The 123,243-nt window shown below is 39.6% G+C and overlaps 2 protein-coding genes, 1 non-coding gene and 3 pseudogenes across 5 annotated transcripts; 4 read left to right on the top strand and 2 right to left on the bottom strand.

Moving 5' to 3' along the window:
* The first annotated feature begins 9,232 nt into the window (after window positions 1-9,232).
* LOC115278069 lies at window positions 9,233-10,234 on the top strand (annotated as a pseudogene).
* A 28,873-nt stretch (window positions 10,235-39,107) lies between these two features.
* LOC115278553 lies at window positions 39,108-39,215 on the bottom strand. Its single transcript, XR_003902960.1, has one exon. It is a non-coding gene; the product is annotated as a U6 spliceosomal RNA (small nuclear RNA).
* A 2,927-nt stretch (window positions 39,216-42,142) lies between these two features.
* On the top strand, window positions 42,143-47,871 carry C14H18orf21 (chromosome 14 C18orf21 homolog). Its single transcript, XM_029922710.1, has 5 exons — window positions 42,143-42,320; window positions 42,406-42,428; window positions 44,260-44,459; window positions 45,374-45,564; window positions 47,467-47,871. Exons 1-5 carry the CDS (start codon window positions 42,244-42,246, stop codon window positions 47,618-47,620), a joined length of 645 nt encoding a protein of 214 aa, XP_029778570.1. The 5' UTR covers window positions 42,143-42,243; the 3' UTR covers window positions 47,621-47,871.
* Window positions 47,872-50,091: 2,220 nt separating this feature from the next.
* On the top strand, window positions 50,092-51,079 carry LOC115278252 (annotated as a pseudogene).
* A 5,311-nt stretch (window positions 51,080-56,390) lies between these two features.
* On the bottom strand, window positions 56,391-122,256 carry RPRD1A (regulation of nuclear pre-mRNA domain containing 1A). 3 transcript variants are annotated; one of them, XR_003902460.1, is made up of 9 exons: window positions 121,952-122,256; window positions 95,417-95,546; window positions 92,184-92,290; window positions 92,007-92,104; window positions 88,998-89,124; window positions 88,714-88,889; window positions 59,674-59,871; window positions 57,105-57,175; window positions 56,391-56,553 (listed from the first exon to the last, which is right to left on the bottom strand). XR_003902460.1 is itself a non-coding variant. In XM_029921967.1 (8 exons), the coding sequence occupies exons 1-7, from the start codon at window positions 122,100-122,102 to the stop codon at window positions 59,722-59,724; spliced, it is 939 nt and encodes a 312-aa protein (XP_029777827.1). In that variant the 5' UTR covers window positions 122,103-122,256; the 3' UTR covers window positions 56,391-57,175; window positions 59,674-59,721. The 3 variants fall into 3 exon arrangements, 2 of the variants coding, with proteins under 2 accessions (XP_029777827.1, XP_029777828.1); XM_029921967.1 differs by having other exon boundaries at window positions 56,391-57,175; XM_029921968.1 differs by lacking the exons at window positions 56,391-56,553; window positions 57,105-57,175; window positions 59,674-59,871 and adding an exon at window positions 86,512-87,439.
* On the top strand, window positions 98,197-98,327 carry LOC115278535 (annotated as a pseudogene).
* Window positions 122,257-123,243: the final 987 nt, after the last annotated feature.

The raw sequence follows: 123,243 nt of genomic DNA, 5'->3' as shown, positions 1-123,243 counted from the left end.
ACACACCAGACACATACCACACACACCACATACACACCAGACACATACCACACCACATACAAATACACACACACAGAGTCTCCTCTCCCCCTCACCCCCAAACACATCCCCTCACATATACCCCACACATATATCACATACATACCTACACACACAGCCCACGTAAATACCACACACACTTACACCATACATATAGACACAATACACACACACACCACACATATACCACACACATACCCAAACACACACCACAAAGACTACACACACCACACACATACCTCCACACATACCCACAGAAACACTACACACACATGCACACACATAAACCACACATACACACATACCACACACCACACACACCAAACACATACCTACACACACACCATACACACCACACATACATGCACACACACAACACATATACACAACACACATGTGCACACATACCACACGCACAGGTGCATCCCCCACACACACCTGCACACACATGTGCGCACACAGCCACCTCCTCCCTGCTGGGAGAGAGAGCCACAGATGCACAGGTCTGAAGGTAACTGAAGCGTGCTCATCTGAGGACCAGAGCTGAAAAACAGGTAAGGGTCCAGATAGGACTGCCCAGTCTTCCTAAACATGAGACTCTTAACCTAATTCAACCTTTTATTTATTGCTCAGTCATTACCATGAACATTATTGTGTAATATAGTCATATGGTGATTTTCTCAGCTCTGTGCCTTTTCCCTCTCAAGTGCTAAAATACTTCATTTCTGTACCTGCTTTTCATAATTCTTCATTCCCATCATGATTGTTGGATTCTCTGTAGTCATTTCATAAGACTGCCTACAGAAGCAACCCCCTTGCCCTATTGGCAAAGGCCAGGGAACCAGCTAACCAAGCTGGTTGTGGCTGTGTCTCAGCAAGATGCGTTTTATTCAGGTAGAGAACAGTGGTCCTTGTCCTTGCTGCATTTATTCTAGAAGGTCTAAGGCCTTTTCCTGCTTGCTCCCTAGCCCCCTAGAAAGTTCAAGGTGTGAGTAAAGAAATCCCATGTTCTGATGAAGATGGTAGATGAGTTTGCAGCAGTGTGAATATAATCTCCACTTCATGATCAGCAAATTGGCTTCAACACATCAGCATCACTCATTGCATTAAATTAATACCACTAGTTTCAATTTTATTGCTTTTGCCGTTTCTCTTACATTCAGTTAGAGGGTTTTTTTGTTTGTTTGTTTGTTTTACATTTATTTATTTTTGAGAGACAGAGAGACAGAGCTCGAGCAGGGGAAGAGACACAGAATCCGAAGCAGGCTCCAGGCCCCGAGCAGTCAGCACAAAGCCTGATGCAGGGCTTGAACTCACTGACCATGAGATCATGACCTGAGCTGAAGCAGGACGCTCAACCGACTGAGCCACTCAGGCGCCTCTAGAGTTTGTTTTGGCTTTAAAGCTATAGATGAGCTTATATATATTTAAGTAGCATTACAATAATAAAACCAACACTGGGAATCAGTACGAATTTTTGCCATCCTGCCTTACAAAATCTTCCTTGGTTTGTACCATAAGGCGGACACTTGGCCTGCTCACTGGGGAGGCTTGTCTTTGACTCTGTTCTTGCCTAATGGTTGTTACTGGTGCAAAGTGATTGGTAATAAACAGTTATGCCAAAGAGAGCACTGATGGCCCCCAGGGGAACTGGGTTACAAGTCTAGAAAAAGGTCGCTCAGATCCTGCAGAATACACTGATAATCATCTTTTTATTACCATGAAAATATCCATGTAGCTTTTTTAAAAGTTAAACTGCTTTTGAGATAATTGTAGATTCACATGCAATTCTAAGAAATGATACGGAGAGATTCCATGTATCTGTCACCCAGTTTCTATAGTGGGAATTTCTTGTAAAACTAAGTCATATCATATCCAGGATATTGACACTGAGGTCAATGACAATGCACCAAACTTCATCAGAATTCACTAGCTTAACATACACTGACCCGTTTGTGTTTATTTTTGTGTGTATTTAGGTTTATTTATTTTTGAGAGAGAGAGAGAGAAAAACAGTAATCGCATGTGAGTGGGGGAGGGGCAGAGAGAGAGGGAGACAGAGGATCTGAAGTGGGCTAGGCTCTGATAGCATAGAGCCTGATGTGGGACTCGAACCCACAAGCTATGAGATCATGACCTGAGCCAAAGTCAGAGGCTTAACTGACTGAGCCACCCAGGCATCCCTGCAATGTTACCACCTGAGGAGTTTCCACCATCACGGTCTAGATCAGGACCAGTTCTGTTACCACAAGGATCCCTAGAGCTACCCTTTTATAACCACATACATCTCTCTCCTGTGCTGCACACACCCCCAGGCCCCTGGCAACCACTAATCTGTTTTCTGTGTGGTCATCTCAAGATTGTTACATAAATGGAATCACAGAGGATGCAACCTCTCAGGAGCAGCTTTGGTATTCAGTAGAATTCCCTTAAGATCCATCCAAAGTGTTTTGTATCCCAACGGTATGTTCCTTTTTATTGCTGAGCTGTGTTCCACAGTACAGGTGCAGCAACCTGTTTAACCACTCACCCGTTGAAGGACATCTGGGGGGTGTCAAGTTCATGGCTATTACAAATAAAGTTGCTATGAACATTCATGTACAGGTTGCTCTGTGAACATAAATATTCCTTTCTCTGGGAAGCCTAGGAAGGAGAGTGCTGAGTTGTCCAGTAATTGTACATTTAGTTTTATTTTTAAAAATCTGCCAAACTTTTCCAGAGCACCTGTACCATTTTACTCAATATAACATTTTAAAATTCTCATCAGGGGCACCCGGGTGGCTCAGTTGGCTGAGCATCCAACGCTTGAGTTTGGCTCCCGTCATGATCCCAGGATCATGAGATTGAGCCCTGCATTGGGCTCTACGCTCAGCATGGGGCCTGCTTGAGGTTCTGTTTCTCCCCTTCTCCCCCCTCTCCCCCACTCATGTGGACACTCTCTAAAATTAAAAAAAAAAATTCTCATCAAGAATTTGTGGACTCCAGTTGCAAAACAGTAATATAGTGACAGACACCAGATGGCTAAAATATCAGCATGGTGTCCTTGAAGATATAAAAAAGGAAGTGGCTAGTTCTGGATGAAAGAAAAACTGACCTGTTAATAAACAGATGCTGGAAAACTGTAAATTAAAATTTCAAGTAGAGGGCACCTAAGTGGCTTAGTTGGTTAAGTGATGGACTCTTGATTTCGGCTAGGGTCATGATCCCACTGTTCATGAGATCAAACCCCACGTGGGGCTCTGTGCTGAAAGCACAGAACCTGCTTGGGATGCTTGCCTCCCTCTCTCTCTGCCACTCTCCCTCTTGCACATGCATGTGCTTGGGTTCTTGCCCTCTCTCTCCCTCTCTCTCAGAACAAATAAATAAACATTTTAAAATAATAAATAAAATAAAATAAAATTCTAAGCAGTTTTTTGCCTCCCAAATGGTGGAGGCTTGAGGGTTAAGGCAGGATCTCTTGTAAGAAAAACATTCTAAGTGGCTTTTTTGGCTATTCAAATGTAAAGCAAGTCCCACTTCCTCAACTCTGGAGGTCCATCTCACTCAGCAGTCCCTGGAAACATCATATATTTCTGTAAAATGCCTAAAAGTAAGATATTTTAACCACCAGTGAGTGTGCTGCTGCCTATGTCTACTCCAACTGCCTCTGTCACACTCTTCTTTAGGCTGGGCAACTGTGGAATGGCCATGGCATTCGGGGGACCCCACAAGGGAAATCAGGTTGGGCATATATTTAGTTTGGGGGTTTTTTTGTTTTTTATTTTAATTTTTTTGTTTTTATTTATTTTTGAAAGAGAGAGAGAGAGAGAGAGAGAAAGAGAGAGAGAGAGAGAAAGACAGCATGAGCAGGGGAGGTTTAGAGAGACAGGGAGACACAGAATCTGAAGCAGGCTCCAGGCTCTGAGCTAGCTGTCAGCACAGAGCCTGACGCAGGGCTTTAACCCACAACTGTGAGATCATGACCTGAGCCAAAGTCGGATGCTTAACTGACTGAGCAACCCAGGCGCCCCATATTTAATTTGATTTAGCAAATCCACTTACGTGGTCCGCACATGTAGGTCAGTTATTGCTGACTGCCCTGGGACAAGAATGTCCTCTAGGCACAGGGCTACCAGCCCCTGGGTAGGGGTCCCTCAGCCTGGCCATTAAAGTTGAGGGCTCATGGCCCTCCTGTAACCTGAGCATCTCTTGGGGACATCCGGCAACAGTAACATGTGAGGAGGAGAAACAAAGTTTGAAATGCACAGAGCCAGTAGCTGGTCTACGGGAAATCCCTTGAATCACCAGGCATGTAAAAGTTTAAACAGAGGATTCAGTCCTCATCAAGCCTAGTCAGAATGGACATTCTCTGCGGTCAGGAACAGTCTAGATAAGGAAGCTTATATGATTATAAATCTACCAGACTTTTTTCTCCGTAAACTTTCTCAGAATCTCTGTTTGTAGGACATAAACCTGAAAAATACTAGCAACACCGACTACATCACTGTGGAATTGCATGTTTTATGTATCCCAACATGTCAGATTCCATTTTAATAAATCTGACACATCTTGTCCTGATGAAATCTGGGGGTCCAAGCTGAAGTAAATTTTCACCAGTCACGCTAAAGGAAATCATGCTAATCTGAAATTATGCCAAAAAGAAAGTATTCTCTTTCTCTTCTTTCTGTAGAAGGTGGTAAGTGATCAAGGAGTTTGCAGTCGAAAGAATAGGAACAAACAAAGGCATTAATTAAAATTAATTAAAATGTCAGGTTATTTTCCTAGATTTTGTGCTACTTAAGGCATTTTTAGCATTTTAAAATTTGAACTTGGTTGTGGGTTTTTTTCCCCTCATTTTATATATTCATTTTTGTAACTAACTTGCATTTATAACTCTGTAATCTGACCACCCTCTCTCACTGTTTCTTTGGGAGACACATGGTCACTGTCTGGATGGACCATGGCCAGGAACTCCCACCTATCATTGTCTGAGTTACTCGGGTGGTTGTTTTCTGGGGTCCACAGTGAGGGTTCAGATTCTGCCCTCCAGCCGCTACTGGAGGAGGCTGTTCTACAGGACCCAGGCTGCTCAGACAGTTCCCCCTGAATGTGTAAATATTGTACATTTGTTTTCTAATGTTTTTGGAGGCCAGAAGGGGGAGGGCAGGTTTCCCCTTTCGATAATGGACCTTCTCACTGTCATTCATCCTGGGGCTCAAAGTGAGGTTCAGACCAGGCCTTACTCCTGGGTGAGAGAAGAAGGTATCCACCTGGGCCAGTGAGGTCTGCTCTGAGAGGTGGTGATGTCCAGGGCATGCCTGGCGTCGAGGGTCCCGTGAAGGTCTGAGAACAGGCCTAGCTCTGTGGGCCCCATGAGCCACCTTATCTTAAGAGCTTGTGAGCTGCTCTCTGGCGTGCTTCCCCTTCACTACTCGGAGCCTCAGGAAAACCTGGGGTGCACTGCCCCCCCCACTGCCCTGTGGGGACTCAAAAGAGGACCTGTGTTATACTTCGAGCCTATAACTTTAGGGAGGGCAGCCTCTCTCGAGGCCAAAGGTTTCCAGAAGGGGAGGCAGTGGCACAGCACCGTGGCCAGGAGGCTGTGCCAGAGACCATGGGGGCCCTGCCCCAAGCCCCAGTGGGCATATATCTGGGGAATCCTCGGGCACAGCTGTGGGATGCTGAGGGAGATCGAATTTACATACAGTAAACTGGGAAGCTTGCACTCACAGTGGCCCTCAAGGGCTTCCTCAAATCCTAGTGTCCAGGCTGCCTCCCCACATGTCAAGCCAGGGATAGGACCCCTGTTGGGGGTGTACCAGGCCTGGGAGTTTTTCAAACTCCCCGGTTCATTCCAGTATCCAACCAAGATTAAGAGACACTGAGCTATTAGAATTTGGGCATTTCAAAGGAAATGTAACCTACTATCACAGCTGTAGTCCAGTGCTAGTAGGACTTTGCATGACCTCTAAATTGTTGTGACTCTATTAAATATTCTATGAGAATGGTGGGAAATCAGCCTCCATATCATCTCAACTGCTCCCATCCTCTTCAGCTTCCAGAAGCTGCCTTCCTTGACGTCCTCTCCCTCCAAACCTACCAACCCCACCTCAGTTCTTAAAGGAGTTGTATTTGTAGGGGGGAGTGACTTGGGTCTCCCCACCTCAGGCCCAAGTGAGTGGCCTAGGCTCAGCACTTCATTCCCCAAGTCTCATTTGCTCGATGCCTTTAATACCAGTGACCGCCATGGGGCTCTCATGCATGCTGGAAGGTCCAGCTCTCCCCATCCATGTGAACCACCTGTCTCTACTCGGGTTCCAAGCTGAGGTCCCACTGCCCCACACCAGCAGGCTTCTTGATCCCAGTCCAAGGTCCCATTGGCACTTCAGCAGAGAGCAATAAGTGGCCTCCCTTACCCTTAGCGCTGACCACCCTGGATTCTAGGTCTCAAAACTCTGGCAACTGTCCTTGTCTGAATCACACCTGAGCTGGCTCTACCTTTTGGAAAGAGGCTTCCCATCTTCCATCACCTACCATGCCTGTGACAGCACAGGGCTCCTGCCAGGGCCTGGGGCTTTTCAACCTGCTCAAGGAATCGCTGTGCTTCAGCAGCAGCTCAGTGCTATGGACGGAGGGCCATCAGCACAGGGGTCAGGAGATGGGCACTTTCATGCCAGCTTTACCCCTGGATTAACTTCCTGTTGCTGATGTTAACAAATATCACAAACTCAATGACTTAAAACAATGCAGATTTACTATCTTTCGGTTCTGGAAATCAGAATTTTGATATAACTCTTATGGGGCTACCATCAAGGTGTTGGCAGAACTGTGTTCCCTCTAGAGGTTATAGGGGTGAATTCGTTTCCTTATCCTTTCAGTTTCTAGAAGTTACCTTTATCCCTTGGCTCATGGCTGTGTTACTCTGACCTCTGCTTCTGTTGCCACATCTCCCTTTTTAACTCTGACCCTCATCTCCAGCATCCCCATTAACAATTCTTTTGAACTCCCATAGTTGTAGGATGGAGTGGGTTGGAGATACAAATCTGGAAGTCAGCAGAGATGTATTTAATGTACTCAGTAGCCTGTATGAAATCACATGGAGGGTGTTTTAGGCAGAGGAGAGATGAGGTGGAGAAGTGAGATGGGGGGCTCCCGACATTTAGATATTAGTAGCCGGCATGACAGACTGAATAATAAGAACAGTGAGACAGAAGCGAAAGAGACAGTGTTCCTCTAAGGGCACCTGGGTGGCTCAATCAGTTGAGGATCTGACTCTTGATGTTGGCTCATGTCATGATCCCAGGGTTGTGGGATCGAGCCCTGTGATGGGCTCCATGCTCGGCATGAAGCCGGCTTAAGATTCTCTCCCTCCTTCTCTCTCCTCCTCCTCCTCTATCTCTCTCTCCTGCTCTAACTATCTCTATCTCTCTCTCTCAAAAAAAAAAAAAAAAAGACACTGTTGCTCTAGAGGCTGGAAGAAGAAAAGTCTCAGGAAGGTAAGAATAGTTAATGTGTAAATGCAACTGATAAGCTATGAGAGGCTGAGGGTCAACTATTGGGTTGGTCCCATGGAGGTCACTGGCAGCAACACTGTGGGTGGTTTGAAGGAGCAGCAGGTACAAAGCCCTGCCCAGAGTAAATTCTAGGAAGAACCAAAGACAAGGTAGGGACAGCTTCCATCATAGAAGTTTCTGAAAAGGGAATCAGGGATGATGGGCAGTATCCGAAGGGGAAACCAAATAAAAGAGAGGGGATTTGTAAATGCAAGAAATTGCAACAAGAGTGACTACAGAGAGTCCAGTGGAGGAAAATCCACAGGAGCAAAGGGTCTACCAGAGAAAGGAGAGGGAGCCACCCACGCTCAGCCATCTAATACCACAGGCAAGACTCAAATGCATGTGTGACATTCTGAGTCTAGCACAGGACCAGCTTCCTCATGACAGCTCTTTGTAAGAGCAGCTCGTATTCTGAGGAAGGCCCAAGGGTACATGTTACATCAGTGACTGGAATTTCAGAGGAAAAGAAAATGGAAAACAAACCAAAAAATCTAGACACTTGCCCTACTTTCTCAAGGGCAGTTCTACCATCAGCTGGCAATCTAAAAGCTCAGACCTTCAAGTCAGCCAATCATTCTGAACTGGTCTTTCACAAAATATATTCTAAGGTGGTAAGCAGAAGGTAATTTGCATTTTTAACACATTAACTTGGTCAAGTTACCAAATTTTTTAGTTTGTGGGACTGAACATTGGCTCACACAAAAGTAGTCAGCTTGTCTGTTTTGCCTCACCCCAGGTGCGGGGCAGATGCTGTGTTTGCACAATGTGCACACAGATGTATGTTTGCACAACATACCATACCATCAGCATATAAAACCATTCAGACAGAAAGTAGATGAGTGGTTGACTCAGCCTGGGGGTGAGAAGGGCGTGGGAATACAAATGGGCAAGAGATTTCTTTCTGGGAGATGGAAATGTCCTAAAATTGGATTGTGTCATGAATGTAAAACTCTTCAAACATACTGAAAACCATTGAATTGGACACTTTAAACAGGTGAATTTCATGGTATACACATTGTATCCCCTAAAACTTTTTTTAAAAAGAGAGAGGGGCATCTGGCCAGCTCAGTTGGTGGTGCATGCGACTCTTGAACTCAGGTTTATAAATTTGAGCCCCATGCTGGGTGTAGAGATTACTTAAAAATAAAATCTTAGGGTGCTTGGGTGGCTCGGGCAGTTAAGCGATCAAGCCTTGATTTTGGCTAAGGTTATGATTTCACAGTTTGTGGGATTGAGACCCGCATTGGGTTCTGTGTGGATATCATGGATCCTGCTTGGGATTCTCTCCCTCTCTCTTTGCCCCTTCCCTGGTTGCATGCTCTCTTTCTCTCTCTTAAATAAATAAACTTAAAAAAAATTTTTAATAAATAAAACGGGACACCTAGGTGGCTCAGTCATTAAAGTGTCAGACTTTAGCTCTGGTCATGATCTCACTGTTTATGGGTTTGAGCCCTGCGTCAGGCTCTGTACTGACAGCTCACAGCCTGGAGCCTGCTTTGGTTTCTGTATCTCCCTGTATCTCTCTCTGCCTCTCCCTTGCTCATGTTCTGTCTCTCTTTCTCTCAAAAATAAATATAAAAAAATAATAAATAAATAAAAATAAATTCTTGATATTACCCACCATTCTCCTTTCTCTCTCTCTCTTCTAACCATCCAAGATGCTGAAAGGAAAGAAGGCCACGGGGAAGAAGGTAGCCCCCATGCCTGCTGTTATCAAGAAGCAAGAGAGCAAGAAGGGGGTCACTCCCCTGTTTGAGAGAAGGCCCCAGAATTCTGGCATCCAGCGGGACATCCAGCCCAAAAGGGCCTCACCTGCCCTGTCAAATGGCCCTGCTGCATCTGGCTGCAGTAGCAAAGGACTATTCTCTATAAAAGTTTAAAAGTGCCTCCTGCAATTATCCGGTTCACCCAGGTTTTGGACCACCAAACAGTTACTCACCTGCTTAAGCTGGCCCACAAATACAGACCAGAGACAAAGCAAGAGAAGAAGCAGAAACTGTTGGCCCAGGCTGAGAAGAAAGATGCCAGCAAAGGGGATGTCCCCACTAAGAGGCCACCTGTCCTTCAAGCTGGGGTTAACACTGTCACCACCATGGTGGAAAATAAGAAGGCTCAGCTGGTAGTGATTGTACATGGTGTGGATCCCATTGAACTGGTTATCTTCCTGTCTGTCCTGTGTCATAAGATGGGGATTTCCTTGGGGTACCTTGGTGGCTCAGTTAGTTGAGCATCTGACTTTGGCTTAGGTCATGATCTTATAAACCATGAGTTGGAGCCCCGTGTCGGGCTCACCACTGTCAGCGCAGAGCCCACTTTGGATCCTTTGTCCCCCTCTCTCTCTGCCCCTCCCCCGCTGGTGCTCTCTCTTTCCAAAATAAATAAACATTAAAAAAAATGGTGGCAGTTCCCTTTGGCATCGTCAAGGGGAAGGCCAGATGGGGGCATCTGGTCCACAGGAAGATCTGAGCCACTGTCAATACAGGTTAAGTTGGAAGATAAAGGGGCTCTGGTTAAGCCCATAGAAGCCATCAGGACCAATTACAATGACAGATACGATAAGATCTACCACCACTAGAGAGACAATGTCCTGCGTCCAGAGTCAGTGGCTCGCATTGCCAAGTTGGAAAAGGCAAAAAGAACTGGCCACCAAACTGGGCTAAGTGGATGCTATTGAACTTTCTGTACATAAAATAAATAAATAAATAAAAAGTTCTCTTTTAAAAAACTATTTAAAAATAAGTAAGTTACAAAAATAAAATAGAGAGAGAGAAACCTGTTCTGTGAAGACATGGCTCCTGCAGGAGGAGGTGGCTCAGAGGGGAGGTCACTGACCTCCAGCTCACTTCCTAGAGAGCCAGAGCTGGAAACACCAAAGTCACTTGGCAGAAGTCAGGTCTTTGTCAAAAACGAGCTGCAAGAGCTCCTCTAACCAAACAAGGTCTAGCCCCTCATGTTTTAACCTATAATTACTTGACCAGTAATCCACAAAGATTGCTATCAGCTAGTAATGACGCAGAGAAACTGAAGGACTCTATAAAAATCTGCTTTTTTTTTTTTTTTTTGGCTCCTTTTCCTGCTGCTATTCTTGCCAGGACCTGCACCTCTTCCCGCTTTACACACGCCTTGTAATGTAAATAATGTGTCTCCTTGTAAGTGGGAGAGGAGTTCATGATTTCTCTAGAATAGATAGCATCTAAGGAAGGACCAAAGTTATCATAGGCATATTCCAGACCACCGGAGCTAGACTTCCCCACGCCAAGGCACCCTGGCTCCAAGGAATAACACCGGGGCCCCTGTCTTTGTTCTAACCAGTTCCTAGATGCCTGACAGGACACGTACACCAGGCACCATCCTCAGTAAAAACCCCAGACCCTGAAAAAGACAAGACTCATGTTCCTTTCCTTTCTGAATCTCCCCGAAGTCCTGTCTGTATCTGCTCTATATCTTCAATAAAGTCTGCTCTCACTTCCTGCTGGCTCATGTTTTATTTCCATCCTTTGTGAGGCTAAGACCCTCCTGTCTGGTCCTGTGATGCCCCCACTGGGTCCTTGGACCTGGCCTGCCAGCATCCATAAGGGCATGGTGTCTGGTGCTCTTTGATAAATGGTAGTGGTCTTCAGGGATAAATAGATGGAGTTCACGAGGAAGAAGCAAGGCTGTGCTCATCCAACCAATTTGTGGTGCTCACTCTGTTCCAATTACACAGAGATTCCCATTTTCTCCCTTCAGGTTTAGCTCAGCTTTGGGTTTGCTCCAGACAATCTCAGGAGCATTGAATCTCTGTCCCAATGCCTTGCTCAGTAGGGTCCTCTGTGTGACTTCGTGGATTATAGGTCACCACTCCTGACATGCGGCTTAGCATGGTCCCCTCTAGAAACTGCCTGGGCTCCCTCTCTCAACACGGAACTACTAAAGAGAAGAGAGCAAGCCTTGGCTTGCATACATAAAGATCCATCCTTTCACTAACTGCCCCAAAGCCTATGGCAACCTATGGCTGCCTTTAACAGTGCGAAGGTTCAGAAACGGCCTCAGGATATGGTGCGATTTGGCCAGGGGATAGCAGGTTGTCTAGAGTTGGGAGGTAGGTTTTGTCTTCTTCTGGTTCAGGCTGTAGACCTCCTGAACTGTGCTGTTTCAGCCCTACCCCTCAATCTGCCCTGGGCCTCTCTCTTTTACTGTTCCCAGGCTCCTCACTTCCTCACTCTTCACCATGTCTGCATCTCAGACCATCACTATCCACATCCTTTGTTTGATCTGGGCAGCTGAGAGCACAGACTCAAATCCCAGCACCTCTCTTATTTACTGAGCATATCAGGCAGGGACTTCACCCATCTATGCATCTGTTTCTTTGTCCATTGGGGGCACTGAAGGGGTTAATAAGAGGAAAGTGTTTTTTAGTGCTGTCCTGCTCCTAGCAGTAAATGTGCAGTCATTGTTAGTTCTTCCACGGTCAATGAGCCTGCTCATTGCAATGCCTTTGGGGGATCTTCAGGTTTGGGGCACTTTCCAGACGCCTTTGGTGTGGTTGTTTGTGGCCTCGGAGTTACAATTTTATCGCCAGAGATTTTTTTTCTCTTCTCTTTCGTGCTGTTTCCGAAGTTTGCAATTGCTGAGCTGCCAACTCTGGATAACAAACATGCTTTCTGTAGCTATTTGTGCTTATTCCAAGAGAAGCCCCTGCCAGGAGTGACTGTAGCTCTCCTTGTCCCTGTGCTGTCCCCATTCCTCCCCGGCTCTCTGTCACAGGACAGAGAGGAAAGAGTTGTGTGGCAGGCATCCACATTTGTCACCACAAAACTCTCCTCTTCTGTAGGGAGTCATTTCCCCCTCCCTGTCCTAATTCTCTGCCCTTTTAAACCAGAGCTATTATTACTTCTAATTTGCATTGAATGGTCCCTTAGCAACCATCACACATTGAATGGGACATCAACTTGCTTCTAATAGTGCTAGATTTACCAAAATCTTAGCTCTACCAGGGTATAACTTAAAATGTGATAAACAGAAATGTAAACAGCTTTTGCCACATCCACATACAGAAAGATCCTCCTTTTCAGAACAGCTGCATGATAGCGAAGTTGACTAGGAGGCACATTTTGGATGAATCCCATTTTTCCCTTCCCATCAATAAAAAGCAATCTCATAAATTTATTTATCCTTGAAATATTTTTGGACCGAAACAGGGCCACTGTTCTTAAGGTTTAAAAGGGGGCAGGCACCTGGATGGCCCAATTAGTTAAGCGGCCCACTGTTGATTTCGGCTCAGGTCATGATCCTGAATTGGTGAGTTTGAGCCCCATGTTGGGCTTAGCACTGTCATCAGGCTCTGCGCTGACAGCATGACAGCGTGGAGACCTCTTGAAATTCTCTCTCTCTACTCTCTCTGCCCCTTTGCATGTGCACATGCATGTGTGTGTCCATGCATTCTTTTTCTATCTCTTCAGAATAAATAAAATAAAAACTTCAAGAAATAAAAACATATAGTTTGTGCCTGGCTGGCTCAGACCATAGAGCATACGACTCTTGATCTTGGGGTTGTGAGTTCCAGCCCACATTAGGGGTAGAGTTTACTTAAAACAGACACACACTCACACATACACATGCACACAATATTTAAATAAAATAGATATTTCATAATACTTTTAGAACTAGTACTTTTAAAAACATATTTATTAAGACTATCTTTTTTAGATAAGATAGAGACAGCGATATGCTGGTAAACCAGTTTTCTGTAAGAAAAAAAAAAACAAACGATTTTGTAGTGTCTGCCTATGTCCATAGTGTAAATATTCCCACCATGGCTGATTTCAAGCCCTCAACCGTTTAACAAGGGGCTCATAAAATTCCTGAATAAAGTGTTTAACAACCACAAAGGTTCTAGCACACCCCGGGAAGGGGAATAAAAGGATGTATAAAATGCAAGAGGGCAATGTAAGCAAAACGCAGGTGAAAAGGAAAGAATGAAGCACGGATAAAGGTATAGAATGGATCCAGGAATTAGTAAATATGAAAACACATACTTTAAAGCCCTATAAACAGGTTTAATACCCCCACCTGGCTTTAAGAAGCTTCCAGCACCGAGAGAAGCTTCCTGGGTTCACAGTGTCCTTAAGATAAAAATAAGTCTCCTGCTGAGAAGTGCTAGTTTCCTGTTCCTCAAGTAGGTCACATTTCTCCTGAGGGTGCCCGTAAAGCAAAGACTGTGTCACATAATGAACGTCCTCATCAACATCAGGGTGATGGCCCGACCTTGAGACTGCAATTAAGTGAAAGCAATTCTGGAGGATGCTGGGCCCAGCCAGGGTCCAGGGACCAGTATTCCCACATTCCCAGTTTAGTCCCTGACAGGTGGAGCTGGGGATATGTTCCATAGCCTTTGAGTTATCTTCCAGACTTTTTACTAAAGACCAGATTGTGGTAAGTTTGAACTTGTTCTCCCAGATTTTATCTGAGGGTCTGTCTAGAAATACCAGTCTTTATAACATTCACATGAGAGGGCTTCTGCCTCCACGCCCTCATCAGCAGGCTGAGCTCCAAGAACCAGAACCTTCCACATAGACTCAGTTTGTGTTTCTGCCAGGTACATCCAGAGCTACCCACAATGCTTGGGGTACCTCGGAACCTTGTAGTTTGTACATTTAACCACTCCTTTGAGGGTGAGCTCTCTAGAGGGTCTGGTTCCCCAGCCCTGCCCTATCTTCCCTCTGTCCTCCTTGGGATGCCTACGGCCACCTGCACACACCTCCACCCCTGGCTCCATGCAGGTGGGGATTCACATTCATTGGCATGGGCATACAGCAATGTTTCCCAGAGCAGGAATCAGTCCTGGTTCAATAGACTGTCTTGTACCATCACCAAAGACAGTGGATTCAACAAATGGCCCTTTTGATTTCTTCCTTCGTGCTTTTTTAGGTAGAAGTGAAGGAAGTAGGAAAAGGTGTTAAGCAGTTGATAGTAATTACCAAAATGAAGGCAACGACACCTGGAATACTCAGCATCTTTCCTGTTATAAAGAGAACCTCAGTGAACGTTGGCCTGGTCTTCCTCACTGAGGACAAAGCCACCAAGGTTTTTACTTCACTCCAGGCCCTGGTGAGATGCAGGCACCCTGGCCTCACTCAGCAGAGGACAGGCTGTTGAGACATCTGAGTTGGGGTTCAGAAATGGCAAAGATTACTCAGGGCGCCTGGGGCCGCCTCAGTCGGTTAAGTGTCTAACTTCGGCTCAGGTCATGATCTCGCGGTTTGTGATTTCAAGCCCCACGTTGGGCTCTGTGCTGACAGCTTGGAGCCTGCTTTGGCTTCTGTGTCTCACTCTCTCTCTCTCTCTGCTTCCCCACGCCCCCACTCATGCACTGTTCCTTTCTCTCTCTCAAAAATAAACACACATTTAAAAAGAAGAAATGGCAAAGATTGTCTCCGTGAGGCATGTTCCATCCTCATCCAGCCAATATACCCATTCTTCCACCCTGGGTCATTTTACTCACAAGTCCAACGCTGCCTATGTTGTGGCATATGGCCAGGCCACAGCTCTGCAAAGGAACCTGAAAGCCACAGTGTTCCTCCAAGTAAAGGCATCTGATGGAGCCCATTGTCCTAGGATTAATCCATCAATGAAAAATGTGCCAGAGGCAAAGAAAGCAGTTGCCATGTGGTTGGGTGTAAGTGTGTGCACCCATCTGTGCAGATGCACTTACAGGGTTTCTTCTTTTTCATCAATTCTGAGAGCCCTCTACTAAAAGCTTCCTGCAGGATGCCTGAGTGGCTCAGTCGGTTGAGCATCTGACTCTTGACTTAGGCTCAGGTCACGATCTCACAATTTGTGGGATCGAGCCCCATGTTGGGCTATGTGCTGATGGCGCATTGCCTACTTGGGATTCTCTCTCTTTCTCTCTCACTGCCCCTCCAAGGTCATGCTCTCTCTCTCAAAATAAATAAATAAACTTAAAAAAAAATAAAGGCTTCCTGCAGGCATAAATTATAACTAGATATAGGAAAATACAGGAACTGGGAAAGAAAAGGGTTCTTTTCTTTTTTTTTTTTTTTTTGCCATAAGTTTATTTATTTAATTTAAGGCAGAGACAGCGTGAGTCGGGGGAGGGCAGAGAGAGGGGGAGAGAGAGAATCTCTTTGACGCAGGGCTTGAACTCATGAAACCGTGAGATCATGACCTGAGCTGAAACCAAGAGTTGGAGACTTAACTGACTACCCACCCAGGCACTCCTCCACACTTTGTTTTTAACTTTATTTAAGAAAAAGGGTTCTTTTTAAATTTACATCCAAGTTAGCTGGCATCTAGTGCAATAATGATTTCAGTAGATTCCAGTGATTCATCCCCTACATGTGACACCCAGTGCTCATCCAATCAAGTGTCTTCTTTAATGCCCCTTATGCGTTTAGCCCACCCCCCACCCAATACCCCTCCAGCAGCCCTCAGTTTGCTCTCTATATTTAAGAATCTCTTATGTTTTGTCCCCCTCTGTTTTTATATTATTTTTGCTTCCCTTATGTTCATCTATTTTGTATCTTAAATTCCACATATGAGTGAAGTCTTGTGATATTTGTCTTTCTCTAATTTCACTTAGCATAATACACTCTAGTTCCATCCACGTTGTTGCAAATGGCAAGATTTCATTCTTTTTGATTGCCGAGTAACACTTCATTGTATATATACACCACATCTTCTTTATCCATTCATCCATCGATGGACATTGGGCTCTTTCCATACTTTGGCTATTGTTGATAGTGCTGCTATAAACATTGGGGTGCATGTGTTCCCTCAAAACAGCACACCTGTATCCCTTAGACAGCAGTGCAATTGCTGGGTCGTAGAGTAATTCTATTTTTTTTTATGCTTTATTTATTTTTTGAGAGAGAGAGAGAAAGAGCAAGCGAGCACCTGAGCAGGGGAGGGTCAGAGAGACAGGGAGACACAGAATCTGAAGCAGGCTACAGGCTCTGAGCTAGCTGTCAGCACACAGCCTGATGCGGGGCTCGAAGCCACAAACCGTGAGATCATGACCTAAGCCAAAGTCAGACACTAAACCGACTGAGCCACCAAAGCGCCCTGAGAAGTTCTATTTTTAACTCTTTGAGGAAGTTCGATACTATTTTCCAGAGTGGCTGCAAGGGGTTATTTTCTTAAAAGAATTGGAATATTCCTTGGTTAAGTAATAGGAAAAAAAAAAAAGTCTAGAGCACTCTTTCTTTGGGCGCTCTTTGCAGAAGTATATTCATTTCCTTTAAGGATTTTTCTGATGTAAAGCATTTAGTGGAAACACTGAGCCAAGCACAAGTGTGCTTCCTGGTCATGGGGAGCCCACTTCTCCTTCTCTGATGCACTAAACTCAAATCTCAGATCAGCTGTTTCTAAGAGGATTTGAATAAGCTTATAATTTTTAAAAAATCGCTATATGTTAGGACAATTAAAAGAAGAATTAAAATGGATATATCAGAAAATAGCAATGAAGCATAATCATTGTATAGAAACACACAAATTTAACTCAGAGCATCCTGGCAGCCAAGGTAAAACAAACAAACATCACCACAGCAGAACAGCTTAGTTTTTACATAATTCTTATTCTCTGAGAAAGAAAAGCATCTCTTTTTGCCAGATGATAAGACATTTTGTCCAGCAGTAAGTAAGTTCTACAGTGGTTGTAGGCAATTTAGAAAGTTGAGGCCCCTGAACACTGACATTAGCCAAACCACTTCAGCTTATCTGTATTAGAGGGTCAACGTGTCAACATTAATCTAAGTACTGGCAGTATTAAAATGTTTATATCTTACAAGAAAATACAGCAAGCTCCAGTGAATCTTTTTTTTTTTTAAGGAGACACAATACGACACCAGCCCCACAGGTTTCCAGCCAGAAACAGGAGGGCACAGTGAGGGCTTACGCCCTACAGCCCCTCTGTACCCAGAGGACAGACAGGTCAGAAAGGCAGAGAAGCAGAGGGGTGTCTAAGGAAAAGGGAGTCTACGTGGGAGTTCTTGGAGGGGCACTAATCTGCAAGACCCTGATGTATGTGGCTGGAGATAGAATTTATGCTTTGTATACTGACACAGGGCTCCACGTTTTCCTGGAGAAATATGGAAGCACAGAGAAGTTGTGCTTGAGTTCTGGACACAATTAGGACTAGGAGACTGTGGCTGGATAGCCTAATGAACTTTTACTGAGCACAATACTCCATGAGGTAAAGTACTAGTATCCCTATTAGAATGATAATATCTCATGAGGAAATTGATGTTTGGGTTTTTTTGTTTATTTGTTTTGGGGTGGGTTTGTTTGTTTGTTTGTTTGTTTGTTTTTTGGTGTTTGCTTCTGCTTGTACTACCCACTCTTAAAATACTTAAACTAGGGGCACCTGGGTGGCTCAGTCCGTTAAGCGTCCGGCTTCGGCTCAGGCCAGATCTCATGGTTCGTGGGTTCGAGCCCCGCGTCGGGCTCTGTGCTGACAGCTAGCTCAGAGCCTGGAGCCTGTTTCAGATTCTGTGTCTCCCTCTCTCTCTGACCCTCCCCTGCTCCAGCTGTCTCTCTCTGTCTCTCAAAAATAAATAAAAAGCATTAAAAAAATTAAAAAAATACTTAAACTGTGTGTGTGACTTCATAATTTGTTGTCTGTTGAGATGACCCACATTTTAGGTAACTCTCTTAGTGACAAGTTAGCTTTTTTTTCTCTGCTATGATGCTTAAACGTTTCTGATCTATTAGTCATTCCTTATGATTTGTACTCTCAGAAATAAACTCCTTGTTTCAAAAGTGCAGAAACTCAGATACAAATAATTAACTGGCCAGAAATAGGTAGTCCATAAGGAAGCGGAGCCAGCATTCATTGGGAAAACCACAGGGACCACAGGGAACTTGACAAAGGTATAAACAAGGAAACAAATTAGCCGGCCTCTCGGAGTCCCGGCCAGGGGAGGGGTCCTTAACCAGTCTGTGCCCCTAACTTGCACCACCTCCCCAGGGGTTCCCATGCGGCAAGCCGGGAACCCACTCGGGGCTTGAAGCACAAATACCCTACGGATTCCTGGGGAATACCCTAATTCCAAGCGGACCCACCCCACGCTCCTGTAGGAAGAAGCCTTCAGACGCGGCGCGTGGCACCAGTCCCCAGCGCCGGAGCCAGACGCTCCTCTCCTGAAGGTTCCCACCGCCAGAAAGAGAGCAAAGTGGCTACAGTTACACACGCAGGCCCCACCTGCAATCGCTCGGGGCGCAGACACGCCTAGAAATGAACACACGGGGTCCGGCTACCGCGACACCAAAACCGGAGTCCAGATGTTTGGTTTTTTAAGCAAGATTTCATGGCTAATCACCTTTAGTGATGGAGCTAAAGGTCTGACTGGAGGTGGTCTGGCTGCAAAGCCGGCTGCTCACCTCTGGGGACCATGTCCATCCCATCCATCCACTCAAATTGGAGCCGAGCAATGGGGACGGTTCTGTGTATACAGCTTGTGCTACACCTTTCTGTGTTCCCACACTATCCCACTCTCCTCATGGCCCAGAGTACAAAGCAGTGGAGAGCCCTGGGTAGCCTACAATCCATGGGCCACGGGAGCCAAAGGAGGAATGCTCCACGAGCAATGCAACAGGAGGCTAGATGGCCATAAGAGGCTTCCAGATGCTTCCTGCAGGTCCTGACAGAGAGACAGTCTCCACTCACACTCGCCTTTTCTCCTCCCCACCTCCCTCTCCCCTCTCCTGCAATCACCTTCGAAGAAGCTGCCTGAAGCAAAGCTCTTGTCTCAGGCTCTGCTCAAAAGCAGACTTAGCCAAGAAAGGGCATCAGCATATAGGACATCAGAGCCCAGAAAGGACAGCTCATCAAAGTCTTAGCAGGTTCGGACGTTTATTGTTAGAGCCATCCACCACTGCCCCGCTCTGAAGCAAGAGGCTGCAGAGGAGGAAGACGGTTCAGGGGAAGCCTGTCTCGGTGGCCAGCCAAAGGCACAAGATTTCAATGACCAAATACGTCTGACCGAATGATATATTTTCTGAAGGTTGACTTGCCCATTTCAAAGTGAATCATGACAGGAATCATCAGACCACGGAGTTGTTGGACAACATGTGGAATTCTCAGATAAATGGACTTCAAAGTACTCTATCTCTTGGGCAGTTGTACAAGGCTGATGAAATAGGTCTTGTCGCTTGCCAGTTTCCTCGTCAGTGGAGCATGTGCCTCTGATTTGAAGCACTAAGAAAAACAAAGGACAATGTTGACTCCTTTTGCATATCCTAATGCTACAGGCATGCATTAAAAAAAGAAGAAGACAGTTTAGTTCTGGGAAGAAATCTAATCTTCTCCAAGCTCTCAATTTTTACCAGCTGTTTGCAAAGTGTGAGCCAATGTGCTGAGAAAGAGACCTTTCATGATTGCATTGTATCTATGCAACTGTATCCAATGGTCAGTACAGAACCAGGGGTGTGCTGGAGGACAGCGAACGAATCTACCTCTAGACAAGATGTCCAGCTCCCCCTGAGCAAGGAAAGGGTCCTGTGTTAATATTTTTTTTCTACCATCATTCTTACCGCAATGGTTCAGCTTATGGTCCAGGACATTACTCAGAAAAGGAAATGCTATTAAACAATTTTATTTCATGGGGCACTTGGGTGACTCAGTCAGTTGGGTGTCTGACCCTTGGTTTCAGCTCAGGCCATAGTCTCACAGTTTGTGAGATGGAGCTTCACGTCAGGCTCATCGCTGGTGGGGCAGAACATGCCTGGGATTCTCTATCTTCCTCTCTCTCTCTCTCTCTGCCGCTCCCCTGCTTGGGTGCACGCTCTCGCACTCTCTCCCTCTCTCAAAACAAACAAACAAGCTAAGAAGAAAAAAAAAAGAACATGATTTCAATGATTTCACAAGACATTTCACAAGAAAATTCTCCAGCAATGGAAGGCTGGTTTTCTCAGACACAGGAGGGCAAGCTGCTTCCACAGATGCTGCTGTTTCTGAGCTGATGAGAAAGATGAGATTTGGACCTGGGACCGAGAGCCCCAAGGATGGGAGGAGGGGGTGCCTGACTGGTGGGCGCTGAGGTGTCTGAGCTTGGACTGAGGCCTGGCGTGCCTGGAACTCAGCTCTGTAGGGGGAGGCGATGGGTAGCTGGTACTCTCTCAAAGGAGTATGGTGAATCTGGCTTTATTAAGTGTTGGAAAAACTACAAATGGGATCAAATAGGATCCAGCTGCCTCCTGGGAGGAACTGTCACCACCAGGGTGGGAACCATTATTGGAGTGATCTTCACAGGAACCCTGTAAGCTGGGAGAAGGGGGGCAGAGAAAGTCCCTTCCTCCTGCAGCCTCATAGTTTCTATTGAGCGCCCCCTCGTGACAGAACCTAACTGGGTGTCAGGTTAACTGGAAGGAGGGGGGAGGTTTGCAAAGTCCCAGGCCAGCCACCAAGAGAGAGCGCTCAAGATGGATTTGTGGCCAAGAGACAACAGCTTAATGACTGGCAAGCACTTACCAAGACTTTCAGCCTCAGAATACCAAAGCTCTAATTTTCAAATATTTTCTCTGCTTGGAATGCAGTGAAACAGTAAAATATCAAGGAAGCCACAGAGGAACTGTAGGGTCCTATCATGTTGGCAAAAGTGCAGTCAGCTCAGAAGGTGGGCTTTGGCTGACACCCGAAGACAGTGAGGGAGGTATCTCCTGCATCTTTTAGCAGCGTCAGTATCACTGGGGTAGAAGGGTTGGCTGAAGGCCTGCGCTGCGCTAGAGATGCATGAACAATAGACAGCATCTGGGATACCACCGGAAAGTCAAAGGACAAGGATGACGGGAGAGAAAGAAAAAGGTAGAGTTCTTCTAGCATTTAAGAAAGCATTGTGCATTGTGGGGAAAGACTGCTTATAACTCACTAATTTTGAAGAAAGTGGCCTCATTCAACTGCCTCCAGGTCTGCAGCCCCACATTCTCCTTTGCACTTTGGTGAGGAGGCAACCTGGCCAATACTGGGAACTCTTGTGAGCCCAAGTATGCTCCCTCCCAGGGCGTTAGCCACTGGTGGTCCTGGGCTCTCTCCCCATGCCCCCAGAACAAAATGGTCCATTCAGTTGAGTAAAGTGTTATGTTTTTGAGATGATTTCTTTTCAAAGACATGGGACATGTGGGCATAAAGGGCTGGCATTTATTAATTCAGAATAACTCTCATTCGAAGTCCCAGGATAGTGAATGTGTTGCTGACAATTGAGAAAAGAAAATCAGCATATCCCAGCATGATCTCTGTGAGGTTTGCACTCACAAGCAATGCCTGAAGGATGAGGACTTTTTGAAACCCTCAGGATGGAAATCTTGGCCCTCCATGGAGAAAGAGACCCTTTCTTCACTTCCTGGCCTCCTTCCAGGCCTCCTGGCTGCACAGGTCCTGCCTTGCCCAGAGTCCCATGAGGGCATTGTGGCCCCTGGCATGGGTACCCTGCAAGGCCTTTTCCTATTAAATGATGTTAAAGAGAACATTTAGGTTTAGAACAGGAAAACACGACAAATTATGCAATAAATGTATAAAAATGTCCTGAGGGTAAATGCATTATGCACCTTCTAAAAAGTCCCCACAGTTCTAAATGCCTACGATTTTGGCTCTGAACTCTGTTGTTTTGTCGCATTTAACTTTGGCTACTTCTGTGCAGAGTGGATGTTTTTCAAGTTCAAAGTGAAAACTAGGCCTTTTATCTTTCTTATGAGGTGTTTCTAATCTTCACCTGGCATTCATGTGCTTTGGCAACAGACATTTCTATCCCTTCTCCTTACTGTTCCGTTTTGACTTGGTCCTACTAAGTAAATTTTAATGCTTTATGGGTGCTTTAATTAGCTTTTGGGGAGGGAAGTAATTATAATGTGGTAATAGTCCTTTAAGAAGTCAGCTACCTCCAGGATATCTGTCCTCCTCTGAGGCTATTGGCAAAGAACCAAGGTACTTAGAGGTCTCTGGAGGTTGGTGAAGTCTCCCCAAATTATATGCAAGACGTTTGTGCATATAACCTGTGCTTTTGTGAGAGATGTTAGTAATTTTCTCTAGATACTCAGAGAACTTGTTGACCTTGTTGAAATAGGTTGTGAGTCTAGACTTGAAAGAGCAATGTGTTATTGAGACCCTCTGGACAGTATAGCTGAACCTTGTGAAGGCCGCTATGTCAACTTTTAAGATTCTTACAGGCAGTTGTAGAGATCTACTCATCTTGTAGCCATCCAAGACAAGCCTTATGTTTAAGTTCCTTTCTTATTAAAACTGCCACTTACCTATTTACTCAAAAATTACAGGTGTGCTGTTTCCAAGGGGCACAGGCACCCCAATGTTTATAGCAGCACTATTGACAATAGCCAAGTATGGAAAGAGCCCAAATGTCCAACAGCTGATGAATGAATCAAGAAGGTGTGGTATCTACACACAATGGAATATTACTCAGCAATCAAAAAGAATGAAATCTTGCCATTTGCAACAACATGGATGGAACTGGAGACTATTATGCTAAGCACAATTAGTCAGAGAAAGAAAAATATCATAAAACTTCATTCATATGTGGAATTTAAGATACAAAACAGATGGATATAGGAAAGGGAAGCAAAAATAATATAAAAACAGGGAGGAGGACAAAACATAAAAGACTTTCAACAAACTGAGGGTTGCTGGAGGGGTTTTGGGTGGCAGGAAGGGCTAAATGGGCAAGGGGCATTGGAGGACACTTGTTGGGATGAGCACTGGGTGTTATATGTAGGGGATGAATCACTGGATTCTACTCCTGAAATCATTATTGCACTATTTGCCAACTAACTTGGATGTAAATTTTAAAAAATAAAGTAATAAAATAAAACTGCCACCTACCAAAAATCCTAAACTTGTGAATCCTAAACCTGCCTAAATTCGTTATATGAATGAATAGAAGAAAACGAATAAACAGAATGGTTTTTGTTGTCCATTCAATTTCTTTCTTTTCCCCATCCCCACCCTCTTCACCTTGCATCTCCCCACCCTCCCACCTCCTACACTTAGTTCCTTTAATCATTAATAGCTGGTCATGATTTTTCTGAGCTCTCTCTTTGGGTTCATCCAGTTCCTTTCAAACTACACACAAGTCAATGGTTAGTGTGTAGAATCACATTCCCTGGGAAGAATATTCTGGGAAATAATTGGTTTCATCCAACATAATCTCCTTGTCCTGGTGTGGAAAGATCCTTTCAGCTGTGGGTTGGAGGAAGCTCCCGGGAAAGGATAAAGACTCCTATATTAAGTTGCAGGGAGAAGCACCAGCAGAGAAGCCTCCAGGGGAAGTGGGTAGAGAAAAGTAGAAAACGAGGGGCTCCTGCCTGCTGGGCACCTACCTCTCCTCCATGCCCAGGCTGAGCTTCTTGACAGCAGCCCCTACCCAAGGGCCAACCTTAATGCCTGACATTCACACACACATACCGCACCACCTGAGGCCTGAGTGAATGAATAAAAGTGTCCTCCCTAATGCTCTTTGCCCATTTAGCCCCGCTCTTGCAGACACTTTTATTCATTCAATCAACCAATGCTTTGGAGGCCTAATTATGCACCAACCACTATACTAGGTATTGAGGATCAAAGCTAAGTAAGTTCAGAGTCCGCAAAGATGGCACACAGACATACATAGAGCTTACAGTGCGACACTGGTCTTGCTTCAGCAATCCCACTTGCAGAGTGGACACACAGATGGGTGGGGGAGGGGCATCACTGGTGGGCATCACTGGTGGGCACCACCATCCTATTGTGATGATGGTAGCTGCCCCGAGGACGGAACCCTACCCCTTGTCTGCCATAAATATGGTGCCTGTCTGACTGCTCTGTTCTGCTGGGTCCTACTCTAGTTTTTAAAATGCTACCACACACACAAAAAAATGTTACCACATTTGGCACGCCTGGGTGGCTCAGTTAAGCATCTAATTCTTGATTTCGGCTCAGGTCATGATCCCAGGGTTATTGGATCAAGGCCCATGGCGGGCTCCAGTGTGGAGCCTGCTAGGGATTCTCTCTCTCTCTCTCTCTCTCTCTCTCTCTCTCTCTCTCTCTCTCTCCTCCCCTGCTTGTGCCCCCTTTCCCTCTAAAATAAAAATAAAAATTGGGGCACCTGGGTGGCTCAGTAGGTTAACTGTCCGACTTCGGCTCAGGTCATGATCTCATGGTTTATGAGTTTGAGTCCTGCATCAGGCTCTGTGCTGACAGCTAAGAGCCTGGAGCCTGCTTTGGATTCTGTGTCTCCCTCTCTCTCTGCCTCTCCCCCACTTGTGCTCTGTCTCTCAAAAATAAATAAATGTAAAAAAGGCTACCACATTTAAACCTAGTAGACAGATGGGCAAAGATAAACAACCAACCCACATGCCTACAAAAAGACGCCCAGCACCACTAGACCACTAGTTGTGAAAATGATACAAATTAAAACAATACTAATAGATGGGAAAATGGTTTAAAGACCACTAACAGCCAGCACTGATGAGAATATGGAAAAATGCACACTTCATACATTGCTGGTGGGAGTATGAATCCTTACAACTTTTTGGAAAATAATTTGACAATACTCAATAAAACAAGAAATATATATCACCTTTGACCCAAGAGTCCTACTTTGGGAGATTTCTCCTATAGGAATAAAGTCAACATCATTGTTTATAACAGAAAAGGAAAATAAAATTGGAAATATCCTGAATATCCACAACTAAGGGGCAACTAAATTATGATATCTGTACCATGGAATATTGCACAACCATGAAAAAGAATAAGTTACATGTATACATATTTGCCTAGAAACATACCAGTGATGTATTATTTAGAGAGAGTGTATACAAGAAAACTATGGGAGCGCCTGGCTGGCTCATTTGATAGAATATGTAACTCTTGATCTCTGGGCATGAGTCAGAGCCCCGTGTTGGGTGCAGAGATTTCTTAAAAAAAAAAAAAAACCTATGGAAAACAGACAAAGAAGATTATTTTTAGACATAAATATAAAGAAAAATGCACATACATTTACACACATACAGGAACATTTGAGCACAGAGAAAGTTATAGAAGGTTACAAACCAAACTATTCAAGCTGGTTACCTCAAAGGATGGAACTGGAGGAAAAGAGAAGATTATTATATTTTTCTTAATATGTCTTTGCTTTGTTACATTTGCAACAAGGGGCATGATTTTTTTTTTCAGTAATCAGAAAACATCTAGTCAAGAGAATGAGAAGACAAGACACAAACTGGGAGAAAATATTTGCCAAAGATATATCTGACACAAGCGTTTCAAAAGGAACTCTTAAAACTCAACAATAAGACAACTGGAACTGATTTTATTTTTTTAATTTTTTTTACATTTTTTTTAAATTTTTATTTATTTTTTAAAGAGAGAGACACAGAGTGTGAGCGGGGGGAGGGTCAGAGAGAGAGGGAGACACAGAAAGCAAAGCAGGCTCCAGGCTCTGAGCTATCAGCACAGAACCTGATGCAGGGCTCGAACCCACAAACTGTGAGATCATGACCTGAGCTGAAGTCAGCCACTTAACCGACTGAGCCACCCAGGTGCCCCACATTATTTATTTTTGAGAGACAGAGAGAGACAGAACACAAGTGGGGGAGGGACAGAGAGAGAGGGAGACTCAGGATCTGAAGCGGGCTCCAGGCTCCAAGTTATCAGCACAGAGCCCGACGCAGGGCTCGAACCTACAAACCGTGAGATCATGACCTAAGCTAAAGGCCCATGCTTAACTGACTCGGCCACCCAGGAGCCCCATGAACCTGATTTTAAAAATAAGCAAAATATCTGAACAGACACCTCAAAAGAGAAGATATAAAAATGACAAATAAGCATATGAAAAGATTCTCAACAGCATATGTCATTAGGGAACTGAAAATTAAAACAACAAGATACCGCTACATACTTATTAGAATAGCCAAAATCTGAAGTACTGACAACACCAAATGCTGGTGAGGATATGGAGCAACAGGAACTCTCATTCATTCCTGGTGGGAAGGCAAACTGGTACAGCCAGGTTGGCAGTTTCTTACAAAACTAAATATACTCTTACCATATGATCTACCAATCACACTCCCTGGTATTTTCCCAAATGAATTGAAAACTTATGCCCACTCAAAAACCTGCACAGGGATGTTTATAGCAGCTTTATTCATAATTGCCTAAACTTGGAGACAACCAAGATGTCCTTCAGTAGGTGAGTGGATACATAAACTCTGGTAGATCTCCACATTGGAATATTACTCAGCACAAAAGAGAAATGAGCTATTAAGCCATGAAAAAACCTCGAGGAAACTTAAATACACATTACTGAGTGAAATAAACCAAACTGAAAAAGTTACATACTGCATCTGGAAAAGGCGAAACTAAGAAGACAGTAAAATGATCAGCAATGGGCAGGGGTGGGGTGGGGGTGGGGGCAGCAGGAACGAATAGGCAAAGCACAGAGGATTTTTAGAGCAGTGAAACTACTGTTTGTACTATAATGGTGGATACATGGCGTTATACTTGTCAAAACCCATGAATACACAACACCAAGAATGAATTCTAATGTAAACTATAAACTTTTGATGATGATGATGTGTCAATGGAGGTTCATCGATTATAACAAATGTCCCACTCTCTGGTGGGGATATTGACAATGGGGGAGGGTAGGCATGGGAAATCTCTGTAATTTCTGCTCAGTTTTGCTGTAAATCTCAAACTGCTCTACAAAAAAAAGTCTACTAAAAATTGGTTTAGGGGTGGCTGGGTAGTTCAGTTGGTTAAGTGTCCAACTTCAGCTCAGGTCATAATCTCACAGTTCATGGGTTCGAGCCCCGCATTGGACTCTGTGCTGACAGCTCAGAGCCTGGAGCCAGTCTTCTGAGTCTGTGTCTCCCTCTCTCTCTGACCCTCCCCTGTTTGTTCTCTCTCTCTCTCTCTCTCTCTCTCTCTCTCAAAAATATATAAAAAAAATTTAAAAAATTTTTAAAAATTGGTTTAGTGAAGTGTTAGTTTTAGATACAACCTATTTGGAAATGACAATCACATGAGATTAGTCAACCCTGGACCTGCCATTCAAGGGGATGCTTTGGAGCAGCTAAAAGAATAAAATGGAGCCACAGATGCTACAATGGAAACACATCCCAGCCCTAGAGATGCGCAAAGATGCCCTAACAACACACACAGTGACCATTTGTGTTGAAAGAGAAGCAAACCACGCAAGTACATGTTTGTTAATGCACAGAAAATTGCTAGAAGGGGGATGGGAGACTCTTGGCAGTGATTACCTACCTCTGGGGGATGGGAGGGAGGTCTCATACCCTCTTGTCCTGTCTGAACTTGATAAGAGTAGGTTAGCTCATAAATAAGTAAAAACTAATTGTTTTAGGAAAAGCGTTTTCTCCCCTTGCCTCCCATCAACAGACTGCACTGAGATGTGAGTGGATAGTCTGACCAGTGGTTATAAAGCCTGTGTCAGGCTTGCGCTCACAAAATCAATCATAATTTTCCATATTGGGTACTCCCCTGGCCTTCCAGTGTTACAAAAAGAAATGTCACAACCAAGTAAGGGTATGTCCAACTTAAAGAATTATAGGGATGCCTACATTTATATAGTGCTTTACAGTCTAGGAAGGGCAAAAAGTCCCCTTTGAGGAATTTGTCTTTATGGAAGTAATATATAATACAAGCAGTAATTTTAAAGGTACGTCATAAACAGAATGGCAAACCTGTCCTCACTATAAACACTTACAAAATATATCAAATAAATGCATCAACAAACTGTATCTTCGCTGCCCATAGCTATTAAATAAGCAATTATGAGAGAATCCACTTTACACAAAATGTAAACCTTCCCTGAATGGAAGATCATAGGTACACTGGGTTAAGGCACAGCCTAGCACAGATTGGAAGTGTGTCTCTAAGGGGAGCCTGGGTGGCTCAGTAGGTTAAGCATCCAACTCTTGATTTCGGTTCACAATCTCACGATTGTGAGATCAAGTCCTGTGTACAGCTCCACGCGGGTCTTGAAACTTGCTTAAGATTCTCTCTTTCTTTCTCTTCCTCTGCCCTCCCCCGCCACCCCCCACCCACACCCCGCTTGCTTGCATGCACCCATGTGTGCCCACTCTCTATTTTAAGAAAAAGTGTGTCTTCAAAAGCACCCAGATGTCCCTGGTTTTTCTCTTCAGGTGCCTCTGTCCCAGGGGAGCAGGGTAAGGCCCACCCAGAAGCTGCACTGGGGGACCATGTGACCCGGAACCCAGAGGAACACCCATGCTTTCAACCTCCCCACTCACAGAGCAAAAACAGGTATCTGTGATATACCAAGACTTTCGGTTATCTTTAGAATATTATCAGATAACGTACCTCTCAATTCATGGTTTTCAAAAAAGTTTTGCCATATTAAAAGAAGCTTTTATTATTTATTTACTTATTTATTTAATGTCTTATTTATTTTTGATACGGAGAGAGACAGCATGAGAGGGGGAGGGGCAGAGAGAGAAAGAGACATAGAACCGGAAGCAGGCTCCAGGCTCTGAGCTGTCAGCACAGAGCCTGATGCGGGGCTTGAACCCACGAACGTAAGATCTGACCTGAGCCAAAGTCAGAGGCTTAACCAACTGAGCCACCCAGGTGCCCCTAAAAGAAGCTTTTAAATGTAATGTGGTTGAAAATAAATTTTCAGTGAGAAAAAGAATCTCATTTTATGACAGACATCTTTGGGAAAGTATCACTTGACTGATAGATAGCTAACTTTCCAAGATCATCAGTTCTGCAAAGGAAGCACACAGTTGCTTGTGTAAGTTATAATAAAACAGTAATTGTCATGGCCATCCTTTATTGACCACACACCATGTGTTTACATGCACTCTATCTTTAATCTTCATAACTCTATGCAGTGGGTACCATTAGTCCCACTTTACAGATGAGAAAACTGAGGCAAAAAGCGATAAAGCCTGCTCAAAGTCCCATAGCCAGCAAGGGGGTCGCTAGGACTTGATCCAGAGCTTTCAGAGCTCAAGGACCATGTCACTCTCCTGACTAGGAAAGGGATAAGAGGTGAGGGATGTGCAGCAAATCCAGAGCAAGGCAATGACCTTGGCAGGGCCTGGTTGCAAAGTGATCTGATCCAAGGCTTCCACAAGAACAAGAGTTCGGTGACCTGACAGCAAAAGGGAGTTGTGAGCTCACAGCATGCACAGAGAGGGTTCAGGATCTAGCTGAGGGGTATAGGCACAGAAGCTTCAGAGCAGAGAAAAAAGCAGAAGCTGAACACAGGAGCTCAGCCTGTGTGGGTGACCCATCCCATCAATGCCAAAGCATGTGAGTAACCATCCCAGGGGACTTGCTGGGATGTTGTACAAATTTCTACCATGTCCAGTGCAACTGAGGACATCTCTAATGAACCTCACTTCTTAGACATCCTGGCATTTGGAGGCAGGAGACCAATTGACTGTGTTTCAGTCCAATTCAGCAATGATTTATTATCGCTGACAATTCTATAAGTTGGCAGGGCTTACCTGGGTGGCTCTTATGTTCCATGTGATGCCTACTGGTGCCCAGTTGGGGCTGGTGCATCCCAGATGGCTTCATGCACGTGACTGAAACCTCCGCTGAGGGTGCTGGAATAGCTGGGGACTGGCTAGGTCTCTCCTCCATAGTTGTTCATTATTGAGTAATCTAGTGCAAGCCTCTTTACATGGCAGCTAGATCCCAAGAGGGCAAAAACAGAAGTAGCAAGGCCTCATAAGGCCTTCTAATGCATTCTATTGGTCAAAGCAAGTCACAGGGCCAGCCCCCCCCCCCAACTCTAGAAGAAAGAAATTTCACTCCTTGATTGGAAAAGTGACATAAGCAAGAATTACTGGCAGCTATCTTTTTTAAAAATATTTTTTATGTTTATTTATTTATGAGACAGAGAAAAACAGAGCATGAGTGGGGGAGGGGCAGAGAGAGGAGGAGGCACAGAATCTGAAGCAGGCTCCAGGCTCTGAGCTGTCAGCACAGAGCCTGATGTAGGGCTCGAACCCTCAAACTATGAGATCATGACCTGAGCCAAAGTCAGATGCTCAACTGACTGAGCCACCCAGGCACCCCTATTGGCAGCTATCTTTGCAGACAATCTACCACAAAATATGAGTGGAAGTTGTTAAATCTTACTCAGCTACCAGGTGCTCTTCTGGCCTTCTCCCTTTCCTCCTCATTCCTGGCTAGAATGTGAGTGTGATGACTGGAACCTCAGCAGTCATCTTGCAATCATGAGGTAACCTGGATGATAGAAGCTACACACTGAGCATAGCAGAAAGAGACAAGGAGATGAGGTTCCGGGTGAGACAGAGGAGCTGCTGTACCAGCCAAGGACTGCCCCTACATCCAGAGTGTCCACACATTTAAAAAATAGGTAATATTTAAATAAATAAATAAATAAATAAATAAATAAATAAAGACCTCTATCTTTCTTAGGCAGTAGTTGTTTGGTTTTTCCAGTGGACACTCAAATGTGAACCACTAACAGAAGGAATCACATAGCTCACACTCATTTCTTGTTTTTCTACAATAGCCAAATCATGGAAAGAGCCTAAATGTCCATCAACTGATGAATGGATCAAGAAGATGTGGTATATATATACAATGGAGTACTATATGGCAATGAGGAAGAATGAAATGTGGCCATTTGTAGCAAAGTGGATGGACCTTGAGGGTGTCATGCTAAGCAAAATAAGTCAGGCCGAGTAGGACAGATACCATATGTTTGCATTCATAGGTCTAACAGGAGAGACCTGGCAGGGGACCATGGGGAGAGGAAGGGGGAAAGAGAGCGGGAGAGAGTGAGGGACAGATCAAGGGAGACTACTGAATACTGAAAACGAACCATGGACTGAAGGGAGAGAGGGAGGGAGGGAGGGGGTGATGGTCATGGTGGGGGACACTTGTGGGGAGAAGCACTGGGTGTTATATGAACACCAATTTGACAATAAACTATTTAAAATAAATAAATAAATAAAGCATTATAAATTAAAAAAAATAACTAATAGTACATGTTCTGATTAATTGTTAAGTTCCATTAGAACCATATAAAATACACTAAAGCAAGATTTACGGTAATAAGTTAGTGACAAGTACTTGCCTCTAAGGCACTAGGAGGCAGTCCCTGGAAGCTAAGAGGCTCCTCCTATAAACCCTGCCTCAGAAAAACACTTTAGGAGGCGCCTGGCTGGCTCAGTCGGTTGAGCATCCGGCTTCGGCTCAGGTCATGATCTCATAGTTTGTGGGTTCGAGCCCCGCGTCTAGAGCCTGGAGCCTGCTTCAGATTCTGTATCTCCCTCTCTCTCTCTGACCCTCCCCTGCTCACTCTGTCTCTCAAAAATAAATAAAAACATTTATAAAAAAAAAAACACTTTAATGTCTTTTGGCCAAAACTAAGCTGAGTACCTATTCGGAACACCTCACCATGGAGGAAGAAATAGTATGCAAAGTTTAAATCGTTCAAATGAGATCACCATAGGCTCCCTCCCAGCCCATTTCTCATTTCCATTTAGCCAACAAACCTTCTTCAATAATCGAGACTTTATTTCCATATCTGATTCACAGATAAGTAACCTGCCTTTTCTTCCCCCTTTTCAAATTCTTTAAATACCACAAAACAGGCAAATTTTATAACACAATAGTATTAAAAAAAAAACAGATGTACCTAGGAAGACCGTCAGACTGGTAAGCTGAAAAGTGGCAAGGCCATTCAGGTATTACAGGCCTGATGGGCACCCAGATGCGAGTGTGCAGTGACAAATACCCGCTCAGCCCTCAGATACAATAGCAGAGGAAATGGCAGAAGACGAGCATAATACCTTTCTTTTGAAAAGTAGCTGAACTTGGCTGTGTTATTACTTCACTCATTTTCAAGTAGAGTTTGGCAAATGTTTTCTCTGACTTTCGTATATATTTTAAAGTATTGGAATATTTTATATTCTCATCTATTTTAAACTAGTAGTTAGCTATCTAAAACAAATGAACACATTCTTGAAATACATTTAAATGTAATTAGAGTTCTGCTGCCATAGACAATATTGAGAGCTAGAATAATGAATAATTTGTTGTGCTGTTTTTTACCACTTTAATCCTAACGACTAATTATTTACACTAAGTGCTTTTCTAGAGATTCCTCCTTGAATGTTCATCAAGGTATAGAAAACACAGCACCTAGAAATTTATCTACTAATCCAATTACATATTTATATCTTATCATTTGATCTTTGTCAAAAGAAAACTTGTTACCTACATAGTGCATTCCTTTCTATACCGGCCATGATAACTTTAAAAATCCCAGTGATAACCAACGTGTGCTTAGCTAGAGCCCTCCTCTGACTCCAGTGACGGGTTCAGGGTCCTGTCCCCATGCATTTCAGCCCTCACAGCCCTCCTGCGCTCACCCAAGGCCTCACCCAGCTATGGGATGCACTCGGCTGTTTCCAGGGGGCTCTCGTTTTGTTTTTACTTCCCATATCTTTGCTTCTTATCTTTTTGTTCTTTGCTTTCCGTTTCCAATCTCTCTCACTGCATCAGCATCACTGACTTTCGATCTTAAAACAGCCCTGAAGTGGTGACTGTTTCTTCCCGTCTGCAGCTCATGATTTACCCACGCAGTTACTCAAAACTCAGGGGCACAGACCCAGGCTGTACCACTGGTTACAAAATAAATAGTTTACCCAAGGTCCTCAAGGGAATGATTAATTCTCAGCGATTAAAAAAAAAAAAAAACTCAGCCGCCTCTCCCATACCCATCATCTCATTTGCATGATTTGTTTTTAAGGCGAAAATACTCTGGACCCGCTTGGTAGAAGAAGGTCCTTTCAGATTTCCTGACCCGAGCCCTGGGAGCCACAACTGTGCCCAGGCCCGGATCCTGAATCACCAGCCGGCTGCGCTCTCCGCTTCAACCCATTTTGCCCACGGACTGCTTGAGTCCTAGGACCTGACTGACCGATGCGCTGGAGTGGCCGGGCGCGGGCTCACCTGGATCCGCCGGGAGCCAGGCGCGGGCTCACCTGTTCGCTCCCGGACTCACCTGGATCACTGTCGACCCGGGCGCAGGCTCACCTGGTCACCGCGGGCTCACCTGGTCACTGCGGAGCTGCGCGGCCGCACCTGGGTTCGCGTCCCGCCCGCGCCGCTTCCGCCGCTCGGGAGGCGGCTCTGCGCTGCTGCAGCCCTGCCTGCCGGGTCAGCAGGGACGTCCAGCCAACTTATCCATGTGCCTCTTAAGAGACGGCGGCTGGAAACGCCTACACCCTATTTCGCGGGGTCACTGGGTCTCAGGGACCCCTGGAGGCCAGTTCCCTCTGCACACTGACAGAGACCTCCCCTGCGCGCTTCCCTGCTCCTCTGGCTAGGGAATTAGCGGCGAGGCGCGGGGATCCATCGGAAACAGAAAACTAATTTTCCCCCTGCTGGTGACTGTGGGGAACTGCACGTGGTGGAACAAACCGGCCACCGAGGATCCTTGGCCTCCTGGCTGCTAAGGTTGGGGTCCGAACCCCATCAAAAGTTAGAAAACCTTCCTTTTATTCATTTTTTAAAAGTGCCATATTAAGAGAAGCAACTCAGTTTTAGCCGTAAGATTAATGAGAATGAGAAAAATTAAGACATTGCACAAACCAATTTTTTTAACAATTTATTTCCAAGGAAAATTGTAATCATAAAGGTAGGCAGAAAAGAATAAGAATAAGAAAAGGATAATAATAATTATCTCTTCCTGCAGATAATGATCATAAAAGCTGAGTAAAACATTGAAAAGCAGCCTTTGAAGAATAGAGTCTTGGAGATTGACCAAAACACAACAGAAACTGGATAAGAGAGCAATTCTGAAAGATGAACAGAAATTGTTGAGATTTGTGAGTTTGTGGCTTTTTACCTCAGGGCAACCTCCAAGCCATGAGCAGCTCCAACTGCAGAGAGCCACAGCCTGACTGGCTTGAAGAGGACAGAAAACCGTTTGAGGCCATGAGGAGAACTGGAAAGTTAGGGGAGGAATTCAGGGAGGAATCAGTGGGGAGGATGAACCCCTAAATATACACTGTATCAGATTTCTACGGCTGCTCTAACAAACTACAAGCTTAGTGGCTTAAAAGAATACAGATGTATTACCTTGCAGTTCTGGAGGTCAGAAGTCCTGAGCAGGTCTCACCAGACCAAAGTCAACGTGCTGACAACCTTTGGAGAGCAGGATCCGTTTACTGCTCATGCAGATCAGTGACAGAATTCAGTTCCTTGGGGTCATATGACTGAGTGTCCTGCCTTCTTGCTAGTTGTCAGTTGAGCTCATTTCCAACTCCCACAAGGCACTGCTGCATTCCACGACTTGAGGCTTCCTTACTCCATCTTTAAAGGCCACCACTTTGGGATGAGTCTCTTTCATGCTTCAAATCTGTCCTCCTTTTTCTTCTGTCTCATTTCTCTGACCCACCTGCCAAGGTTCTCTGCTTTGAAGAATCATGTGACTAGATTGGGCCCAGCCAGATTATCCAGAATAACTTCCCCATTTTGAGGTCAGTAACCTTAATCCCAAGTGCAAAATCCCTCTTGCCATGTAAAATATCTTCATAGGTTCTGGTGATTAGGTCATGGACATCTTCAGTGGGCCACTATGCTATATAACGGAGTCTGCCCTCTGTCCTCAAAGATACCACATCCTGGTATCAGGAAGTACCTTAAATACACTAGGCATGCTAATTAAGTGACAGGGTTGTCAGGCTGGATTAAAAAGAAAACAAAACCTCAACTGCAGCAATTTCTTACTCAACACATTCCCAAAGGCAAGGGAATCAAGAGCAAAAATGAACTATTGGGACCTCATCAAGATAAAAAGCTTCTGCACAGCAAAGGAAATAGTCAGTAAAACTAATAGGCAACCGATGTAATGGGAAAAGACAGTTGCAAATGACATATCAGATAAAGGGCTACTATACAAAATCTATAAGGAACTCACCAAACTCCACACCTGAAAAACAAATAATCCAGTGAAGAAATGGGCAGAAGACATGAACAGACACTTATCCAAAGAGGACATCCAGATGGCCAACAGACACATAAAATGATGCTTAGCATCACTCATCATCAGGGAAATACAAATCAAAGCCACACTGAGACACCAGCTCACCTCGGTCAGAGTGGCTAAAAGGAACAAATCAGGAGACTATAGATGCTGGTGAGGATGTGGAGAAACGGGCACCCTCCTACACTATTGGTGGGAATATAAACTGGTGCAGCCACTCTGGAAAACAGTGTGGAGGTTCCTCAAAAAACGAACAGTAGAACTTCCCTATGACCCAGCAATAGCTCTACTGTATCCAAGGGATAAAGGAGTGCTGATGCGTAGGAGCACATGTACCCCAATGTTCATAGCAGCACTTTCAACAATAGCCAAATCATGGAAAGAGCCTAAATGCCCATCAACTGATGAATAGACCAAGAAGATGTGGTTTATCTATACAATGGAATACTACATGGCAATGGGAAAGAATGAAATCTGGCCATTCGTAGCAATGTGGATGTAACTCGAGGGTGTTATGCTAAGCGAATAAGTCAGGCAGAGAAGGACAGATACCATATGTTTTCACTTAGAAGTGGAACAGGAGAAACTTAACAGAGGACCATGGGAAAGGGGAAGGGGAAAAACTAGTTAGGGAGAGGGAGGAGGCAAATCATAATAGATTCTTGAATACTGAGAACAGACTGAGGGTTGATGGGGGTGGGGGAGAGGAGAAAAGGGTGACGGGCATGAAGGAGTGCACTTTTTGGGATGAGCACTGTGTGTTATATGGAAGCCAATATGACAATAAATTACATAAATGAAAAAACAAAGAAATCTTATTAAAAATTTTTAATAATAAAATGACAAAATCCTGTCATATGCTACAACATGGATGAACTTATGCTAAGTGAACTTATGCTAAGTGAAATCAGCAAGTCACAAAAGGACAAAATCTGTATAATTCCACTAATGTGAAGTATCTAACGTAATCAAAATCATAGAAACACAATGTAGACAAGTGGTTCCCAAGGGCTGAGGAGGGTAAGGAGGAGGGTATACTAGTGTGTCAGGGTATAGAGTTTCAGTTTAACAATATGAAATGGTTCTAAAGATCTATACCACAACAGTATGGGTATACTTAACACTACCAAACTGGTATACTTAAAAATGGTTAAGGGGCGCCTGGGTGGCTCATTCAGTTGAGCATCTGACTCTTGATTTCAGCTGAGGTCATAATCCCAGGGTCATGGGATCGAGCCCCGCATCAGGCTCTGTGCTGAGCATAGAGCCTGCTTAAGATTCTTTCTCTCTCCCTCTCTCTCTCTCTCTCTCTCTCTCTCTCTGCCCCTCTCCCCTGCTCACACACTCTCTTACTAAAAGAAAACAATGTTACATGTTTTTTACCTCAATTTTAAAAAGGGAACCTGAAATGACTATATTAATAATTGACAAAATAGACTTTAAGGAAGAACATTATTAGAGATAAAGAGGTAAATTTCACAATGATAAAAGGGTAATGCATCAGGAAAACCTAACAGTGAAAGTATTTGTGCACCTAATATCAGAACTTCAAAATACCTTAAGAAAAACAAATAGAACTAAGGTGAGAAATAAGCAAACCCAAAATCACAGTGAAATATTTTAACACCCTGCTCTTGACAATATATAGAACAAATAAACACAAAATAATTCAACAGAATATCTAAAAAAAACAAAAACAAAAACCACTATCCGGAATTGGTGAACTATGGTCTATGGGCCAAATCCCTTGAATAAAGTTGCACTGGAAAACAGCCACATTCACTTGTTTCTGTATTGTGGGTGGCTATCTGTGGCCGCTTTCACGGAGTTGAGGAGATGCAACAGAAACCAAAGGTCTTGCCTCAAATACTACCAAGCACTTCACAGGAAAAGTTTGTTTTCAAGGGTGTGACTATTTAGTGGAGCAATTGTACAAGAGTTGTTTGGAAGTCTTTGCCAGATAATTCCAACATCTGTGTCAATTTTACTGCTGATGTCTGTTGATGGTTGTTTTCCCATGTGAGCTGAGATATTCTTGGTTTTTCATATGCCAAGAATTTTGAATTGTCTCCTGGAAATTATATTTTATAATGAGACCCTAGGTCTTGCTTAAATCCTATGTAGAATGTATGTATTTTTATTTTAGGTAATAGACTTGCTTAGGTTCATACTACAAGCTCAACCTGCCTTTTGTGAGTTGTAGTTCACATTTTTTTTTTTTGTAGTTCACATTTAAGTTACTTCCAAAGCCTTTACAGTACAATTTGGATAGATCCGTGTACTACTCAGTGGTCATCTGAAGCTTGGTCAATGGTCTCTAGTTTGGTCCTCAAAGTCACTGGTATACTGATCAGATCCATTCATGCACAGCTCAGGAATGAGCCTGGAAGTTCTTTATGAAATTTTCCCATAAAGTTAAGAAAGAGCTCATCTCTCTCCATAATCTCCCCGGTACTTCCCAGTACTTTCCTACAATGCCCCTTTCTGGCTCTATGGCCAGAAAGCTGGAGCTCGAAAGGTACTCCATCACTATGTGCCTCTGTGACTGCTCCCATCTTTGGCCAACTGGCAGGAGGGAGAAAGAGAAACAGAGGTCTGCAGAACACAGCCAGGCAGTTTTGCTCCAGGTCCAATGAGGAGTCTGGAGACTCTAAGCAAGGAAATTCCATGTCCAAAAAAATGATTTACATTTTAAGAAGGCCACTATGCCCTGTGAAGAATGGACTGGGAGAGAGGATGCAGGAAAAGAATGTAGAGGGCCATGGTAGGGGTGCATGCAAAAGGAGAGGGCAGCCAAAGTGTGCAGAGAAGTGAGCAGAATCCCCATCTGGGGAGCTGGCACCCCAGAGTGGAGTGGCTACAAGGGGTGGGAAGAGGAAGCAGCAATGGAGCCTGGGGGGGATGACATGAAGACTGAGTAGCTGGGCAGGTGGGTGGGGGAAATCAAGAGTGCCATCTGGGCTGCACTGTGTCTGAGAAGACAGTTGCAACGCAAGCAGAGATGCTGAGGAGGCATCTGGAAATAGGAGCGTGGTGCTCAGAGGCGAGAGAACTGAAGGAAAGCGTGCTGGGGGGCAGAGGAAGAAGGTGTTTGTGGGCACAGAGTGCAATTCTCCTCTTTTCCGCTGTACTAGTGAAGCAGATACAGAATCTAGAAACAGATGCAATTATGTTAAAAACCTTATATGTGATAGACTGGCATTTCACCTATGCCATGGGGGTATGAGGATTTATGAGTCACAAGAAAGATGCTTAGAAGTGCCTGGCACACATTCAGTGTTCACTGCATTGTTTAAACTTCAATTCCAAAAGAAAAAGAGTAATTTACCTAGTAAGCATTATTCACGTAACTTGCTAACCATCTGGAAAAAATGTCAGATGCTCTACCCTATAGTTAAGTAGAAATACTTTTAATATTGATTAAAGGTGCGCATGGAAGAAATCAAACTAGAAAAGTATGAGAAAACATTTGGATGGATAGTTGGTTGTCTAGCATTGGCAAAAATGAGGCTATTTTATTTTATTTTATTTTTAATGCTTCACAAATTTGCATGTCATCCTTGTGCAGGGAGGGGCCATGCTAATCTCCATATCCTTCCAATTTTAGTATATGTGCTGCGGAAGCAAGCACTAAACAGGCTTTATAAAGCTTTACAGGAAACCCAGACCCAATAATGAAAAAATGACCACATACAAAATCCTATATGGCAAAAATGCTATAAACCATGCCAAAGAAAAGAGGCAAGTAAGAAAGTATTGTACTATATATGACAAGCAGAGGACAATTCTCCCCAAAACAAAGATCTAGAAACTGATAAACAACCCAACAGAAGATTTCTCTTCACAAGAGGAAATGCAAAGCATCAAGGAACATATGAAAAGAGACTTTACCTCACTTGTCTTTAAACCAAATGGTTTTCACATTTTCACCCATCCAGTAGAACCCAACTTTCTCAGAGTGCAAATTGCTACAACCTGTTTTGGATGATCTGACAAATATAAATGCACACATCATTCCACTCAGTAACTTCTCTTTTAGGAATTCAGGCAAAAGAAATAAAAAGTACCAGTTTATAGAAGATTTTTTGCTGTTGCAAAAATATATGTACCAACCTGAGAAGATGTCTGTGATCTGTGGTTAAGGGAAAAGGCAAGTGGGGGCGCCTGGGTGGCTCAGTCGGTTAAGCATCTGGCTTCGGCTCAGGTCATGATCTCATGGTTCGTGGGTTCGAGCCCCGTGTCAGGCTCTGTGCTGACTGCTAGCTCAGAGCTTGGAGCCTGCTTCAGATTCTGTGTCTCCCTCTCTCTCTGAGCCTCCCCTGATCGCACTGTCTCTCAAAAAAAAAAAAAAAAAAGAAAGAAAGAAAAAAAAAGGAAAAAGGCAAGTGATGTAGTAAGGGACTAACTTTCTAATTTTCGTTTAGCTTTTTATGTGCGTTTTGTTTTTTTAGTGTGTGTGTGTTTGTGGTAGTGGTGACAGTGGTTAGAAGGGATGTTTACACACACATCCATTTACTTATAAATCTGGACAAATGGATAAATGTGGACATAGAGGAGAAGATACTCATCTGCTAAATGTTCATCAGAGAAGTAGGATGAACAGGTGGAAGAGCAGATGTAATAACTTTTCTTTTGAAATTAAAATGTCTATACAGATGTAAATATATACTTTCTCTTTACAAACTTCTGTATCATTTTGATGTAGACCAGACAGGTCCAAGAACACAGAGGAGGTCCTCAGGACAAGCCAAGAGGGCCCTTGGCTTTGTGCAGAAGAGAAATTGGGAAGTGAGAGCAGAGTTTATTGAACAGTGTAAGGGACAGAGTATAGCAGTGTCTGTGAGACTCAGAAAGGAAAAGAGTGAGTCTCTTCACCACTTGGAGTCAAGGGTTTATATTGGAAAGGGTCCAGGGTATGTGTTCCTCTAGGAATCCAGGGTAGAGTCGGATTCATGGGTGACTGACAGATTGTTATTTCATAAATCATCGAAGGTAGGAGGTGAGGTTTGTTTGATGCTAATGTCCTGGAACATGTTTGAAATCCAGTTCTTAGATGTTACCAGGTATTTGGAGGCCTAGGACAAAACTCAAAGAATGGTTAACTTTCTTGCCTCCTTTTGGAGTGGGAACATAGCTTATTTGGTTTATTCAGATGCAAGGTGAAATACAGAACATGAGTAAATGGGACCTTGCAGAAAACCAGCAGAGATGGAGCCTTTCTAAAAACGAATGCTTTCAGTTTCTCTATCTCAATTTGAGTCCTTTCAGATATTGAAAATGAAGGATAAATAAGGGTCTGGTCTCCAGAATATTTCTTTTAAAACTAACAACTCAACAACAAAAGGCAAACAATCCAATTTTAAAATGATCGAAGGACTTGAATAGACATTTCTCCAAAGAAAACATACAAGTTGTCAACAAACACATGAAAGGATACTTGGCATCATTATTCATTAGGGAATGCAAATCAAAAACACAGTGAGAAGTCACTTCACACTCACTAGGATGGTTAGACTAGAAACGTAACACAACAAAACCAAAACCAAGGTGGAAAATGAGGGTTGGTGAGGATGTGGAGAAATTGGAATCCTTGCTAAACATGGAATTACCATGACCCAGCATTTTCACCCCTACGTATTTATCCAAAAAAAACAGAAAACATACATGTTCACAGCAGCACTATCCACAGTAGCCAAAAGGAAATAATCCAACTATCATAGATGAATGAATAAATACTACTGTGTTTACATACGATGGAATATTCAGTCATAAAAGGGAATGAAGTTCTGATATAAGCTACAGTGTGAATGAACATCATAAACATATATAATATATACATATGCAATATGTATATATAATATACATATATAAATATCTGGCGAATGAACATAATAAACATTACACTAAGTGGAAGAGGCCAGACACAAAAGATGACAGGTATGATTCCACTTAAAAGAAATGGCGAGAATAAACCCAAAGATTCAGAAAGCACTAGTGGTCGCGGGGGTGCTGGGAGGGAGGGGACAATGGGAAGCAGCTGCCAAAAGGGAACGGGGTTTCCTTAGGGTGATAGAAATGTTTCCAAACCAGGTAACAGTGGTGTTTGCGCAACACTGAAAATGTACTGAATTGTCAACACTCTCCTACGTGTAGTTCACTTCCGTTAAAGGCGATGAAGGTAAGCTCGCTCGTGCACGGAGAGAGCAGGCTTACCCCGGTGGCCTCCTTGCGGGCCCAAGTCAACACCCTTGATGGAGAATCTAGAAGGCGGCGTGGGCTGAGGAAACAACAGGGGTTGAGGAAACGACAACAGGGGCACCACGAAAGACGCCACCAGGAGCCAAAGGGAGGTGTGCCGGACACTCGCTTGCAGAGTCGCAACTCAAGACCAGTCCCGCCGATCCGCGGTGGCACGGGTCTGAGGTGGTTCCGCGCAGGCCCGCGGGGACGAGGCAGAGCCTGCGGGCGGGGCCAAGGGCGGGGAAGAGGGTCGGCCTGCGCGCGGGGCGGGACTCGAGGGAAACCGGAACTCCTCTGCGGCGGGCGCCTGTTTCCGGAGGGAGCTTGGCTTCCGAGGGCAAAGTCCGGCGAGCTGGTAAACCGGCTTCCGGAGTCTGCTGTTGTCTCCCGGGCTTAGCGGCGTGGGGTCGGCGGTAGGGATGAGGCAGAAGCACTACCTTGAGGCTGCGGCGCGGCAACTACACGAGAGCTGTCCGGCCCAGGCTCGCTATCTCCTGTAAGAAAGGAGCAGGAGGGGATGCGGGGGGCGGAGGCGGTGGGGGTCTTCCCTCTTCGCTCACGACTCTCCTTCTCCTTTACAGCTGGGCCTACAGTTCGTCACACGGTAGGGAGAACGTCCGACGGTAGCGGATCAGGGGCTCGTCGCCCCGCTCCCCTCCATTCCGCACAGCGCTCAGGATGACCCAAAAGAAATCTCATCGACCCACTGCCCTCTTAACCACCCCCACCCCGAGGCTACTGTTTCGTGAAAAATCCAATTTCCTTGGATCTCTTTTCTATTTAACCTCACTTCCTTTGTGACAGTTTTTCATCCAGTCTCATGGCTTTTAAATTCTGTATGCTGGCGACTTCCAAATTTATACCCCCGACCAGGACTTCTTATTCTAGACTCCTGTCCAGATGCTTTCTTGACAACTTCTTTTGAATGTCTCTTAGGCCAAAACTCGAGCTTTACCCCCCAACCCAGTCTTCCGCCAGTTCTTACAAATTCAGTCAGTGGGAATTCCATCCTTAGAGTTATTCAGCCCCCAAATCCTGGGGCCGTTCTTGGGATCTCTAAAAGCCTTCCTCCCCAAGCCAATATGCCACCAAATCCTGTTAGTTTTAAAATATATCCAGAATCTGTCACTTATCACCATCATTTATCATCTTACCATCCTGGACCATGTCACCAGCTCTCATGCATATCTACAGTCCATTCTGAATTGAGCAGAGTGAGCCTGTAGAAACCTAAGCTAGATCATGTTATTCTTTGCTATAAACTCTCAAATGACTTCACACTTCAGAATCTCAGAGTAAAAGTGAAAATCTTTTAAAAGTACTACAGGGACCTACATCAAAGGCCAGTGTTACCTCCCCATCCTGCTCTCCTTTTTGTTTACTCAACTCCAACCACTGTTAGGCCTCCTTGCTCTTCTGTAGTCTTTGAAGCTGTTCTTCCGTCTACTTAGAATTCTTACCTCATGGTTTCCTTCCTGGATTCCATTCTCACTTCCTTCTGCTCTCTACAGATGTCATTCCACAGAGCTTCCCCTATATAAGACGACAGCAGCTCTATGGGCGCCTGGATGGCTCAGTTGGGAATTAAACGTTTGGCAGAGCTGTGTTACAAGCATGGTCTTAAGTGTCTATGTAGAGTGCTCACCAAGAAACATTTATTGAATAAGTCGATGGTGTGCCCACCTTTCTGTTCAACTGCATCACTTCCACAGCCTCACCTTTTCCTAATAGCCATGCTTTCTTTTTCACTGTACTTCTGCCTGAAAGCCCTTTTCTAATAACAGATGTCATTCTTTAAATACAGGTATTTGACCTCTGTCAGGCTGCTTCTTTGGAGTGTTTCTGGCTGGTCCATACAGAGTTTAATAATTTCTTTGGGCATTTTAATTATATTCTGTTACAGTTCTTACCAGAACTGTATTTTGTTTTGCTTAGGTCCCACCCGGAATGTGAGTTCTTTAAAGATAGCAATTCTTTTACTGCATATTTAATGTCTCCCTAGCCCAGTATGGTATAAACAGTCTGGAGCAAGTCTATTGTCCTGTTACCTTGCACTGAGAGTTATCTGCAGAAAGCCTGGTCCACAAATCACAAAGTTATGCTAATTGTTTAAAAAAGAAACAATCAGAGTATAATTTATTGTTTTATGATAACTATGTAAAATTGGTGAGTCTTTTTTACTTAGTAACAAGTAATGAGTCACACACCAAAGAGTGGGGACTGAGCCTGTCGCTAAAAGGGATGAATGGATAGAATTACAGTGTTTTGCAAAATAAATTATTGCCAATATATCTTTTTGTAATTTTTCCTTTTTTGAGTTTGCTTAAGGAAAATGTATGCTCATACTAAATAATATACTTTTTCACGTAATATTGGCTTGAGGTAACAAAATATTCTGATGGACTGAATCATGAGTTTCATTTATATCATTTCAGATGCTAACAGCACTTTTGAAGGAACATGTCCATACTGTTTCCAGTTGCTGGTCTTGGATAATTCTCGAGTGCGCCTCAAACCCAAACCCAAACTGACCCCCAAAATACAGAAACTTCTTAACCGAGAGGCAAGAAATTGTACACTTAGTTTTAAAGAAGCAAAAATTGTGAAAAAATACAAAGACTCCAAAAGCGTATTGGTAAGATTTCAATTCCAGTATGTATAGATAAACTAGCATTTTCTTTTACTTACATTGAAATTGAGTAAAGGTCAGGCTACATATAACTCAGAAGTTTGTGTTAGTACATTTAGATTGTCAAAAAACATACATAAATTTCTCTTCTAGTGATGTTTTATCAAGAGCAAAGCTTATATTTAAAAAATTTGTGATTGAAATACAGTCGACATATTAGTTTCAAGTTTGCACATAGTGATTTGACAATTACATTATGAAATTCCTCTAAGTTAGTGTCTGGAGCTAATGGAGTGAAGAGGTGTGAATGTGAGAATTCATTTGACCAATTTTATAAATTGATTTAGACCTATATTTACTGAATCACTAAGAGTTTTAAGGGGTCACTTAAATTTTCGGTGATAATTTGCCATGTTTCATTGGAAAACCACTTGGAGTTTGTCTGCAACAATGTTAAATGTCAACTGAGGTTGTAAAGAACATCCTTCCAGAAGTTAAAAGGGTATCAATCACAGTCTCCTCCCTTCCCCCCAAACATGGTTTTACATTGAGAAAGCAGAGGCTTTGTCATCTTCAAAAAGGTGTTTTAGGGAAAATTGATCTCAGGGTTGTAAGTTCAAGCCCCCACACTGGGTGTAGAGTTTATTTAAAAGTAAACTCTTTAAAAATCAGCAAATAAAAAGTGTTTTAAATTAAATACAAATGCTTAGCCAGTAGTTTTTTATTGAAGATTTCCTCATTTTAAATTTGTATCTTGTCTGATTGCTGCCACTAGATTATAAACTCCCTCAGGGGAGCCCCTGTTACTCACCAGTATTACCTGGTGTCATCCCTTGTGTACAAGAATTTAATGAACATGTAGTTTATTGGATTAAATTATAAGAGAAATCAAGCCCAGTATTTCTTCTTTTTTATGGTAGTTGATTACTTGTAAAACATGCAACAGAACAGTTACACATCATGGTAAAAGCAGAAGCTTTCTGTCCGCACTGAAGAGCAGTCCTACCACTCCTACGACTACCCTGAAGACACCAGAGAGAAGGACTCCAACTTCTACAAACCTGAGTCATATGTGTGGCTCCAAAGGCAAGAGCCCAGCCTTTGTATTCAGGTATCTGAATTCATTAAGCTATTTGAATTGCTGGTGTTAACTCTTATTTCTTCTAATTTTCTTTAGTATACATTCCCTAAATTTACCACACAGTTCAGGCCTTAGCCCCCTCTTTTCCATCCATACCCTTTTCTAATGTCATATGGTCCCGTGTCTTTCATTCTCCTCTCTGCTTGTAACTTACAGGTATGTTCTTCTACTTCCAACCTCTCCTGGGCCGTTCCCAGCTGCCTGCTAAATACATCCACTTTATCCCCCCAACAGTCCCCACAGCTAACCACTCAAACCTCTTCATCCTCCTAAGTTCCTTATTCTGTCAGTGAACATGCCCTTGACATTCTCACCTGATATGGTGAGTAGAGTTAACAGCTCCTACCCTCTTACTTGGTCCTTGTCCAGTTAGTTGGCAGTTTCCATCCATCCTACCTCCATGGTGTTTGCACCTTTTTTTTCCCTACTGCTGTGTTCAGGTCTGTATCCACCTTTTGCTGGGATTACCACAGTAATTTCCTGCTTCTGGTTTCAAACCCTTGTAGCCTGATCACTTCCCTAACGCACAGCTCTGATTAGAAGCCTTTCACACTTCACTCTGCAGCGTATAGATCAGATGTTCCAGCCTGGCTTCCCAGCCCTTACCACCTGGCACCAATTCATCTACCTGTTTTACTTTGCCTTAATTCAATTTACGTGTCAGCAAAACTGCACCACTCAATTTACTCTGCTGCTCTAAACCTTTGTTCTTGGTATTTCCTCAGATTCTCTCTGTCAGCATTCCTGTGGAAATCGCACTGAATAGGGATTTGTCAGATGTTACTAAGTTAACTATATGACTGAGCACATGTCTTATTTCTGTAGTTCCCGGTACTATATTCACTTTGATAGTCAGTAAATTTAGTTTCATAGAAAAACTGGGAAAGGAATTTTTGAACATTTTGTGCCAAAAGAGAAACAGTCTGGTAGTTTCTTGAATATAAATAAGTCAGCAAGGACTGAATTATCTCTGTTTACTGAACTGAGTTTTTTATATTGGTGTTGACATTTATCCAATTGAGTAAGAATTAAAATTTCAAGTCCAGTTTTCTCTATATTTTGATTTAGTTATTTTGATATTTGGCTGATAGGAATTCATCATAGAAGTCTCTACTTTATTGGATAAATGTAGATAGAAGAGAATTTGGCATATTTAAGATAATTAACTTGCATTTAGACCAGACTGCTTTTTAGATACATGCAGGAATGGGAAAGATGTTTCACATTTATCCTACAGATGGGGAGCGGAAGAGGGATCAGATTGACAAACCTCAGTAAGGGTTTGGAACACAACTAGAGGGCATGAAGTAGAAGGAAACAAATGCACACACAGCAGCTGGAGAACCACTCATCGAGGGAATGTTTTTAGAGGACCCCTTCCGTGCCTGGCACCGTTAGGAAGCGGTGGGGTACACAACCAGTCGTGCACAGTGTCCCGGGAGCTCACGGAGGCAGGGAGACATGGTGGAGTGGCACCTGCACCTGGAGGTTGAGCGTCTTCACTTTTGAAAAAGGAAGTGATCGTGAGCGGGAAGACATAGGTTTTTTAAAGGCCTTGGAATTGTCATGAATCTTGATGTCAGACTTAAAGGGAACTCACACCTGATGACACTTTACCTTTAGCCTTCTTCAGGTTTGATGGGAACTTCTAGAACCACCCAGCATACCTCCTGAATATTGCCTAGAGCCTTTGTGATGCGGAAGTTTTTAACAAAATGGGAATGAATGCTGGGTCCAGCCACTGTTCATATGTGGCTATAATACATATGAGTAGAAAAGAATTCTAGTAGTAGTTATCTAGGCTAAGCAGGAAAAACACTTTTAAAACTTACTTATCAGTATACCTAAGTGTGGCTTTATGTTTGTTTTCAGGACACCGACATCTGGACAGTCAACACCCACTTGCTCCTCAAAGAGCGTGAGCAAAACTAAGAAACACTTCTCTCAATTAAAAATGTTGCTTAGTCAGAGTGAATCCCAAAATAATTCAAAGGTGGACTTCAGAAGTTTCTTACTGTCTTTGTAAAGGATAGGCTGTGAAAAATAAATGTTTGATGCAACTCTGAAACTAAAGTTAGTCAGAAAAACATCTCTTTTTAAAACTTTAATTATTGAAATACATGGAAACTAGGGTCCAAGAGCAAACTTCTCTGGGATTTTTCAGTACTGATGGAGAAAATACTTCATTAAAATGAATAACTGAAACCTGTCTACCTTACAGGGTGGTTGTGAGGATCAAAAATAAATTAAAGGTCCTTGTAAATAGCAAAGATATTATGCACATTGAGTGGCTGTATTATTATATTCTCTTCCCTTAATTAGCAGTTTTCATTATGTCATTTTCTTTCATAAGGAATTGAGACCTGTATGAGAAGGCCTACTTCTTTCTCGGTGTCTATTATTGCTAATTGAGGAAAAGAATCAAGTGTCCTTGTTTGTCTACAATTATCTGTATTACTGTGATAGAAAAGATGAACATGATTCCTGTTGTGCATACAAAGGTAAATATATGGAACATTCTTGATTGTAAATCACTCAGATACACAAAATTTTATTTTTACAACTTTCTGTTGTTCCTAGCAATATTTTATAATAAGTGGCATTTCATTTGCTTTGGTGAAGACTTATTTCTATGCCTAAAATTTACAGCAGAGTGTAACATAGTAACAGTTTAGCTATCTTAAACCATTTCTGGAACATAGATATACCAAAATGATAGGCTGAGGTTGTATTCAACCTGTCTTAAAAATTCTTTAAATAGGGGCGCCTGGGTGGCTCAGTTGGTTAAGCCCAGACTCTGGCTCTGCTCATGATCTCACAGTTTGTGGCTTCAAGCCCTGCGTCAGGCTTTGTGCTGACAGCTCAGAGTCTGGAGCCTGCTTCGGATTCTGTGTCTCCCTCTCTCTCTGCCCTTCCCCTGCTCACGCTCTGTCTCTCTCAAAAATAAACAAACAATAAAAAACATTTTTTTTAATTCTTTAAATAATTAAACTATAAACTGTTTCCAAGCCTCTCTGCTGCTTAAAAATTTCAAACTTAAATTTCTCCCATGAGCATTTGGCAAACTGAAAGTCCAAGGTTATAAATGAGGTTGTCTTATATGAAGTGAAATTATACTGACTAGAGGCAGCGTCAGAGAGAGATGGCAGGAGTCATCATTCTGAACTTGTTTAGCCGTGGAGAGGCTGGGCCCTCCCTTTGTGTCCAGGGCACCCAGCACAGTACTTTGGTCATGGTACTTCACCGTGCCAGCTAACTTCTCACTGGACATCTGTTTCTCGTTCGCCCTTGCTTACCACCCTTCCTGATCACCCACAGTGAGCTCTTCGTAGTTCTTAGAACATACCATTTTCTTGTCAGCTTGGGCCTTGGCATGATATTGCATAGTGTCCTCTACTCCAACCCCACTGCATTATGAGGGACCCCTCTTATCAGGTGGTGGCCCTGTTGTTTCCTGTTGTGTCCTCCACTGCCTGTGAGCTCTTTGCAGGATTGGATCATCTCATTTGATTTGCCCCCAACCCATAGCACCAGCTTTACAAATATCCCCAAGCCACTACATTTACATTTGAATTCTTTACCAGGTTTAGAACTAAGGTCCTTTCAATCACATGACTGTGGGAAGTGGATAAGAAGTAGTAAAAGCAGGGGGGTCTGGGTGGCCATAGTTGTGTCAGACTCTTGGTCTCTCAGGTCATGATCTCACGGTTTATGGGTTTGAGCCCCACATCAGGCTCACTGCTGACAGCTTACAGCATGGAAAAGAATGTTAATGAGAATGTGGTGAAATTGAAACACACATCACTCCTAGGATTGTAAAATCTGTGCCACCACATTGTAAGAATTTGGCAGTTCCTGAAGTAGTTAAGCATAAAGCTACCATATGACCCACAATACCATTCCTAGTTATATAACCAAGAGGACTGAAAACATAAAATTTTGTATGTGAATATTCATAGCAACATTATTTGTAATAGCTAAAAAGTGGAAACAACTCAAATGTCCATCAGCTGTTGAATGAACAAAATGTAATACATCCATACAGTGGAATATCATTCAGCTATAAAAGTGGATTACTGATACATGCTAGAACATGGATGAACCTTGAAAATATGTTATTTGAAAGAATGTAGACACAAAAGGCCACAAATTGTATGATTCAATTTATATGGAATGCTTAGAATAAGAAAATACATAGAAATAGACTAGTGGCTGCTGAGGCTTGGGGGCGGGGGCGGGACAGGGAGTAACCAGTATGGAGTTTTTTTAGGGTGAGGAAAATGTTCTGGACTTAGTATCATACAATTCTGAATACAAGAAGCCACTGAATTCTACAAGAAGCCACTTTAAAAGAGTGAATTTTACTTCAGTAAAGCTTTCTTAAAATATGAAAATAAACATTACCTAAATAGATCATACTGTGGATACTTAGGTTTAAATGAAAATGACAGTCTTGGGCCAAGAGTGGGAGGGAGCATAGTACAGGCAAGGAGCAAGATGCAGTACTGAGGCTTCATCCTTGCCCTCCTTACCCTGCTGGCGCTCACCAGCACGGTGGCCAAAGACAGACAAAGTGGCGTTGCCTGGGTGGTTCAGTTGGTTAAACGTCAGACTCTTGCTTTCTGCTGAAGTCATGGTCTCATGGTTGGTGAGATCAAGCCCCAGTCAGGCTCTGTGCTGGCAGTGCAGAACCTGCTTGGGATTCTCTCCCTCTCTCTCTCTTTCTCTTCCTCTCCTTCCCTCCCTCCCTCTCTCTCGTAAATAAATCAACTTAAAGAAAAAACAACCACAAAGTGAATATGGGGAGCCCTGGGAATGAGTGCTTGGAGTGGACGTGGGGGCCTTGCAGTCCAGCAGCAAGGACTTGAGCATGGGTTTCTGAAAGGGTACCTGTGGGGCCCAGACTCAGCGCATCTGGTGCAGGGTGCTTACAACCGGAAGGAGGAGCTTGGAGCCAACTGCATGTACAAGATTGAGCTTGGGGGGGGGGGGGGCGGGGGTGGTAGAGTGTATGATGGGGCACAGGCAACTAAGCCGTCAAAGCACCCTGAAGAAGGCACTGTACTATGCCCAGTGTCAGAAGACCATTCCCATGACCAAGGCCTGCACTCCCAAGGCCAAAGCCAAGAAAGGGAAGGGAGAGGACTAGTGGCCAGGTCTGGATGCCAAGAACCCAGGGCCCATGCCCTCCCTCCCATAGACCCAAGATCTAATTTACCAGTGCCTTTTGTCTACTCGTTAGCTTTATTAAGAGTAAATTAAAATTTTACTTTTCTATCCAATAGACCTACTCTAAACTTAGCCATTTTATTCAACATGAGTAAAAGTTAATGTCTCAGATTTCCATCGAGCAAAAATCTGTTTATATATACTATCTCATTTAGTTTTTCATTAATTCATCAGTATTGTTGAGACACCAGGTGAAGAACACATTCAAAAACAAAAATAAAAATAGGGGCATCCGGGTAACTCAGTTGGTTAAACACCTGACTCTAGATTTTGGCTCAGGTCATGATCTCATGATCAGTGAGTTTGAGCCCTGCATCGGGCTTTGCACTGACAGTGCAGAGCCTGCTTGGGATTGTTTCTCTCTCCTTCTCTCTGCCACTCCGTCTTGTGCGTGTGCGCTCTCTCTCTCTCTCTCTCTCTCAAAATAAACAAACTTAAAAAAAAATTTTTAAATAAGAATAAATACAAAATCTTTTTGATTACGTTTTCAGCCCATGGTCAGTTAACCAATTTTCAGAGGTGAGTTCAAATGCCATTCACCTTTTCTGTAACATTTTTTCACACCATCATGTAGAATTTAATATATTTTAATAGAGTCAGTGTGTGTCTCCCACATTAGATTCTAAAAAGACAAACTGTATCTTTCTCATGTTTCAATTCTTCAATTTTCTGGTATAGTGTTTGCCACATAACTGGAGGCTCAACAGCCTTCAGCACATTCCTTCAAAAATCACAGAAGCTATATTTGCTTTATTAAGTGGAAAGGGGGTATTTATATTTAGATGTATTAATTGGGCTTCTGACAACTTAGGTCCATAAAATCTTGAAAAGCTGAGGAAGAGTTATGGACTAGGTATTCTTGGGAAACTACAAACTCTGAGAACATGTACGTCTATGGGTTACTACAGTTCAGTTGGCACCATTCTGGAAACTGAAGAACTCCTCAAAATTTTCACCTGGACAGCAAAGAAATACATTTCGATTCTCATCCCAACTCCAGTTAACAGGTGACAGCTCTGATTTTGATGGGGCTTCACAGAAAGAGATATGCCATAAGCAAGAGAAGAAACTTCTTAGGGGGAAAAGGGCATGTATGACATATACATTGTCACCTCTGCTCTGAAGAAAACGTGGCACGGGTTCAGACACAATGAATCCTTGTAGAGTTCTTTGATAAATTATCTTCAAGGATCAGAAGAACTGAAAATGATACAATTTTGAGTTTATAACTAAGTTTTGTTGGCTCCTATAGACTATTTTAGATGGTATGTCTTTCTAGAAAGTGAGACTACTTATTATTGTTTTAATCTGATGACCTCTGAGAAGAATTGCTGAAATCAGGTTTCAGTTTTTTCCTTTAGGAAACAAAAGTTCATTGTACAGAAGCATTCTTAGAGAACATAAAATACAAATTACCATTTCATTCAGTAGCATACAATGAAACAAGCCTGTACATCTTTAACACTGTATTTTAATGACCAATGAGATTTCCAGTAAAGAGGTTTTAATGTGCCTACAGAATGCCGTCACCTTCCTATGATGCACTGACTAATGTAACAAAAATAGAAACCAAATCAAAGTTCAGAAGTAAAAATGAAACATTTTAATCAAATGATTACTAGTGCTGATTTTTATAATAAAAGTAGCTATTTAGAATTTGTAAAATAACAGCAAAGCACTTAATCTCCTTACTGTATCTAACCTCATTAAAGTATTAAGAGGTAGTTATTAAGCTGCCAAAAATATATCTAGGGAACATTGTATTTCAAATATTACTATGACTAAGTAACATCTGAAAATAAAATCGCATACTTATTGCCCTGGGTTATTTTAACTAGCAGTTGTTTCATTGTAGAACTGCAAGGATTTTTAGACTAATTTAAATAATATAGAGTTTTAAAAATTCACACTGAAAACACTTTATATTTAAGAAGATAGGTTTTCTGCTCAAAAAATATGCCTAAACAAAGAGGGCTGCTGGGTGGCTCGGTTGGTTAAGCGTCCATCTCTTGATTCCAACTCAAGTCAGGTTCTCACGGTTCGTGAGCTTGAGGCCCATGTTAGGCTCTGCGCTGACAGCTTGGGATTCTCTCTCTCTCTCTCTCTCTCTCTCTCTCTCTCTCTCTCAAAATAAAATTTAAAAAAAACTTATAAGAAGATAAGTTTTCTGTTTAATATTGTTTTCCAGTCATCTGCTTTGAAAGAGATAGTAGCCTTAAAAAAAACCCTCCTCTCTGCCATGTTGCAAACTGCTGGCTAAGAAAAAAATTCTAAATCAGTCAATAAGCTCAATACTTAGCAATTAGCTTTTTATTGGTTTGTGGTGAAGAAAATTATGCCCAACTGGAAAAAGAGCATTATGCTGTTGACATAAAATTTCACAATTGTAACTGTTTTGCCTATCAACGGACATAAAAGCAAGAAACCAAAGATAAAGGAAGTAGGTATTTCTTCATCACACTTCCCAAGAGGAGAGACTAGCAATTCAAACAGGGAGACTGTTAAGCGGGAAATAATGACATTTGCCTCAGGCTCTAGAGCTCCGAGTTAGCTAGGAAAAGGGAGTGAGGGTGAACCTCACCTGAGATCCTGCCCCGCTCCAACACCAGCTCAAAAAGAAGCACGAAAACTGTTTAATTTCCCTCCATTAGGCACATTCCAGCTGCAGTCTATAACCGAGGCACCAATTCCCACCTGAGGGGTGTTATAACTGAATCACACAGAGATCTTAAGAATGAGTTCCAACAGCATCAATGGGGCTCTGCTATTAACTTGATCTCATAAAAGTACTAAATGATTTTGTAACTTAAATATCAAAAGCTGGGAAAAGGAGACAATAAAAACTAATGTATTAATGTACAATGTAAACCTCTTAAAATCTCTCATTAAACTTGTATTTCTGTAAGTAAAATGAAATTTTCTTTCCTGAATAGGATGAAAAACTTCATCAAATACCAATACAACTTAATTTTTTTAGAACACCAGAATAAGCTAATGACAATTTCACTTACATTAAAAATTTCAGTTTTAGTGGCTCTTGTGTGGCTCAGCCAGTTAAGCATCCTACTTCAGATCAGGTCATGATCTCACGGTTCGTGGGTTTGAGCCTCACATCAGGCTCTGTGCTGGCAGCTCAGAGCCTGGAGCCTGCCTTTCATATTTGAATTCCATGCATCATGGTAAAGGTACAGAACTGAATTTTTAAAATATTTATTTACTTTGAGATACAGAAGAGAGAGCGAGAGCAAGTGGGAAAGGGGTAGAGAGAGGGAGACAAAATCCAAAGCAGGCTTAAATTGTCACTGTATTTCATTCCCACTAGGTTGTAAACTTTAAGAGCAGACATGCAGTTGAATAATCTCTATCTCAAAAGAGTTGACACCATGCCAATAAGTATTAATTGTTATCTAGAATATCCTTTTCAATAGTTAATTCTTAAAAAAAATTTTTTTAAATGTTTTTAATTTGTTTTTGAGAGACAGAGAGAGATAGTGCGAGCAGGGGAGGGGCAGAGAGAGAGGGAGACACAGAATCCAAAGCAAGCTCCAGGCTCTGAGCTGTCAGCACAGAGCCCGACGTGGGGCTCGAACCCATGAACTGTGAGATCATGACCTGAGCTGAAGCCGGATGCTTAACCAGCTGAGCCACCCAGGCGCCCCTCAATAGTTAATTCTAACTCTTGATATGAATGTAAGTAACTCCTTTGAAAAAAACAAATGGAAGTCAGAGCAGGAATTTGCAGGTATTTGTACACCCATGTTCATTAGCAGTATTATTCACAATGGTCAAAATGTGGAAGCAATCCAAGTGTCCGCTGACAAATAGATAAAAATGTGGCATATTCATATAACGGAATACTATTGAGTCTTACATGCTACCACATGGATGAACCTAAAGGACACTCTGCTGAGTGAAATAAGCCGGTTACAAAAGGCCAAATATTTTTAATTCCACTTATAGGAGGTACTTAGAGAAGTCAAATTCACAGAGACAAAAAGCAGAACGGTGGTTGCCAGGGGCTGGAGGGATGTGGAGTTATTGTTTAATGGGCAGAGTTTCACTTGGGGAAGATGAAAAGTCCTAAAGACTGATGATGGTGATGGCTGCACAACAGTGTGAACCGTCAGTGTACTAAATGCCAGAGTACACTTAAAAGTGGTAAAATTTTTGTTACATGTTTTTTACCTCCATAAAAACAAAACAAAAAAACTCCCTGGGTTTCACACTTTTTTTACAAGCCTCCTCCAGTAGTGCTTTTAGCTAAGATGTTGGTTTTTAACTTGCATAGTTATAATTTCACTATGGCTGACACAGTGTGTAAAACACAGATTTAGTGCTCCTGGAGCTGCTATCAGTGTTTCAGGCGCCATCATGGAGTGGTTAAGAAGCACAGGTTCAGAGCTGGACAGGACTCCCAGCTTCACCATTTGAGCCATCCAGGGGCACACAGAACTGACACTGTGTCTTAGTTTCCTCACATGTAGAAGTGGAATAATCAGAATAAAGGACGTATGAAAGGACATATGTGTTCCTGATGCACATTAAGTACCATATACGTGAATCACCATTATTATATAATATATAAAATGTAATATTATATATTATATCATATGATATGTAATGTTATGTTATAATACATGGCATGTATTATTATATAATATTTTGAAGGGCGTTGTTTTCTCAAAGTGCAGGCTATGAATGACACGCATCAAAATCATCTGGGTACCTTACTTAAAATGCAGACTTCTAGGTCCCAAATCTTCTAAACCAGCATCTTTGGATATACGTTCCACTGTATAAAACCTGCTACTGCAAAGGTGGAAAACTGGAGTGGGAATGGGAAGCACTTGGATTCAGATAAAGTGATCAGAGGGCCTTCTGGGAATGAAGAACCAGGAACAGTGGTCAGCGGACGACATTTCCCAAACTTTCTAGATGGTTAAGAATCACAGAAAAATCTGACTTGGTAGATAGGAGCCCTTTATGAAAATGTCCCAAGTGAGTCTTATCACAGAAGTTTGGCAAATACTGCCCTATAGATTCCCACAGATTTTTAGTATTTCCCAATTCTGCTGTAAATTCAAAATGTGAGGGTCTGTGCTCCGGAAGTTCAAAGTACCAAATGAATCTGTTCACTCAAAAGCCTTCAGCATTACTGTACAGTAGGTCACAGGAGAAGAGGTGATCTTGTTCTCTCCCCATAAAGAACTTGTTACAGAATGAGCTGTAAAACCCATACTTTATTATCACATTGTCTGGAATCACAAATTGTGAAGAAAGTCATGGACTTCAAAGTTGGCCTAGAGTATTGGTTGTCAAAAACACGGTCCCTAAACTCAGTGGCATCAGCACCAGATTGTTAAAAGTATAAACTATCAGGCCTTATCCCAGCAATCTGTAGTTTAACAGCCCTCCAGGTGATTCTGATGTTAGTTCAAGTTTGGGACTCTCCTTCGGCAGTTTCTCTGCCATCAAGTTGCTGAACACCTTGCTTCCTTCCCAGTCCATTAATCTCTCCCCTCCCACCTCACATTCAATCAATCAGAGTCACAAAAATAATCTACACATTTCAAAAACAACATAAAACTTTATTAAGAACATCTTATATTGTCATCAGATACAGCCAAAGAGAAAGGGGTAAACAGGGAAACTTCATGTTCCCATGTGCTACTGCCACCTCAGAACAGACTCATGTGCGGATGGCTGGAGTTACAGATGGCAACAAATGCTCTGTATAAATAAATTCAGTACGTTAACACAATGCTCCCTTTCTATACAGAGAAGAACTGGGTTTACACTTTAAAAAGCTTTGATATAGTGCAACAACTATGAAACAAGACTACATCTTTAGGAGCTATTTCTTAATAGAATACAAAGCAGTTTTGTAGCTTTATGTTACGTCATATAATACAAATTTGTAGAATGTAAAATTCAGAAAGGGCATTCTAACTTTCCCAATTAATGTGTACTTTTAAGTTTTTTTTTTCTAAAGATTTCTCAGAACCAGTTCAATAACTGTAATAGATGAGCTGCTCATCTACAGTGACCACTGACAACCTAGTTTTGTTATTTAAATTTTGCAAATCAAGATAACCAGGTCACCCCAGCTTTTGCTGATTCTGAAGGAATTCTTACAGAAAAACCCTGATTCAGAGTGCATGTGAGAAGAGGTACCAAAATAGCTGCATCTGGACTGGTTTTCCTAGAGGAGGAGGTTGGCTACTGAGCACAGCTGATTTTTCTCAGACTCCCGGGTTCCCCCGTGTGGTTCTTTTACTTACTGTAGTGATGGAAGGAGCAGAGGGAACTCCAGGGAATCTGTTCAAACTGCCACTCCAGACAGATTTCTGCACTGTTTGTGGAGAAAAGAGTGATGGAATCCATTCAAACCACAGTACCCCTACGGCGAGTGTGGGGACATGCTTCTCTCAAGGGACCAGGCCAAACTGCACTCAAAGATGCAGGATTTGCCTCATGTTCATACCCAGTGGAGAAAATGCTCATGATTTCGAATGAAGTATTAAAGTGCCCCCATCTTACCCCATTTCTTGAGAGAATGTAAGTCTACCTTTTAGAAAGGAAGACATTCACTGCTAAGGCTTACCATGTTAACATAAGGCTGAAAAGATAACTTCTAAACCAGACCGTATCATTTGTGGTTACAGTTAGTGAATTAACCAACAGCTAAAGGTTTGTGGAGGACTGGTCAAAGGGTGGGACTGGGGGCAGGTTTCAGGTTGAGAACTATCACTTATCACAAATCGCATCAAGCTCTTTAAAAAAATAATGCATTTTTATCATAAATATTTAGAACAGATACTGGCATTAAAATCAGTATCTAAGTCAGAAGTCTGTCTTAAACGGTGAAAATATTCCAACAAACTTCGAAGAATTCAAATCTTCCCAGGAGTACATAGTTTATAAATTAGTTTTAAATGGAAAAAATATATTTTGAATGGATAAACCACCACTTTAGCAGATCATAAATAAGGTGAAGACATTGAAAATAAATTAAAATACAAGTTTTTGCTTTCACTTTAACAACAAAAACTTACATGGTATACTTTTACAACAGGTATAACTAAGTTTTGTAATTGTGCATTTGTTACCCCACCACTCCCATGCCAAATCTTCTTTTTATATAATCTACACCCAGGGACAGAGGTACATAAGACAGACACCCCGATGTGTGAGTCCGACCGCTGCACCCAATCTCCTTAGTTAGAGTGATGTTACAAATGCTGATCAGGATCTATCAGTAATCTGTCAACCACATTACAAGTTAAGTACATTCATGGTTAAGTGGATTAGGTTCCCAGGTGACCTTTGTGTGGTCGTGTTTATAGGAAACCTAGCTACTATTCTTTCTGTGAGAAAATGTGCCCAGAGTCCCAAAAGTTACTAAAAGACTTTGGAATATAAGCCATATATGGATGGGGACTACTAATATGTGTCTATGTTCTGGAGAGAAGTCAAACTGTTAAAAGCACTGTTTCCAGAACTTTTGGCTACCGAAAATTAATATTTGCCTTCTCCTTCACATATAAATTCATTTTAAATATAATTTCTAATATTGAGAATAAAAGATTGAAGCCATTCAGACTAGAGAGACATTAATTGGCTTGTGGGACTTAAAAGATGTTTTATTGACTAACTAAATTTGAATCTGCTTATAAGGAAAAGAAAAATGTCATGTGTAATGATTTAAAAAAATGTTTATCCTATGTCATTATTGAGTACAAATCCACAGCTTAACAATGTGATTTAAAAAGAAAGCAGGAGAGCATGCAACTGCTCTAACACACAGGGTTAGAAATAAAAGGTAAAAGTACATGTGTTTTGGTAATTCTAAATATACAAATATAATATTTGCCAGATCTACCCTGTAGTGTAGCACTGCTTAATTTCCAAATATACAGTCATTCAAAAACCTTAAGGAAACATTAAAAATGTTCCAGGCTATTTTACTGTACTTTAAGGAATATTGTATTGAGATATTAGAGCTAAAAATACTATTGTTTTTAAAGTAAAATGGCTAAGCGAGTAATAAAAGTATCATTATTTTATGTATCTTTTAATCCCATAGATGGCTTTATGTTAAAGGGATCAATCATGTTAAAAGGAGACTGATTTGAAAAATAGCAATCAGTTCCAGAGTCAAAGTTGTCCTCTTGGTTGAAGGCCAAATTTTACATTTCCAAAGCATTTTTATATTAACCTACTCAAATAATTCTAAATAGTTTAAGCAAGGGGGTCCCTATTTAATACCCCTTTTATTCTCCACTGGCAGCTGGAATGGAACCCCGACAGTACTATTGTGGAAAAGTTCTCTAAGCTTTGATCTGACCCTCAGTTTAGTGTTAAGTTCCTGACCTAAGGAATCAAAGGCATTAAGAGGCACAGAACTGCTATTTTGGTCAGGGAGAAGGATGAAGTTTAAGTTGGAACATTTAATCCCTTCTACAATCAAGTCCTAACTATACCATAATAAAGTCTCCAACAACTCCTGATTAGTTCTCACCCTTAGGAATTACATACTATACAGTGATTAGATACTGAAGAAAATAAAGAAAAATACTTGAAAATACACAAAGAAATACAAACATGGAATTTCTCACAAGGCCCTGGACCAAAAAAATTTACAAAAAGATCTTTTGAAAATAATCACTATTTGTGAGCCTATTAATACACAGAGATCATCACTTTGTTTAAACTAAGTCATGTTAACTTACCAATAAAATAGTAAACAAACCAACATTTTAAACAATTTTATAAATTACTTGTCACTTCTTTTGTTAGGCATTCTCTCAACCATATACAAAAATAACACTACAGGACTGTCCACCTAACCTGTCTCCATCTCTTGCAAAGTCCTGGGCCCTGGAAAGACACCGGTCATCAGTCTTCACTGTAGATGTCCCCTGCAAAGGGCAGGTGCATGTGGCTTCCAGTGACGTTGGGTAATCGAGATAAGTCTGGCAGGCTCTGGATCCGGGACCTGAGTTCTTTGCGCACCAAGGAAACTCTGGCTAACTTGCGCTTGTATTCCTATAACATCAAACCATTTTCATTAGCATAATGGGAATTGAGAGAAGAGCCATCTAGCTAATGGTCTGCATAAAATCTGGTATTACACTTAGTTAATGCTAAATAAAAAATGCTAAATTACAAAGTTAGCATTAGGATCAAAGAAGGGACTTTGGAAATATACTATTAGGTAAACTTATTATCAGGAAAAACCACAATCGTAAACAGTTGTCCCACACCTGTGAAAAGAAGACTAACATGAATATAGTTAACTTGAACATGTAAGATCTTAAGGTGTCCTTGAGCTTGGATAACAAACCACATATTTGTTTTCACAAACCTAAGCTGAAATTTAACACTGTTTTCAATAGTATTATCAGCGTCTGTGCGTTTGTCTTCACTAGAAACAAGCTGCTATGATATTACATTATGGTTTTTAAAAGCTATCTTGAACTGTTTACATTTATCATGACTTTGGAATTATGGTAGTTATTAGACCAAACACTAAATGTTATTTAATGTGTCAATAAAGCATATATTATAAAAATATTATGTCAATAACTGTACTTTAATATAACTTGTTTCCTTTGTAATGCTAAGCATTTTATTTTCTGCATTAAATGCTGAACTTGAGGTGCACCTGGGTGGGCCAATCAGCTGAGTGTCTGATTTCAGCTCAGGTCATGATCTCAGGATGCATGGCTTTGAGCCCCGAGTCGGGCTCTGTGCTGACAGCTCAGGGCCTGGAGCCTCCTTCAGATTCTGTGTCTCCCTCTCTCTGCTTCTCCCCAACCTGTGCTCTCTCTCAATAACGAATAAATGTAAAAAAAAAAAATTTTTTTTTTTAAATACTGAACTTTAGAAGGGGTCCAAAGCTTCACCAGATGACGAAAGCATTCCAGTGACCCATAGAAAGGTTAGGAAACCCTGCAAACAGTGGCCCAAAGACTCATAACTGAAAACCAACCAAGATCATGTTTGGCTTAGAGGCAAACAGTCCATTGTGTCTACTGGGAATATCTCTTTTAATGGAAGTTTCCAGACTTCCACATGGAGAGACAGGATCCTTCTATACTCCATTACCTAGGGGAGGTGGGATATGAAGGAGGTAATCTAGAATATGGGTATTCCTCCTTCCAGAAAAGACTAGGACTTCCTCCCTCTAACCAAGGCTGATCTCCCAAACAAGAAAGAACAGGTGAGTGATAAGCTTTCTTTCTGGGTAGAAGGGCGATGCACAAAGAGCTCTTCTTTAGTGTTTCTCCGCTCTATACATCAGAATCAGCTAAGAAATTTTTGAAGAAACAAATTTTTCAGGAGAACCTCAGTCTTCCTAAGTATCAATTAAATGACAATAATCTGTAGAAGTGGGTCCAGAGTTCATAAGATTTTATACAAGTTCCCAAAAGGTTGCTAATACACAGAGTTTTGAGACACTTTTTTAGTTTTTCTACCTAAAATGAAATCAAGTGGGGTTTCTTTGGATGACTGAACCTCATCCTTTAAAGAATAACCACATGTGGGGAAAGTGATTTGTCAAGAATTACTGAAACTCCACTGTTCTAAGGGAAGGAGGAAAAGAGAACTTGGAAGCATAGGGGACTGGGCACAGTGGCTGGCAAAGTAGGTAAGTCTAAAGGCTGTAAAAGTTCAAGCATAGCTTTGGGCACATAAGAGAGGTGTCAATTCTTGCCATGTCTACAGGTCCCTGCAATTCTAATTTATCATGAAGATCAAGATGGAGTAAGAGTTTACCAGAAATCTGTAATCTCAAGGTATGATTTTCTTCTTCCCCGTCCCCTTCACCAGTGATACACACCAGCACAGCAGCTCAGAGTGGCATACAAAAGATTAGCCCCAGAATATTTCACATTCTAGATGCCTACCTCTCAGTGGAATCTCATAACACACGTCCACATTTAGTTACAACAAAGCAAGAAGTTCAAGCCTAAGAGTACTGTCAAGAACAGTGGAAGCTATGGTGAAAGGCAATTAGGAGACTGAGCCCCAAGTAGGGGGCTTCAGCTCAGGTCATGAACTTACCGCTGGGGAGTTCAGGCTCCTCGTCAAGCTCTGTGCTGACAGCTCAGGGCCTAGAGCCTGCTTTGGATTCCGTGTCCCCCTCTATTTCTCTCTCCCCAAGCTGTTCACACACACTCTCTCTCAAAAATACTCTTTAAAAAAATGAGTGAAAAAAAATTTTTTTAAACCACTCACAGAATCCAAAGCAGGCTCCAGGCTCTGAGCTAGCTGTCAGCACAGAGCCTGACATGGGACTCAAACCCACAAACCATGAGATCATGACCTGAGCTAAAGCCGGACACCCACCGACTGAGCCACCCAGGCGCCCCTTGTTAGTGTAAATATTATATAAAACGCAGTGATGAACATGGGTGATGGACCAAAGGGTCAAACAAAGGCAACGCCATACAAAACAAACAGATACCATTTATAATAACTGTTTTTTATATATCACGTGTAACTTCTAAACCTACTGATTTATATACCAACATTTTAGATGTTAGTTTGACAGTCTTCTGACTTGAGATTCTAGCTCTACTACATATTATTTGCATTTCAAAATACATCATTCTGTTTGATACTGAATTCGAAGGTCTCAAGTGATCTACTCCATACTTCAGTTCAACAAACATTTCTTGAGTATCTACTGTAGAAGGTGCCAGTCACTATCCTGGGAACACAAAGATGAATCATAATCCTTATCTAGAAGAACACACAATTTAATGGGCACGCAAACACGTGAGTAATTACAATAAAGTATAATGTGTAAAGCTAAACCGCTTTCTATGACATACAAGAACTGGAGGATGGAGGACTTCACCACACTGCAGAGTTCAAGGAAGGTCTTCAGGTTTTAAGCTGTGACAGAATTAGTTTGGATACAGTATAAAAAAGGATGAACCTGAGGAAGAATCCCAATTAGGAGTTGACAGTAGTAGTAGAGCACTGCACAAATTACACCATACATTAAACAGCAATGCACTTTACACACTACACTGTATACACGTAATACCTTAATTCAAAAGACAAAAACAATGTGTAGTAAGGAAACTCAGCAGCACTGGTTGTAGTTCTGATGTAAAGGATAAAGAGGTTTCAGGCTTGATCAGTGGCTAGACAGAAGTACTATTACCTGAGATAGCAAATAGAGGTAGACACTCCTTTGGGGAAGATAAACAGTACAGTTTTCAGCATGTAAAGTATGAGTTATCCTTGGGACTTCTGGTAGCAGGCACTTGGAAATGGAAATGTATGTGGTTCTAGCATTCTGAGCTTCTTAGAAGATTTGAGCTTGGGTAACAGCAAATAAAAGTCTATAAACAATGAAACGTGCAGGAGCCCATTAAGCCTACATGAATATATATAGAAATGTTTGAGTCATTTAAAACCATTTTGCCTCACCCTTACCCCATTCTATCTTCTGCATGTCTACCATCAGCCAAGATTTTGTCAAACTCTGCTCTTTGTGGTTTCAGAAAAAAATAAATGTGTATGAACCCTATTTCCTAAAGTATCCACCATACCACACTACATCCTATAATTCTAATGTGCACTAAGAATATGGCTTGTCCTCTCTCATCCTTGATTGGGAATCAGACACACAAGTAGAGAGGTAGGCTAACAACAGAAGGCAGAAATGTTCCCAGTATTAAAAACAGATGAAAAAAAAAGCAGTCAAAGTTAATCAGGAAAACATATACATGGAATGGTTTGAACTTTTTTTCTTAGGGAAATACTAATTTTCCCAACACATGCGTTGGGTACTGAGACTAATATTCAACCCTCAGAAGAACAATATACCATTTACATCCATTATCTGATGAACTCAGCAATCATCCTTAACCAACTCTCCAAGTTCTTATGAGAATTCAATTTAAATTGGTTGTACTTCGGGATTTCAAAAAGGTCCACTTAAAGCATTTCCTACTTGAAAAGTTTAATGGACTGCCACTGCTTAAGTGTGGGCTGCACTTGGTGATTTATTTCTGAAGAGCAGAGTATGAAAAAGGAAAATACCAACTAAGTTTACAATGAAACCTGAAAAATACTGCCTCAACCAGGCAATCAAGGGCACATTTGAGAGTAAGTGCCCTTGATAAAATGTAATGAAAATGACATTTTATGTCTGTGCTCTTCCTCCCCAAAATGCATTAACTCCAGTCTAATTTTGAGTAAAACATCAGACAACTTCCAACTGAGGGACAGGCTAAAAATCTCTCAGCAACACTCCCCCCAAACTATCAAGGTCATCAAACATAAGGAAGGTCTAAAAAAGTGTCACATCCAAGAGTCTAAGGAGACATGACAATTACATGTAATATGATAACCCAGATGGGATTCTGGGACAGAAAAAGGACATTAGGTAAAATTTTTAAGAATTTTAACAAAGTATGGAATTTAGTTAATAAAAATATATTTATATTGATTCACCAACTGTGACAAATGTACCCTATTAATATAAAATATTAATAATAAGGGAGGGGCACCGGGGTGGCTCAGTTGGTTGAGCGTCTGACTTTGGCAATAGGTCATGATCTCACAGTTCCTGAGTTCGAGCCCTGCATCGGGCTCTGTGCTAATAGCTCAGAGCCTGGGGCCTGCTTCAGATTCTGTGTCTCCCTCTATCTCTCTGCCCCTTCCCCACTCATGCTCTGTTTCTCTCTCAAAAAAATAAACATTAAAAAAATTTTCTAAAAACCGTAAGGGAAACTGGATATGGGCTATATGAGAACTCTCTGTACTATCTTTATAGCCTTTCTGTAAACTTAAAAATTGCCTAAAAGTTTTTTTAAAAAAGTCTAATGGGAAAAATTAAACATTTTCACAGATTACCAAAGCTACTTTGCATGCATTCTTAATCTTCACAAAAATCCTGCAAGAAGTATCACTATCCTTCTTTTATGGATGAAAAAAAGGGAGATTTAAAAGACTAAGCATAAATTGCTTGAATTATAAATGCCAGAAGTGAGCCATTTTATTTAATAACATTCATCAAAATTAATGAATAATAAATAGATCTTACTTATTCTTGCTCAAATGCTACTATAATCACCACTCAAAAGGGTACTATAATCATAAATGACTCAAAATGTTTAAAAAAATCTCTTTACATTTATTTTTGAGAGAGAGTGAGACAGAGCACAGCGGAGGAGAGGCAGAGAGAGAAGGAGACACAGCATCTGAAGCAGGCTCCAGGCTCTGAGCAAATGTTCAGCACAGAGCCCAATCCAAGGCTCAAACCCATGAACTGTGAGATCATGACCTGAGCTGAGTCAGACGCTTAACCAACTGAGCCACTCAGGCGCCCCAAAAATGACTCAAAATGTTTTATAGAATACCGCTTGTATTATCCACATTCTAATGCAGATATGGTAAGAATACTGCAAAATCATCTGCAATTTAAGATTCAAAATAAAATATTAAAGCAATATACTAAATTTATTAATAAAAATATGAGAAATTCTATAGTATTAAGGCTGATCTGAATACAAAATTTTTGTGAAGACAAAAATAATACATCTTTAGAACCTACTGTCCAAATTATTCCTCTTTTATCTGTCCGGGATCCTCATCCCATTTTTACCCATCAAGCCCTCCAACTGGACCTCCAGTGATTACTTCTCCCACACTGACCTTCCACTACTACTTGTTGACCATGCAACAATGTCCTGTTTTGACATCCTACTAACTATTCACATACTACACACTGGATACACTTAAAAAGTTGACAGATAATGAGAACACCAAAAATAATAGAAAAAAATTCGAATCATCTAAATCTGAACCTTTCACACAGATATATACATGTTACTTAAGAAATGCAATATTCATAAGCAAGAAAATATAGATCTTTTCTTCATATAATGGTTGAGTTACATCCTTTAACAATTTTTTGAGGGTATAAATAAAAAAAATTTACCTGAGTGTTTTTCTACTAGGAACAAATAAGATATTTAACTTAACCAGAGAACATACTTTGCGTCTTTTTCTTCTACAAATTCTGCTCTCTTTTCCATCATAACCACTTTGGTTTAGCCAATAGCTATTTACGATATTTTATTTAATTTTGAGAGAGAGAGAGAGATGGAGAGCAAGCAGGGGAAGGGCAGAGAGGGAGACAGAGAATCCCATGTAGGCTCTGCATTGTGAACACAGAGCCCATTGTGGGGCTTGAACTCACTGTGAGACCATGACTGAACAAAACTAGAATTGGAGCTTAACTGACTGAGCCATCCAGGTGCCCCTACAATATTTTAAATGAGACACAACTCCAGAACTATCTTTTAGAAGTAGTCTCTACGAACAATGTGGGGCTTGAACTCATGACCCCAAGATCAAGAGTCACACACTCCACTGACTGAGCTAGTTAGGTGCCCACATAAGTCCATAACTATTAAGTATACACTACACTCTAACTAGTGTATGTTAAGTATCCAAAACTCTACATCAAGAGACAGATTCTTTTCAGAACCTCAGGCTTCCTCACACCACCTCTCCCTACTTTTAATCACAGCTTTGGTGTGTTACTTTGGATTTAGCTCACACACTGAAATAAACATAACTAGAATAAACATTCTCAGACAGCAGCATGGCATGAGTATCACTTTGGGAACCAATGCTTTACACCTCACTCCTGTCAACTGTTCACATAAGTCTTTTCATCTCCTACACTACTTTCTTCATTCAACAAGCCCCATATTCCTGTCTTTGATTTACTGAAACTATCTTTGTGTTTTTTCATTTATAGACACACACCTCTCTGTCTCCATTCCAAGGTCTGAAAACTGTACCACCAAGTACTTCAACATTAATGAATTAGGAGGTGTGATCTGCCTTGTGTACACTCAGTGGGTGAAGTAATCTGAACTACCTTTAGAAAACCCTTTCTTAACAGCTGAGGGAATATTGAGTACCCAATCTTCCCCATTTTTAACACCCGACACTGCTTTAGCCTAGCCTCACACTAACTTCCTATGATCTGCTACTATTGGAGTTATTTCTGAACTTAAATACTACTATACAGTGTACTAGTCTTCATACCCATTATCAGGGGGAAACACACTTTGTGTCCAGCAGAGCACTGGGAATGAACAGGTCCCCAGTCAATATTTCTGTGAGGTCAGAAGATCTGAGTGCAAGTACTGCTTCCTCAATTTACTACCAAATGATTTTAGGCAAGGACTCCCTAGTGTTATCTAAGCCTCAACTGCTTCCTTTATTAAAATAGGGGTGCCTATTTTATAGGGTTATGAGGATTAAGTTAATGCATAAGTTTTTAAATTATAAAGTACTATATAATCGCAGTTATTGTTTTGAGATGGTATCAAAACCATCTTGCAGTAAGAAACGCAAAGAAAACAAATGTCCCAAAATTTGTTCTTAGTCATTTTGGGCTGACCCAGATACAGTTGTTCTAAAATTCCAATTGCTTTCAATGTTTTAACTATTTTTCGAACTTAAACATTTATATGGCTGCACTTTTTGTGCAGATGCTACTAATAATTCCTCTCGTGACTTTAAAAAAAGACTTAGGATGTATGTAAGTGATGAATCATGGGAATCTACTCCAGAAGCCAAGACTACACTGTATACACTGTATGTTGTATGTTAGCTAACTTGTCAATAAATTATTTAAAAATAAAATAAATAAAATTTAAAAAGATGAGAATTTCAACTGCTTCCACACGTGGTCATTAACATCTGTGCTCAACAACTGTAAGCACCATGCCTACCAGGTCACAGCCCCTTGCTTCCTATCCACTTCCTGAGAGTTGTTGTAGCAGGAGCAATGCATCAAGCCAGAAAACCAAATCCCAATTCTAGTGAGCAAGCTATGCAGTGTTTGTAGCTGCAAGTTTGAGCACAGACCAGGTTCAAAATGCTCTGAAAACAGGGCTTTGAGAAGTCATTCTCTCTCACTTTTCATTTACAAAATCAATCCTTTAAAAAAACTTTTTTTAACGTTTATTTTTGAGATAGAGAGACAGAGCATGACCAGGGGAGAGACAGAGAGAGAGGACACAGAATCTGAACTGTCAGCACAGAGCCTGAGGCGGGGCTCAAACTCATGAACCATGATATCATGATGTAAGGTGAAGTCAGACATTTCACCAATTGAGCCAACCAGGCACCCCTGTAAAATCAATCTTTAGGATCCATTTCAAAGAGAACAATATGATGGGACTGGAAAACACTAAAAAAAAAATAAATAAAAAGATATACTAGGATATTTGTTCAGCAAAGACGACAGGAACATATGAGCATGATGGTTAAAGACCACCCCTCCCCCGCCCCCCCAAAAGTATTTCTTAAAGATAGAGATAGGGTTGTAGTATTTCCATGACTCCTTATTTCCAACATATTCCAGAAGGCGTGTCTATGAAAATATCTAAGCAATTTAATTTCTTCCTGTATATCTAAATGTATGTATCCTTAGACTGAAATGATTCAATTCTATTTAAAATTTATCTATTTTATCATTATCATCAGTCCTTATTATAATTAAGTATTTGAGAATTAAGTGAATTCTTGGGTCACAAAAGAACAAAATTAATGTTGAACATAAAGCTAGTTAGCTTCACTCAAAATAGTACCGAGACCTAATCTTTATATTATAGAACCCCACCTTCACAATCCTGGTTCCTTTTATTTGTTCTCTTGCAGACCCCTAAATGGTTTTGCTCTCTGACATGTATTTCATTATGTCCTTTGCCTCTCTTAAAAAGTTAACACATTTTTCTTAAACCTCTCACTTCAATAAAACTATTAGGTTAGATTCTCATTTTTCAGGATCCACTATAATTTACTTGATTTTGGTTACCCTCAAATTGAGTCTCTTTACTAGAATAGATAAGAAAAGTTAATAAAAACGCACAAAAGGGCAGGTTTTTTTTTTAAGGCAAAAAAAATTCTACGATGTTGGGGACTTTTTGAGACTAATTAGTAAAGTTGGTTGCCACCTCTAGGAGAAAGAAGGAAGATCTCGATGGTCTGCTCTAACTTGTCTTCTAAAAACAAATACCCAGGGGCATCTGGATGGCTCAGTTGGTTGAGCATCCAACTTTGGTTCAGGTCATGATCTCAGTTCCTGAGTTTGAGCCCATCAGGCTCTGTGCTGACAGCTCAGAGCCTGGAACCTGCTTTGGATTCTGGGTCTCCCTCTCTCTGCCCTTCCTCCACTCGCACTCTCACTCCAAAGTTAAACAAACATCAAATGCATTTTTAAATAAATAGGAACAAATACCCAAATTTAGCTTGGGATCCAATCCTGCATTTGACAACTTTTTAAAAATATAAAACATAGTTATCAAATCCTTTTTCATTTCTTCTCATATCTCAGTCCTCTCTGATGGAGCCATTTTTCCTTGACTGTGTGCAGAAGCTTTGCCATTTAGTGGGAAATAGGGTAAATGAATAACCCCTACACACCGCTGACATCCTTTGAAAGCTTACCACCATTCTCTTAAATAAATTTTCTAAAGGCAGATTTTACTTTAAAAATATCCTTAAAATGAGCAATTCCTATCTGTTAATAAATTTCTATTCTATTATTGCAAATGTTCATTGACCTTCTAAACTGCGAGCAAACAAGTGGAAAAGACCGTTTTCTCAAGAACTAATTTTTCTGCAAGGAACCCAATGCCCACCTGGCTAGCAACTGAGTTTTGGAAAATCATTACTAAGTTGTAATGAGGGTAGATACTGTTTAAATAAGTTCATGCATTTCTAGATGTAACCTAGCATACTATGACCCTAATTAAAGTTTTAATGTGCTTGCTAAATGCCAACCATTGTTCTAGGTGATCCATTTAATCTTCATAAGTAGAAACTATTATTAACCATGTATTACATATAATGAAACTAAAGCACAACCACTGATTAAGAAACTTCCTTAAAGTCAACAGATTAAGGAGCAAAAAGCAATTCTAACCTACACCGCCTGGGTTCAGTCTTCATGCTTAATCATTATACTACCCTGCCTTTTATATCTTGGAATTATTAATGGAATGGGTACTCTGAAGTAGTTACCCAACTGAAAGCTACCTAATATCAAATACAGGATCACCACAGTGACAGGACTAATTTATGTCCATAAAAGTCCTATAAGTAAACACATTTTGACTCCTATTACATAGTCTAATTCTGACATCAAAACATCTCTGGGAGCTGTGGCTCAGTTGGTTAAGCATCCAGCTACGGCTCAGACCATAATCTCGTGGCTCGTGAGTTCAAACCCTGCACTGGCCTCTGTGTTGACAGCTCAGATTCTGCTCTCATCTGCTTCAGATTCTGCATCTCCCTGCCCCTCTCAGTGTCACTGTGTGTTTCAAAAACAAATTGACATTAAAAAAAACCAAAACACACACATCTCTGGAATTCCTGATAGTGGAGAGTTATTCTTTACTTATGAACTATAGCATATGGGCCTTAAGACTAATGTTTTTAAACACAAAGATCAATAAAAAGCAGCAATAACAGAGAAGACACAAGGGAAAAGACACAAGGGGCTAATCCAATGAGGAGTGATAACCAATATTCCAGGAAAGCAGAACCTGCTAATAATTATCAATTTTGACTTTGGTGGGGAAGAGGCTGTCCAGAAATTAATCGCATATAACTTAGGTTAATTCTGTTTATTAAACAACTTAAAAATCACATAAGTCGGGGTGCCTGGGTGGCAATCAGTTTGTTAAAAGGCCAACTCTTGACTTTTGGCTCAGATCATGATCTCACAGTTGGTATCAAGCTCTGCGCTGATCAATGTGGAGCCTGCTTGGGATTCTCTCTCTGACCCTTCCCTGCTCATGCTCTCTCTCAAAATAAATTGAAAAAAAAAGTGTGGAGAAGGAATTTAAGTGAACGAGCTGTGACAATCAAGTTAATTTTTTCTATTTGTACTGAAGTTTAAATGAGGATATAGACTTAATCACGCTATCTTTATTCTCCTTTTCCTGTCTTGAGTTTTCAGCCTTGCCCCTTAGTATGCATTATCCAGTTACTAAAGAATGACTCTTATCTCAGCGTCATAAAGGTCATCTAATCTGGAATTTCTCATGAAATGCTGTTGCACAAGGTTTTAACAGGCAGACCATAAATCAGATTCTGGGCTGTTTTGAAGCAAAAAAATAGTTTCTTTGCTATATCCCTGCTTAAACTCTTAATATGCTCATGTCCAGAGTGAAGCTCCAAGAGCAGAATCTACTTTGTAACATTTTTCAAAATCACTGAAATACATTTTTGATGATGAACACTCAACCATCTCCCAAGGCTAATAGTTTATATATAGAATGCAAACAAGAGACCCAACATTTCTCTTGTCCTGGTCATTCAACCCCTTCTTGACAACTTCCAACAGCAAACACACTACTTTATCTAACCTTCACTCTGGAAGAATAGTTTTACTTGATCTAGAATTCTAGGTTGGTGGTGTTTTAATACTTTTGAGCCCTCTTCCCTTCAATACTTTTTTCAATACCTTTGATCCCTCTTCCCTTCTTTCTCTAGTGGTTCAGCTGAGAAATTGCTGTAATTCTCATCCTACAGGTATGAGGTCATCCCCTCCCCTACGTCTTCCAAGGTTTTATCTTGGTTTCCCACAGTTTAAGATATGTCTAAGTGTAGCCTCTGGGTTTTCTTTGTTTTTGTTTATTTGTACCCTGCTTAGTATTTGTTCTTGGAATTTCTTAGATCAGTGGTTTGATGTCAGTCATTAATTCTGAAAAGACTTGGTCATTACATCTTCAAATATTTCTTCTGCTTCAATTGTTTCCTGATTTTCCAAGTATATGTAAGACATCTTTCCAAAATGATCCCACAATTCTTGAATGTTCTGTGTTGGGTTTTTTCCCTCATTTTCTTTTTGCATTCCAGTTTGCAAATTATCTACTGACATATTATCAAGCTTACTGATATTTTCCCCAGCAATGTCCAGTCTACCGAGGTGACCGTCAAAGGCAGTCTTCGTCTGTGTTTTTCATTCCTAGCATTATATCTACTTTTTCATTAGAGTTACTAATATATTCATCAGTTATTTTAAACCCCTGGTCTGACAGTTCCAAAAGTTGTGTCCTACATGAGTCTGTTTTGTCTCTTCAGATGGCTTCTTGACTTCTGACACGCCCTGTAATTTTGATAGCTCTAAAAGTTGTCTCCTACTTGAGTCTGTTTTGTCTTTTTAGATGGTTTCTTGACTTCTGACATGCCCTGTAATTTTTTCAAAAGCTGAATTTGAGTATCAGGAACTGAGGTTAAATAGGTCTTTAATGTGAGGTTTTATCTTAATCTGGCCAGGAGTTGGGCTGTGTTTGCTGTAGATGCAGATGGCAGATGCTGAAACTCATCACTTATTCAATACTCCTTTCACGTGAGTCATTCTTAACTAGCAGAATGGTCTTGTTACCTGTAACATACCCACTGGCCCTAGTTTTGCCCTTTTACCTAAACCCAATTCCTTTCTTCTGATAGTTTTCAAAGTACTTGAAGACAGGTAGCACAAGTCTGATCTCTGATATTCCCATTTCCTTCAACTGTTCTCCAAGGTATTTTGTTTCTGTTTCCTTTACCATCCTGGTTCCTACTTCTAGATACACTACAGTTAACCATTAGCCAATGTGGAATCCAGAGTTGAATACAGAAACCCAGCTGTGATTGACCCAGCTTTCAATGAAACATAACTTATGTGGCACATTCTGAAAACTTAGTGCAGCCTAACACGGTTTATACCAGCTATGTCACCATGCTAACTGCTACATGACCAGTGCTTTCTCTGAAGTGATGCCAAGTCATGTCCTAACTGCGCTGATGCAGTGAGTTGAAAAGGAAGTAACTGCGGAAGGTTTTAAGCAGAAAAAGTAATGTTAAGATTCTCACAGATCCCAATTCATTTTGCACTGGTTATGGAAAAATGGTCATTAAACTGTGAAACACTCTTAGACTCAGAGGTAGCCCTAAGTCAACTGAAGTTGTAAGCAAATTTATGTGCATATGTGGGTTCTTCAAAAATGTTGGCAACTCAAAAGAAAAAAGGTTAAGAATGTCTATGTTCTTCTGGTATTCTATAATCCTTCAAATTTTCATGAACACTCATTTAAAAAAAAATAAAAAACCCTGAACACACTTAGCTATATTCCCAAAAGTCAAACGGCAACTAGGATATCATTAAGAATTAGAATGCAAAACACAGAACTGTAGCATGTTAGGTCTAGCATCTAAATAGGTCATCAAATTGATCAAGTTTACTGATAATATCTATGCATTTTGTTGTATGTAAATTGTTTTAAAATGTATTGTTCAAAACATAAAATAAAATGTATTATTAATTCTAAATCTCCCAAGAATATGACTTTATATTAAAATCAGATAACTGGATCTTAGAAAGGTCCCAAGAAGAACAGGCTTTGCTCTGAAGCAGTCACTTTCTCCATAAACTGATATAAACATGACCAGATGTGAGATGCTTAACAAAGAATTCCCACTTTAGGAAGTTGAATCTGACAGAACTCTGTGAGGTTGTTAGTATGAATGATGCACAGTTCTTGAAATTTTCATCAACTGAACTATGTAAGAGGTTCACATTTTACTTCAACAAAGCTGATATGTACAATTCTATTAAAATTATCAAGACTTAAGTTCTAGTTCTAACACAAAACTTACTTCAAAAGCAAGAAATGGATAAATTAAATGGCACAGTTGCCAGTAATACCACTATCCCCTAATAAATCACAATGGTGTGCTGAAGGAATTAGATTTAAAGAGGCAATGACTTTTATTAAACAAAGAATTTAAATATCCTTGATAGTAAATATTCTTGACAGTATATAAATCCAAAACTTTGTCAGAGACCTAGTTTTTTAAATAGGTCCAACAAGCATAACTTAAATTTAACTTAATGTGAATAAATGGTCTTTTATTCCCCCTTAAAACTCTATTCCTATTTGAAATGAAGGAAACAAAAAATAAAATAAATGCTGGCCAGCAGTTGTAAATGTTAAGTTTAGAAAATCACTTGCGCAATTTGTAGAAAATGAAACAACTACTTAAAAACAACAGGGTGGAAGAAGTACATCAAAATATTAATAATAAATGTTCTCATGAGTGGTTTTCTGTATTTTTTTCAGTATTTTCTGGATTTAAAAAAAAATGTTTATTTATTATGAGAGAGAGAAACAGAGCATGAGTAGGGGAGGGGCTGAGAGAGAAAGACACACAGAATCTGAAGCAGGCTCCAGGCTCCGAGCTGTCAGCACAGAGCCCGATGTGGGGCTTGAACCCATAAACCATGACATCATGACCTGAGCTGAAGTCGGCTGCTGGGTCGCTTAACTAACTGACTGAGCCACCCAGGCGCCCTGTGGACTTTTTCTAAGTAGGCTCCACACCCAATATGGGGCTTGAACTCACAACCGTGAGATGAAGTGTCACATGCTCTACCAACTGAGCTAGCCAAGCGTCCCTATTTTCTATAACAAGCATGTATTGTTTTATGGTGGGAGACTGTTTTAGGGAAAAAATAGCATATTGCTTTTCTAAGTTGCATTAGGCTAAAGTACTCAGAAGTTCTCAAGTATAACATAAAGAATAGGGAAAAGTCAAGAGCACTAAACTTTAGAACTTTAAGAGATCTTATAACTGATCTACATTCTAAGGTTGAAAAAAGAACAGGTTTGGAGAAATACAATTTCTTCAAGTCCACATAGTAAATTGTAGAACTCATAACTCTTAAGTTCTCAGTTCATTATTCTAAATCCATACTCTATATTCACTGAAGACTAAGATGTCCAAGTAGAATGTAAATCTGTACATGCAGTATAGTTATTCACTGTTTTTTCAAAAAAAATTTATTTTGAGAGAGAGCGAGTGCGTGCATTGAGTGGAGGAGGGGCAGAGAGTGGGAGAGAGAACCCCAAGCAAGTTCCACAATATCATAAAACCATGAGATCATAACCTGAGTTGAGATCAAGAGTTTGAAACTTAACTGACTGGGCCACCCAGGCACTCCCCCCAAATTTTTATTACAGTTTACAATAATGTTTAAAATCTATCATTTTCATAAGACAACAAGAAATATGTGAAAATGTTCTCAGGAGCTAAGTGTTTTTAATATATTCATTTAAATGGATTTTTAAATTTCTTTAGAATATATTATTATTTCTGGGCCTCAGTGTTCTCATTTGTAAAACATGTAACTAGAATTAACTACCTCTTAGAGTTACAAATAAAAACTAGATCAATACTTAGAACAGTACCTTGGCACAGAGTAAATACTACTAGTTATTTTATTTTAAATTATTATCTGCTACAATGAAGTTTAAGTGCAACAGTAGGGTTTTAGGTTAGGGACAAACACACCAGTAATTTTTCATTCACAGATTTCATGGAAACATATCCTTTATGCAAAAGTGATTTAAGAGGCTGAGTACTGAAAACTAATAAGCTTCTAGAGACTGTAAGAGCAGAGCTTCTTGATAAATAAATGTGGGGGTTTTTGTTGTTTTTTGCATTAGGAGTTTAAAAGCTCAAACAAAGGGCACTGTGCTTACTGATTAGTCAGAAAGGGACAATACAGGATGGCAGATAGAATGCAATCTAGCACACAAAGCCCAGATTGACAACCTAGAACTCAAACTCACACAGTCATCCAGATGGTCCATGCCTCCCGCCACATGATAAATTCTAAGACAGGTTTAGGTAGTGAGGAAAAAGGGTCACCTGGCATACATAATACCAGGTGCTGGGTGGGGACACAACACTAAATTCTGGCAGGCATAAAGAAAGCTGTACTCTTTGTTCCTATCTTCCTTCTTTGCCAGTTTTCCTTCTGTCCTTCATCTTTGTTCTCTTTTGCGTTTGTTCCCTCCCTGCATCCTTTGTTTGACTGTCAAGGGAAACTCTTTAACACTGTCATCATTTACATCTGTATGTGAATTTTCAGTTCTGCATTACATATGGGGCTTCAACTTTCACACAAAATTCATTTTGTTTGAAATGTATATATACTAATATGCCTTATGTACACTATGTGTATATATACAGTATATAGATAATCCTAAATAACTTGGACACCAAATTCAGACTTTCACACAATAATTAACAAGCAGCTCAATACTACTCCCTAATTGTGCTACAGCAATTTCAGTCTTGTACAGCAGCCTGTGGACTTACGTGGTGCTAATATTTGTGATAAGAAAGAATGATAGAAAGACATGCTAAAGGCGGCAAATATTCAGGTCCACACAGATACTCCCTGGACTTCAGCTGGTTGGCTACACGTTCCATATTAAAGTTAAAGGAAAACAGAATTTTCTGTAATTCTGAATTGGGATTCAGCACAAAAAATTCCAGTGGTCCAATGCAAAGGGAATTTCATGAACAGAGAGGAGGATGCCAAATTGTTATACATCTTCTGCTTTACAGACGGAAGGAAAGCTGATGGGACCTTGGCCAAAATCAACATCACGGTTCTAATTCAAGGCACGAAAAACTAATCCTTCTTTCCAACTTGAAGATTAGCTTTTCCTAACTACCAAATGTTATTCCTATTTAGTCAAAAGAATGCTGTATTATTTTTAAGTTGTACTATTTAATGTTCTTAAAATATTTATTTTGGGGAGAGCAAAAGTTGGGGAGGGGCAGAGAGAGAGGGAACAGAGGACCTGAAGCGGAGACTCTGGGCAGCAAGCCCGATGTTTGGGGTCGAACTCACAAACTGAGATCATGACCTTAGCCAAAGTCAGATACTCAACCAAATGAGCCACCCAGGCATCCTGGACTTACATTTAATAATCTATGTCCTAATTTTACATCTCAAATAACATACAGGGCCTTAAAAAATTAACTATAGTAAGAAATTTTATAATTAAAAAAATCTGCCTGGGGGAAATACATACTTTTGTTGCTAAAATGTAATATAATCTACTTTTACTTACATTTTTAGGAATGCATTATATGCAAAGATGGAGCACTGATTTACTACATTAGGCTTAAACTTCATCAGCAGCTTCATTTTTCCAGAATCTCTCTCACAATGTAGCTCACTTGTCTCACTGCTTCATTCGTATGTTCCCATCTTATAGCCATTATGACTTTAATGCTCTTGCTTATAGTTTCCTTGCTTACTTGCCTAGAATTCCCAACCATTCCTTTGTTGGTAAGAATTTAAAAAGTACAGAGCTTTTCCTAACACGGCTGTGAGGACACTGTCTGCTGGTGGATACTAATTTGGGGGTGGGCTGGGATCTCCATGTGTTTAGGGATTTTCAGCACATTACAGGCTGGGTTTTCTTATTTCTAGTTTGTTTATTTTGAGGGAGACCAGGCTGAGGGGAGTGGCAGGGGACAGAAAGAAAAAAAGCCCAAGCAGGCTACATGGTCAGCACAGTGCCCAACACAGGGCTTGGTCCCACGAACCAGGAGATCATGACCTGAGCTGAAATCAAGACTTGGATATTTAACTGACTGCCACTGGGCGCATCTTTTTTTCCCTTAAGTTTCCTTATTTTGAGAGGGAGAGCAAGAGAGGGAAAAGAAGAGGGAAGGGGAGTGAGGCAGGAGGGAGGGGGAGAGGGGAAGGATGGGGGAGGGAGAGGGGGAGAGAGAGGGAAAGGGAGAGGGAGGGAGTCTATTAACTATTTCCTAAGGGAAATTTCTTCCCTCTGACTCTATGTATTGTCTTCTGAAAATGCTTGGTGATTCTGGTGATGTTATTATCTTTATGTAACTTTATGTACAACTTGCTTGGATTGTCAGTAAAGTGGACAAGATCCAACATGGATTATAGCAGTGATCGGTTTTCCAGATACAGATGATCACCATCACTCTTGAGCCTCACACCAGGCAGAAGGGACACTGCTCTTTTCCTCTGCTCCAAGCTCCCATACAGATGGTCCACCACCACAATCTGGTCCAAGAAAGGAGATGCCCACGAGCTGACCCTGTTTCCAGTACACCCTTATTCCAACCTCCTGCTTCCAGGTGGGGCATAGAGCCTTTGTGTAAACGCTCCCACCTGAAGAGTAAATGCCAAGATGCTGTTGCTCTCTTCAATTCCTATTCAGTATCTACCTTCTAAGAATACTGCATTTCTTCTCCTAGAGCAGAGCTATAACACATTTTATGTATAGTAAATAAAATTTCTTCATTTCCCATATATCTCTTTCTCCATTTTATCTATACCTTTTATTTTTATTTTTTTTAAGTTTTTTTTAATGTTTTATTTATTTTTGATACGGAGAGAGACAGAGCATGAGAGGGGAAGGGGCAGAGAGGACACAGAACCGGAAGCAGGCTCCAGGCTCTGAGCCAGCTGCCAGCACAGAGCCCGACGTGGGGCTCGAACCCACGAACGTGAGATCTGACCTGAGCTGAAGTCGGAGGCTTAACCGACTGAGCCACCCAGGCACCCCTATACCTATAAGAAACACTGATCAATCATTACAAACAACTTTCTGTGACAATGAAAATGTTCTATATCTATACTATCCAACAAAGTGGCCAAAAGCCACATGTGGCTTCTGTGCATCTGAAATCTGGCTAGTGCTGAGGATTTAAACATTGTTTTATTTAATTTTAATTATTTTTTAGTTTCTCTATTTTATTTAGAGAGCTAGCGAGCAGAGAATCCCAAGCAGGCTCCACACCATCAGTGCAGAGCCTGACACAGGTCTGAAACCCAGAAACTAAAATCATGACCTGAACTGAAATCAAGAGATGCTTAGCTGACTAAGCCACCCAGGTGCCCCTAATTTTAACTAATTTAAATAGCATATAGAGCGAGCAGCCTACTGAATAGTGTAGGCAGCTCTCTCTCTTTCTACATTTCACCTCAACTCCTCCATTTCATCTGTCTTTCCACTTTCTCTCATTTACCCTCTTTTCATTCTATGTCTTTTCATTTTGTATTTATGCAATATGTAACAATATATAAAGTATCCTGATATATATCTTTATTAGTTACACTAAGTTTTTATATTTATTCTAACATCTTAAAATAAAGTCGGGTAGAAAGTCTAAATAACTGTCCTGCTTTTGTTTTTTCTACGGAATAGAAGGAAAATCTAAATCATCAAGGAAATCATGTGACAGTTTATTTGACTCCAAGTCTCTTAACATAATTACATTCCCCTCCAGCCATGCTCGGTCTCAAAAATAAATGTTAAGAGGCGCCTGGATGGCTCAGTCCGTTGAGTGTCTGACTTTGGCTCAGGTCATGATCTCACAGTTTGTGGGTTCGAGCCCTGCATTGGGCTCTGTGCTGACAGCTAGCTCAGAGCCTGGAGCCTGCTTCCGATTCTGTGTCTCCCTCTCTCTCTGACCCTCCCCTGCTCATGCTGTCTCTCTCTCAAAAATAAAAAAAAATTAAAAATTTTTTAAAAATTAAAAATAAAAAATAAATGTAAAAAAATTTATCACAAATAAACAAGGATTTACCTAAAAGGTGATTCAAAACAATGGTTTTCAATAACCAAAAACTGGAAAAAACAAATGCTAAACAACAAATAGCTGATTAAATACCTCATTTTAGATAATAAAGTGAGAATATAATCATGAGAAAATGTTTATTGTAAATGCTTTAAAAAGACCATGTGTAAAATAGCATACACTGTAGGATTACATCTCCCAAATCTTTTCAATGGTTCTTTAGGAGGTAATGAGATTTTAGGTGGTATCTGGGTGTGATTATGAATGGTTTCCAAACTATGAGGAACACTACTACTTTTACAACAAGAAAAACTCTGGTGTCAAATATGTTTCAATTTCTCAAAAATGCCAAAAAAAAAAACCCACCCCAAAACCCTTTAATTCATTCATATGCCAGTTATCTCAATTAAAGCTGGGAAAAAATAATGTACTTCACTGTGCAAATATGAAAGTGAAAGTTAAAAAATTTGACCTAAAACCAAATCCTCCTCTCCACCAAAACCAGTCCCTTATTTTCGTAGCCTTTTATCAATGCCAGAATCATGTGCCCCATGGTTTTCAAATTTTCATTTATCACTGATTCCTTCTACCTCTCTACCCTCTGATCCAACTGACAAATTATGATTCAACTGTTCCCGTGCCTCTCCATTCCTTTATTTTCTCAGCGCTGTCACCAAGTATGGTTCAGGCCTGCATTATCCATAATATAAAACTTTCTAATTACGCTCTGTTTTCCCTAGTGCAAATTTCTCCCCATTGTAGTCCACTCAGCAACTCCAATCAGGCTTTCAAACCCTGCCAATGCCCCCATTCCTCTCCATCCTTTGGGCTGTTACAACCATCAGCTCAACCTGACCTTCAATGCTCTCCATAATTTGGTTCCAGCCTACTTTTCATCTCACTCCTAGTAATTCTAGGCAGCTGCAGTAACAATAGTAGAAGTTATCAGTTAAGCAGCATTTACTTTGCCTTCAGCAGGGTGCTAATTGCTTTGTAGGCATAAATTCTTTAAACGCAATGCCTCTCTTGAAGGGTATTACTATTATCAGTTCTACTCTTTGACTGACTGAACAAGCAGAAGGCAATTATAGCTTAAAGCCTTTCTTCTTCATACAAAAAGAACACTGGCTTAAGGCCTCTGATTTCATTTGTGGTTCCAGTTCTTCCACAGCTGGCACTGTAACTCTTATAAATTCAGTGCTTATTCACTGCAGAGTCCTGGTCATTTCTTATGCTTTCTAACATACTTTTAACATGTTAGTCAACTGAAGGAAAAAAAGGCAAATTGGTTAAATAATTTTACAATTTCAAAATGGTCATTCATTCCTTTGTGTCAAATGCTCAGCTGCAGTTCTACAAGGTGCAGTCCTTGAATACACCGCCCACTTTTTAAAAAGTGCTGGACTATACTAATGTGTAATGGGTAATCTACTGTGCTAGATAGAATTTTCTCCAGAAACCTCAAGTGTCTTTAATCATTTTTATTAAAGCATCATTCTTTCTGAGTTAATTACAAAATAAATTTAAAATCTAAAAATTTACATACTTCTTGCAAATTACATTTTTACTGGTATTCACTCATTCCTCATTTGAATCATTTACTCATTCAACAAAAACACCTCAGTGCCTACCAGGAGAAAGGTAGGCACTTAGGATATGGCAATAAACATGAAAAACAAAACAAAGTTCTTCCTCTCACAGAGCTCATGTTCTAATGGCAGGTGTATATAGATAATAACTAAGTACATATACAAATGTTTACATTTTCAAATAGTGCTATATGCCATGTAGGAAAAATAAAAAATAAAGCCAAAAAGAAATGACAGTGTAATAAAGTGGCTGGGAAAAAGACAGGAAAAGGGTAGGTGGAACCAAATGAAAGGAACAGTGAAGGATTCTGAAGATGTAACAGAGGAACATCTAAATGAAAAAGGGAACCAGTTAAGTAAGGAACTGGTGGAGAGAGTATTCCAACTACTCTGTTAGCAGTCAGCAAGGCAGAAACCCTGATGTGAGAAAATGCTTCACCTGATTTAAAAGTAAAATAGATGCTGCTAAGATCGTCCAAGATGAGGTTAAATGGAGACTCATGACTAGTGATCTCATAGTCCATGTATGGAGTTTAAAATAACATCAAAAAGTACAATGGGAAGCACTGGAATTTTAAACAGGGGTATGAGAAGATCTGATTTCTTCTTGAAAGATAAACCAGGTGCAGTTGAGTAGGGCATTAAAAGGAACTGGAAGATCTGTTGTTAACAATCTAGGCAATGTACTCTAACCATTCAGACAAGGGAAATTTGGCAAAAGTTACAAAACACATATATTATAGTTCTATTTTATTAGTTTAAAAAAATGTTTAACGTTTATTTTTGAGAGACAGAGACAAACCATGAGTGGGGGAGGGGCAGAGAGAGAGAGGGAGACAGAGAATCTGAAGCAGGCTCCAGGCTCTGAGCTGTCAGCACAGAGCCTGATGCGAGGCTCACACTCATGGACCACTAGATCATGACCTGAGCTGAAGTCGGGCGCTTAACTGACTGAGCCACACAGGCACCGCCGTTGTAGTTCTATTTAACAAGACACAAAAGTCTTCCATTTTTGTAATAAATTGAACTTGGATTTATCTCTACTCCCTCCCAGAAAGCCACTAAAATAATAAAACAATTTATAAAGGCAGAAACCCACAGCAATGGAGAAGAGGGAACCATAGTATACAGCTGTCAAGAAACTTTTGGAGGAAAAAAACTGGAAAAAGGAATAATGATGAATAGTGATAGAATTCATCCTGAGGACTTTAAGAGAGGCTCAGGACCTTGAGGTACCAAGCTCCTTGAAATGTAATGGTGAGTCTTAAGGTTGACAGTAAAGATCAACTGAAAATCTTTACATCATGTCTGTTAAAACTCTTGTCCCATAGAGCCAAAAGATGGGAGGGAGACACCAAGCCAAAGATCTGCATTTATAGATCCAAATCACAGATACAAGTAAGGCATTGTTTTGAAAACAGATGCCCTATGTTATTTACCCAGCAAATTTGATGCATTTTTTTCCTAGAGAAAATGAGTGGTCCAGAAGAGAAGACTCATAGATAATATCTGGGGATCATCAAAGACAATAACCAATACAACCTTACTAAAAGACTGGTAACATGTATCAAGTCTTTGGCATGGATCAGCAATTTCATCTTTAGAACTTTATCACAGAATAGGATATAAAGAGTAGAGTACACTAAGAGATGTTCACTGCAATACTGTTTATAACAATATCAAAGCAACTGAATCACTTAGTGAACATATAGCCGTTAAATTATGACACACCCATTCATTAAAAAAAAAAGTGGCATAAGTCACACATGTATTACATGAACCATATGCAAAATACATGGAGCTAATATACAGAGCTAAGCCTTTTCCTTATGTAGCTTTTTTCCTATGATGAAAATAGATTACTCACATCATCAACAAAAATTGATTACATTTATGATCCTCGAAAAAACAGATAAATTTAACCGTAAAATTTTTACACTTAATAGATTTCAAAAAATAATGTAAGAAATCACTAGGGAATTAGTAATATCTGCTTCTTTGAAAAAGCCATATAGCTCCATCTTATCAAATTACTCCTAAATTTTAACGAAATCAGTAGTTCAATGGAAAAAGAGTAAAAGGTAAGAAATAACTGAGCTACAAATGAAAGATTCCATCATTAGTTCTCCATATTCTTACCACTATACCCTTAATATTCGAAATCTGATAACCATCAAAAAGCTACATGTAGATAACACCTCCAGCAATCAATTTTAATTTTCAGTCTTCAGTACTATTTAAAACATTCTTATTTCCTATAGTAGGAGAGCTGAGATCAGAAAAATCTAATCAGGGGCGCCTCGGTAGCTCAGTCAGTTGAGCGTCTGACTTGGGCTCAGGTCATGATCTTACAGTTTGTGGGTTTGAGCCCTGCGTCGGGCTCTGTGCAGAGCCTGGAGCCTGCTTCTGATTCTGTGTGTCCCTCTCTCTCTGCCCATCCCCTACTCATGATCTGTCTCTCTCAAAAATAAATGTCAAAAAAAATTTTTTTCTTAAACAGAAAAATCTAATTATTAAATGACTCAGGGAAGGTGCACCTGGGTGGCTCAAGGCTCAGTTGGTTAAGTGTCTGACTCTTGATTTGGGCCCACATCACGATCTCACAGTTCATGAGTTTGAGCCCCACGTTGGGCTCTGTGCCGACAATGCAGAGCCCGCTTGGGATTCTCCCTCTCTCAGCCCCTCCACCCACTCACGCTGTCTCTCTCAAAATAAATAATAAATGTCTCAGGCAAAACAAAATTTATCTTAAGAATTTAAAAAATGAAAATTAGGGGTACCTTGGTGGTTCAGTGGGTTAAGCATCAGGGGCTCTATCTCACAAACTTTGAGATAATGACCTGAGCTGAAATCAAGAGTCAAACGCTTAACCAACTGAGCCACCCCAGGCACCCGAGAAAACAAAGTTTTATGAAATTAAACACTTTTGAAAATCCAGGAAAATACTGCCTAGCAGATAGAGGGGATGGACAACAAAAGTAAACAGCACATTCAGAAACAGGGAAAAGAACAAAGAAATATCTACTTAGCAAAATGTCATGAGAAATAAGTATGAAAGCTATTACATACTTATAAGGTGAGAATTCAAAATTCATATATATAATCATCATTATTCAAATTGTAGACACACACAGGGGCGCCTGGATGTCTCAGGCAGTTAACCGTCTGACTTTGGCTCAGGTCATGATCTCACAGCTTGTAGGTTTGAGCCCCACATCGGGCTCTCTGCTGATAGCTCAGATAGTGTGTCTCCCCCTCTCTCTGACCCTCCCCTGCTCACATTCTGTCTCTCTCTGCCTCAAAAATAAACATTAAAAAAACATTTTTTTAAATTAAAAAAAAATCTGCAAATTGTAGACACAAACAACACCAAAAATACAAACAAAAATCTGCATAATTAAAGGTGGGTAAAATAAACTGGCCAGTAGATTAAAAGGGAATATAATCCCATGTGTACACACATACATACACACACACAGAGGAATTAAGTATAACAGAAATGGCACTTCATAATAAAAGACAGAGTCACTGATTAATCCTTACATGACAAGGGACATTTAATATCACTTTCAATTAGATCCCTATGTCACATAAGAAATAAAAAATCCTAATGGATAAAAATATTAGGCAAGGGGCACCTGAGTGGCTCAGTCGGTTAACCATCCGAACTTCAGCTGAGGTCATGATCTCGTGCTCCATGAGTTCAAGTCCCGCATCAGGCTCTGTGCTGACAGCTCAGAGCCTGGAGCACGCTTCAGATTCTGTGTCTCCCTCTCTCTTTGCCCCTCCCTGGCTCATGCTCTGTCTGTGTCTCTCAAAAATAAATAAACATTAAAAAATGTTTTAAAGAAATATTAGGGGAAAAAACAAAGAAAAATACCAGAGTATTTTTAAAGTAATGAATTGAGAAGACCATTTTAACTATATCCAGAAAGCCCAAAATCTATAAAAGCAAAGACAAATATTAACACACAAATTTAGAACCAATGAGAAAAGTAGTCAAAGGATATAGGGAATTTGAAATAGAAATTAAATAGCTAGTATTTTTTTAAAAGTAGATTTCATGCCCATTGTGGGACTTGAACTCATGATCCTGAAATCAAGAGTCAGAACACACAACCAACTGAGCCACCCAGGAGCCGGTACACTAAGTATTTTTAAAAGATGACCAATCTGAGTGAACAAAAATATAACTTTTAAAGTATCAGATATGTAAAATTTTAAAAGATCACTGATATTCAGTAAGGGAGAGGTTACACAGGTAAAGATGTACTCCTAGCATACAGACTTTAAAAACACTGAACCTGGGGCACCTGTTTGACTCAGATGGTTAGCACCCAACTTCAGCTCAGGTCATGATCTCACGATTCACAAGTTCATGCCCCACATTGGGCTCTGTGCTGACAGTTCAGAGCCTGAAGCCTGCTTCGAATTCTTTGCCTCCCCCTCTTTCTGTCCCCTCCCAGCTCACACACTCACTCTCTCTCTCTCTCTCTCTCTCTCTCTCTGAAAAATAAACATTAAAAAAAGGGGGGGGCAGAAAGAACCTTTACACCTGAAACTAATATAACACAGTGCACCAACTATACTCACACATACATAAACAAACACACAAAAAAAGAAGACGAAGAACCCTTTGGTGGGCTTGAGTATACTGTCAACACTTAAACCTACATTCCCTGGGAGCCAGATATTTTATTCTGCTTCTGAGAGTCAACCCCACAGCTACACTTCCACAACCATACAAGCCCGTATCACCAGAATGTTTTCTGCAGCACTACGTATAATGCACAAAAACAATAAAAGCAACTCGGTGGCTGCAATCTGATGCCATGAGAAGAGGGATAGACTTAAATAAAATAAACAATATCCATACAATAAATATTATGCCTCATTTTTAAAAATGACCTAAATATGAACATACTCATGTAAGACTGCAAAAGAAAAATGCAGTGCTCTGTGACGGTTTTCCCAGCCTGACCTCTAGACCTGAAAACTGTGGCCATCAAATTGTGATTTCCAATTTTCTATGTAAAACTATTCCATAAACTGGACAATTAATTTTCTATAGAATCCTAGCATGCTGTCAGTGTATAATGACATAGATAGGGATTTGATAAAAGCATGTTTTCTTATACTGACTGTATTATAAAAAGTGTTCAAAATTGAGCATCAAAAACATTACCTTACTGAATATGAAAGAATTTCTGATGTTTGTATTTTTCCCTCTTCAACAGTATCAAAATCAAAATGTTTAAGTTTCCTATCCATGAATGCCTTCCAAAATAATAAGCTAGATGAACAAAAGTTTATGCAGTAATTTCAACTTCTAACTGGTAAAATGATTTCTATAGCAATCTATGACATAGATTTTATAAATACAAATTAGATTAATAGTTCATTTAGACACTTATCTGCTTAATAACCAGCTAGTCAAGTTCCAAAAATTATTCATATTTCCAAAATTTAAAATGCTTTAAAAGCAGCCCCCTTAAAAAATATGAAATCAACAATCCCTAAACTGATACTTTAAATTTTTTGTTATATTTAAAGAAAAAAAAAAAGAACCCAAGCCAAAAACCAATGACTCAACAATACTTGGTCAATGACAGTTATGTTCAGAGATGCAGACAACTGAAAACTACCTGATGATATCACAGTTCACATAAGTATAAATCTTGACCTCTCTGTCTCAACTTCAAAGTGATGCCACCTACTTGATACAAAAAATGTCTAAATGTCTAAAATCATTTCCATAATATGAGAAGGGAATTACTTAGTTATAAATGAAAATATACAAAGAGTTCTATGGAATGATTTCCTGATTTATTAGAAATCTAAATTCTTTTTACTTCTAAAAAAATGTTTCACATTAACTTAGGTGGTCCCCTTTTACTATGATAATATCCATGATGAAAAACAAAAACATTCCTAGAACACTTTAAGACAGTGATTACCTCTGAGAAAGGGAGGAAGCAGAAAGAACTGGACAGGGTGTTGGCTTTTGCTGTGATCTTACATTTCTTTAAGTAAAACCTGGAAGCAAATGTGTCTTTTGGAGGCAGAGTCCCCAGGTTCTTAACAATTTACTATCTCTTTGTGACCTTGGGCAAGTTATGTAATTTCCCTGTGCCTCTGTTTCTGTACCTATAAAATGGGAACAATTCTTCCTGCTATGTAGGATTAAGTGAGCTGACAGATGTGACATGTTTACAGTAGTACCTGACACACAGTAAATGTTATTGTTGTTGTTGTTATCATCAACCTCCTTACCTATAACTATCAACTCTGTAATCTAGCTGAAAGGAACTGGGAAAAGAGGGAATTGGAGGGTGACAAGATCTATTCCTACACTTACATTTCAAATATAAATTCTATTTTTGTAACCAGTAATAAATAACCAACTTAAGTGAAAAAGCAGCATACAGTAGAAAAACAAAGTTTCAGTCTTCAATCTTCAAAAACATGAGACAATACAGGCTTTGGAGTTTGATATTTATTTTTAGCAGGAAGAATATGCTAATGATGATGACATCGTTAGAAGATACGCCCATGTCCAATACCTGCAACAGAAGCTCAATAGAAGTTAAAGAAACCATACCAAAGACTAAAGACAAGACCTGCATAACATTACTTACCCTTAATTCTGCTAACAATAAAACAAGTAACAATATGTTTAAGACTGAAGTTGCATCACAAGATCAAAACTGGCAAGTTAAATATCATATGTATCTTTTCAAAACTGTTTACCTTTTCCTTGCTATGTACAATTGGGAAACCTTTCTAATGATAGAGCATGGTGCCAACAACTTTGCTCCAAAGTGAAAAGGGGTAATGCTAAACTACGAGCTGAGAATTTGGGGTGGGAGAGCTCTGGATCAAACAGCAGGTCTCACAAGTAGAAGGGACAATCCTCTCTGGCATAGAGACTGCTAAGACAAGAACTAAACACTACTAAAAGCAACTTAACTGAGGCAGTATCCTAACAGACCTACAAATTTACAGAGAACTGTTTAAACAAAGGGATCCAAACAAGTTAGAAATTCTATTACACTGTATTAGAATAAGAAATTGCTACAGCAATAAACAATTTAAACAAGAACTAGTCAAAAAAGATTCTTAAAAACAAAAAACAAAACAAAAAACCAAATCTGGCCCATCTACTCCACAACAGCTACCCTGCTCAAAGAAAATATGAGAATGCTCTTTTTTCACCCTGCACCTCCAGATTCATCAACAGTTATCAATCACCATTTAATTTAAAGGAGCAATGACTTTCTACCTTAGGGTGTGTTTGAGGGAGTAAGGTGGGAATAATTTAAGCAACAGAATCAGGGACGGAACTTCCTGACTTCCGGAACAACACTGATGAATTGTTCAGGGACTGGGAGAGGGGGACTAGCATACCCACAACAAATTCTATGCCAAAAAAAACTCTTTGTATTTCTTAATTGTATACCCAAAAGCCTGCATTTACTCAGAACAAAAACTCAATAAATCCAACCATAATTTACTATAGAGGACACTAGACTATACTAACTGCTATCTCCCCATTAGTTTTGTTCCTGAATATAAGAGTTTAAATTCTTATGATGAATTACTATTACTGGGATTTCACATGAATAATTTTAAAAAGCAGCCAGTTTCTGTAATTCCACATTTCTAACTTTACTTAGGTTGATTTGGTTCAAGTAGAAAGAAGCCCATTCCTGCAAGGAGTAGCTTACCTGGACCACTGTCTAAAAAATGCAAAATGTACAGAAACAGAAATATTTTGAAATTCCTACCAAAAATTAAATTAAACAATTAAGCACTAAAGAAGGAAAAGGTTACGCACTTCCAATTTATGCTCTTTCTCTGCAAGGGCTTCCTTTTGACAACGGAGAAAATCTGCTAACATTCGAGTGAGTTGCTTCCTATCATCTATTTCAGCCGCCAATCTGCCATTGTAATCTGCCAGCAACATACAAGCATCCTCTACCATTTTAGAAAGCCTTTCTCCAGATTCTTTATCTAAGAAAAGTACAGAATGACAGAATTATTACACAACAAAAACAATGACATATGCCGTTCCCTCACCCTGACTTCCAAAAAGTTTCAGATCACATTTTCTTTTCTTACCTGTTATTTTATCTAGTAGGGATACTTCTTGGACTTCAACAGGCAAAGACGCTATCCTCTGATGAACCGCTGCATCACCTGAAGCTGCATTCTCTAGATCTTGTAATGCTCTAACAAGATCTAGAGTCTAAAAAGGTACATAACTTTAGAACCAAAATAAATGAAGCTTAAACAAATACAAAAGACCTAAATTTTATTTCATATTCCTTTATCCTTATGAGCTATATACTTCTTCAAAGTTTCAAATATAAACGGCTTTTAAAGACACTCCATTTCTTTTATATATTAAGAAAAAAACTACACTATGTTAGGTATTGGAAATATGTAAATTGGAAACCAAAGTAAGACATGGCCCTCAGCTTTGAGGAAGTTATACAAGTAATGGAGACAGACAGTGTAAAAATCATTATCGGGCTCTGTGACATGGTTGATTTATATGCCAAACACAGTGGTAGAAAGGAAAGCAGGCTATAACTTCAACCTCGACAGTACAAGTTTTACATATGACATATTCATTGCATTATCATTATACATGAAAATTTTTAATACTAAATTGGATATTGGGGGATACAAATCATGTTCTCCTACAACATAGAAGAGTCTCACAGATTCTATTTCTAAATGATATAATTAAAGCACAAAAGCAATGTAGTTTTGGAATATGTTCAAATACGGCTATCTTCAATTATTCTACAGTTTGTTAGTAAGATCATTAAGAAAATACAAAATTACATATATCTGATGACTAATACTTATAGAACACTTAACCAAGGTAAAAATTATTTTATCATTAAAATATTTTACTGTTTTCATTTCAGATATAATCAGGAGGAAAGGGCAAGTCGTTGCTGGTAATTTCACAATTCATAATGTTTATAAATTTGTTCCAAAGAGAAATGAATACATTTTATTATTACTGGTCTCCATCCCCACTCACTTCCTTTTTTTTTTTTTTTTAAATCTCTAAGACTAGTTCCTGGAACAGTAGAAAATTACACACATATTTGAAAAATATAGGCTATAACCAATTCTGTGACTGCATTAAGATGACACTGACAGACAGTTACTGATTTTTCTTTAAGCAATCCCTGATCCCCCCCCAAAAAAATGCTATCACTGGGGCCTAGCACATAGTAAATGATCCAACATGATAGAAATGAATGGGACCTAATAGGAAATATACTATCCCACATATGCTTTTGATTCATTACTATGTTTTTAAAATTCTAGCATTTTACAAGATAATTTTGTTACACGATACATCCCCCTACAAATAAAAGTAAGCTTAAGAACAATGACAATTATCATGAAGCTTTTTTCTCATGGTGCCCAATAACTTTTATATTGTCATTTCTTAATCAGTTCTAGAAAGTTCGAAAACTTTCTGAAGTTCTGAAAAGTCATCTGGCTTTATGGTCCTGATATGCATGCTTCTATCCCCTGTTGAGTTAATTCTAAGTTTCTAGTGCTGGGTCAAGGATCAGATAAAAAAGCAAAGTTTTCTGAAAACAACACTAGCCTACAACTTTTTAAAAGAGGAGAATGAAATGAGTTCACATGGATCCTGCGAAGAAAATTTTAGCCATTCTTATAAAGAATGACATAAATTGAATGGTAACTACAAAGATAAACCACTGAGAATTAAGCAATACAACTAATCTGAAAATAGTCATCATGAAACGAAAAGCAACAACATTTTATTTAAGTACTAGATACTCCTAAGAGGTACATCTGGAGTTACTGTCATCAAGGAAAATAAAAGAGGATCAGAACCTGTATCTAATACTCAGATAAAATACTATTCAGGTAATCATAAAAGGGCTTTTAGCACAAAGTACTTTATCTGGAATTATTACCAAATAGAAAAAAATATAAACCTTAACGTTTGGTTGTTCAAAACATTATGTTATTACTTCTTTACTCAAGTTCTTGTCCCTGGTGATCAGATGGGCTTCAGCACCTCCTGTCAATGAGTGAATAGGTATTTTGGTTCAGGTCCTAGCTGAGCATCTTGGTCAGATAATTTCTGCTTCCTCAGTACTAATACGAATATACACCCAAAGTTCTAGGCAGTGATTGGTTTTATCTTTCTTTCAAGCTCCTTTCACTGGGGAAAGAGTTTCAACCAGCCTCTGGTTTCATGCAGTGAATTCAGGTCCAGTCCTCCAACTCCCATGGAGCACTGTGAGTTCTTATTATCCTACAAGATACTTATTTCTGGAAAGCCATGTCTGTTTCCTGACCGAGCTCAGCAAGAACCAGGCTCTGGCCCATATATTGAATTGTGCTTCTGTACCATTTCTAGCCCACGAAGATATTTACCTTGTTTTATGAGTATGGCTATGTCTTTTCTCCTTTAAAATTTTATCTGTCCCTCCTATATGTTTGAAACATAGAAGGAGGAAGCTTTAACACTCAATGCCCACATAATTAAAAGTTAAAAATGTTTTTCTGGAATCACTTGATGGCTAAGGAATGCTATACTGGATCAACCTGGGAGGAATGGAGTATTAAGATAATAACACTGATCTATCTTATTTTACCATGGAACTATATGATTCTATACAGTTACACAGAACTGTACAAATACATGCTTGTTATTGTAACACTCATTTTTACGTTTGAAAGCAAAAATACTCTAAAGGGCAGTGTTTATCTCTAAGAATGGCATTTTCAATGTACTTAAATCATACAAAATGGTCTGACCATACAATGTTTTATTTCTTTAAAAGGAATTATTTAATTGGCGGCTATCTCACCAGACCTAATCATACTTAGCAATCAGGTACCCTCTTTTGATGTAAAATATAACTACCTAACATAAAACATACAACATACTACATTAAACATAAGCAATATGTTAATCAGAAAATAGATATTCACATAGTTTCTTTCTTGCACTCAGAATTATAATAAAAATCAATTTATATTAGTAAGACATCAAAATTAATAAAGTTTAGTGGCCGCATGAACAGTAACGCAATTCCCTTAAAAGTGAAAAACTTCTACCTGTGGTGGTTCACTTGGAGATCCCAGAGAGGAACAGTTTTCATTTTCATCCACCTTTATCTGTTCATAAGTTCGCTTCCTAGGCTTCTTATCGCCATCTGAATTGAAAGAACATCAAAGTTTTAGTGAAAGGAAACATTTTAACAGAGAGATCTCGATAAAAGATCACACACTTACACAGAGCTTGCTTAAGTTGTTCTAATACATCATTCTCATAAACAGACCTTTCTTCCCAAATAGATAATACCCTTCCAAGGTGCTTCTTACAACTTTCATCAGTTTCACTAAAGAAAAAATAAAAATATTAACAATTAATAGCGCTACTGAAAAGCTAATGGTGATTTAAAATACACTCAGACATTCGTTCCCTGAGAAAAAGCTGTTGAAATTTTTACTGAGCACGACTATGTGACCAGAAGTTCTGGGGTGAAGTAATCAAGACAGGCATATTCCCAGGTTCTTTAAAAGCTTACACACACACTTTTTTTTAAAGATTTTATTTTTAAGGAATCTCTACACCCAACATAGGGCTCAAACTTACAACCCTGAGATCAAGTCACATGCTCTGCCGACTAAGCGAGCCAGGCGCTCCCAGACAGCTTATTTAAAAATTACCCAAAAAAGTGCTTATACTGGCTACCAGGTGTTTACAGAGATGCCCCTAGCCCAATGGGGGCCGAATATGAGGCTAAGAAGATTTTGAATGGGTGATTTTAAAATTTATTTAACAAATATTTATTGATCAAGGCACTATCTTTGACATTGGGGATACAAATGGAGCTTTATGGCAGCTGTTATTTACAAGTCCACAAAAAAGAACAAAGTATTAAAGAGAAGCATAATGCAGAAATCTGGCCCAGTTCAAGAGAGATTAGAAAAGGTATCTGAGCAAGTGATATTTGAGGTCTGGTGACTGGAACAACAGGGAAGTGGCAAAGGGACTACTCCCAACCACTTCCTACTGCCTTCATCACTACGAGCTGCTGTTTCCTATTGCCTGGGTTTTTAAAGTCTTCTCATTGGTCTCCTCGGCTCTTACTCTTCACCCTATGCTCTACTATTGTAAATCAAATGATAATGCTCTTCAATCCGCTAAGAGCTATCAATCATACCAAGAATAAAACCAAAACCCTTATCGGGGACCACAAGGCAGACATGTTCTGCTTTCTGGCTACTTCTCAGTCCACATTCCCTAAATATCTTCTGCCATACACTTCTCCTTGCTGATGCCCAAACATGCCCAGCACACATCTGTCTCATTACTTCTGCCAAGTACTCCGTCTACCTAGAATCTTTGCCTTCTGGATGCTCAAGTGGCTTATTTCATCCTTTCCTTCAAATGCCACCTCTCCAAGTCATTCTTTATCTCATGAGATAAAGTTCTCATGAGCACAATCATACTCTCTAGTTCCTTCCTTAATTTGCTTCTTTGCAACACTTATCCACTGGCATAATATATATCCATCCATCTAGTTATTACTTTTGTCATCCACTGAAATGTAAGCTCCATTAGGATAGAACTTAATCTTGTTCACTACCATATCCTTAGGGGCTAGCACATAGTAGGCAGTCAAGAAATATTTTATTGAATTCCTTGGGAGAGGCAACATATATAAAAGCCTTAAGGTAGAAAGAATTAAAAGAGATTCAGTGAGCTTAAACTGTGGACTATAAAGTGTGTGTGTGGAAGAAATGTAAGACAGGTGTCTAAAGAGTAGACAGGGCCATGAAGCATCACCTTAAGTCCTACTCAGGACTTCAGACTTGATCTCTGGGATCAAGTTTATTTTGAGAACAGCTCAAAGGCACGGGAGTATTATGATCTGCAACTGTGGCTACTTTCCTAACTGGATTAAACAATACTAGAGGTTCTTGCAATTATACGGAAAAGACATTATAGAAATTGGAATGGAAAAAAACCTAAACAACTGTGGGAACTATATATACTACATGAATAAAAGGAATGAAAGAGAAAGGAGAATGTGATATTTAAATCACTACGAAATAAATGGAGCTGCCATCCACTGGCCGACTGGAGGAGAAGCAAGTGAAACCTGGAGGAGGAGCAAGTCTGGCAGGGAGCACTGACATGAAGTCAATATGAGACACCGTGTATTCGAGATGTCTGGAGGCATACAACTAGAAATTCATTAGGCAATTAGACACACAGGTCTAAAACAAAACACATCCAGTGGCTCCTGGGTGGCTCAGTCAGTTGAGTGTACAACTTTGGCTCCAGTCTTGATCTCACGGTTCATGAGTTTGAGTCCCACATCGGGCTCTGTGCTGACAGCTCAGAGCCTGGATCCTGCTTTAGAGTCTGTGTCTCCCTCTCTCTGTCCCCAACCTGCTCACTCTCTGTCTCTTTCTCTCTCTCTCTGAAAAATAAACATTAAAAAATAAATAAAACAAAACACATCTGGACTGGAATGTAAGACTGTGAGTTATTAGGGTGTGTAATAACTAAATACATGCAGTGTATGAAATCACCCAGAGGTCAAGTGAAGAATACGACCATAGGAAGAGAGTATAGGAAGTCATAAAAATGCCAACATCTGAAAAGATGGTAAAAGTACCTAAACTGAAGGATAAGTAATATTCATTTAAGAAAGTAACATACAGCAGTATTTCATACACTGTCATTTTTTAAAAATGCATCTACTATGACTAGAGTTTTTGGGCACGTGGTAAGCATATTTTCATCGTTAAATCATTCAACATACATCTTTACTGATCAATGAATTTTATAATTAGATGGATTTAACAGTCTATCCCAATAATGTTTACCCAGAAATCTACCAAATATTTGCATTTGTTTAGAAATAAGCATTATAAAAAGTGATAAGTCAAAGCACCAACATTACCCTCAGAATTTTTCTGTAGCAAAGTTTTTCAACAGGCTTTATTTATTATTCTAAATAAATATTCTATACTTCCAAGCACTTTAAAGTATTATGATATATACCCAAACACTAAAACAAAACAAAAACAAAAACAAAAACAAAAAAACCTTCAAATTATAAGCAATACCAAAGTAAAGGGTGCAACGTTTATCCAGAAAGATTAGTTGGAAAATGGACAGCTTTATAAGCAAACACATTTTCAATTCAATACTCATTAATTCTTAATGAAGTCCATTCCAAAATGGCAGTTGCTTTTTTTGATCTCTTGAAGGAAAGTTGTTAATCCAAATACCCCAAAAGCCCACCACTCTGTGACAGTTCAAAATTTGTCCTTTACAGAAAATATTTAACACATTTACAAATGCCATTTATAGTAAGCTTTTTTAAATAAAAATTTCAAAGAAATACATTCCCTGTTTTTTTGTTTGAATGGTTTATGGCAAATTTTAACAAAAGGACATATTATGCATTTAAAACATTACCTAGTACCCAAAACAATGATCATACCTTGAAACATGTTTAAAAGCCTCCACTATAACTGGTGCAAAATCTTTTGTAAACTCCGGCCCCTTCCTCTTGCTGTTCTGAATGACATCATTGGCTAGGTAGAGAAAAGTAAGTTTCCTGTTTGGCTTGGCTGAAAAATAAAACAATTTAAAAATCTACTTAAAATATGCTCATCTAACTTAGAAAACATTCTCAATATCTGAATGAAGCAGTTTGAGAACTACAACAAGCCTACTAACCTTTAGGTATTGTGTTCAACTCTAGTTTCTCATTCTACTACCAAACTTATCAAGTCACAACTCTTTAACTCACTAGGTTTCTGTAATTTCTGGAGACAGATCATATGAAGGAAAAATATGACTCAAAAGGCAGAGATAGTCAATAATTAATCTGTTTCCTTGCACTTTTACCAAACTGTCCAAAATACTTACCCTTAATTCCTAGTCTTATCACTATTCCCAAATTAATAGTTTTATACACTAAATCCTCATCACCACTTTTCATGCTTTTGAAAGTCTTAGAATGGAACAGAGATATGGAAGAGATGGCAATAACAAAGACCAACTTCTAATTTTTTTTGGCTTGTCTGATTAGATAAACCATATAGTATAACTGGTTAAGATACTTTTCCCATGAAGATGACAATAATGTCAACTTTCTCAATATCCAACCCTCTCTTTTACCTAATGCTGCCCAAAGAAAATCTCACCCAAAGGAAAGGTTAATATTACTGAATCCAAGTATTTGCCTTCCCAGCATCAAAATGAGTTTAGAAACTCAAATTTGGGGGCACCTGGGTGGCTCAGTCGGTTGAGCGTCCAACTTCAGCTCAGGTCACGATCTCATGGTTAGTGGGTTCGAGCCCTGCGTTGGGCTATGTGCTGACAGCTCAGAGCCTGGAGCCTGCTTCTGATTCTGTACCGTCCCCTCTCTCTGACCCTCCCCTGCTCGCACTGTCTCTGTCTCTCAAAAATAAATTAAAAAAAAAAAAAAAAAAAAGGAACTCAAATTTGTGTTATTACCTAATTGGGAGACCATCTGCAATACTCTCAATGGGTAACTGAACCAATGGGCTCCTTTTCCTAAATAATAGTAACATTTATCAAACTTTTACTACGTGTTACACATTACTCTTGGCACTTTACATATAATTTACAATTAATACCTAATTTAATCTAAGTAACGTGAGGTACCATTATTACCTGCATTTGGCAGTTTAACAAATAGACATCAAAAGGGTTAATTAATTGCCCACAGTAAAATACCCAGGAAGGCATCAGCCAGGATTTGAACCCAAAGTCCAAAACCCTAAGCATTCCCTCTTAATAACAGGGACTATGCCTCTTATGACTATGTTATAAACCAAAGACAATGTTACCTTTAGAAAAGATTAAGTAGCAACTCAATCAAAATATTTTAAAATGTTAGTATTATTCACAACATCAAAAGGTAGACCCAACCCAAGTATCCACTGACAGGTAAATGAACAAAATGTGGTACGGCCATACAAATGGAATACTACACAGCCTTAAAAACAAAGGGGGCGCCTGGGTGGCTCAGTTGGTTAAGCAGCCAACTTCGGCTCAGGTCATGATCTCACGGTTCGTGGGTTCGAGCCCCGCATCAGGCTCTGTGCTGACAGCTCAGAGCCTGGAGCCTGCTTCAGATTCTGTGTCTCCCTCTCTCTCTCTCTCTCTCTCTCTCTCTCTCTCTCTGACCCTCCCCCACTCATGCTCTGTTTCTCTCTGTCTCAATAATAAATAAAAACATTTAAAAAAAAAAGGATATCCTAACACAGGCTACAACATGAATGAACCTAGAGGATATTATGCTAAGTTAAACAAGCCAGTCACAAAAAGACAAATACTATATGGCCCTACTATACGAAGTACCTAGAATAGTTAAATTCAGAGACAGAGAGTACAATGGTGATGGCCAGGGGCTGGGGAAAGAAAGGCATAGAGAGTTATAGTTTAATGGGTACAGAGTTCCAGGTTTGTAAGATGAAAGTTCCAGTTTTGGAAATGGATGGTGATGATGGTTTCATAACAGTGCGAATGTACTTAATACCAACAAACCAAATACTGAGAAATGGTTAAAATGCTAAATTCTATTATGTGTATTTTATTTACTATGCAAATTTTAAAGTGTGTATTTTACAGTATTTTTTTAAATCCATGGGCTACCATCTCTTAAAATTAATTCAGAGAAGTTTCTACAATATACATTAAAGCAAATCTTCACAAGATTTCAAACTGTAATTTCCAGTGCATTCCAAAACCAAACCATACCAGGAGCATGGATTTGGTATGGGGTACAAATATCAAGACATTATTTTCATTTTTCCCCCCTTATGGAACCCAGGCTAAAATATGAGACATACCTAGAAACTGCTATATGTATACCCTTTTCCAAGTTTTCAGTAAAAAATGTACTTTCATTTAAATGAAAGAGCAAATAATAAACTAAAGGAACTAATCAAAACAAGCAACTTCAGAGGAAAATAACAAAAATGATTTTCAAGTGAATTTTGATAACTTGAAAATAACAGAGCCATAGATTGTTATTAAGGCATACAAAATTAACAGAAAGAGCAAACAAACAATTTCATAATTCCTTAAAGAAAAACTGTTGACAATAAGGCTTAAAAACAAGTCTGACCTCATCAATTCCTTTATTTTTATTGTCATAGGGTTCCTTATAAAAACACCTATTTTCCAAATCTTATATTCAATTTAAATAGTGTCCTATGCTGGGCACAGATCAAAAATAACCTTTCCTAGCTTGAGCAGTGGCAGTATCATAGCCAATGAGGTTTATCCGAAGTGCGATTATTGCTAATTGAAAAATAACCTTTCCTATTCAATCAAGAGCTTCTAAGTTCTATATAAACTGGTATGTGATAGGTCACATCACTAAGAATGTAAGTTCTCTTCCTTCTCTCAGATGATGTATCACACCAACACTGGAAAACATCTTAAATACAATATTATATCCCAGTGTATCTGTATGTGTCTGTACTACTATATATGCAACAATAAAGTATAAGCAATTAAGGACTGGTCAACATTTATATTGTGAGGAACCATTTTCTTGTATCTCACCTGTCTGAACTATAAATTTTAAGCTATTGTGGGTATTAAGAATAGTGCCTGTTCCTTGGACCTTGTATGTAAACAGGTACAACAGAACAAATGTATAATAATAATAGGGGCGCCTGGGTGGTTCAGTCGGTTAAGCCTCCAACTTCGGCTCAGGTCAGATCTCACGTTCATGGGTTCGAGCCCCGCGTCAGGCTCTGTGCTGACAGCTAGCTCAGAGCCTGGAGCCTGCTTCCGGTTGTGTCTCCTCTCTCTGACCCTCTCATGCTGTCTCTCTCAGTATCAAAAATAAATAAAACATTAAAAAAAATAATAATAATAATAATAATAAAACCTGGCTAATATATGAGGACATAATATTACCTAAAATGTTAAGCATATCTGCTAAAGGGCAACACAAGTTCAGTTAATCACACAAGAAAGACTTACATAATAATTCACATAATTCAAATAAAAGAAAGAGCAACTATAAGGCTTCAAAAAGAATCGTCTGGGCTATTAACAATATAAAATAAACTTAATTAGTCAAACTATTTGTAATCAAACTACATAAATTCCACCTAGTTTCACTAATTCATGATCAGTTCAAAATTTAGTTTTACTTATTCATAACCAGAAACCAATAAGATCAGTACTTATTTTCTTGCACTGTACAGGCCATATACCTATTCATTTTGATATAACGCAGAATATCATAATCTAATCACTCATGTTTTTATAGGGATTGAAATTTAAAATCACAGAAGATGACAATGCCAATAAGTACAACAAAAAGCTAAAAGTTTACTATATTGTCTATAAGGACAAGAACACTCTTTGCAGAGGAAGGCTTCTAAACGGGAGAAGCAGCAAAAAAACCTGAATAAACAGGGGTGCCTGGGTGTCCCAGTGGGTGGAGTGTCAGACTTGATTTTGCCTCAAGTCATATTCCCAAGGTCATGGGGTCACATCCGGCATTACACAGAGCATGGAGCTGGCTTAAGATTCTCTCCCTCGGTCCCTCCCCTGCTCTCGTGTTTTCTCTCTCTAAACAAGCAAAATAACTGAATAAATACACACACACACACACACACACACACACACACACACACACACACACACACACCAATGAGCATTACTATAGGTCTTATAGAAAGAAATTAGAAGAAGAAAACTCATTATGGTGAAATAAAATTCTATTAAAGACTTAGTACCGACTGCTGGACAGCCTCATTTATTTCCCTGGTAAACTGATTATCACTACAGACCAGAAGACATATTCATATAGATGAATAGTTGACTATATGGCAGAAACTAATTTCCTTTGCCACAGAAACCATATAATCACAGGGATTCCTGAATGGATTCGACCCGTCCTAGACACGACTGTGAGTTCAGTCAGATGCAGCTGGCCACTTCTTAATAGCTGAGTGGGTGAAAACTAGGTGGATAAGGCCAGCGTATTCCTGTATCACTGCCATATAGCCTCTCACTTTTGGCAGCTCACCCCCTGCTTTAAAATCCTCCAAAGATTTTGTATTGTTCTCCAGATAATATTTTAAACCCTTAATATGAACCAAAGGCCCAAAAATGTCTGTCTCTGCTTCTATACTATTCTTCATGCCCAATACAACTCCGCCTCTAACTTCCCCAACTCCTACCCATCCTTTAGACCTCAGTTAATAGGTTCTTCTGGTTTTCCTTGACCACCTAGTACACACAAGTTAGGCAATGCTAATATGCTCTCGCAGCACCCCATACTTTCCTATGGAGCATTCCAACAATATTTTTATTTAATCTAATGGTTCCCAACAAAACCAAGTTCAACAAAAGCAACAACTGTCACTGTCATCTACCAATCTATGGGATCAAGCCCAGCAGTTGATTCAAAATTTGTTCAGTTATTTAGTAAATAACTTTTGGCCCAGACCTGTGCCTTTATCTGCTCTACTAAGCTGGCTCCTGGTCTTTACCTTGCCCAGCATAATAGAAGGGGAAACCAATGTAATTAAATCACACTGCTCTCAGAAACCTCAACTTCAAATTCAGAGTATGAAAGACAAGCTCTCTTACAGATTTGGCTAATCTTGCTTATTTCCAATGTATTGAATTCAAATATTTTTATCTCCCCCATCATTCTAGAGTTCTCACAAATCAATAACCTATAGAAAAATGGGCTAGTGTGAATGGACAGGTCAAAGAAACACAAATACTAAGCAATTCAAACCAATCCTCATTTTCCACCTATTAGAATGATCAAGATGAAAGCCTTGACACTGAAGTTTCCAAAGTATGAATAAGATTATCATCTTTAGACCCCTTCAGACATTGGTGGTTAGTAAATCAGTGCAACCTCTCAGAAAAAAAAGATTGGCAATATCTATAAAAAATGTAAACACACAAATCCCTTGACCCTGCAAATTTCATGTCTAGGAATTTACCCTATGGATATATTCTCATAAATGCACACATAAATCATTAAGGATACTCATGACAACAATAAGAAAGAAATGACTAAATAAATCATGGTATATCCATATAATCCAGTACTCTACAACTGTTAAAAAAAAAATGAGATATTTATATACTGATATGCAAAGATATCTCAACCAGACGACTCAGACATAGTGTTATGTTACACATATTCACACAAACACAAACACACAATAGAAAGACCTACTTTGAAGGGAAACCAAGAAATGTGTGTCAAGAGTTACTAACAAAGAATAAAGTAATTAAAGGAAAACACCTGATTTATATATTAAACAATTAAACCTACATGCTGAAAAGGCCTTTTGGGTAGGGCTGACTTGGTCCTCCACCAATATGCTTTGTTCTGTAGGTGCATTTAACCATGGTGTCTCCTATTTCAATGTTTGGTAAAAACAAACCAACAAACACACCTTCACCTAGACCCAAGCAAATGGACATCATTCCCAGTCTAATAGGTTAAAACCAATTCAAGTTCCTGAAATAACTTTAAAATCTTTGATTTTGATATATGCAACAAATGAATTGTTTAAATCTTAAAAAGAACAAACTTTATCCTGAACCATCAGACCACTATAAAACACACTGTCAACTGAAAGAGTTCTGTTAGAATACACGCCATATGGTTTGTTCACATTACACCAATAAAATAGGATTGAAACTAAAATTTTTTTGGCTCCTTTAAGAATAACATTTCAGGGCACCTGGGTGGCTCTGTCGGTTAAGCAACCGGCTTCGGCTCAGGTCATGATCTCACAGTTCGTGGGTTCAAGCCCCGCGTCGGGCTCTGTGCTGACAGCTGGCTCAGAGCCTGGAGCTTGCTTCGGATTCTGTGTCTCCCTCTCTCTCTGACCCTCCCCTGCTCATGCTGTCTCTCTCTGGCTCTCAAAAATAAATAAAAGACATTAAAAAAAAAAAAAAAAGAATAACATTTCAGGGGTGCCTGGGTGGCTCAGTCGGTTAAGCATGCAACTTCAGCTTGGGTCATGATCTTGCAGTTTGCGGGTTCAAGCCCCACGTCGGGCTCTGTGCTGACAGCTCTGAGTCTGGAGCTTGCTTCGAATTCTGTGTCTCTCCTCTCTGCCCCTCCCCTGCCCATGCTCTGTCTCTCTCTGTTTCTCAATAATAAATAAAATTTTTTAAAAATTAATAATTTTTAAAGAATAACATTTAAAAAATAATATTGAGGAATTCCCACAGCCACTGTGGAAAACAATATGGGGGTTCTTCAAAAAATAGAAAATAGAATTACCATATTATCTAGTAATTCCACTACTGGATATTTACCCAAAGAAAACAAAAGCACTAATTCAAAAAGATCTACACACCCCTATGTTTATTGCGGCATTATTTACAATAGCCAAGATATGGGAGCAACCCAAGTGTTCACTGGTGGATGAATGCATAAAGAAGATGGATACACTGTGGAATATTACTCAGCCATAAAAAAAGAATAAAACCTTACCATTTGCAACACAGATGGACCTAGAGGGTATAATACTAAATTAAATAAATCAGAGAAAGAAAAATACCGTATGATTTCACTCATATATGGAATTTAAGAAACAAAGAAAAAAAGAGACAAACATAAAATCAAACTCTTAAATACAGAGAACAAACTGGTAACTGCCAGCGGGGAGGAGGCTGGGTAGGTAGATGAAACAGATAAAAGGGATTAAGAGTACACTTATGATGAGCACGGAGAAATATATACAATTGTTGAATCATTATACTGGAAACCTGAAACTAATAATGCTGTATGTTAATTATATTTGCATTTAAAAAATACATATTGACTATTTTCTTGTAACTATGCATTGAAATTTGATATTTTCTATAGTCAATGACTTTATAATTTTATTAGCCAAATCTATTTCCTACAAGACCTCTTGGACCTTATTCAGAAAATCTTTTCACAGTATTAAGATGAGAAATAACTATAAACATGCTTTCCTTACATGATTCCACTGCTGATTTTTTTTTCAGTGTTGTATCTTTAATTTTATACATGGTATCAAGTAGAAATATAAGAATCATATGTTAATATTCTAGCCTCTTCCCCATGAATTTACAGTGCCTATTTTACCAAATTAGTAATTACCAAATTACTACATAAAGTGGGTTTCCTCATAAATCTCTTCTCTGTTCCCTTCATATATATTTTTATTTCTGAATCAACATTATACCCAGAATTCTAACTTCAGTGCCTTTATAGTCTATGCACAATATATCCATTACTCTTTTCCCTTCAAAATTGTCAAAATCAACAAGATAAAAATTAAAAATTGCTTTGGCTCCTCCTCTACATTTACTTTTCCCAGTGACCTCTAGCTTTAGCTTTAAATGTCTTGTAAAAGAACACATTTCTTATAAACTGCCCTGAATTTACAAATTAATTTGGGGATAACTGGCAAATAAATTTTTACTTAACAATTTTACATACTACTGTGCTGTTTTAAATTACAAGTGTGTATTTTAAAACAATAAAAAGTATAAGTGTTTAGCAATTACATGAAAATAAGCTTGTTAAAATACTAATACAAGATGCAAACCAGAAAGTAACTTACAGTATCTCAGACAAAAAAATACTAGGAAAAATACTAGGAAAAATGATGTGTCCCAATTCCAATATAAAGACCAGTTTTGTAGGGAACTTCTGTTTCTAGGAAAATAAGAGCAGATGTAGTTTTCCCTATTTCTCTTGCAGAGTACAACTATAAATCCTCGACATTATATATAAAACAAATGTAAAGGCAGCAGACAGGCCAGGGACCCTGCAATCCAAACAACAATACAAAATGAGCTCTTGGGGTTTTCTTTTTGCCTTTATCTTAGATTGGGAGTTGAAAAAGTCAGCAACCCAGAAAACCTAACAGATGCAGATATAAAGAGTTCCAACACAAACATTCACGTTCTATCTAAAGGACCAAGAAAAGGACAGACTAGAAAGAAAACTTTTAGACAATAACCAATGTACTCCAGCCAAACATGACAGGTGAAAAACAAAAACACAAAGCAAAACACAAAACTGTGCCCCATTCACATCCACATCAGCAAAGGCTAAGTGGGAAACCAGGCTGTAATTTACACTCTCCAGAGTGGTGTCAGAGGAGGCAAAGTTAGAAAGGCCTGGATTTCCAGTCCTTCCAGCCTTCCAGGAGGCACTCCTCCTGGGATGGTGTCACAGAAGGCCAGTGAAGAGTCAGGACTTTCACCATGGCCCAGCAATACTAAAACCACACATTCCTAACCTCTTACTATGTCAGCCAAACTCCCACTTGCACCCACCAGTAAAAAAGAGTACTTCTCTCTCGATGGGTTAATATCCCAGAAATTCAGATAAAACAGGATTAAATAAAGTCCAGAGTTTCAAAACATAATACATACAAAAATTATAAATCGGGGGTTACCCCAGTGGCACAATCAGTTAGGGTCCAACTCTTGATTTTCGCCCAAGTCATGATCTCACACTTGTGAGATCCAGCCCTGTGCTGGACTCCAAGTTGGGTGTGGAGCCTGCTTGAGATTCTCCCTCTCCCTCCACTCCTCCCGTTTGCACATGCACGCGTTCTCTCTCAAAAAGAAAACATGAATCAATCTAATATCACTCATTACACCGAGAACCAGGGGGATCTCGCACTGAATGAAAAAGGACAATCAACAGACGCTAACACTACCATGACAGAGGTATGAGAATTATCTGACAAATATTTTAAGGCAGTCATCATAAGAACACTTCAATTAATGGATGTAAATAAATTGAACTGATATATCAAAATTTGTGGCATAAAGCTGAAGCAAGGCTAAGAAACTTATAGCACTAAATGCATATAATGGAAAAAATGAACAAGTCCTAAATCAATAATCTAAACTCCCACCCAAAAAACACAGAATAATAAGACCAAAATTAACAGAATGAGGAAATAATAAAAGTAAAGACATAAATGAAACTGAAAACAAAAATAAGGGGAAAGATCAATGAAACAAAGAGCTGTTTTCTCCACCAGTTTTATTGAGACTTGACATACATCACTGTACATCAAGTTTAAGGTGTGTATCACAATGGTTTGACTTATACTGTGAAATGCTTACTGCAATAAGTCTTATCATCCATCATCATATATAGATGCAGAAAATTATTTTTTCTCCTTAGGATGAGAACTCTTAGGATTTACTCTTAATAACTTTGATTTATGTAACACAGCAAGATTAATTACAGTCACCACATTGTACATTACATCCCTAGTACTTATTTGCCTTCTAACTGGAAGTTTATACCTCTTGATCATCTCCTTACAATGCTCCTTTCCACCATTCCCACCTCTGGTATCCAAGCCTCAATTGATCTCTTTTTGCTGAGTTTGGGTTTGTTTGTTTATTAACATATAAAAAAGATCATACACTATTTATCTTTCTCTGACTTATTTCACTTAGCATAATGCCCTCCAAGTCCATCCATGTTACAAGGGCAGCATTTCCTCATTTTTTATGGATGAATACAATTCCACTGTGTATATATAAAACAATTTCTTTATCCATTCATTTAATGATGAATACTTAGGTAGTTTCTGTGTTTAGGCAATTGTAAATAATGCTGATATTATTATCATGGGGTGCAGATATGTTTTCAAGTTGGCATTTTCATTTCCTTTGGATATACTCCAGATGTGGAACTGCTGTGTTAAATGGTATTTTTATTTTTAATTTTTAAATCCATTTTAATTTCAATTTTAATTTTTTTCAAAAAAAATCTTTTTAATTTTTTTTTTATTTTTGAGACAAAGAGACATAACGTGAGCAGGAGAGGGGAAGAAAGAAAGGGAGACAAGAGATTCCAAAGCAGGCTCCATGCTCTGAGCTGTCAGCACAAAGCCCAATGCAGGACTCGAACACACAAGTGGTAAGATCATGACCTGAGCTGCAGTTGGACGCTTCGCCAACTGAGCCACCTAGGCACCCCTCCAATTTTCATTTTTTAATTTATTTTTAACTCCATAGTAACTGTACCAGATTATAATCCCACCAACAGTGCACCCTTTCCTCCACATCCTCTCCATCATGTATCTCTTCTCTTGTTGATGATGGCCATTCTAACAGGTGTAAGATGATATCTCATTGTGGTTTTGATTTGCATTTTCCTAATGATTAAGAATGTTGAGCATCAAAGAGCTGCTTCTTTGAATATATGGATTCAACTGATAAACTTCTACCGAGAATGACAAAGGAAAAAAGGGAAAACACAAAATTTCAATACCAGGGATACCATTACAGATTCTGTGGACATAAAAAGGACAATAAAGATAATAAGGGCATATAACAAACAACCCCAGACACATAAATTTGACAACTTAGACAAAACGGACTGTTGTTCCTCGAAAAATACACAAACCACTGTAAATTCACCCAATGTATAATACAGAAAACCTAAATAACTTTATAACAATGAATAAAATTGAATATGCAATTTTAAACTCCCAAAAAATAAACCTTCAGATGGTTTCTGCCAAATAATTCCACCAAAGGTTTAAAGAAGAATTTTACAAATTCTACACTTCTCCCAGAAAATAGGGGAACAAACATCGTTTCATTTTATGAGGTCAGTACTACTCTGATCTCAAAACAAGACGCACACACACACACACACCATAGACCAACAGTCCTTATGAATACAGATGTAAATAGCCTTAACAAAATAAAAGCAAATAGAATTCAGCTATGTATATATGTAAAAGGAATTAACAACCACAAACAAGTGGGATTTATTGTAGGGATGCACAGCTGGTTCAAGATTTGAAAACTGATCAACATAACACACCATATTAACAGGCTAAAGAAAAAAATCAATTGATGCAAAAAAGGCAAAAAGTGTTCATCATCATTTTATTTTAATAGCTCTCAAAACCCAGGAATAGAGAGGAAGTTCCTCAACTTGATACAGAATCTAAAAATAAAACTACAGCTAACACTATATGTACTGGTGAAACATTGCAAAAAAGATACTAAGGAAAAGACAAGAATGTCCACTTATCATTCTTAGTCAACACAGTGCTTGACATGCCAGCAAGTTCACTAAGGTAAGAAAAAGAAAAACCACAGAGGTGGGTCAAAGATGAAAAAATAAAACTATCCCCATTTGCAGTTGACATGAATGTCTACACAGAAAATCCCAAGGAAACTTACCAAAAAAACTCCTACAACTACTAAGTACATTCAGCAAGGTCACACAAAACAAGATACTTTTTTTAAGCTTATTTATTTTTGAGAAAGAGAAAGAGTGCACACACAAGTGGGGGACTGTCAGAGAAAGAGAATTCCAAGCAGGCTCTGCACAGATAGTAAAGAAATGGGAAGATACGCCATGTTTATGGATTGGAAGACTCAAAGTAATAAAGGTATCAATTCTCCCTACACTGATAAACAAGATTAAAGAACCCTTATCAAAATCCCATCAAAATAATTTTTATTGATATAGACAAGAATATTTTAAAGTCTATATTAAAGAACAAAGGAACTAGAATAGCTAAAATAATTTTGAAAAATATAGAATGAACAAGTTTATTCAATTTCAAGATTTATTGTGTAGTTATAACAAGGACTATGTGTGGCATTTATTGGTAGAGGGAAAGACACATGGATCAATAGAATAGAGAACCCGGGGAGAGACAGCCTTTGAACAAACTGTACTGGAGATTCTGAATATCCATACACAAAAACTGAACCTTGACCTAAATTTCACCCCTTTTACAAAAATCAACTCCAAAGGCATCATGGACTTAAATGTAAAATTATATAAACATTTTAAAACAAAATGTAGAAAAAACCTCAAAATCCAGGGCTAAGCAAAAGTCTTAAACTTGACATCAAAAGCAAAATTCAGAGATGCCTAGGTGGCTCAGTTGGGTAAGTGTCTGAATTGGTTTCAGCTCAGGTCATGATCTCATGGTTCGTGGGTTCAAGCCCCGTACGGGGCTCTGTGCTGACAGCATGGAGCATGCTTGGGATTCTCTGTCTCCCTCTCTCTCTGCCCCTTCCATACTCTCTCTCTCCTTCTCAAAAATAAATATGCATTATTTTTAAAAGTTTAAAAAAATCGTAATTCAAAATAGAAAAATCAGATAAACTGCAGTTAAGTGAAGGGTGTGCTGGGAGGGAAGTGAATGTGGCTATGAAAGGGCAACAAGAAGAATCCTCATGGGGATGGAAATGTTCTGTATCTTGACTATAAAACGTCAATATCACAGTTGTGGTGGGCTTTTTCAATATGTGTATTTTTTGAAATTACAAAAAACTAGTTCTGCATGTTATCAGTGGGGGATGCTGGCAAAGGCTACACAGGATCTCTTATTTCTTACATCTGAATGTGAATCTATAATTACCTAAAAACAAACTATTTTTTTCTTAAATTCACATTAATACCTCTAGTTTCAAGGTTAACTTCCAAAAAGGGTAACTGGAAGAAACTTCAAACAGTATTTATGTACTTATTTATAGACATTAATAGCAGTTTCACTGATTTAACCCCAAAAGTATCTCAAAAACCTAAAGCTTTAAAGATTAAAACAATTACTATGTTAAATTAGGCAAGATTAAAATTAAACAAAACAAAACTAACATAAAGCATTATTGGTCTCAATTAATCTGAGAGCAATTTTCAACTTTTCTGGTCAGGACCCCTTCATACTCCTACAAATTATTAGGAGAACACCAAAGAGATTTTGTTCACACAGGTTATATTTACCAATACTTACCTTATTAAAAATTAAAACAGAAGAACTTTAAAATACCTATTAGTTTATTTATGCATAAAATATTATGTTAATATAATGTTTAAAAAATGTATTTCTAAAACTTAAAGTGAAGAGACTCCCAGTTTACATTTTTGCAAATCTCCAGCTCAAGAGAATACAGCTGGATTCTCCTATCTGCTCTCTATTAAATATACTGTAATAATGTTTCAGTGGAAGTAATGAAAACAAGTATGCCTCACCCACATATCAGTCAGTGGTGAAAGTATTTTAATAGCTATTACAGATCATTGTGGACATTCTTTTTTGAAACTACAACAAAACCCAACAAATTACATAATTTTGTAACATCATGAACTGGTCTTCTAAAAAATATTGATTCAAAGTTAATGCAGACATTCCAATTGTTGAAACATTTCATTACACAGTATCAAAAGTCACACATGTAAAGATCATTATTGATTTCACTGAAAAAGTATTTAAAAGTACTGGGAAGATGCCAGGCTTAAGGTGACACTTGCAAGTTTCATAAAAATCTATTCACAGATGACATGATTTTACTTGTAGAAAACTCTAAAGATTCCATAAAAAACAAATCTAAAAAATTTAGCAAAGTTACAGCATACAAAATGAGCATTCAAAAGTCAGTTCTTATAAAAGGAAACTAAAGACAATTCCATTTATAATCAGATAAAAACAAGAGAATACTTAGAAATAAATTTAACCACGCAGGTGTAAGATTCGTACACTGAAAACTACAGAATATTGCTGAAAGAAATGAATGACGTAAGTAAATTAAAATGTATTCCATGTCCATGGGCTGAAATACTTAACATTGCTAAGATAATTCTATTCAAAGCGATCTACAGAATAAATGCAAAACCTATCCCCAATGGCATTTTTGCAGAAATAAACCCATCCTAAAATTCATATAGATTCTCAAGTGATCCCAAATAGCCAAAAGAATCTTAGAAAGGAAATAAAAACTGGAAAAATCATACATCCTGATTGAAAAACTCACTAGAAAGCTACAGAAATTGGAATAGTATGGTATTAGGCATAAGTCCAGGCATATAGATGAAAGGAACAAAGGGGCGCCTGAGTGGCTCAGTCGGTTGAGAGCTGACTTTGGCTCAGGTCATGATCTTCCAGCCCGTGAGTTCGATCCCCGCGTCAGGCTCTGTGCTGATAGGTCTGAACCTGCTTCAGATTCTGTGTCTCCTTCTCTCGCTGCCCCCCCCCCCAATCATAGTCTCTCTGTCTCTCAAAAATAAATAAACATTTTTAAAAAAAGGAAAAAATAAAATACTGAGTCCAGAAATAAATTCTTATAATCACAAGTCATTATGGAAATACAAATTAAAACCACAAGCAGATACCACTCCATGTTCATTAAGATTATTTTCAAAAAATAACAAGCATTGGCAATGATGAGCAGAAATTAGGACCATGGTACATGGCAAGTGGAAATGTAAGATGCTGCAACTGCCATGGAAAACAGTATAGTGGTTCCTCAAACAATTAAACGTAGAATTATCATTATGACCCAGCAATTCCACTTCTGGCTACATACTTACTAAAAAGAAATGAAGTAATTCAAACAGATATTTATACACCCATTGTTCATAACAGCATTATACACAATAGCCACCAGGTGGAAGCAACTCTACTGTCATCAACAGATGAACAAATAAAATACAGCATATACATACCATGGAAAACTATTCAGCCCAAAAAAGTTTAGAAAGTATGACATATGCTACAATATGGATGAACAATGAGAATATGCTAAGTTCAATAAGCCAGAACACACACACACACACACACATAAACACAAAACAAATCACAAGTTCTTCACTTACGTGACAATAGTCAGAGTATAGAAGACAGAGTATAGACAGAGTATAGAAGGGTGGTTGCCAGGGGCTGTAAGAGGAGAGAACCGGGAGTTATTTTTTAATGGGTCTGGAGTTTCAGTTTGGGAAAATGAAAAAAGGTCTGGAATGGATGGTGATGCCAGTTGTAAAACAATGTCAAAGTACATAATGCCACTGAACTGTACATTTTCTTAAAAAATGGTTAAAATGGTAAATGTAGGGGTGCCTGGGTGGCTCAGTCAGTTGGGCGGCCAACTTCGGCTCAGGTCATGGTTCATGAGTTCGAGCCCCGCATCAGGCTCTGTGCTGACAGCTCAGAGCCTGGAGCCTGGAGCCTGCTTCAGATTCTGTGTCTTCCTCTCTCTCTGCCCCTCCCCCACTAGGGCTCTGTGTCTTTCTCTCTCAAAAATAAAATAAACATTAAAAAAATTTTTTAAACATTAAATTTTATGTTACATATACTTTACTACAATAAAGAAATGTGCATGTGTGTCCACACACAGTCATGCACTCAAGGGTCAAGATATAACAAAATGAGTAATGTGCTTCGCTTTGATAAGCAGTCAGGAAAGTGGTATTTTTTTTTAGCTGTGAATGTGATGTGAAACGTACAATAAATTTTAGTAGAGTGGTCCCTCTGCCTTGATTAATATTTAGGCACTACCTATTTTCACCCACACCTGCTTTTTACACTATCACAGCAAATGTCAACATAGCCAAAAGAGGGGAAATATCTTAGAACCATTATGAAAAGAATTCTCATCTTGTGGACTCATACATTCCCTAAAAAGAATTCCCTTTAAGAACCACTACTCGGGGCGCCTGGGTGGCTCAGTCGGTTAAGCCTCTGACTTCGGCTCAGGTCAGATCTCACGTTCGTGGGTTCAAGCCCCGCATCAGGCTCTGTGCTAACAGCTCAGAGCCTGGAGCCTGCTTCCAGTTCTGTGTCTCCTTCTCTCTCTGCCCCTCCCCTTCTCATGCTCTGTCTCTCTCTGTATCAAAAATAAATTTAAAAAAAATTTAAAAAAAAAATAAGAACCACTACTCTAAGGACTGACAAGTAAGGGAAAAGCAGAACAGTATGACAGACTGAAAATGCTGGAAAATCTCCAAGCCTTTCTCAATACCGTAAATGTTCATAACTGGAATTCATTATCTGTATTAAAATACTGGAAGTGCCTAAATCAGGCACTATCTTTAAAAGAAACTGTTTAAAAACAAAACATTCTTTAATACTCCTTCCAAGCTCTAAAAATCTCAAATTCTACATACTTTTCAACATTCATTCAGTAACTCATCACGTATTTACTGACTACTTCGTGCTAGATGCTGAGGCAACAAATTGGCTCAGTCCTCCAGTAATAAGAAACTCAGCACAGAACCATTAAAATACAATATGGTAAGTACTTTAAGACAGTAGCAAGTACTTGATGTCAGAGTTAGAAGACCCAACAAATTTGAACAGAAGACCATTGACATGGGAGTTTGGAGAGAAGAAAAAGAATGAAGATAAATGAACAGTCCTAAGGGTTCTGGGGCACACCATCAATACAACAAACATATACATTACAGGAATCCCAGAAGAGAGGAGGGAGCATAAAGAATATCTGAAGAAACAACGGACAAAAATGTCCCCAAATCTAGGAAAGACATAAATCTACAAATCCAAGGATCTCAATGAACTCTAAGTAGGATAAACTCAAAGAGACCCACATTGAGACACATAATCAAACTTTAAGACAAACAATTTTGAAAACAGCAAGAAATGACTCACTTTTGTGTACAAAGGAGACTCAGTATGATTGAGTAATAAGGACAGCCAACTTACCAGAAACTACAGAGGCTAAAAGATGCCATGTTTAAAAAAATGCTGAAAGATATCTGGCAAAACTATCAGTACTCAAAGAGAAAATAAGACATATTAACCTAAACAAAAGCTGAAGGATTTTATCACTAGTAGATCTGTCCTACAAGAAATGCTAAAGAGACTCCTGCAGGCTGAAATGAAAGGATGTTAGATAGTAACTAGAAGCATATAATAAAGATCATCAGTAAAGGTAACTAGATAACTAAATATAAAAGCCAGTATGAACTGATGTTTTGATCTGTAAGCCTCTTTTTGTTTCCTATATGACTTAAAAGACAAATATATAAAACAGTAATTTTAAATCTTTTCATGGGCACACAACTTATAAAGATATAACTTGTGACAGTAATAACATAAAAGGAGGAGACAGCTGTATAGGAGTAGTTTTTGTATGCTATTGAAGATAAGTTAGTATCAATTCAAACTAGACGATAGGAAATTAACTGGAATTTTTATTCCCAAAAAACCTCACCCCCAATAAAGGATTAGGGACTATAGATGTATAATTAAGTCTTCCTGGAGACTAAGGGAAGCTGAAGAGAGGAGTAGACACCAGAGCCTGGATGCTAGGAGACAGAGTAGAAGTAGAAGAGGAGTATATAAAAGCACAAAGACACATAAAAATGGAAGGTGTTTATATGACCTTTTTTTTGAGGAGAAATTATGTAACAAAATTAGCCACGTTAAAGTGTCTAATTCAGCAGCAGTTAGTGCATTCACAAAGTTCCATAACCATCACCTACACGGTATTTAGTTCCAAAACATTTTTGTCATGCTCCCAGGCGACCTCAGACCCATTAAACAGTCATCCAGTCTCCATTCCTCCCCTCCCCCAGCTCCTGACAACCATTTAATATCTCTCTGGATTTATCTACACGGAATATTTCATATGAATAGAATCATAAAATGTTACCTTTTGTGTCTGGTTTCTTTCACTTCACATGTTTTTGCAGTTTATTCACATTGTGGCAGAATTAGCTTTTCTTTCCTTTTTATTTAACTGCTGAACATTACTCTATGGCATTAATTCCATTTCACCACATAAATTGATTCATCCATTGATGGACATTCAGGTTGTTCCACCTTTTGGGTACTATGAATAGTACTGCTATAAGCATTCTTGTAAAATATTATGTTTGAATCCTTGAATATTTCAACTCTTTTGAACATATACCTAAAGTGGAACTACTGGGTCATATGGTAATTCTATGTTAACATTAGTAAGGAGGACAAGTGGATGGGTGAAGAGGCTAAACACAAGGAAATTAGATGGGAGGCTACTGCAAGGTGTTAGTGAGAGATGAAGATGTGGGCAGTAGAGACAGTGCTAAAATAGCAACAAAGTAGATGAAGGTGAGGCACGCATGGCCAGGAGATACAAAGCCAAACTTAAAAGTTCTGAGCTTAGGCAACTGGTGGACAGTAATATCTTTCACTAAAACAGGAAAGCCAAAGAGCACCAGTAGGATGAGAGTGGGTAACAATGACATAAATGGTTGCTTTATGCAAGGTTAGTCTGTAGTGCTCAAGAAATACATTCAGTAACAACACTGAAACGGGAGGAAAAATAAAAAGGGATCACTAAGAGTCATCAGCACATTGATGGTAGAAAGTACACTTAACACCTAAAACACCAAATTAGAAACACATAAAATAAAATTATTTTTAGTCATTAAGAATTTCTATGTGCTGTAACTACATGCTAATTATAGCACATAGAAATTCTTAAATCAACTACTTTTTTAAAAATTCTCAAACAGTGACTTACTTGGATTAAATCCACCATTCGTATCTATAGTCGACAGTATTACTAATTAAATGCTAGTAAATCCAGATAAAGTTGCTATATTGCTGAGGGTTCTCCAGAAAAACATAACCAATAAAATGTGTGTATATATACGTGTAAAGAGATAATATTTATTAAAAGGACGTAGTTTATAAGATTATGGACACTGACAAGTCCCAAGACCTGCAGTGAGCAAGCTGGAGACCCATGAGAGCTGACGGTGTGGTTCCATCCCGAAAGCAGCTCCAGACCCAGGAAGAGTCCATGTTTCAGTTTGAGTCCAAAGGCAAGAACGAAAGGTCAGGCAGGAAGGGTTCCTTCTTACTCACAGGATGGTCAGCATTTTTGTTCTATTCATGCCTCCAACTGATGGAGGTCAACAGACATTAGAGGGCAATCTGCTTTACTCAGTCTACACATTCAGATGTTAATTTCCAGAAATTACTGCACAAACATACTGTATGGCCCAACATCTCAAGGCCCAGTCATCATGGCACATAAAATTAACCATCATTAAGTGCTATTCAAGGTAATACATCATGATACTCTAAGAAAACTGAATTTTCTGATCAGCAAAAATATGGTCCTTGACTACCCAAATAAATTTCATTTATTTTAAAAAATAATATATAAAACAGAATACAGTACACATTACGATTTGTGCAAATACTAATGAAATGAAGACTGCTGAAGAGATAAGGATTTTAAGTCACACTCCTGAAGATGTTCCTTGGATGTTCCAAAGCATGCCAGCACAAAAATCAACCAAGGCAAGCCATTTTCTCAGCTTACAAAAAAACATTTTTTTCAGTTTTAAGTCTCTTTCCAAAATGTGGCTTAATCCTTTGACATACCCTTCTATTAGTCTGTGCTAGAATTAAACAAGATACTGCTGGCACAAAGTTATTTTAACTGTGCCCTGCACAACAGTCTTTACAAACCTTTATAAAATATCAAGAACTGACATCTAAATAAGTTTCAGAACCACTTATTTAAAGAATTATAATAAATACATTTAGAGTAAGACTGCATGGTTCTCAACCTAAGATGATGTGCCATTAAAAAGATGTGAATTCTCTTTAAGCTAATGTATAAACTGAAATGTAGCTCCCAAAACACCAAAATGGTCTCCCCCGTAAATGACAAGTTGATTCTAGAGTTAAAAGATCAATTTGCAGGGGGCAGAGTAGGAAAGGAGTGGGTGGGGAGATGTCTTACCAGATATGAAAACAAAGAACAGGATAGTGGTACATAAGTAGACACACAAATGAAACAGAAGGAATAGTTTAGAAATATGCCAAATACATATAAAAACTTAATTTATGATAAAAGACATATCAAATAAGTGGAGATAAAAATGAACTTAAAAGAAAATGGTGCAATACACTAATGCCTAACCATTTCTATCATGGTCTCTTAAGTTTGCAAACACCATTAAGAAAAAAACTAGAATATTTAGTAATATAATATTTATAAATATTATGATTAAAAAACAGATCCATCTTAAACATTCATCAATAAAGAAACAGTTATAAATTTTGGTGCATCCAAAAAACAGAATACAATGCAGTAATTTTTTTTAATGAGGTAACACCATTTTTACACATATGTAACAATATGAAAGATACATTAAAAGGAAAAAACAAGGAAAAAATATATATGACTATATATACATAGAAAATTCTGAAAAAATAAATTGTTAAATTGATTTTAGCTGGGGAAAATCTGTGGGTAAAGGAGAAGAATAATGGAAGGAGTCTTAACCCTCTTTGTAAGCTTTTTTCCCCTTTTGAATTTTACATTGTGCATGTTACTACTAAGATATATCTGCTCTGTAATACACCAGCAAAGTCCAAGCACCTAATGTAAGCACAGTAAAGTTTTCACTTAATTTCTCAGTTATTAAAGAAAGGACTAAGGAAAAACTATAAAAGAAGATTATAGGTACCTAATAGCAGCCACGAGGTATGCTACAGAACCAAAAATGACAAAAAACCTAGATGACAACAAGGTAACTAAATAATTCATCATTATAACCCTCTTAATGCATTTTATATGCATAAAATTTTTAAATATCTTAGGGGTGCATGGGGGGCTCAGTCAGTTAAGTGTTCAACTCTTGATTTCAGCTCAGGTCATGATCTCACAGTTTGTGAGATCAAGTCCCGAGTCTTTCTCTTAAAATAAACAAACATTAAAATATGTATCTTAGGGGTGCCGGGTAGCTCAGTCAGTTACTTCAGCTCAGGTCATGATCTCAATGTGCACAGGTTCAAGCCCCGTGTCAGGCTCTGTGCTGACAGCTCAGAGTCTGGAGCCTGCTTGATTCTGTGTCTCCTCCCTCTGCCCCTCCCCCACTCAGGCTCTGTCTCTCTCTCTCTCTCTCAAAAATAAAATACCTATATATCTATATAGATATCTTAAATCACTTAAATTTCTTTGTAAACATAAAACATTAGAAATTTACAATGTTTACTTTATTATCCTACTTCATTCTAGAAAGGAATCATGAACTGAAATGTTGTATTTACAATATCAAGTAACATTTATTCTACATAAAACCACAAACAATTAAAGCAACAGTAAAAATTGTCCATATATTTTGTATAGTTCCTTGTAAATTCTACTCATATTTCAAATCTCAAGTCAAAGAAGCTTTCCCTGACTACCTGGCTTACCAGTTACATTTTTCCTTTGTATCACAGTGGAGTTACTAATTTAGTAGAGTCCATTTCCCTGACTAATACGTAAGCTCCATGAAGAGAGCTATGTGTCTCTTACCTGCTGCATCCTCCTTATTTGGAAACAGAGCAGAAGCTCCCTTAATAGGTATTTAGGGAATAAGGGAAACCAACAGAATAACTTACTGATAATTTCAAATGAAAAATTATTTCATCCAAAAACACACCCGAAAACTATGGATTATCATACTATATTTCCTTAATCTAGAAGCACACCTTTTTTTATCAGAAATTTATGGGTAATTTGCTTAAACAAAATTTTGCCACAGCAAAAATATCAAATGAACAATTTCTTTAAAAAGCAATGTCACAGGAAAAATAACCTAAAAAAATAAGACAAAGGGGAAATTTCATAAATTCTGTTAAAGTTCACACTGAGGACAGGAATTAATATTTTGGAAGGAACAGGTCTGCCTAAGGAAGCAATGTCTGCTTTCAGCAATGATGTGTCCTAGCCTCTTGATCCAACTACCAATTTACAGGATTAGTTCTCAGGATATGGACTGTGGATCCCTGGGGATTCCCAAGATGTTTTCATGGGGTCTATGAAGTCAGAACTATTTTCACAATAATAACAAGACATTATTTACTCTTTTTTTCTTTGACATTATTTGCCTTTTTCAGCCTAGTTCTCTTACATGTGTAGTGTATTTCAGAGGTCATGTGATATACAATATGGCAAGAGTAAATGCAAAGGCAGACATTAGGATCCAGCTGATTTCAATTAAGACTGATATAAAGATTTGCAAAAATGTAAGTCACTCCAACCCTTAATATTTTTAGGAGGTTGTTATCTTTTACTAAATGTTATTTTACATTAACATGAAATCAATTTGGGGCCTCTGGGTGGCTTGGTTGGTTAAGCGTCCAACTTTAGCTCAGGTCATAATCTCGCAGTTCATGAGTTGGGTTCTGTGCTAACAGCTCAGAGCCTGGAGCCTGCCTGGGATGCGCGCGCGCGCGCGCGTGTGTGTGTGTGTGTGTGTGTGTGTGTGTGTGTGTGTGTGTGTGTCTCTCTCTCTCTCTCTCTCTCTCTCTCTCTCTCTCTCTCTCTCTGCTCCTCCCCTCCCCCTCCTCAAAATTAAACAAACATTAAAAAAAATGTAAAAATGGGCAAAGATCTGAACAAACATTTCTCCAAAGACAACATACAAATAGCCATGAGCACATGTAAACACACTCAATATCCTTAGCCATCATGGAAATGCATAAGAAAACCACAATCATACACACTTTATACCCAACAGGTTGGCTATAAAAAAAGACAGGTAAAACAAGTGTTGGCAGAGATGTAGAAAAATTGGATCCTCATACATTTCTGGTAGGAGTGTATGAAGCAGTCACTGTGGAAAAGTCTGGCAGTTCTTCAGAAGGTTAAACAGAGTTTCTGTATGACCTAGCAACTATATCGACAGGTATGTATTCAAAAAATATGAAAACACATCCACACAAAAATCTGTAAGCAAATGGTCATAGTAATATTATTCATAATAGCAAAAAGTGGAAATAACCAAAATCTTATCAACTGATGAATGGATAATTCCTTATAATGGATTATTATTTGGCCATAAAAAGGAATGAAAAATGCTACAACACAGATGAGCTTGGAAAATGTTATACTAATCACAGGAGATCAATCACAAAAGATGACATGTTGTATACTTCCATTAAGTGAAATACTAATAGGCAAATCTATAGAGACAAAGTAAATAACGGTGGCCTGAGGCTGGGGAAAGTGGAGGGCTTGGGGGGATAAAGGCTAAATAAAAGGCACAGGGTTTCTTTTTGGGCGATGAAAATGTTCTAAAATTGATTGTGGTGGTGGTCTCACAACTTTATGAAACACTAAGAACCACTGAACTGTACACTTTAAATGAGTGAATTGTATGACATGCCAATTGTATCTCAATAAAGCTGTTACAAAACAAAATCCTTGCTTACATTTTTTGGTTACATTCTATCACATTTCTCAGGGAAAACATGGCTACCTTGTAATCTTTATAAAGGCCTTGGAATATATACCTCCAAACAGAAATTCTCTTTTTGGCCCCACCCCAGAAAGGAAATCTTCATAACTGAATAATTACCATGTGTGACATTACCATTTTATCTACTGATTCTTATATTTTGAACAGTAATTTTTCCTACTAATGTTACATTTATCTTCTTTAAACACTTCAAGAAACCTAAAGAATGCCAAGCATAATACAAAATGTTTTACTGTTTTTATTTATTGACTTCTTTATTTCAAATTTGACCAATTCCTTTTATAAATATTTATTTTGTAGAGATTATGTGAGGATTCACAATATCACAGTAAGATGGCTAAAACAATGCTGATATTCAGGTCAACTACTCTCATTATCATTATACTACAGGCCATGGAGAATGCTAAAGTCAATGAGGGGCCCAGGGATGGCTTAGTCAGTCAAGAGTCTGACTTCCGGCTCAGGTCATGATTTCCCACTTTGTGAGTTCAAGCCCTGCATCCAGCAGACATCCCTGCTGACAGCTCAGAGCCTGGAGAAGGCTTTGAAATCTGTGTCTCCCTCTCTCTCTGCCCCTCCCCAAATTGTGCGCATGCGCTTTCTCTATCTCTCAAAAATAAACACAACCCCAAAAAAAGTTGATGAGCAAAACACTGCAAAGCTGGGGGAACATAAAGGCTCTGCCCTAGAAAGGTACAGTCATGTCAAGGAAAGGAAGCTTCTGGCAGATAACCCGAGACCAAACAAAACTGCAGCAGCAGCGTGATCACCACCACCACCACCACCACCATCATCATCATCACCCAACACCACTCTCCTCCTACAGTATCTATTTATATGCCTTTAATGTTTTTCTAATTATGAAGCATTTAAAAGTATGGAAATAACCGCAAATCCAGTTAATAGCACATCTTATCATTTTCCTACATGTATCAGATGTTTAAAAAAATATATGAAGTATAAGATAACAGATCCATTTTCACTTCCTCTCTCCCTTAGGGTAGCCACTATCTTGCAATGTGATGTTCATCATTACCACGCCTGTTTTTCTAACTGTAACTACAGGTATCTGTGAACGAAGCAGAGTACTGTTTTTGCATGTTTTCAAACTTCACCTAAGGGCATACTGTTCTGCACCTTGTTTTCTTGACTCAACATTTTGATTGTTTGTTTTTGTTTTTTTAATTCAGTGATGTTGTTTCATGGAGCTCTCATCCACTCATGAAAACTGCTGGTCAGTATTATATTCCATGAACATTTCAATATATTTGTCCATAGTCTAACTAATGAGAGGTTTCAGCTGTTTCTAATTTTGTTACTAAGAAGCTACAATAAACATAATTTCTTGATCACAGGCATTAGTTTCTAAAATACATTCCTAGAAGGAGAACTGCTATGTCAAAGGATATATACCTTCAACCTCATTAGGAAGTCAAGGAGTTTATCTCCTTTTTACACTTCAACCAGCAGTGTAGGAAAGTTCCTGTTCCTCATCTTCACCAATTCTTGCAAACTGATCAGTAAGTTTAAAGTATCATTTATTGGCTTTTCAGGTTTCCACTCATGTGAACACCTTTAATAGTACTGCCGTTTTTCAATTGATTTGTGGTAGTTCTTAAAATAGTCTGGGTACCAATCCTTTATTGATTATACGTGTTTCTAATACTTTCTTCTATCCCCAAAAAAGTATAAGCCTATTGCTTATTTTGAAATCTAGTGTAAGAGCAAAGGCAACTACTTCCTTCTCAAAGTTCAGCTATTTTCCAGACCTTTGTATCTATGTTTCTCAAACCTTTCTGGCCACTCACCTAAGATGAATTCCTCCCTGAGCACCAATACACATACACACATATGAACTGAAAAATTCGGCTCTAAGGTCCATTTCTCCTAAGCAAAGGACAGTTCGTTTCCATTCCCTAAAGCCAATGCCACATTCTGGCTCTCATATTAATACATCACATCATACAGCTTTCATATGGATCAAGCACCCATTTTGATTAATAATGGCTGTTAAAATCTCTAATTAATAAATACCCATCGTATCGATGCACGAGAATGTCTGAAGCAATAACGAAAAGTGCACATTCTTGAATGAATAAAGAATTACGGTGCAAACCCAGACCCTAAGCAAATGAATTTTTTTCTTTTTAGTCTCACTGACATACAATCAATTCTTACAGATAAGGTTGCTCTGCAGAAGTGAAATGATTCTGAATATTTCACGAGAGCAGACTACTGCTCAAAAAAGTTAACTTCATTTACAGGACTCATGTTTTGCAACACAAACACGCTGCCCTCAAAGTATATAATCATAGAGCAAGAAAAGACTTTAGGTCACGCAATGTAACTCCCTTATTTTCAGGAGAGGCAACCGCAATCCAGAAATTAATAAATTCGCCGAATGCTAGTCCTCTAAAATCTACAAATTCAGGGTTCCTTCATTGCATCAGGCATGGAGGAAATTTTAGATTCACCAATTCTAAAATTCGGACACCTCTATTAATTTTTCAAGACTGAGTTGATGTGTTAGAGAAATGATGGAATTAACTCCCATCCGCATACCAATCTTCTCCTTTCCACTCTCCTACCTTTTCTCACCTTTCCCCTCCATTATAACCTACAGAATGAAAAAAATACCCGACTGCCTGCATTTCTGGCCCTAATTAGAGGCAGGGTCCTGAGCTCCTGCTTACTGCCTCTGTGTTAAACCAGAAGGGGTTCTGTTTTGTTCTGTTTTAATCCTTCATTCCTTATGCAACAATACCTACTCACCGCAGGTTCTGCGGAAAGCGCAGCGCACACGGCTCCGCCAAGCCGGCGGGCCACCGCCGCCAGGAAGCCGGGCACGCAGGGCAGGGCGGTGCCGGGCAGCGGGGAGCTGGGGTCGCTGGGGAAGTGGGGCTCGCGGGGAGAGGGGTCCCGGCGGCACCAGGGAACGGGCCGGGTGGCGAGGCGACTCACCTTTACGCAGCTCCCGCTCCCACACAGTAACGATGGGCCGGGAGTGCTTGCGGTGGTGGATGAGCCACAGGGACAAGGTTTGCACGCTCTGCTGCGAGTTGCTCAACTCCGACAGCTTCTTCTCCAGCGCCGCCTCAGAGAAGGCTGACATCCCTCCGACACCGAGTTCACGCCGTCCCACGCGGTGGGGCTGAGGGGAGGAGAGTTTCGCCGCCCGCGCCGCGGCCTCGCCCCCTCACCCCACCCTTCCCCACGCCCTCACCGCGGCTGCCGCCACATCCAAGACCGGCCGCAAACCAGCAAGATGGCGTCCAGCCGGCAGTGACGTCACAGCGACCCACGCCCCGCCCTCGGAAGAGGCGAGGCCAAGTGGCGGGACCCCTAAGCGGAAGGGAGGGGTCAAAGCTAGCGCAAGGGAGGCACGTGGTGGTGTGCAGCTTGGGTCGCGGCCTGGAAAGGAGTGGGGTTTGCTATCAGTGCTATGGAAATCACATGCTTGCCCAAGGGGCTGTATGCTAGTTTTTTCTCCTGTCTCACTAACCCTAAAGAGATGGGACATTCACAACAGATAAATGGCTGAAAATTGTAATCCTGAATATTACAGAGTACATGCAGCAGTTCAAAAGAGTAATAAATCCAGTGGTGGATCAGAGGGTTATTTTTTTAAGTTCCAGAGGGAAAAATACAGTACATTCGTTTATTTCTTAATATAAAAAATGTATATTTTATATGAATTCATAAGTATGTAAATGTATGGCAAAAAGTCTGGAAGAATTCACACTACAGTAATAGTGATGTCAAAGAGAGGATCAAAATCAGAGCCCTTAAGCTATGTTTCTATTGTTTTCATTTTTTACAAGAATGGTTTCACGTATTCCTTATAAAATTAAATATTAATTTCAGAAATCCCATAATCTAGCATTTTGACATGACAATGACATGATGTGTGACAAATCCATATGTTTTGACATAGTACTATGATAGTTCATAAAAGAAACAGATACTGTCACATTCTAAATATTATACAAACTTCAAGAAAGATTCATAAAAAAACCACAGGAATTCTTATCTTTTGAAAAGCAGTGTTCAAGAACTTTCTTTGGACCAAGTGGACATCAAATATGTTTTTTGTTTGCTTGATCATGTTATGCCCAAGATTTCAATATCATCCCCCAAAACCAGAGACGCCAGGGAGACCGAGTCACGCATGCAAAAGCAAAGGGCATTTATTATTACGGGCTTATAAACTCGGGCTCACAGACTTCACCAATGCAGTGGATCCATGCTGAGAG

The sequence above is a fragment of the Suricata suricatta genome, chromosome 14 (genome assembly GCF_006229205.1).
Source record: "Suricata suricatta isolate VVHF042 chromosome 14, meerkat_22Aug2017_6uvM2_HiC, whole genome shotgun sequence".
NCBI lineage: Eukaryota > Metazoa > Chordata > Mammalia > Carnivora > Herpestidae > Suricata > Suricata suricatta.
Note: the sequence above shows the minus strand (reverse complement) of the source record. Positions and strands in the feature narration are given on the sequence as shown.

Bases quoted from the DNA above. Each gene is read 5' to 3' on its own strand.
- C14H18orf21 (XM_029922710.1), top strand. From the start codon at position 42,244: ATGAGGCAGAAGCACTACCTTGAGGCTGCGGCGCGGCAACTACACGAG. The intron at 42,321-42,405 runs GTAAGAAAGGAG...TCTCCTTTACAG, and splicing joins GCCCAGGCTCGCTATCTCCT to CTGGGCCTACAGTTCGTCAC. The intron at 45,565-47,466 runs GTATCTGAATTC...GTTTGTTTTCAG, and splicing joins AGCCCAGCCTTTGTATTCAG to GACACCGACATCTGGACAGT.
- RPRD1A (XM_029921967.1), bottom strand. From the start codon at position 122,102: ATGTCAGCCTTCTCTGAGGCGGCGCTGGAGAAGAAGCTGTCGGAGTTG. The intron at 95,547-121,951 runs GTGAGTCGCCTC...TTTATTTTTCAG, and splicing joins GGAGCGGGAGCTGCGTAAAG to CCAAGCCAAACAGGAAACTT. The intron at 88,890-88,997 runs GTAAGAAAAGAA...TACTTTTCTTAG, and splicing joins CCTACTAGATAAAATAACAG to ATAAAGAATCTGGAGAAAGG.